Source organism: Cervus canadensis, chromosome 26 (genome assembly GCF_019320065.1).
Source record: "Cervus canadensis isolate Bull #8, Minnesota chromosome 26, ASM1932006v1, whole genome shotgun sequence".
Classification (NCBI taxonomy): domain Eukaryota; kingdom Metazoa; phylum Chordata; class Mammalia; order Artiodactyla; family Cervidae; genus Cervus; species Cervus canadensis.
In genome coordinates, this window is record NC_057411.1 from 22,599,223 (window position 1) to 22,719,081 (window position 119,859).

The window sequence follows — 119,859 nt, forward strand, 5'->3', positions numbered from 1 at the left end:
TAGTCTCTTGGGCATTAATGGCTAAAATCACACAACTCGGCCCCTTCTGATTCTAACACTAACCCTTGCTGCCCTGGTGTCAGTGAAGTCAGAAATGAGATTCAAACAGAACACCTATCATGCACCATATAGTGCACTTTTCACATTAAAACTTCAATAAAACACCTTAAATTGATGTTTATAAATATAGAAATGGAATCTCTTAGAGACTAACTTACACAGCCCCACTTGCTACCACACTGTAGAGCTGTGATTCAGATATCACATTTGAGGTGTTTTTTTGTTTGCTTTTGTTTTTTTTTTGTCTAGGATGACCATAAAATTTAACATCCGATGCTGGGTACTTTCGAGAGCGAAAAGAACAAGTGTAATTGTTTAACTTAGGTAACAGATATAAACCAAGACTTTCTAAGGACATATGCAGCATAGGCTCATCCTATCTTTTCCCTCTACTTTTTGATATCCTTTGGTATTCAATTCAAAGAATTCTATTCAATTTTAATTTTCCACAGCTATTTTTAACATCAAAGATAAATTAGTTAACAATAAAGAGACCAATTTCATTTTAAAAAATATAATAAAGACAGGAAAACTTAAATATGCCTAAGGGTTAATTTATTGAAATGACTGGTTAGGAAATAGATTCTTAAAGAAATAATAATAAGCACAATTCCAGAAATTATTTTTATGCATATTTTGATATGTTCATGATATTTCCAAGTTAAAATTGAACTTTTATGCTAATGTTGAATTAAAATTTTGAAAATACCTCATTTATGACTCAAATTCAAATTAAGATGAAAAAGCATAAAATAAATAAAGGAATAAAGTTTCATTTTTTGTTCCATGTAGACTCATTTAAAAATTATCTTAGTAGCATGATGCAAGGATTGAAAAGTTGCCATATTTCCAGTTGCAGTCAATTCTGTGAAACAGAGAACAAATATAGATTTAGTTATATGTTATAACTCTTCATCTCACCCCATTTGCAATTTTGGTGTGACTTTTTCATAAAAGAAATATTACAAAAACACCATGCTGTGCCCTATCTTAAAGGTTATAAAATTTCCTCTAGGGCCAAATATCAACTCACTTGGAATCATTTTATTAAAATGTCTGCTGAATCATGTTCACAAAAGGACGTGTATCTTAAGATTATCAAAACTATATTCTATTCCTCTTTTAAGTCCCATATCTGGACTGTGAGATTGTATTTTGACACATGAATTAAAAGACAATATATAAATTTTAAGTGAGATAAAATAATTGAAGCTCATAATGACTTGATTAGAAATGTGAATTCAGTTGATCTTTAAAATAAGCTCTAAAAGGTAATAGTCAATCATTGAGAATAAATTTATAATTAATCTTTAAGCTGGTATACTGATGGAAATTGCTGCTATTGGGGCTTATCCAGGAAAATGAAATGTAAAAGATATTAACTATAAAAATGATCAGTCTGTCTCCAATCTCCTAAAGCTTACCAGAAGTGAGGAGGGGCATTCACTTTGAAATCCTCTTAGACCTTAAAAATTAAAAAAAATAATAATAATAAGTGAATGAATTATACAATTCTTGCCTTTTGGCAAGAAAATTTTCCCCAAGTATTAAAATCAGCATCTTAGTATTTTGCCCTCATATGCTCATATATCAAAAACAAGATGTGAAATGAGTCATGTGGTTGCATAAGGAAAACTTAAAAATTGCAGAAAATAGCAAACCTTCTTAGGTTTGTTATTCTTAGCCAAATGAGATTATCAAATTCAATTCTGGCTTTATTGTTCCTTAATCCCCTTCATCTAAGTTCTCAACAGACCAATTAAATCATAGTTCATGATATTATTTCTTCCCAATACTCAGTTCCTTCTACATAGAAAGAACAATTACATCAGAATCTCCATGGGTAAGCCTAGACATTGAGATCTGGTGGTGGAGGGAGGTGAAGGTTCTCCAGCTTATTCTGTTTATAGCTAATGCTGAGAATCATTAACCTCAGCTATGCTTATTTTGGAACCATTCATTATTCGTTTTTTGTAGGGCTCTTAATTACTCTAATACACAAACATCAGAAGTTAAACAGCACAGTTAGTAAGTTTAGACTTACAATAATAGGGAAGGGTCCCCGGACAGGACCAGGTACAGGCTCCTGGTACAGCAGCAAGGCCTGGATGGGCATCTCTCTCTGGGGATAGGGCACTGCTTTCTGGGGAACAGACAGAACTTTGGGCTGAGAAAGGGACAGCACGGACTGAGGAGGAAACATGACGGTTGGAGGAAGAGGCTGGGGAGTCTGGTGCATCCAAGACTGCAGCAGAGGCAGAGGAAGGTGCAGGTTTTCAACATCAGTGAGGGTCAGGCTCTGGCCTTCAGCAAAGGGCTCAACTGGATATTTAGGGAAGGGCATTTCTTCGTGCTTAGGAACCATAGTCTCCTTCACTTCGGAGACTCCCATTATTTCGGGCTGAAGGAAAGGCGGCACCCCCACAGGGGTTTGAGGAAGAGGCAGGAAGTTTTGTGGGAGGCTGTAAGGGATGGGCCCAGCAAAGGGATAGACTAGAGACTGTGTCTGGGCAAAGGGGTGGATTTTATCCTGGAGTTCATCCTAGAAAGAAGGAAAAAAAAAACTGTGAGTCCATAATCCAGTTATAATTGTTACTCATGATGAATTATCCTCCTCTTTTTAAAACATAACTCAGTGAAGAGAGAGAAAGAAAATCTTCCATTTGGTTTGGTTAAGAAATTGTTTGGGGTCATATGAAGACTAATGAGTAAAATGCTCACTGAAGGATTTCTCATTAAGCCACTTCCTTCACAGGTGAAACCAGAGAGTCAAGTGAAATCAGTGTTTGGAGATTTCAGCACTTATTCTGCCTCTTCCTGAGTTGCCTGCAGAGTAGCAGCTATATATTTTGGATAATAGTCCAAACTGATTTCATATAACGAAGGAAGATCTATTTTAAAAAGACTTAAAAAGTTACACTGAGGTTTCGTTTTGTTTGTTTTAATAAAAACTTAGTATTAATATGTATTTTTTTTAATTTAATTCAAAGAGTTCCTTAACAATGGCCAACTTTTAGCACTACTTCTCTTGGTAGAAGGTGGTAATCTTGAGTCTTTAAGGGCATTAATTTGTAAATTCATTTTGATTTAGAAAATATTTGGCCTAAGTGCCAAACAATCAAACTTCAATTCTAAAACAGGAGAGCTTAAATATCACAATTAGATAAATATGTTACCACAAGAGTAATTTAATGAAAGAATTTTATGTTGTCCCCAAATCCTTATTTTTAAGCAAGCTCTGCTATTTAATAACTATGTGGTATGGTCACACATTTGCTTACTCCATTGTTCTGTACCTCGCTTCTCTCATCTGGGTAATGGAAATACTTTTTAGAACTGCACACATTTATAAATATGAGTATAAAAACTATTGAATGTAATATAAAACCATTGAATATTCACTGTGTGCCAGTTTGTCAACTCTGGGTAATTATGAATATTCTCAATTTGCAGGTGAAGACATTGATGTACAGAGAAACATGGAGCCAAGGTGATACAGCTGATGAGTCATCAAATGAGGATTAATGCTACACTGTCACCCTACTGTCTTCCATCAGCATATCCATCATTAGAATAAGGGGATCACAGTCCCTAGTCTGGAAATGTTCCTACTAATATGCAGTTATTAAAACCAGGTATACCATTAGTAAAATGAATATATCAGTAGTTATTCTTAGGTATTTATTCTATACTCTGAAATTTGATTATGTGTTTAAAAATGTCTTTATATCTTTAAAATATTTTCACTTTGTCAAAGTTTTCATTTCTTACACTGACATTTATATTACCATTCTTTAGACTGAACATAATTATTATAAATCTTTTTATGTGTTATGTTTCATAATACTTTTCAAAATATACTCATAATGAACAAGTTACCTCTGTTTGCTGCTGTCCCTCACTTTGCAACTTCTCAATTTTCTGCCAGAAAAAAATCACACATAAAGAAATGCTGTTTATAAAAATCAAACATGAAATGTTTAAAAATGTACATTTAAATATGAAGGTTTTACCTTAGTGATGTGTGTAATAGATTCCTTTGGAAAAATAAAAATAAAATCAGGTTTAGCTTTAAAGAAAAATTCTTATTTGTCAACATAAATCAGGCTAATATGGACAACTCATTTGATAATATCATTATTTTATGGCTGAAAGTTTATGATCCACTATTCTGAATAAAGCTGTTGTATAAAAAGAAAGATGATGCAGTCAAGAAAAAGAAGATTGGAGAGCATAGTACCAAAAGAGACATTTAATAGATGCTAATTGGGCTTCCCAGGTGGCGCTAGTGGTAAAGAACCAGCCTGCCAATGCAGGAGACATAAGAGATGCAGGTTCAATTCCCAGGCCAAGAAGTCCCCTGCAGGGGGAGATGACAACCCACTCCAGTATTCTTGCCTGGAGAATCCCATAGACAGAGGAACCTGGCAGGTCACAGTCCATAGGATCATACAGAGTTGGACAGGGCTGAAGCAACTTTGCATGTATACATGTCTCTCAATCACCCTGTTCTCTCCTTAGGACAACAAATGATGTCTCATACTTTCATCTGGTTCTAAAAGAATAATAGTCATTGAAAATATATAATAATAATCACTAATGCACTTGTTAATCATTCTTAGTTCCCCTGTTATGTTTAGGCTTCTAATGAATTATAAGAAATACATACGCTCCTATAAGGATCTTATGACCTTTGTGAAGAGACAAAGTATACTGATGCACTATTTAACCAACAGCTGATGACAGACCCAAAAAGAGTGGTGTAGGGTTATTATCTACCTCACTCTACCAGGCAGATTTGGGACTACACTCATTCTCACTGCCTCCTATTTACTAAATTGCTGGTATAATAATAAAATATGTCCATTTGCATGTCTGCCCACACTTTACAAAGGGCATCCATCTTTCCAGTTCATACTGCAGTTCCTAGTCAAAGTCTGAAACAGAAAGTGCTCAATAAATGCCAAAAGCATGGAAGGAGGTTACCATAGAGAGTTCATGACAGAAAAGAGGACTGTTCAGTTAATTAAGGAAAAAAAGCAGGGCACAGTGACACAATTTCAGATAGCAAACCCATTTAGAAATTACTAGAATATTAAACCTTCTAGACATTTATTCCTTTAAAATATATACAGTGGAAATTGACTATAGTTATCGGTCAGTACCTAGCCACATTGGCTTAAAGAACACTGGAGTGGGTAGCCTATCCCTTCTGCAGATCTTCCTGACCTAGGAATCAAACCAGGATCTCCTGCATTGCAGGTAGATTCTTTACCAACTGAGCTATTAGGGAAGCCTTAACTGCCCTGCTGCTGCTGCTGCTAAGTCGCTTCAGTCGTGTCCGACTCTGTGCGACCCCATAGACGGCAATTCACCAGGATCCCCCATCCCTGGGATTCTCCAGGCAAGAACACTGGAGTGGGTTGCCATTTCCTTCTCCAATGCATGGAAGTGAAAAGTGAAGTCGCTCCGAAGTGTCCCACTCTTTGCGACATCACGGACTGCAGCCTACCAGGCTTATCCGTCCATGGGATTTTCCAGGCAAGAGTACTGGAGTGGGGTGACATTAATGTAACACAAAAAGATAATACAGTGTTTTATTGTTCTAAATTTGGGAAATTGCCTCTGAATGAACACTATCTTACCTCACTGCTTGAAATGCTTTCCACAATCTGTAAAGGAAAAATAAAAATTGACAATTAGCTGAGTCTTCTAGATTATCAGACTGTTACTATTTTACAGTTAAATTAATTTTTTTCTTTGTATAAAAATATCTTACCTCACCGGATACATTGAGTTCTTCCTTCAAAAGAGAAAAAAAAAAAGAAAAACTTTAGTTCCCACTTTAGTTCAACTCATTATTAAATATTTTTCCTACCTAATTTTTACCTGCTTTATTCAGAGCTATCTATTTCACAAATCTGAAGAATAAAAATGTTATACATGTTTTGAGAGTCTTTTAAATTTAGTAACTTTCATTGGTATATTTTTGTTTTACCTTAATGAAAAGTTTTTATGGGTAACAGAAAAAAGAGTTATTTTAATTTTTACTTAACTCTTTTTATTATAACTATGAACATATTTATTATTGTTGTCTGATATGTCATCCTCTGGAGTATCATCCTGTGCTGAACAGATACAGGTAAACCTAGCACCCTAGAGTAAGAGATACAAATATTTCATCACTGTAATAAGATATATGTATCTAGATTGTATATGCATGCAATTGTATTTGTGCAATATTGCTCATTTTTTGTTCTTGTGTGTGTTCCTTCTTGTTGGTCTGTTGCTTATTGGTTTTCATTTTCTTTTCCTTTAGGGATTGATGTTACAGATGGTACAATACTATAGAAATCACTTTACCCAGGGTTGTGGTCCTATAGGGTACTGTTGAGATAGTGGATGAACATAAATGACTTTCTTAGCATTAAAAAAATGAAATAAAATCTGAGATTGTGCATTATTTATACATTTACAATGTTGGTAATGCGATTTTCTACACATAGGCAGACAGTACTAGTCTTATTTATTTCAACATTTTCTTCTGTATTTACCTCTCTTGCAAGGGCCAGAGCCACCAGGCAGGCAAGGATGAGGACCTTCATGGCTCTCAATTCCTGTGAATGGGACGATGAGGAAACAGTGTATTACTTGTCAGTCTGATATATTTTCTTATTTTAGTAGAATTACTTTCCTTTAAAAGGAACCAAAGATAGTGTATATAATAAAAATGTCCAAGATTCTATGCTTCCAGGGGAGTGCAGGTTTGATCTCTGGTCAGGGAACCAAGATCCTGCAAACCTCGTGGCAAAAATAAAAAGCCCTGTATTTTAGAAAAATATTAGTAGACATTTTATCATATGGCCAAGGTTAAAATTTACTATGACTCCTTAATCTTACATTTCAAGTTAATGTTTCACAGCCAGCCATTCAGATGTTTTCAGCTAACAGCCTATATCCTACTTCACTCTTTTTCATCGTATTCACAGTACTTATGAGTGTTTTTTGGAAAGACAGAAAAGAAGTTACAAATATTTACAGAAAAATTAAATGGTTGATTCACGTATTAAAAAATATGTATTTAGTAATTTTTATTGCCAGATATTGCTTCGATTCTGGGATTAGAGCAGTAAACAAAATATTAAGGTTTCAGTTCTGTTGGAGACTCAGTTTTATTGAGGGGCATCTGATCAAATAAAATGTATATGAAGAAGGTCATACTTTATTTTTATCTTTTCTCTACTAAACTAAGTGATTTTCATGAATGTTTGTCTTATTCATATCTTTTATTTCCAGTAAGACTTCTGTTTCATTTTAGCATTTTCTCTATTTGTTCCACTGATCCAGATGTTTTCTTGGACTGATTGGATTGTTTCTTCTCTACTTAGTCTTCATCCCCACATGCCTAATGTCATCTCTCCTTTGTCCCACATAATTTTAGAGACCATACACTATGCTTATTTTCTCTACATAGAACTATGTACTTATCTCTTGGTGATCTACCAGGGTGTCAGTTTCTCTTGCCCAGTCCCCACTTTAGACTACTTTTCCTTGGAGTACAAAATAAAATACCTTATTGTTTTTGACCAAAATGTATTAAATGGTTTGTTTTGTTGCATTTTTATAAGTTCTTGAAAAAAAATGCTCATGCCACCAACATCCCGTGACACACATCTTCAATCCCAGATTTTCAAACTAAATTAAGAAATTTTTCCTATATTTTTCTCATGGATGCTAATTCTTAATTTTTTTTACTTTATCCAAGATGTCTATAAACTTCTAAATAAATTTTTATTGTCAAGACCAAAAGAGAGTATAATATTCAGAGTTCATTACATGTAGGGAGGATATTATTAAATTTTGTTTATTTTATAATTAGCATTTTATATACCAATTTTTAAGGCATTTCATTACTGACTACTATACTTTGAGCTATAATTTCTGTCAGGCCACATTTTTCATTGTTTTTGTTTCCTGGTACTCTTTGCCCAACCTAGATTTTTTTTTTTTACAAAGTAAAATACTTTCTCTTTAATTTACTTATGTATTTCATGTATCTATTTTAATATTTTTGAAATATTGTAAGCTAAGTGATAAACTGGAAATTTGGATGTTCTAAGCAATTTTGATAAATATACTCTTCTTTTACAAATGCCATTTATAAACATTTCAAATAGCACATGTATCCTAACAACCGTCTTTATCTCTTGACTAAATATGCTACCTCTATAACCTTTTCATTGTTAGAGCTTTCTCAGTAAAACTTATTCAAATCCCCATAGTATAAATTAAATGTGCTTGCCTTTATGGCTGAGATAGGTTTAATCAAATTGAAAATATTTAATTCAAGAAAAGATCTTTTAATACAGCCTGTTAATTAGTCTTGTGCTAAAGAAAATAGAAACCACTGTTACTACATCTTTTTAGATTCCTAAAACATGTGCAGTCACTATAATTTTTGTCAAATCTTTATAGTCACTTCTATTTTTTAACATATTTGCTAAAAATAGTGTAAACCTTATCTTAAACACCCTTATTTTTAAGATCTATTTTAAGCAATTATATTCTTTCTACATTTTAACCTAGTCTGAAATGAAGATGAGTAGCAGATACACTGAAATTATATCTGAGATTCTTACCTCTTTTCCAAAGTAGAGGACAAGAAGTGAAGAAGGACCTGAATGGATAATGATCTGATTTTGTGGCTGCTTATATATAGTATTTAATGGCATGCTAATTTTGTGGTTTGAAATAAAACCAATAGTGAATTTAAACTCCTAGAAATCTGCATGATTAGAAAATGAATTCTTCCTATTTTCCTGTCCCCAGAAGTTCTGGGGAGCATTTTAAAGGGAATAATTCACAATATGATAAAGGAAATGAAATTGTCCAGTAGCTACAGACCTTGGCTGGGGCACACGGAAGTTTTGGCCCAGTCCCCAAATGATTGTAACCACAATAAGGTCTCTTTAGCATTTGGTGGGTTTTTGACACCTTGGGGTAAATTCTAATACACACCAGCAATACACAGACCACACAAAGAACACAATTTCATGCTAACCTGAATAGTTGTTAGTGTTTATGCTACAATGGAGAAAGTGGCAAGCAGTGTTTATGCTATGATGGAGAAAGTGACAAGCAGTGTTTATGCTAAATGGAGAAAGTGACAAGCAGTGTTTATGCTAAATGGGGAAAGTGACAAGCAGTGTTTATGCTAAATGGAGAAAGTGACAAGCTAACAAGCACATGATGATAGCTTAGACCTGAAGAGCGAAGAGAGTATAGGCTAAAAGGAAAGGAAGAATAGGCTCCTGAATATGGGGGGGGGAAAAAAAGTCAGTAAATTAAGCAAATGGAGTAGGAAAGGCAATCCACTCCAGTATTCTTGACTGGAAAATTTCATGGACAGTGGAGCCTGGTGGACTACCATTCATGGAGTTGACAAGAGTCAGACACAACTCAGCGCACACACATGCAAGCTAAATCAGTGAATCTGGGTCATGGATTGCAAGGAAAAGGGATGGAGGTGAGAAGAGAGAAAGAGAATGGGGTCAGATAATGGCAGACAAAGCATGCTGTGACTCTAAGGAATGTCAATCTTATTCTCTAGATAGTGGGGATTTGTTGAGGGGTTCTAAGACAGAAAGTAACATTTATTCAGAGAATACTTATGTAGAACAAATATTATCTGTACAGATTTATTAAAATGGGACAGCTCAAGTTTGGCCTCATATCTTTTATAGTGACTCAATGTTTATCAGCTAGTATTCATGGAAGGGTAAATGAGGGAAGGAAGAAAAAAAACAAAAGCCCAGACAGGAGGAGGGTCTTACCCTAAGTACTACAATAGAGTCTGAGCCAGACCTCAAAAGTACTTTTTTATTAATAGGAGCCCATTTACAAAAGCAGTCTTCAAGTTTCTTTGCCTCTTTAGTGATAGATATTCACAAATGTAGTTGTATTTCACACTACTCATTTTTACAAGGTTTGTTTCTTCTATTCATTGCCTTCAATATATTTATTCATGGCTTTGGGACAGATAGATGCCCTTCTAAAGTAAGTACTTTGACATAATTAATCATTTTTCTTCACAATATACCTTGCATTTATATCATGCTAAGATGTGTGTTGGATGGGAATACATCTCACTGTCACACAAGTTTTGTATTGCTTAGAAAACCCAAATTAACATCTACTATGTATTTGGGTTATTCAGCTAATATTCATTCTGAGACTGCTCATATGGACCCAGGAGGAAGTCAGGAAAATAAATGATGAAATGAACTCGGTGTCATAGATATAACTAGAAAAGGCCTTGGCTACTTCATATTCCTTTATGTGTTAGCTATTGGTTGCCAAGGCCACAGGCAAAAAAATGTGATTTCTGAGAAAAGGAACACAAAAGAAAGCATGTCCTTCTCATTCAACATTTTCCTTTTATTTTCTCAGGAAGATGCTTTACATATTGTGCAATAAACACAGCATTTCCTTATGACTATCTCTTGCCAATTTTGCATTATATTAATTGATAGAATTACGGATTCAATTGGACCAGAAAAGTAGGTAAAATCTTGATCAAGGAAATCCTTAGCAATATACTAAAGAAAGAAGCTTGTCCAAGGGAAAATTGAAAAGCCAACAATTTAAGATGGCATCAGGTACCACTGTCCAGGTAAGCCTCAGAACACAATGACCAGTAAGAAGCAAAGTTCCATGTGGGCAACTCAAATTTTTGCAATGTTACCTAAGTGTTGCCATTTTTATAAGGCAAAAGAATTTCATTAAGGAAAATTTTATTAGATAACCCAGGGTGAGGAGCAAGATATAGTCAAAGCAAGATGTTCTAGTACTAATTTTTATAAGCATGATTTGTTCAGCCAAAGTTTTTTTTCCCATGTTGGCTGATGAATATGAAATATGCAGTCCTGATATTTGGATATATTCTAGCTGAAACCATGTAAATAATATCCTCAGAAAGAAAGCAAGGGAAAAAAAAAAAAAAAGAAAGAAAGCAAGCAATAGAAAAGTTGGATGAAGAGTACAATAAAGGGACCAAAAAATATTCAGAAATAAGAACTAGAGGAGATATTGGGAAATCCCTGGTTGAGTCCAGTTTAGGATTTTGTACTTTCACTGCAGTGGGCATAATCTCTCATTGGGGAACTAAGATCCCATAAGCTGTGTTGGATGGCCAAAATAATAAATATTAAGAGATATCATCCATAAAATAGTTTAAGTTTATTTTAGAGAAGAGGAAATTGAGAATCTGAGAATTTGTATTACTTTTTCAAGATACTAAAGCTATTTAGAGAGAGAGCTGTTACTAAAAACTTCAGTTTCCTAAAAATTATTTGAAGTACTGTTTAATAAATTCCAAAATATAGAGGGGAGGAAAATAAAATACTGAGGATTCATATAATGATTCAGATTTAGAAACAATATAACACAGAATTAGTGAATTCTGACAAATTATTAAGTAGGAGCAGATAGTTCAGCATTACTCATGTAGATGGAGTATTTAATCCTTTCCAGGAGATTATCCAAATATAATAATTTCCTATTTATGTGAAGTATAACTATATCCTATTTATGTGAAGATTAGTTTATAAAGTTAATCAAGAACCAGAGAATAAGAAAAATGTTCTGTGAGTCAGCAGATACTATGAATGCATAAAACCCAGAGCCCTGATTCATAGGACACACAGCTAATCCTGATTATTATTCCTTTACATATGACCACAGAACTTCACTCAAGTTCAAGATACATTTGTTGAGCACATCAGTATCAGTTCAGTCCCTCAATCATGTCCGAATCTTTGCGACCTCATGGACTGAGGTACGCCAGGCTTCCCTGTCCACCAGCAACCCCTGGAGCTTACTCAAACTCATGTCGATTGAGTCCGTGATGTCATCCAACCATCTCATCCTCTTGTCATCCCCTTCTCCTCACACCTTCAATCTTTCCCAGCATCGGGGTCTTTTCCAATGAGTCAGATCTTCACATTAGGTGGCCAAAGTATAGGAGTTTCAGCTTCAGCATCAGTCCTTCCAATGAATATTCAAGAATGATTTCTTCTAGGATTGACTGGCTAGATCTCTTTGCAGTCCAAGAGACTCTCAAAGAGTCTTCTCCAACACCACAGTTCAAAAGTATCAGTTCTTTGGTGCTCAGCTTTCTTTATAGTCCAATTCTCACATCCATACATGCCTACTGGAAAAACCATAGCTTTGACTAGAGGGACCTCTGTTGGCAAAGTAATGTCTCTGCTTTTTAACATGCTGTCTATGTTGGTCATAGCTTTTCTTTCAAGGAACAAGTGTATTTTAATTTCATGGCTGCAGTCACCATCTGCAGTGATTTTGGAGCCCCCCAAAATAAAGTATGTCACTGTTTCCACTGTTTCCTCATCTATTTTCCATGAAGTGATGGGACTGGATGCCATGATCTTAGTTTTCTGAATGTTGAGCTTTAAACCAACTTTTTCACTCTCCTCATTCACTTTCATCAAGAGGCTCTTAAGTTCTTCTTCACTTTCTGCCATAAGGGTGGTGTCATCTGCATATCTGAGGTTATTGATATTTCTCCTGGCAATCTTGATTCCAGCTTGTGCTTCATTCAGCCAAGCATTTCACACGATGTATTCTGCATATAAGTTAAATAAGCAGAGTGACAAGATACAATCTTGATGTACTCCTTTCCCAATTTAGAACCAGTCTGTTGTTCCATGTCCAGTTCTAACTGTTGCTTCTGGACCTGCATACAGATTTCTCAAGAGGCATGTCAGGTGGTCTGGTATTCCCACCTCTTTAAGAATTTTCCACAGTTTGCTGTGATCCACACAGTCTAAGGCTTTGGCGTAGTCAATAAAGCAGAAGTAGATGTTTTTCTCTAATTCTCTTGCTTTTCTGATGATCCAATGGATGTTGGCAATTTGATCTCTGGTTCCTCTGCCTTTTCTAAAACCAGTTTGAACATCTGGAAGTTCATGGTCCACGTACTGTTGAAGCCTGGCTTGGAGAATTTTGAGCATTATTTTCCTAGCATGTGCGATGAGTGCAATCATGTGGGCCTTTGGACATTCTTTGGCATTGCCTTTCTTTGGGATTGGAATGAAAACTGACTTTTTCCAGTCCTGTGGCCACTGCTGAGTTTTCCAAATTTGCTGGCATATTGAGTGCAGCACTTTCACAGCATCATCTTTCAGGATTTGAAATAGCTCAACTGGAATCCCATCACCTCCACTAACTTTGTTCATAGTGATGCTTTCTAAGGCCCAGTTGACTTTGCATTCCAGGATGTCTGGCTAAAGGTGAGTGATCACATCATCATGGTTATCTGGGTCATGAAGATCTTTTTTGTATAGTTCTTCTGAGTATTCTTACCACCTCTTCTTAATATCTTCTGGTCTCCTAGGTCCATACAATTTCTGTCCTTTATTGTGCCCATCTTTGCAAGAAATGTTCCCTTGGTATCTCTAATTTCCTTGAAGAGATTTCTAGTCTTTCCCATTCTATTGCTTTCCTCTATTTCTTTGCATTGATCATGGAGGAAGGCTTTCTTATCTCTCCTTACTATTGAGCATATACTACATGCTAGACCAGTATTTTTCAACCTTCATATTATTGATATTTTGGGCAGAAGAATTCTTTTTTGTGGGGGTTTTCCTAATGTGTTGTAGGATGTTTAGCAGCATCCCTGGCCTCTACCACGAAGATGGTAGTAGCACCAACTGCACAACTTTTAGAATCAAAAATGTTTCAAGAAATTTCCCAATGTCTCCTGAGGCAGGGTGTTGAAAACTCATCTCACATTTAGAATGACTATGCTAGAAGACTAGAAAGGTCACACAATGGAAAAAAAGATGTAGATGTTGTGGTTGCTGCTTGTAATTATATCATAAATGTGAAAGCACATATGACTATACTTTGTCATGAAAGTAATTTCCCCACTCCATAATTTCATCCTTCCTACTCTCCTATACCATTTCTTATCTACTTAATAGCCCTCTTTTATATCTGAAGCAAAACATTATTTGATTTCATCAGAACCTAGGACCCTGTCAGTTCTTCAATGCCTTTAAATTCATATGCCTCTACACCCCTCTTTTCCACCTTAAATTTCAAGGAAATCACTAGTTCACTTTTTATACATATACCTAAATCCCCTACTTGTCTCTGATTTTACTATACTGTCTTACCTAAATCATACCACAGATTAATCCAAATTCTACCTTCTGCCTCTGTGAATGTAGCTGAGAAAAATAATACTCAGCATGACAATTGTTCTCACTATAAAATGAAGTTCAGCAGTCACATTACATATCCTTCTCCACATTCTTAGACTGTTATTTAACATTCAAAGCAACAACACCTTTACATATACCTTTCATTGATTTCCTCTTACTCTCAGATTAAAATCCAAAACTCATTAAAATGACCTAAATACCTTACATCATTAGATGTTTCTTTGTTCTGTATATTCTCCCTCTAACTCCTGCTCTGTCCACTGGCCTCTTGCTATTCACTGAACACAATAGCTGAGCTGACACCTGAGATCTTCCCATTGGTTGTTTGCTCAGTCTGTGATTCTTTCCCCACATAATCGCATGGACCATTCCGCACTCTATACTTATGTCTCTACTTACTTTTTCTGTGAGGCTTTTCCTGGCCGTGTTACCCTAGAATCAATCACCTGATGTTATAGAGGGATAACTGAACTATGGAATGGGTTAAACAACAGGCATTTATTTATTGTGTTCTAGAGGCTGGGAAGTCCAAAACCAGGGGACAGCATAGTTGGATTCTATTGTATAGGCCTTCTCACTGGCTTGCAGACAGGTGTCTTCCTCCTGTATCTTCACATCGTGGAGAGAAAAAGCCCTGGAGTCTCTACTACTTCTAACATAGGCGTTAATCCATCATAGGTTTTCCACGCCATGACCTCACCTAAACCTCAGTGGTGGCGCTAGTGGTCAGGGACCCGCCTGTCAAAGCAGGAGACATAAAGACACTGGTTTGATCCCTGGGTTGGAAAATCCCTTGAAGAAGGGAATGGCAACCCATTCCAGTATTCTTGCCTAGAGAATCCCATGGACAGAGAAGCCTGGCATGCTACAGTCTTATAGGGATGCAAAGAGTTGGACACAACTGAAGCAAATTAGCATGCAAATCTCAGTACCTCTCAGAATGCTCAATTCCTAATAGAACAGATTGCAAGGTAAGGTTTCAACATATGAATTTAGAGTGACACAAACAGTCAAAAACATAAGGTAACCTGCTTAAAGGCAAGAATAGGAGATTATCTCTGTATATTTCCAATACCCAGAAGGTTTGTGTTACCTAGTAGGTCATCATATGTTGTTTTGTATTTGTTAGCTGCAGTACTTTTCATTTCAACAATCCACACAGGAATATACACACCAAAAAAAATTTTTTTAGTTTATTTTTTAGCTAAATAAACTGTTTTAAAAAAAAAAACAATTTGTAACAAACTGTAGGCCATGCTTTAGTGTAGGAGAAATATAGAAAAAGGAGGAAAATGAAGGAGGAGGAAGAAGGGAAAGAATAAGAACAAAAGGAGAATAAGAGGAGAGGGAATTCCAGCATAAATATCACGATAAATACCCTTTCACAGGTCACATCCTTATGCCACTAATTTAATGTCACACCTGTGATACAGGAGCATCTCTTACTCAGTTTTTTCCTTGTAAATAAAAGACCTTGGCATTTGCAAACAATGTGGTTATAGAGAATATATGCCTGTCTCTCTCACTTACAAAGTATCAGGACATATTCTGGCTCCTCAGTCTTCTAAAATGACCTACTGTTCTTGGAGGCTGAAGCCACAAGTAACACATGAGGGCTACTCCCGTGTTTAGAGTCCAATATTCTAAGCTGCTAGTGTCATACACAATGCCCACACCTCCTCCCATATCGAAGCAGAAAATGATGAGTGGAATAAAGCCTCCATTTTGGTGTCACAAACTAAAATATGGATGAGTCAAATTTAATCGCAAACTTTCAATGTGTTTTGCCACCTATCAATTTTTATAAACTGAAGTTTGTGTTTGTTGCTGTTGTTGTTTGGTAGGGCCATTAGAATATTAGTTCACTTTGTGTTCTCTAGGCTGAGTGTCATAATTCAACTAGAATAGTGCCTAAGAACATGACTTAAAAGAATCAAAAAGACATAAGTGGGGAAGTGGGGGAGTAAGCAGTAAGGGAAGGAGAAAGAAAGAATAAAGGAAGATAAGAAAATCATTTGACAATTCCAAAAGAATAAAGAAGGACTTATTTTAAAGATCAGATTTATCAGTGATTCCTAATCTATATATCTGTTTTCTATTGAGAATATACTACAGATTGGATTTGCTTCTTGCTTTTGAGAAGCAACCTCATATATACCTGAGGAATAAAAAACAATGAAGTAGGGAAAGAATTGTTTAAATTGAATTGGATTTTAATGCTTTATTTACCTTAAAAAAGGTTTTGTATCATCTTATATGCTGCTACTGCTGCTGAATCACTGCAGTCATGTCTAAGCCTGTGCAAGACTGCCCTCTGCCAGGCTCCTCTATTCATGGGATTCTCTAGGCATGAGTACTAGAGTGGGTTGCCATGTCCTCCTCCAGGGCATTTTCCTGACCCAGGGATCAAACCCAGGTCTCCTGCATTGCAGGCAGATTCTTTACTACTGAGACACCAGAGAGGCCCACCTTATATGTTACCTAGAATATAACACTAATGTCTAGTGGGGATCGTCAAATATTGCATAGAAAATTCATGTAATAAATATTTCCTGTGATATAAAGCTAAACCTTAATTCCTGTTGTAAACCTCAATTCCTGATACAAAGCTAAACCTTAAAGGGTCCAGTCAAGAGACAAACATACATTTATTAGTCTGTTATGTGGTTTCTCAAACTTTAAGATACACAATCACCTGGATATATTGCTAAAATGGTATTTCCAGTACCTCTCCAAGATTCTGTTTCAACACTTCTGTAAAGAAAATTAATAAATTTGCATTTCCAACAAACTCTCAGGGAATGATGATTCTGATCATCCCACATACCACATTTTGAGTAACAGTATGGTGTCTCACATGGTAAAAAATTTGCCTGCAATGCTGGAGACCCAGGTTCAATCCCCAAGTCATGTAGACCCCTTGGAGAAGGGAATGGCAACCCACTTCAGTATTCTTGCCTGGAGAATTCCATGAACAGAGGAACCTGGCAGGCTACAGTCCATGGGGTCCCAAAGAGCTGGATATGGCTGAGCAACTAAAAAAAACATAAGGATATTAATTAGCAAGCTTATTTTCCACTAAGGATAAATGAGCCCCTAAGACTCAAAGGAAGTAAATTCATTCAAGATATATGCATCTACTTACTATGAGAGATAGAAAGTACTGAGCTTCATGGTCGTTTGACTTTAAAATTAAGAATTGTTTTATTGAACAATACCCCATGAGATTACCAATTTTTACAAGTATTTGACTCGAAGACTTAAAATATTCTAAATCAATAGAAAAAAAGTACAATTTAGTAATTTGGAGGAATGAAGTAACTTCATTCCATTATGTCAGTTATCACCATTTATTACAAAGCACATAAAGTTTTAATAGATGATTTTTTTTTTTTGGTATATACTTATTTCAAGTTGGGCACATATCTGTTGAAATAGGATAGATGGTGTTCGACAGAAACATTTTTGCCATTCCATTTATTTCTACACTTGACTTATGCTAACACACTTTGCCTTTGTCTTATTCACACTTGTCTAGACTAACGGGGATTAACATTTGATGGGTCCACTGGTTTCCTGGCCACTTGCTTCACAAACTTCTTTTGTAAAATCACCCTGTTAAGTTTACTTTTAGTGTCTGTGGGGACAGACTTTAGGAAGTATTTTCAGTTCTATAATATCTCATAACTGATGTAATTATAAAAACAAATGAAGGATTTCAAGGTATTTAAACACAGCAGTTTTCTAGCAAAGAACATCTCCTGAAGCATCAGAATTTCCACTTTTGTGACTGGTAAGTCTCATTTTCGGGAAAAAGTTAACATATTCATGGGTAATAGAGTATAATGTAATTTGAAATTTTTTGATTGCTAGAATGAATTGGAAACCATTTATAAAATGTGTGCTATTTATTGATAATTTTGCAAATAGAAACAATTTCAATAAATGATATTGGGGTCATAATTAAGGCAGAGTTTAAGAGAGGTTTAGGAGGTAGATTGTTGCTTGTCATTCTACCTCCTAAACCTCTCTTATAATTATATATATATAACAGCAATCTAAATGGTAGCCTGACACCTTTTTTGTCCTTCTTGCAGACTGAACTATTCACTTTCATGCTCTCATTTTTGTTTCTCTGCAGGCCACCCACACTTTACTTACCCACTTGCTCTATATTATGTAACACAACTTATGTTTTTACTTTCTTAAATATCTCCATTCTCTTGGCCTGTTTAAGATGTTCATTTTCTGTGTGTTTATAGCACTTTAGTATTTCCAAATCACAACACTTACCTTTACTTATCAAGATCCCTACTGGTTTCTAAGTTCCATGATGTCAAGAAATGTGTTTATGTGTTTCAATTGTCCTTGCATTTCTAGTGTGTTTCACTAGGCTTTAGAACATAGTTTGATGTGTAAATGAAATGTTTTGTGTGTAAATGAAAAAATGAATGGGCTACTGATTTTTCACATATGCTCTCACAGGACTCCACCAAACATGAAGATCTTTATCTTCGTCTTTATTATGGCTCTCATCCTAGCCATGGTTGTAAGTATACTGGGAATTTTGAAGAATATGTTTTCAAAATTAGCCAGAGTGTCTTGTTTACGTGTTTTGGCCTAAATGTGCCGGTGCAGGAGACATCAGAGACACGGGTTCAATCCCTGAGTCAGGAAGAGGGCATGGCCACACACTTCAGTATTCTTGCCTAGAGAATCCCATGGACGGAGGAGCCTGGCGGGCTACAGTCCACAGGGTCACAAAGAGTCAGAAATGACTGAAGTAACTTAGCACGCATGCACATGCATTTACCTGGACAATGCTTTAGAAATTTTAATGTTTTTAAATGAATGTTTTCCTTGAATTGTACTACATAAATTCATTAAGGACTTAGAATATATCTTTAATATACACACATATAATGTCACATCCATGCACAACACTAAACACACAGAAACATACATGTATAATAATCTTAGTGTGAAAATTAATTTTTTAAATTAATTTTAAATTAATTAAATTAATTTTTAAAATAACCTCATAAAAATGTGAGTCTGAGGTGCTAATAAAGACATTTAAATACTAAAAACTCTAAATCTATGAAAAGTCAGGGCTTCCTTGTAGGGTCATTTACTGCTTTGGGTCACTAGGCAAAACTGACCTCTCTGAATTGCTCTCATCTTCCTCTAAATTTGTTTCTCCTTCTGTGAAAGCAATGGTAACTTTCACTTTGATATTCTTTGTGTCTAGTTACTGAGATACTCTTCAAGAAATAAGATGACTTCTGTTAATCCAACAAGTTGTCATGGATGTTTCAAAAACAAATTGGTTATTTATATCACAGTAACAGATTATTTTTCTATAAAAAAATAGAAGTAGAAAAAAATTTTTTAAGAAGGAAACAGAAAAAAACTTTATATCAGACCCTATTAGCATAACTAATTAAGTAGCTCTTGAGCTACTTGAACATATCCGCATAAAAAGCATTTGACTTGAGCAAATCTAAACCTTAATTTTCAATTTTATTCTCCAATTCGCAGTGATACATTTGTCTCCCTTTCAACAAAAAAGAAATTGTTCCACTGTGAATCGCTATTTGAATCTAGCAAATTAATAATAGTAAAAGTTTTCTCTTCACTCATATTAAAGGTGTTGTTCAACTAACCAAAAAAAAAAATTTTTAGTGTATCAATTATCCAAAACTTTACCTCTTTGTTTAATCAGAATTGAGGCAGCTAAATACATGTTTGCACTCAATTTATAACTGAGAAATTAAAATGTTAACTATTTTCTTCTTTTCTTTTTTCCCAGGGAGCTGATTCATCTGAAGAGGTAAGACACTTTCCTTCACTGGAATATTTGAAAATGAAACATGTATTAAAATGTTAATCTGTTCTTTACCTTAACAGAAACGTCGCTGGAAACGGAAAAAGCATCATGTATGTATTCCTCTGATAATGTGGTATAGTATAAGAATATTTTCTACTCTGAATATTTATTCTATGAGAGAATACATACTTATTTCTGAAATATATCTATACAATGATTAGCTTAAGTATACATTGAATTATCTTTTTATGATACACTAGGTAAAGACCCAAAAGACTTTTGTACTATTACTGTTTACATAGAAACCTATAATGCCACCCTGATAAAGCCAGTTATTTTCTAAGAAAAGTTATTTTTGTTTGGTAAATAATTGCCTTCCTCTGAAGAATATTGAAATTCTAATTATACTAAGTACAATATATACCTAAAGGACCATAGAGGCTGCGAAAGAACATATATTATGTGGTCAGTTTCCATTTTCTGGTTCTTTTGGAAGGTAATGAAGTCCTTAATGTATGTTGAGTTGGCCAAGTTAAAGAAAAGAGACAATTTCATCTATTTAACATTTCTTTTAATGAAATGTATCACTGGTGTCTCATATTATTTTGACATGTCATATCAGTTTGATAGGTCTCCAGAATTCTTACTAATACAGTAAGTAGATAAATTCAAATAGCTTCAAAAAAAAAAAATGCAGAGGGACAGATGCCATACATTTGGATTAACAAAAGTGAATATTAAGGAATGCAGGAGTTTTAAGAGACAGTATCTCATTTATAAGTAAAGAACGAGATGTAGCAAGTCCACCTCGACTGGAGTTAGTAAATTCCTCCTCCTTGGATTTAAGAATGAGCAAAGTAGAAATTTGAGCAAAATAGTAATATAAGTAATATTGAACCATTTGCGAGTGGTTGGCTATACCCAATGGCTCCATGTATATTACGAGACAACAAAAGTGTTGTAAATAGTAAAAATATAAATGAATTATTGTTCTTTTAGTACTTTAAAACCATTATTCCTTTTTTAAAAAAGTAAAACCTATCTAAAAGTTTGAAAAAACAATTGCCTAGATAATATATAAGGTCCTATCAACATTAATAACCTGTTTTTCATGGAAATTATTGTAAATTATTTGCACTGTCATTGTCTCATTCTTTATAATTTTCTCCTTCCTTTTGTTTATATACAGAGAGCATATTTTCAACATTACCAGCCACATAAACAACATCCAATAAATTATCCTCCTGCATATCCATTTCCTTAAAATTCTGCTCAGTAACTACAGGAGAGGTAAGCCAGGGCTGATAACATTTAATATTCTCCAAAAGTATCAATGATGACAGTTAAAACAAGGAAAAACATAAGACATCAAACCCATTTGAGAAATGCAGCCTAGCGTAGGTCTTCTAAATTGTATGTATTTATCTAATTATTTCAAACAGAAAACTTCTATCTAGGTTGGTAGACAGGTGGGCTATGGTGACCAGAACACCTTGTGTTTGTATGCTGTTCCTGACAACTACAGTTTCACAGCCTTGAACTATTCCTAATCTTTTCTAAACTTTAATTTTCCCATGGACAAAATAGGTATTATAATAATTCTTTTTTTTGGCAGGGGGGGATAACTTTTTTACACTGCTGTGTCAGTTTCTGCTTTAGCAAAGTGAATAATCCATATATATATATATATATATATATATATATATATATATTCTCATTGGTTATTTATTTTACACATAGTATATTAATTGTGCTTAATCATTCAGTCATGTCCAACTCTTTATGACTCTGGATGGTAGGTTCCTCTGTCAGTGGGATTTTTCAGTCAAGAGTACTGGAGTAGTTGCCATTTCCTTCTCCAGGGGATCTTCTCGACCCAGGGATTGGACCCATGTCTCCTGTGTCTCCTGCGTTGCAGGCAGATTCTTTACTTGCTTAGCCATTGGGGAAGTTCTACACATAGTAGTGTAGCCATCAATTCCAATCTTCCGATTCACCCTTCCCCCACTTTCTCCCTTGTTATCCATGCATTTGTGCTTTATGTCTGTGTCTCTATTTATGCTTTGCAAATAATATAATCTGTACCATTTTTCTAGATTCCACATATAGGCATTCATAAATGATATTTGTTTTTCTCTTTCTGACTTAACTTTACTCTGTACAACAGTCTATGCTGCTGCTGCTAAGTCATTTCAGTCGTGTCCAACTCTGTGCGACCCCATAGAGGGCAGCCCACCAGGCTCCCCCATCCCTGGGATTCTCCAGGCAAGAACACTGGAGTGGGTTGCCATTTCCTTCTCCAACAACAGTCTATGGGTCCATCCATATCTCTGAAAATGACATAACTTGTTCCTTTTTATGGCTGAGCTTCATTTCATTGGCTGCTATGCCACTGACTTTCACTCAAATTGAATTCCCCCTTGCCATTAATGACAGGACGAAGACATTTACTTGACTCCCTTGGTATAGGTAATAGCTAAAGACATTTGAAAAAGGAAGGATGCATTAAAAATATTATTTGGGAAAGATATCTTTGGATGAGGTGTATAAGCCATTTTTAAGCAGAAGGGCAAGGGGATTGAATTAGGTTGGTGATAGAAAGCAAACAGAAAAAGACTTTTCTTTCTAGGGTAAAGTGAGAAATGTAAAAGTTGGCAGAAACTTTTAGGGGAAGTTGGGTAGCTGGAAGGAAGTGATCAGCCAGGTCTGACAGAAAAAGTGACCACTCTGATCAGCTGATACTCGTGATAATTTGATGAGAGGACACATTCCCCGATTCAGTGCCTTTCCACAGCTAGGGGCAAGCAGACATCAGGGCACCTTGGAAGGCAGGAAGGGAGGGGATAACAAATGGGCAATTGTGAACACCTGGTCAGGTACAAACGTGTATACATTAATATAACTCAAAAATTAAAAAAGCATAATGGTATTATTAATGACTTTATCTGTAGTTCAAATTTAATATAGTGCTTTCTCTTTATCCACAGATTTTCACAATGATTTTTCCTACTCTTCCTGTTGTGTTGAAAACCCATCTTTCAAATGAATAAAACAAAGAAAAAAAAATCAATCAAGTAGTTGCACAACACACACTTGGAATCAAATATCAATATTTTAAAACATAGTAATGATACTATCTGAACTATGTAATTGGCTTCTACTTTCTTTCCTCTGTTCAAATATTTTGAAAAATTTTTAAACCTACCATGCTTAATAAATTGATCTATCAAGCATATACTGGGTATCCTGTGGTATAATGTCTAAGCACTGTGATAGCAAAGTACCAAAATCACTTAATTAAGTAAGAGTTTGGGGATAAGTATATGCCCATGAAGGCATCACCTCCATCAACTCCATAAACATATCCATCATCGAGAAATATTTCCACCCACGTCCTTTATTATTATTTGATTATTATTATTTTATGTGGTTGTGGGTGGTAAGAACACACAATAGATCCCTCTTAGCAAATCTTAAAGATAAAATACAGCATTGTCTTCTAGGTATTACATTCAGTTCAGTTCAGTTCAGTCGCTCAGTCATATCTGACTCTTTGCGACCCCATGAATCGCAGCATGCCAGGCCTCCCTGTCCATCACCAACTCCCGGAGTTTACCCAAACCCGTGTCCATCGAGTCGGTGATGCCATCCAGTCATCTCATCCTCTGTGGTCCCCTTCTCCTCCTGCCCTCAATCTTTCCCAACATCAGGGTCTTTTCCAATGAGTCAACTCTTCACATGAGGTGGCCAAAGTATTGGAGTTTCAGCTGCAGCATCAGTCCTTTCAATGAACACCCAGGACTGATATCCTTTAGGATGGACTGGTTGGATCTCCTTGCAATCCAAGGGACTCTCAAAAGTCTTCTCCAACATCACAGTTCAAAAGCATCAGTTCTTCAGCACTCTGCTTTCTTCACAGTCCAACTCTCACATCCATACATGACCACTGAAAAAACCATAGCCTTGACTAGACGGACCTTTGTTGGCAAAGTAACGTCTCTGCTTTTTAATATACTATCTAGGTTGGTCATAACTTTCCTTCCAAGGAGTATTACATTATTCAGTAGATATTCAGGACTTATTTATCCTGTGTGACTGAAACTTAGTATCTTCTGACCATTACCTTCTTATACTCCACTCCTCCACAGTCCAGGGCACCATAGCTTTATTCTATATTTCTGTGAGTTTGACAAGTTTAGACTCTACACATGAAGGGTACCATAAAATATTTTCCTTTCTATATCTGGCTTATTTTTCTTAGCATAAAAATTTCAGGTCCATCCACGTTGTTCCAAATGACAGATTTCTTTGTTTTTAAAGCTGAGTAATGCATTTCACTGTATCTATACACCTCATATTTTCTATCCATTCTTTTGTGAAGTCAGATTTAAATTGTTTCCACATCTTGGCTAACACAAACATGCCAGAGAATATGAGGGTGCAGGCGTCACTTTGAGAGCCTTATTCCTGTCCTCTAGATAAAAACCCAGATATAGAATGAGGGAATTAGACAGTAGCTCTAATTTTAATTTTTTGAGACACCCCCATATTTTCCCCAGAGGTTACAGGAATTACATTTCCAGAGTGCACCAGGGCTTCCTTTTCTCCACAGCCTCAAGAGCACTTGTCTTCTGTTTTTTTGTTTTTTTTTTAAACAATACCCACCATGATAGGGAATCTTACAACAGGAAACTTTGCCCCTCTGCCCTTAATATTGTTCTTATCTTGTATTTTAATTGGGCACACATTGAAATCCCCAACATACATTGTATTAATATTAGGTTTGTTTTTAAAATATTTTACTTTTGGAGAGTAAAGCATGAGTGGTTGAGACATTTCATTTTTACCTCTCTATTTACCGTTTTCAATGTGCTTTCCTTGAATAGATACAGATTCTGCTTAATACAAGTTTTCTTCTGCCCAAAGGACTTTCTTGAATTTCCGGTAAGGCAGGTCAGTTAGTCATTAAGTCATTCAGTGTTGTGAATCTGAAAAAAGTTATTTTATCTTCATTTTAGAGGTACTAATATACATTCATTGGTTATAGAATTTTTTGACAGATACTTTCTTTTGAGTAAAAGAAAGTGTTGCTAATCCCTTCTAGTTAGTATATTTGGCAAAATAAGTCAGTTGTCATTCATATCCTTGCTGCTCTGTACATAATGTCTTTTCCATGGTTTCATTTTAATATTTTCTTTAAGGCTGCTTGCAAACAATTTGGCTATAATGAACTATTTTTTTTCATGCTCTCATCATCATTTGTTGAGCTTATTGATCTATAGATTATAGTTTTCCTAATATTTGGACAATTTTCACTCTTTCTGTTTATTTAAAACTGTTTATTTGTTGTCCCCTCCTCCTTGATGCACTGCTTTTTTGCACTGTCCTTTTTTTCATCTTTGTTGTCCCTGTTTCCATAAGTCTGTCTATTCCCTCATCTTTTTTCCTAACCATGCAATAATAGCATTCAATGTACTTTTCATTCCGGACCTTGTATTTTTCAAGCATACTCATGCCTTCTTCTACTTATCATATGGAATACAATTAGGGTAAATATTTTAATACATTTGTTTTCTAATTCAATCCTTTGCCTCACTTCTGAGTCTATTCATATGTCTTGGTTTTTCTCTTCATTGTGAGTTATATTTTTCTTCTTTTGTTCTTGCCTGCTATTTTTGGTGTTTCCGTTTTTAGTTTTAATTTTTTATTATACTTGTGTTTTCCCTAATTTTACTATCAATATTAACTCATTGCAGACAACTTGAAGTACATAAAATCATAAAGTAAAATGACCCATCATATATATGTCCCAACGCCCAAAAATAAACATTGTCAGTATTTTGATGCATTTCCCTCCAGGGTCTGCCTACTTTTTTTTCCACTGATGTTTAACTATATCACTGTTTAGTTTCAGTCGCACAGCATAGTGATATATATTTCTATACATTACAAAATGACTGCCTTGATATGTTTAATTAACAGCTGTTGCCATAAAAAATACAACATAATAGTGTATTCTTATTGGATTGATCCCTTTATCATTGTTCAGTGGCCTCCTTTGTCTCTTGTTAAGAGTATTTCTTATAAAATCTATCTTGTCTGATATAAATAGTATGACCCCAGGTTTCTGATCATTTCATTTACATGGAATACCTTTTACATCACCTCACTTTTGGTCTGATTGTGTATTTAAGTCTGAAGTGGAATTCATGCAGTTAGCTCTATGTGGATCTTATTTTTGTATTGATTCATCAACTCCATGTCTTTTGATGGGAGCATTTATTCTATTTGTATTTGAAGTATTAATAGGTATGTACTTATTTCCATTTGATAAACATTTTTGAGTTATAACTGTAGGATTTTAAATTTCTTTTTGTCTTCTTTTGCTTTCTTCCCTTATGATTTAATGACTACTTTGGTGTTATTATTGTATTCTTTTTCCTTTTATGGTATTTATTTATAGATTTTTGGTTGGTCATTATCATGATGCTTATATATAGCAACTTGCATATATATACATATACATATACATGATTTTTAAGTTGATGATCCCTTATGTTCAAATACATTTTAACCACATTGTATTTTCAACCTTGTCCCACATTCTTGTTTTTGACACTGTATTTACATTTTTTTTTTATTTTGTTTTCTGTATCCTGTAACTTAGTGTGGATTTGGATAATTTGACTCCATTTGTTATTTAACTTCCTACTAGATCCCCTTTATGGGTCACAGCATTATTGTGCAAAAGGGCTAGTTTAACTCAATGAAGCTATGAGCCATGCTATGCAGGACAACCCAAGATGGATGGGTCATAGTGGAGAATTCTGACAAAAGGTGGCCCACTGGAAGAGGAGATGGCAAACGATTCCAGTATTCTTTGCCATGAGAACCCCGTGAACAGTATGAAAAGGCAAAAAGGTATGAAGCTGAAAGATGAGCCCCCCAGAATGTAAGGTGTCCAATATGCTACTTGAGAAAAGCAGAGGGCAATTGCTAATAGCTCCAGAAAGAATGAAGCAGCTGGGCCAAAGCAGAAAGGACACTCAATTGTGAAGTCTTTGGTGGTGAAAGTAAAGTTTTATTTTGTAAGAACAATATTGCATAGGAACCTGGAATGTTAGGTCAATGAATCAAGACAAATTAGAGGTGGTTAAGCAGGAGATGGCGAGTGGACATCGACATCTTAGGAATGGGAGAACTAAAATAGACAATAGGCAAATTTAATTCAGATAACCATTATATCTACTACTGTGGACAAGAATCCCTTAGAAGAAACAGAGTAACTCAAATAGTCAACAAATAGTCCAAAATGCAGTACTTGTGTGCAATCTCAAAGATGGCAGAATGCAGTTTATTTCCAAGGCAAACCATTTAACATCACAGTAATCCAACCCCATGCCACAGTAATCCAACCACAGATGCCAAAGAAGCTAAAGCTGACTGGTTCTATGAAGACCTACAACACCTTCTAGAACAAACACCAAAATGATGTTCTTGCCATCATAGGGGTTGAGAATGCAAAAGTAGGAAGTCAAAAGATACCTGAATTACAGGCTAGTTTGGCCTTGAAGTACAAACAGAGGCAGAGAAAAGGTTAACAGAGTTTTGCCAAAAGAACACCTGGTCATAGCAAACACCCTTTTCCAACAACCCAAGAGACGACTCTAAACATGGACATCATCTGATGGTCAATAACCAAAATCATACTGATCATGTTCTTTGCAGTCAAAGATGGAGAAGCTTTCTACAGTTAGCAAAAACAAAGCTTGGAGTTGACTGTGGCTCAGATCATGAGCTCCTTATTGCAAAATTCAGTCTTAAATTGAAGAAAGTAGGGAAAATCACTAAGCCATTTAGGTATGACCTAAATCAAATGCCCTATACAGTGAAAATGATGAATAGATTCAAGGGTTTAGATCTAGTAGACAGAGTGTGTGAAGAACTATGGATGGAAGTTAATAACATCATACAGGAGGCAATGACCAAAAGCATCCCAAAGAAAAACAAATTCAAGAAGGAAAAGGAGTGGTCTGAGACTTTACAGCTAGCTGAGAAAAGAAGAGAAGCAAAAGGCAAGGAAAAAGAGAGAGAGATATACCCAACTGAATGCAGAGTTCTGGAGAATAGCAAGGAGAGATAAGAAGGCCTTTTTAAATGAGCAATGCAAAGAAAAGGAGAACAATAGAATGGGAAAGACTAGAGATCTCTCAAGAAAATTGGAGATACAAGGGAACATTTCACACAAGGAAGAACACGATAAAGGACAGAAACAGTAAAAACCTCACAGAAGCAGAAGAAATTAAGAAGAGATGGCAAGAATGCACAGAACTATTAAAATGGGTCTTAATCTGGATAACAACGATGGTATGATTGCTCAGTTAGAGCCAGATATCCTGGAGTCTGAAGTCAAGTGGGCCTTAGGAAGCAGTACTATGAACAAAACCAGGGGTGGTGATGACATTCCTGCTGAGCTATTTGAAATCCTAAAAGATGATTCTGCTAAAGTGCTGCACTCAATATGTCAGCGAATTTGGAAAGCTCAGCAGTGGCCACAGGACTGGAAAAGGTCAGTTTTCATTCCAATTCCGAATCTGCTTCTCTACTTACTGTGGATATAGATGATTTGACTCCCTCTGTCTTTTAAACTTCCAACTAGATCTCTAATTGGTTGATTTCCTGACTTCACTGTATTTTTGCCTTTACTGATGACAGTTTTCCTTTTATAACTTCAGATTTCCAGATTTGCCTTTTTGTTCTCTGCTTAGAAACATACTTTCATCATGTTTCTTGTAGGATAATTAGAAATTTCAGTAGGACATTGTCAAGCAGAAACCTATAATCTTTACAAGGCTATTAAGAAGCAATCTGGAGGGAAAGACTAGCATCGTTCTATTTTTTTGAGTGATAACTTTTTAAAATTATGTTTGAAGTCGCTTGTAGTTTGTTCAAAATTATTTTGCTAGCAGAATTCTTAGAATGAGTCAAGATTTCAATTAGGTCCACTTATTCTCATTACACATTGTAGACTATTCTGATGCTTACTAAACTAGGAAAAATTAGTATAATTAACAATATGTAATAGTGAATCTTTTTGTAATACATTGCAAAAGTGAGATAATTTTTAATTGCTTAGTTACTAGTTTAATAGAAATATTAGATACTCTACTCAGGTACTAATATGGTAAAAGCATTAGTTGCTCAATCATGTCAGACTCCTTACAACCCCATAGACTGTAGCCCACCAGGCTCCTCTGTCCTTGGAATTCACCAGGCAAGAATACTGAAGTGGGTTGCCATTCCCTTCTCCAGGGAATCTTCCCAACCCAGGGATCAAATCCGGGTCTCCTGCATTACAAGCAGATTCTTTACCATTTGAGCCACCAAATGATCGGGATGGGGAACACATGTAAATCCATGGCTGATTCATGTCAATGTATGGCAAAAACCACTACAATATTGTAAAGTAATTAGCCTCCAACTAATAAAAATAAATGAAAAAAAAAGTCCCATTTGGGTAATAGCATACACTAACAGTATAGTCAGATATGAGATATATATATATATATAAAATATACATACACTACATACATACATACATAGATGTGGTATATATATATAAAAATACACATATGTAAATGAGTATTTACATATATATGTTATAAACATTAGCTATAAGTAATTAAAATAATCTGTAAATACCTTCTCTGATAAGCAGAATATATGTGCATTTACACAATTATAAATTTTAGATACAATTTGTTACTTCCTTTTTCTGAATGGATGTGGCTGGAAAATCCAATTTCAAACATGAAGAAGACAAACAAGAGAAGGAGAAGAAATTCTAATGATAAAAATCACCATAAAATACCCATTCACAAGTGGCATTCTTATGACACCAGTTTAATGTCACACCTGTGATACAGTAGCCATCTTTTATAGACGTGTTCCCTTTCAAATGAAATACCCTGCCATTTTCAAGCAGTGTGGTGGTTGGTTACAGAGCACATAATATGTGTTTATCTTAATAATAAAATATCAGGACATGATCCAGTCCATCAGTCTTCCAAAATTACCTACAGTTCCTGGAGGATTAGGCGCTACCCTGGAGGCTCAGATTGTAAAGAATCTGCCTGCAATGCAGGAGACCCAGTTTCAATCCCTGGGTCAGGCAGATCCCCTGGAGACGGGAAAGGCAACACACTCCAGTATTCTTGCCTGAAAAATCCCATGAACAGAGAAGCCTGAAGGACTACAGTTCATGGAGTGGCAAAGAGTCAGACACAACTGAATGACTAGCATCACATAAGAGGGCTACTTTTTATTTAGAGTCTTCTATTCTTGTTTCCTACTGTCGCACATAATCCTCAACTTCCTATTGTGTTGAAGCAGAAAATTATGGGTGGAATAATGCCTACATTTTGGCATCCCAATCTGAAATTCAGGTGAGTTAAGTTTAATTGTAGGTTTAAATGCATATATTAGCATCTGCCTCTTTTTTGAGTGTAATGATTTATCTTTATTGCTGTTGCTGTTTTGTAGGGCCTTTGGAACATTAGTTCACATTTTGTTCACTAGATTATGAAGACCATAGTTCTGTTAAAATAGTGCCTATGAATGGAAATTCAATTAATCAGTGAGCAATAAATGAGGGAATGGAGGAGGGAAGGAATTAAGTGAGTAAGGGAGGGAGAAGGAAAGAAGAAAAGAATGAAGGAAGAAAATCAGGCAAGATTTTCAAAAGGAATAAAGCAAGGATTTTTTTTTTTTTAAGTAAGACTTCTTACAGTTTGTGAACACTGTACTTTTCTTTTGAGAATATATAAAGATTGTTTTTGCTTTGCATTTGTGGAAAAATTATAAATCTCTAATGCTTGAAGTCAATAAAAAAAGAATAAGATATAAATTAAATTTGAATTACATTATTATTTGCTTAATGCAACATTTATATTGTTTTGTAGACTACCCACCCAAGGACAGCAGTAACACCCAATGGGGCTGTTCAAAATTAAGGACAGAAGATTCACTTGTAAATATTTCCTTAAAACACCTGAAACAAAATAAAATCTTAAGTCCTATTTATGTGTCAAACCTAAAGACTTAGATTTATGAATCTACTATGTGGCTTCCTAGACTTTATGGTACACAAAGAACTGCCTGGAAATACTGTTAAAGTGAGACTCCTATTTGTCCAAGATTCTGATTCAGCATGTTTGGAAACAGAGCCTGTGAATTTGTATTTCTGGTAAGCTCTTAAGTGATGCTCATCCTGATGGTCCTATATATCACACTTTGAGTTAAAAAGCACTGTGCTCAGTTGCTCTGTCATGTCAGACTTTTTGCAATACCATGGACTGTAGCCCACCAGGCTCCTCTGTCCATGGAATTTTCCAGGCAAGAATACTGGACTAGGTTGCCATTTCCTGGGGGAAAGATCTACTCCAAGGGATCTTTGCAACCAAGGGGTCGAACCCCCATCTCTTTTATCTCCTGCATTAGCATGCAGATTCTTTACCACTGCACCATCTTGGTTTAATTTAAACATTACAGAAGTTTTTATGAAATCCAGTTTTGAGTATATTTGATTATCCAACCCATAGCAAAGAGATATATCTTTAAACAAATCTGCCTAAAGAGTTAATGATACATATTTTTCTTCTGTTTAGTAAAATCATGGTAACACATGTCTTCCACTGAGGAACATGATACCCTATATATACAAAGTAAGCATTAATAAATTAAATTTCAAAAAATTCATCCAGTTTTTATATGAAAAATAGAGTAGAGAACGCCATGGTCATTTGACTGTAAAAATAAGAGTTGCTTTATCAACACTATTATAAAAATTATTGAATTTTTGCAAACTTTTGAATATTTTAAGTCAAAATATCTTAAAATCAATAATATAAATATAGTTCAATCATTTAGCGATCACACATTTGAAATAAATAACTCCAATTTTATTATGCCAGTTATCCTCAATATGAGACAATGATAAAATTTTGAAAGATGGTTTCATTTTTTTGTATAGGCTTGACCCATCTTAAGCATGCATTTGTTGAAATAAGGTAGATGATTTTCTACAGAAACATTTTATTTCATTTCATTTCTACACTTAGTTTATTCTAACAAGCAAGCTGGAATTGCAAAATATTTTCAATTATTTTATATACATGGAGAATATTTATTCAAATTGAATTTCCTGGTGCAGGACAGAGAATCTGAACTTGATTTCTGAGGTATGAGGTAATCACTGAAGGTTTTTCATGAATGAAAGATATATTAAAAATATTACTTGACTGAGGTAAACATGGATGAAATATGGAGTCTGTTTTTAAGTGGAGAGTCAGGGGGACTGAAATCTGTCAGGAAGAGAAAAATTTTAAAGAAATTTGAAAAAGAGGCCCTAAGGAAGGGCAATCAGCTTTGGTGATGGGTTGAATGAATGAACAAATCACGGAAGGAGGAAAAAGAAATGGAGGAAAGTTGTCAGGCTTTGATTAGCAAATAAGTGTGCTAGGAACTATGACTTTTGGAAAAGACATATAGCATTAACATCTATATCTTGATTGTTGTTTCTTCCAGGGAATAATGGTTTATGATTTTGTTTGGCCTGTTTATGTAGGAGATGCTAAAGGAGATACCTTGGCTGTGTTCAGTCTGAAAGAGAATAGTATTCACAATGAAAGTCCAAGTGAGCTAAAATGCAACCCTGAACCTTTGATTCTCATGTGAGAAGTACAGGGGGAGGTGGGGAAGATGATAAAAATCATTCTCCAAATTTATCACTAGTCATTCAGTATTTTTTAAATCTGTGAAGTACCAGGAAAAATAATATCAGCTTCAACTATAATCGGTTTCTCTAATTATAGAGACTGAAGCCATGAGAATATAGGAGTTCTCCTGAATTTTAGAAGAGAACAGTTGAACAGTGTTACTATTTTAGAAAGAAGGATCCCACTGAAGCTTATATTCATTCATTCAAGAGATATTTCGTGACCAAACATACGCATGCCGTTAGATAGCTAATGGGGATTATAAAAAACATTAAACCAGAGACTCTGTACAGCTTAGTGAAAAAGTGAAAGTGAAGGCATTAGTGGTTCAGTTGTGAGCAACTTTTTGTGACCCTTGGGCTGTAGCCCACCAGGCTTCTCTGTCCATAAAATTTTCCTTCTCCAAGGAATCTTTCTGACTCGGGATCAAACCTGGGTCTCCCACATTGCAGGCAGATTCTTTATCATCTGAGCCACAGGGAAACCCAAACAACTTAGTGTATGGCTTTAAATATGGCTGTAAAAACAATTAATCATCAAGTGAACTATCAAGTAATAAAGGAGTGATAAGACTGGATGGCTTATGCGAGCATATTATATAAGGTAGAGTTTGGCCAGGTCAAGTGAGAGGGAGTATAGACAGAAAATAAAGTCCATTGGAACACTATTAAAATAACTGTGAGAGATAAGAGCTTGAACTAGGAAAAAGTGGTATTGACAGCAGCAGAAGTCTCATTATATAACTATTTTAGAATTATTTTACTAAATTTTTTATATAGAGAGGAAGTTAAATAGGCATGGTCAAAAAATCATTTGTCGTGTCAAATAAAGACAAATCCAAACTTGGATAAAGTGAAAGTATTAGTTCCTCAGTTGTATCCAACTCTTTGTGACCCCATGGACTACAGCCGACCAGACTCCTCTGGCCATGGATTCTCCAGGCCAGTAGTTGTTCCCTTCTCCAAGAATACTGGAGTGGTAGCCTATCCCTTCTCCAGCGGATCTTTCCAATCAAGGAATCAAACCAGGGTCTCTTGAATTGCAGGCGGATTCTTTACCACCTGAGCTACCAGGAAAGCCCCAACTTAAGATTAGGAGAGACTTTAATCAGAATGAAGCATTTCAATATAGGGAATGCTCAAATCCAAGAAATCTGCAAGGATTTAAAAGGCAAGCAGAAAACTCTTCTTTTGATCGGGTAAAACAAAATAAACAAAGACAAGTAGAGACTTTTAAGGGAAATTGATCTATCAGAAAGAAATGTCTGGTAATTGTTGTTCAGTCACTAAGTCCTGTCCTACTCTTTGCGAGCCCCTGAACTGCAGCATGACTATGCCAAAGCCTTTGACTGTGTGGATCACAATAAACTATGGAAAATTCTGAAAGAGATGGGAATACCAGACCACCTGACCTGTCTCTTGAGAAACCTGTATGCAGGTCAGGAAACAACAGTTACAACTGGACATGGAACAGACTGGTTCCAAATAGGAAAAGGAGTATGTCAAGGCTGTATATTGTCACCTGCTTATTTAAATTATATGCAGAGTACATCATGAGAAATGCTAGGCTGGAAGAAGCACAAGCTGGTATCAAGATTGCCGGGAGAAATATCAATAACCTCAGATATACAGATAACACCACCCTTATGGCAGAAAGTGAAGAAGAACTAAAGAGCCCCTTGATGAAAGTGAAAGAAGAGAGTGAAAAAGTTGGTTTAAAGCTCAACAGTCAGAAAACTAAAATCATGGCATCTGGTCCCATCGCTTCATGGCAAATAGATGACAAAACAGTGGAAACAGTGGCTGACTTTATTTTTCTGGGCTTCAAAATCACTGCAGATATGATTGCAACTATGAAATTATAAGACGCTTACTCCTTGGAAGGAAGGTTATGACCAACCTAGACCACGTATTAAAAAGCAGAGACATCACTTTGTCAACAAAGGTCCGTCTAGTCAAGGCTATGGTTTTTTCAGTGGTCATGTATGGATGTGAGAATTGGACTATAAAGAAAGCTGAGTGCCAAAGAATTGATGCTTTTAAATTGTGGTGTTGGAGAAGACTCTTGAGAGTCTCTTGGACTGCAAGGAGATCCAACCAGTCCATCCTAAAGGAGATCAGTCCTGGGTGTTCATTGGAAGGACTGATGCTGAAGCTGAAACTCCAATACTTTGGCCTCCTGATGTGAAGAGCTGACTCATTTGAAAAGACCCTGATGCTGGGAAAGATTGAGGGCAGGAGGAGAAGCGGATGACAGAGGATGAGATGGTTGGATGGCATCACTGACTCAATGGATGTGAGTTTGAGTAAACCCTGGGAGCTGGTGATGGATAGGGTGGCCTGGCATGCTGTGGTCCATGGGGTCACAAAGAGTCGGACACAACTGAGCGACTGAACTGAACTGAGACTTCCCTGTCCTTCACTCTCTCCCTGAGCAATTGAGAACAACATTCACTCTAAGAAGTTTGTGCAAATAAAGGGTATTGTATTTTTTCCTTTAAAAAAAATTAAAAAAAACCTTACCATACATAATAAATTAATCCTTAAGCACATACTGGGTATCCCATTGTGTTTATTTTTTTGGATTGCAATAACAAAGTAAGAAAATTGGTTGCTAAAATTAACAATGATTTATGTCCACACAGTATATTTGGCAGAGTTCAGATGGATGTAGAGTATAATTGTCCTTTGGGTTTTTCTAAGTTTGGCATCTATTGTCCACCCTTGGCATTTCTTGGTTAGTAAAATTATCTTCAGTCTCTATGTGTATTGTGTCTCCCTATTCTCATAAATACAACATTCATATATGGTTAAGTGCCTATCCTATTCTAATAGGCCCTCCTTTTATCATATTATTCTGCTGTGACCCATTTTTTGAAGTAAATCATACTCTGTATTATTGGAGGTGAGAGCAACAGCACACCTTTCATGGTAGGACAAAACTGAACAGAGAGCATCCATGTCTATTTGGATTCTCAGTACAATTTTTCTATACCTATGATGCCTACATTCATAAAGTTTTTTGATATGTCACCATTTCTAAAGAAAGATACATAATGCCATCTTATAATCTTCTGGGACATTTATTATGAAAGAAATCAAGCACAACAAATTGGGGTGGCAATTCTAAAAGCTGAAAATCATCTAGGCAGTGTCATTTTAATTTTGAAATATTCTGTACTAAAAACATTTCAATCCATGCAGTTGGCATGAAATCATCGAAATCTTAATCAATATCTCACCTTTCAGTTTAATTGTACTTATAGAAGAAACTGATTCCTTCCTCTATTGAAGTAGAGTTGATTTACAGTGTCCAATTAGTTTCAGATATACAGCACTGTAATTCAGTGATGTATATATTATATATGTGTAGGATGAGTATATGTATAATCATATATTTGTTCTTTATTCATTCTTTTTTAGATTCTTTTTCCTAAGAACTTGTTATAAAATATTGAATAGAGTTCCCTTGCTATAGAATAAGTCCTTGTTGGTTATCTATTACATGTAATAGTGTATCTATGTTAATCCCTAACTCCTGTTTTCCACCCCCCTTCCTTTTCCCTTTTATCACCATAAATTTGAGTTCTATCTATGTACCTATTTCTGAAATACTCATTTTAGCATGTAGCTTGAAAGAAAATGTCAACTATGTATTGCTTGTAAATGTTGGCAGCTAAAATTCTACAAATTAAACAGTCATAATTTTAGGAAATAGAAAGTTTTATTCACCAAAATTCATGGAAACAGGGTTTCACTTCCTGAGAAGATCAGCCAAACTAAGGGACAATCTTCAGTCTTCAGAGGCTTGCACACAGCAGACAGACCTAGTGTTGGATCGAGGACATTTGCAGAACACAAAAGGAGAGGCCTCAGGCTCAGATGCTGATGAAAGAATCAGAGAGTGAGGGAAGGAAGTAGATACTGAGTTACTTGTGTCTGTGCTATCTCCTTAACTGCCTTTTCACTCCCCACTTACATACTCCACTGCGTGAAAGATGCCTGAAAATGAACAACTCCAATACGGAACTTTTTATTGTGCCCCTCCCCCATTTCAGTTCATTTCACTGTGTAGTTCCTCAGATTCAAAACATAAGAATAATCCTTGAGTTTTTTCCCACTGACCTTCACTTTCTATGTATGACCAATGTTTATCTGGTAGGTCCTACTTCTAACATTAATACAAATTTAACTCACATATATAATATAAATATGTCTGCTTGCTCAGTTGCTCAGTCATGTTCTACAGTTTGCAACCCCATCGACTGTAACCCTCCAGGCTCCTCTGTCCATGGGATTTTCCAGGCAAGAATATTGGATTGAGTTGCCATGCACTCTTTCAGGATTTCCTCCCCACCCCGGAATCAAACCCGGGTCACCTGCATCTCCTGTATCTCCTGCACTGGCAAGAGGATTGTTTACCACCGAGTAACCTGGGATGCCTATATATGAATTCAGAGGGTACAATACTGCCATCTATAAGCACTAATTGTATAGTAGGCCTTCAGAACTTACTTATTGTCCATGATTAAAATTTTTACCTTCTGTCCCTGGCAATCACAACCACAGTTCTCCTCATGCTTCTATGTGTTTGATAATTTTAAATTTTACCAATAAATAAGATTGTACACTATCAGTCTTTCTGTGTATGGATTATTTCAGTTAGCAAAATATCCTTTATATCTACCTATAATGTTTCAAATGCAAATTGTCCCTTTTTTAGTTCTAAAATAATATTTATTTGATGTGCATAATACATTTACTCTATTTACGTGTCAATCACATTCAAACTGTTTCTAAGTCTTGGCTATTGTAAACTGATGTGAAGAACATGAAAGGGCACATCTAACTGGGACACTTTGATTTAAGTTCCTTTTGATAATAATTCATAAATGAGACAATTTAATTGGATGGTAGATTTTTTTTTCTGGTAATTCCATAATATCTTCCTTAGAGGTTCCAATTTATATATCTATAATATCTCAGAAATTTCTTCTCTCTTGTCTCAACCACATTTATTTTCTTTTTAACACCCATACTAATCAGTTCATTTCAGTTCAGTAGCTCAGTCATGTCCGACTCTTTGCGACCCCATGAATCACAGCACGCCAGGCCTCCCTGTCCATCACCAGCTCCCAAAGTTTACTCAAACTCACGCCCATCAAGTCAGTGATGCCATCCAGCCATCTCATCCTCTGTCGTCCCCTTCTCCTCCTGCCCCCAGTGCCTCCCAGCATCAGGGTCTTTTCCAATGAGTCAACTCTTCACATGAGGTGGCCAAAGTATTGGAGTTTCAACTTCAGCATCAGTCCTTCCAATGAACACCCAGGATTGATCTCCTTTAGGATGGATTAGGGAATCTTATAATATTAGCCTTCAGTTTTCCTCCTCCAGGGGTTTGTGGTGAGGCATAATTCTACTTTATTAAAACTCACACCATGTACTTATTATTACTATCATTTCTGAAATATTCCCCTTTTTAAGAGTTTTTAAGCATAGATAAGTGAAAAAGAAAGGAGAAAAGGAAAGATTAACCCATTCGAATGCAGAGTTCCAAAGAATAGCAAGGAGAGAATAAAAGCCTTCCTCAGAGATCAATGCAAAGTAATAGAGGAAAACAACAGAATGGGAAAGACTAGAAATCTCTTCAAGAAAATTAGAGATACCAAGGGAACATTTCATGCAAACATGGGCTCAATAAAGGACAGAAATGCTAGGGACCTAACAGAACCAGAAGATATTAAGAAGAGGTGGCAAGAATACACAGAAGAACTGTACAAAAAAGATCTTCACGACCCAGATAATCACGATGGTGTGATCACTCACCTAGAGCCAGACATCCTGGAATGTGAAGTCAAGTGGGCCTTAGGAACCATCAGTATGAACAAAGCTAGTGGAAGTGATAGAATTCTGGTTGAGCTATTTCAAATCCTGAAAGATGATGCTATGAAAGTGGTGCACTCAATATTCCAGCAAATTTGGAAAATGCAGCAGTGGCCACAGGACTGGAAAATGTAGTTTTCATTCCAATCCCTAAGAAAGGCAATGCCAAAAAGTGCTCAAACTACCGTACAATTGCACTCATCTCACATAAAGTAGCTAGTAAAGTAATGCTCAAAATTCTCCAAGCCAGGCCTCAGCAATACATGAACTATGAAATTCCAGATGTTCAAGCTGGTTTTAGAAAAGGCAGAGGAACCAGAGATCAAATTGCCAACATCTTCTGGATCATCAAAAAGCAAGAGAGTTCCAGAAAAACATCTATTTCTGTTTTATTGACTATGCCAAACCTTTGACTGTGTGGATCACAATAAACTGTGGAAAATTCTGAAAGAGATGGGAATACCAGACCACCTGACCTGACTCTTGAGAAACCTGTGTGCAGGTCAGGAAGCAACAGTTAGAACTGGACATGGAACAACAGATTGGTTCCAAATAGGAAAAGGAGTATGTCAAGGCTGTATATTGTCACCTGCTTATTTAACTTATATGCAGAGTACATCATGAGAAATGCTGGGCTGGAGGAAGCACAAGCTGGAATCAAGATGGCAGGGAGAAATACCAATAACCTCAGATATGCAGATGATACCACCCTTATGGCAGAAAGTGTAGAAGAACTAAAGAGCCTCTTGATGAAAGTGAAAGAGGAGAGTGAAAAAGTTGGTTTAAAGCTCAACAGTCAGAAAACTAAGATCATGGCATCTGGTCCCATCACTTCATGGCAAATAGATGGCAAAACAGTGGAAACAGTGGCTGACTTTATTTTTCTGGACTCCAAAATGACTGCAGATGGTGATTGCAGCCATGAAATTAAAAGACACTTACTCCTTGGAAGGAAGGTTATGACCAACCTAGACCACATATTAAAAAGCAGAGACATCACTTTGTCAACAAATATCCATCTAGTCAAGGCTATGGTTTTTCCAGTGGTCATGTATGGATGTGAGAGTTGGACTATACAGAAAGCTGAGCACCATAGAATTGATGCTTTTAAATTGTGGTGTTGGAGATGACTCTTGAGAGTCCCTTGGACTGCAAGGAGATCCAACCAGTCCATCCTGGAGATCAGTCCTGGGTGTTCTTTGGAAGGACTGATGCAGAAGCTGAAACTCCAATACTTTGGCCACCTGATGCAAAGAGTTGACTCATTGGAAAAGACTCTGATGCTGTGAGGGATTGGGGGCAGGAGGAGAAGGGGACGACGGAGGATGAGATGGTTGGATGGCATCACCGACTCAGTGGACCTGGGTTTGGGTGGACTCCGGGAGCTGGTGATGGACAGGGAGGCCTGGTGTGCTGTGGTTCATGAGGTCACAAAGAGTCGGACAGGACTGAGCTACTGAACAGAACTGAATTGATGTATTTCCTATTCATTCCTGTATTTACTATTTTCAATGTCCTTCCATTAAGGAGCTAGAGATTCCCATGGGTCATCACTTTACTTCTGCCTGAAAGACTTTCATTGAATGTTACTTCTAAGGCAAGCATAAAGGTAGTAAATTTTCCAGGCTTGTGATCTAAAAAAGTTATTTTGTCTCCATTGTAGAATTATATTTTCACTTGTTGTAGAATTTGGCAGATATTTTCTTTTCAGTTCTAAAATATTCCACTACCATTTTCTGACTTATTTTGAAAAATCAAATCAGCTATCATTCATGAATTTGCTGCTCTGTATACCACGTGTACTTTTCCCTTTGGATACTTTTTATTAAGACTGCTAGGGGAATTTCCTGGAGGTCTAGTGTCTCCGCTTTCATTTCTGAGCCGGCTTTGAGATCAGCTTCTATCACTGGTCAGTCAGGGATCTAAAATCCCATAATCTGCGTGAAGTGGCAAAAAGAAAGAAACTGTCAGGAAGGCATTTGTTATGAAGTATTTGATGTGGATAGCATATTAAAAAGCAGAGACATTACTTTGCCAACAAAGGTCCGTCTGGTCAAGGCTATGGTTTTTCCAGTGGTCATGTATGGATGTGAGAGTTGGACTGTGAAGAAAGCTAAGTGCCGAAAAATTGATGCCTTTGAACTGTGGTGTTGGAGAAGACTCTTGAGAGTCCCTTGGACTGCAAGGAGATCCAACCAGTCCATCCTAAAGGAGATCAGTCCTGTGTGTTCATTGGAAGGACTGATGCGGAAGCTGAAACTCCAGTACTTTGGCCACCTCATGCGAAGAGTTGACTCATTGGGAAAGACTCTGATGCTGGGAGGGATTGGGGGCAGGAGGAGAAGGGGACGACGGAGGATGAGATGGTTGGATGGCATCACCAATTTGATGGACATGAGTTTGAGTGAACTCCGGGAGTTGGTGATGGACAGGGAGGTCTGGTGTGCTGTGATTCATGGGGTCACAAAGAGTCGGACACAACTGAGTGACTGAACTGAACTGAACTGATTTGATGTGGTCTTTTTATCATGGTCTTGCTGTCATTATTTGTTGTGCTCTTGTTCTATGATTTGCAAGTTTCCTAATATTTGAATATTATTTGCCCATTGACTTATTCAGATGTTGCCTTCTTTCTTTTCCTCACCTTCAGTACAATTATTTATCTATTATATATGGATTACACGAAGTGTACAAGTATCATATTAAGATTCTCATTGAACCAGTTCATTGAAATACTATTTATTTTAATTCTTAATTTTCCTCCCTGTGATTTTGGATCATTTCATTGCTATATTTTAAAGCTTCCTATTCTTTTATTCTTTGGTAATCTTTTGAGTTCCCTCATCTTTTTTTCTAAACATGTTAACAATTCCATTCACTGTGCTTTTATTTCAGACAGAATATTTTTCAAGCATTCTCATGCTCTCCTCTACTTAAATATGTAAAATATAGTTTCAATAAATATTTTATATCCTTGTTTACTATTTCTATCATTCGTTGTGGTTCTTATTTTTTTCCCAACTTTAACTTTCGTTTGTTGTGTGCTAATAGTACCAAGTGATGCATGAATTGAATATTGGCTACTCTTTTAAGTATCTTCAATCTCGTGATTCTTATGTATATCACTGCAGAGAGCTATGTTCCTGTGAATAACAGGAAACATGACTTTAGAAGAAATTATTTTGTAGATGGATTTGAAATTCCATATGCACTAATTGCTCCTTGTTGTTTAAAAGCAAAAGTTTGTGCATGTAAATCTAATACAATGTAAGCAGTGTTTTGAAGCTTAAACATTTAATCATCAGCTACTAGGTAAACTGCAACTATAACAAGCAGAAGCAAGAACTCAGAAAGTTGGTGATTCATTTTACTCAAATTAAAATTTGAAGTCAGAAGTCCAAGTTCTGCCACAGGCAATTTTACTTGACTTTTCAGAGCACCTTATGTCTTTCATGTAAATGAGTCTCTTAAATAATAAAGAACCAACAGAAGTAGTAGAGAAAACCAAGCATTTCAGACTTTGGGTTTAAATTTAATACCTTAAAAATTATTAAATGTTTACGGGTCTGTTCATTAGAATTTAAATGGATCTTTCTTTTCTTCTTAAGAGGCATTTGCAAGTCTTGAGTTCATATTTCCTCTTATCCTTTGTTAAGTTCTTTAAACATAAAACTTTTGAAGCATAGAATTAGACATTTAGATAAAAACACAAAATCAGAAAGTCATGATAAATGGTGTAATGACATTATTTTTCAAATTTTAGTATGACTTATGAACTTGCATTTCCAGCAAACTCTCAGGTGACCCTCATTATGATAGACTCATATATGATATTTTGACTGAAAATGGAATAGAATATATAATTTATTTAAAATTTACAGATGATGTTATGATATTCAGTTTTGAGAACATTTGATTTCCAACCAGTAGCAAAAAGTTACATTTTATACAAATTTCCTTAGGTATTTAGTGATAACTACTTGTTTCTATTATCAACTATAATCATGTTATCACATGGCTTCCCTTGAAGAACACAAAACCCTACAGACTTAAAGAAAGTAAGTTCAATTCCAACACAAATGCAAACATTTATGAGGTGAAATATATAGTACTGAGCTCCATAGTAATCTGACTTTACAAACAGGAAAGCTTTGTATGCAATCCTAAAAGATCACCAAAGTTTTCTGAATATTTGAATATATATTAAGCCCTAAAATATTCTAAAGTCAATGCAATTAAAAGCAATTTAATAATTTGAGGATCACATATTTGTGATAAAGGAAGACTCCAAATCATTATGCCAATTATCATCATTTATTAGTCAAAGGTAACATTTTTATTAGATGGTAATTTTTGCCACAACCTATTCCATCCAGGGCATCCATTTTATGGAGCAAGATAAACAATGTCCTACAGAAACATTTTTGTTATTTCATTTCTTTTATACCTTGGTTTACTCTAGCTTACTTTGCCCTATATATTACACACATCAAGACTAACACTGGGATTGACATTTTGATGGACTCTGCCATTTGATCACTCTGTATTGCAGACGTCTTATAAAAACATCCTATTAAGTTCATTTATGAATCTTTACAAAAATTCAAACTAAAATGCAATCCCTCAAATGTAAAATAGATGAAAATACAAAAGCAACAAAAATTAAAAGTTTAAAAATTTCATTGGTGCATAAGAAGTGAAGAAGTGAAGTTGCTCAGTAGTGTCCAACTCTTTGCAACCCCATGGGCTGTAGCCTACCAGGCTCTTCTGTCCATGGAATTTTCCAGGCAAGAGTACTGGAGTGGGTTGCCATTTCCTTCTCCAGGGGATCTGCCCAACCCAGGGATTGAACCTGGGTCTCCCACATTGCAGGCAGACGCTTTACCATCTGAACCACCAGGGGTTAAAGGCAGTCTAAACTTTATACATTTCTGCCTTAAGCTGTCTTCTTCCATTTGTCATCATCTTACAAGACTGAATTTGTCAGGATCTCTGATTCCTTCACTTCTCTTTTCGTGCTATAGAATACTACTCATATCTCACATGTGGAGCTACATTTTCTGAGATCCAGATGTATGTTTCAGTTTTCTGTCTTATAATAAACTGTACTTATTGTTCAGTCACTCATCATGGCCAACTCTTCGCAAGCCTAACAACTGCAGCGTGCCAGTCTTCCCTGGCCTTCTCCATCTCCTGAACTTTGCTCAGACTCACATCCATTGAGTCAATGATGCCATCCAAATATTTGGTCCTCTGTCATCCCCTTTTCCTCCTGCCTTCAATCTTTCCCCACATCAGGGTCTTTTCTAATGAGTCAGCTCTTTGCATAAGGTGGCCTAAGTATTGTCAGCATCAGTCCATCCAATGAATATTCAGGGTTGATTTCTTTTAGGATTGACTGGCTTGACTTCCTTGCTGTCCAAGGGACTCTCAAGAGTCTTCTCTAACACCACAGTTCAAAAGCATCAATTCTTCAGTGCTCAACCTTCTTTATGATCCAAATCTCACATCCATACACGAGTACAGAAAAATCATAACTTTAACTATACAGAGCTTTGTCAGCAAAATAGTGCCTCTACTTTTTAATACACTGTCTAGATTTGTCATAGCTTTTCTTCCAAGAAGCAAGCATTTTTTAATTTCAAGTCTGCAGTGATTTTGGAGGTCAGGAAAATAAAGTCTGTCACTGTTTCCATTGTTTTCCCCATCTATTTGCCATGAAGTGATGAGACCAGATGCCATGATCTTAACCTTTCGAATGCTGAGTTTTAAGCCAGTTTTTTCACTCTTCTCTTTCACTTTCATCAAGAGACTCTTTAGTTCTTTGCTTTCTGCCATACGGGTGATGTCATCTACATATCTGAGGTTATTGATATATCTCCCAGCAATCTTTATGCCAGCTTGTGCTTCATCCAGCCTGACATTCCTCATGAGGTATTCTGCATATAAGTTGAATAAGCAGGGTTATTGTATACAGCCTTGATGTACTCCTTTTCCAATTTGGAACCAGTCCGCTGTTCCATGGCCAGCTCTAACAGCCACTTCTTGACCTGCATACAGGCTTTGCAGGAGGCAGGTAAGGTGGTCTGGTATTTCTATCTCTTTAAACTTTCCACAGTTTATTGTGACCCACATAGTCTTTGTGATCCACAAATCTGAAGGCTTTAGCACAGTCTATGAAGCAGACGTAGATGCTTTTCTGGAATTCTATCTATGATAGATCATAACAGATCATAACAGAATTATGATCTAACAGATGCTGGCAATTTGAACTCTGGTTCCTCTGCCTCTTCTAAATCCAGCTTGGACATCTGGGATTTCTCAGTTCATGTACTGTTGAAGCCTAGCTTGGAGAATTTTGAGCATTACTTTGCTATCATGTGAAATGAGTGCAATTGTATGGTAGTTTGAGCATTCTTTGGCAATGCCCTTCTTTGGGATTGGAATGAAAAGTGACCTTTTCCAGTCCTGTGGCCACTGTTGAGTTTTCCACCTTTCCTGGCATATTGAGTGCGGCACTTTAACAGCATTATCTTTTAGGATTTGGAATAGTTCAGCTGGAATTCCATCACCTCAACTAGCTTTATAAATTATGGTGCTTTCTAAGGCCCACCTGACTTCGCACTCCAGGATGTCTGGCTCTAGGTGAGTGTTCACACCAACTTGGTTATCTGGATCATTAATATCTCTTTTGTATAGTTCTTCTATGTATTCTTGTTACTATTCTTAATCTATTCTGCTTTTGTTAGATCCATACTGTTTCTGTCCTTTATTGTGCCCATCTTTGCATGGAATGCACCCTTGATATCGCTAATGTTCTTGTAGAGATCTCTAGTCTTTCCCATTCTATTGTTTTCCTTTATTTCTTTGCATTGTTCATTTTGGAATGTTCTCTAATGTCTCCTTGTTGTTCTTTGGAACTTTGCATTCAGAAGGGTATTTCTCTTCTTTTCTCCTTTGCCTTTCCCTTCTCTTATTTTCTTAGCTATTTGTAAGGCCACTTCCAACAATAATTTTGCCTTTTTGCATTTCTTTTTCTTGGGGATGGTCTTGATCCCTGTCTCCTGTACAATGTCATGAACCTTTGGCCATAGACCTTCAGGCACTCATTAATATCTAATCCCTTGAATCTCTTTGTCACTTCCACTGTATAATCACAAGGGATTTGATTTAGGTCATACCTGAGTGGCCTAATGGTTTTCCCTACTTTCTTCAATTTAAGTCTAAATTTTGCCATAAGGGGTTCATGATCTGAGTCACAGTCAGCTCCAGGTCTTGTTTTTGCTGACTATATAGAGTGTCTCCTTCTTTGGATGCAAAGAATATGATCAATCTGATTTTAGTATTGACCATCTGGTGATGTCCATGTGTAAAGTTGCCTCCTTTTTGTTGGAAGAGGGTGTTGGCTATTACCAGTGCATTCTCTTTGCAAAATTCTGCTAGCCTTTGCCCTGCTCCATTTTGTATTTCAAGGATTATTCCTAAACCTTAAACTCTAGTCTGAACCACTTCTCCCCAATTTAGAATTACATATTCCACACAGTCTATGGCCTTTTAGAACTCCCTTATCCTTTAAACTTTTTATTTTACAAAAATCTTGCTCAATTAAGGCTTCTATAACAAAATGACATAGGCTGAGTTTTTTAAGCAGCAGACATTCATTTCTCCTAGACCTGGAGACTAGGAAGCCCAGGATCATGGTGCCAGCATTGTTGGCTTCTTGGTGCAGACCCTCTTCCTGGCTTGCAGACTTTAGCCTTCTCGCATTATCTTTACATTGTGCAGAGAGAGGAAGCTCTAGTGTCTCTTCTTCTTATAAGGCTTCTAATTCCATAATATAATTTGACCTCCTAAGGGATGGAATAGGAGATTGTCATTTTGCGTCCCAAATGCCCCAGAGATTTTTTGTTATCAGGTAGTCAGTTACATGTTGTTCTTCATTGTCATTTGCAATATTGTTTCTTTTAAGTACTTTACATGGGAATATAATAAAGCTACTTTTTAGTTAATAAAGTCACAGATTTTGTCATAAACTGAAGACCGTAGTTTCAACGAAGGACAGATGAAGGAGGATGAGCAGGAGGTGGTGGAGGAAGAAAAACTAGGAAAGAGGAAGAAGATGGATAAGGACATCCCAGCAATAATATCACTACAAATACTCATCCACAGGTTGCTTTCCAATGTCATCAATTTAATGCCCACACCTGTGATACAGCAGTAGCTCTTTATTGATTTTTCCTTTGAAAATGAATGACCTTGACATTTTCAAAGAGTATGTTGTTTGGTTAGTGTAGACAAAACACCTGTGGTCTTAATTTGAAATATCAAGACATCCTCTGATCCATCAGTTTTCAAAAATGACCCATTGTTCCTAGAGGATGAAACCATAATAACACAGATCTACTTCTTGTTTAGAGTCCACAATTCTAATTTTCTGCTTTTAATCTAATCCCCACACTTCCTATCATGTTGAAGGAGATAATGATGAGTGCAATAATGTCTGCATCTGGGTGCCTCAGACTAAAATATGGGTGTGTTAAGTTTAATTGTAAATTTTAAATATGAATATGAGCATCTATTAATTATTATTACCAGGCAGTTTGTGTTTCTTGCTGTTGATTTTTTGGAGGGTCTCTAGAACATTAGTTCTCTTACACTGTGAATATCTTAGATCTAGTAGAATTGTGTCTAGGACCATTGCTTAAATGAATCAATGAAGAAAAAATGTGGAGGGAAGAAATTCAGTGAGGAAGAATGAGAAAGAATAGAGAATGGAAGGAAGAAAATCACTTTAATCTCCAAAATGGATAAAGCAAGACTTATTTTTAAAAATCAGGCTAACTTGAAGGGTTTCTGAACCCTATACATCTTTTCTCCATTCAAAATATACCTACAAATTAAATTTATTTTGCATTTGAGAAGCAACCGTATATCTACAAGACAAAAAACTCATGGAAAAGAGTAAAAAATACGGAACTTGAATTTGACTTTAATTCTTCAGTTGCCTTAATATATCATGCATAATGTTAAAGCACTGTTCAGAGAATAAAATTAATTTATAATAATATTCTTCACCTATAGCACAAATTTTTCCTACAAACACCAAAACTATGACTTCTATTGATAGGGTCACTTCAATAGATGAACGATGTCTTTATCAGTGTACTTACCTGAATTCTTCAACTTCATGGTACAAAAAGAATAACCTGGAGACAGTGTGAAAATTGGATTCCTTGTGCACTTCCAAAATCCTGATTCAATATATCTGATGAGAGCAAATAAAGTTGAATTTCCAAGAATATCTCTGAAGATGCTGATTCTGATGGTCTCCTATAATATATACACTAAGTAATCGTGAAATAAGACATAAAATTTATTTAAAATTTACTCAATTTTCTAATTTTCCATTCTGAGTATATTAAATTAGCCAACAAATAGCAAAGAGGTAAATTTTGTATTAATTTCCTGAGGGACTGAGGCAGACCTAAGTATTTTCTTCTACCTATTGTAATCATGTCAACTCATGACTTCCACTGAGAAACATGATCCCCTAAAGATTCAAGGGAGTAAATTTAATTCTGAACATATGCATCCAGTCACTATATGAAATATATACTACTGAGTTTCTCTGATCACATGGTTTTGAGAAAAAGCATCACTTTATCAGGCAATATACAAAGGATTATCCATTTTTTCTAATAAATATTTAACATTTGATTGGAATATAATGTAATAAGATAAAAGAACAACTTAATAATTTGTAGGAAACATTTAAAGTAAATGACTTGAATTTATTATGATAGCACCATATCTTAGAGAAATGTAAATTTTTCATTAGATGATGTATTTTTGGCATAGATTTGCTCCATCTCAAAAATGTATTTGTTGAAATAATGTGAGTGGTCAGTGTTTTACAAAAACATTTTTACTTTATTTCTAACTTTGTTTTCTCTATCATATTTTTTCCTTTATTTTATTCATATGGCCTAGATTGATTAGATTGATACTAGGATTAACTTTTGATGGATTCATTTGTTTCCTGGTCCTTCTGCTTCACAATCTTCTATTGTAAAGTCACCCTATTAACTTTATTCTTAGTATCTGTGAAGACAGATTTTGGGCATTATCTTCTGTTCTATGATGTGATTTGACAACTGACATGATTTAGAATGACGAATGGAAAATTTCAAGTGTATTTAAAGACAACAGTTCTCCAGCGAAGGGCATTCTCTCTTTAAGCTTCAGAATTTCAGCTTCTCTGACTCCTGAGTCTCACCTTGGGTGAAAGGTATGTTCATATATAATCTAATATGATGTCTTATTCTAATCTTTTGCTCAGTAGAATGAGCTGAAATACTTTATTAATTATATGTTATTTGTTGATAGCTTCTCATAAAGAAATAATTTTAAAGAAATAACCCTCTGCCAGGATCTAAAAGTGGTTTCAGGATTTCAGTGCCTCTGAACGGACAGCAATCGTTGCCCAAGGTGATTGAGGTGGAAAATGAAAGACAAGAGCTCCATCTTCTCTGTCTCTGATACATCTTAGAAGCCTATTTCTCCTGGACTAAATATATGATCTCCTTTTGTTAACACATTTACCTTCAGCCTACAGTGTAGCTTGTTTTACAGAAAAAGTATCTCAAGTAGCATCAACTCTATTTTTGGAAACATATGCATTCTTTTAAATTTAAGTAGCCTTTTTCAAGGTTATTTTCCTCCCATCACAGATCATTTCCAACCTTCCCATTGTTTTGTCATCATCACCATATATTCTGTTTTTCTGAAACTACACAAGCTTTATCATTGTATATTTTAAGAAGCATTTTCTTAAAGCCCTTAAATTATTCTGTCTATCCATCTCTCAAGATCAGTTTCCGTCATTTCTCTCATAAGAGATTTATAGTTATTTATCCTGAGTAGTTTCTTTCCTTAAAGATTTTGCTGTGATCTTCTATCAAACTGATGACTAAAAATTATTTTTAAATTTACTTATTATTCACCTTATATACAAGGAATTTTTTAAATTTAATTCTAGTAATTTAGAAATAATCTACATTAATTCTTTTCAACAGCAACAATACTGGGTTCATTGCAGATAAAAAGTTACAAAAACATATTAAAGTTTCCCAGTTAAGTTTAATTGTGTTCAATAAGGTTATTTGAAGATTAAATCATTTTATTAATTCAATTTCAAAATAACTAGAATTTTTTCCTAAAACATTTTTATTTGATTTTTCTCTCCCTAGCATCATTAATTTTCTAATACCAAGATTACATCATCTACAGTTTTCAAGTCAGAAACCTGACTCATTTTCACTAATTCTGATTCAAAACCAATCCCTGTAGCTTGTCATTCTACCTTCTAAGTACATCTCAAATTCCACCTTACCATCAAATTCCATCCATACTACCATTATGTAAGTTCCCTATCATTTCACAGAAGTCTAAATGGTCAGCCTGTCTCCTTTTCTGTCCTTGTTACAGGATGAAATATTTGTTCTCATTCTCTTTCATTTTTTTTTCTTTGTAGGCCACAAAGACTTGTCTTTACTTACTCATTAACCCCATATAATGTAACACTAGTCTTACCTTTTTTTTTTCTTTTTAAAAATTTTTGGCTTTGCTGGGTGTTCCCTGCTGCACCCTGGCATTCATTCTATAGTTGTGGCGAGCAGGGCCTACTCTCTAGTTCTGGAGTTGCTTCTCTTTGAAGTGGCTTCTCCTGTTGCAGAGCATAGGCTCTAGGGCACAAGGTCAGTAGCTATGGCTAATAGGCTTATTTACCCTGCAGTTTGTGGAATTCTCCTGGACCAGGGGTCAAGCCCATTACCCCTGAATTGGCAGGCAGATTCTAAACCACTGGACCATGGGGGAGGTCAAGTCTTACCATTTTATTTTCTTCAATATCTCCATTCTCTAGGTCTAAGACGCTCACTTGCTGTGTGTTCACAGTGCTTTAGTATTTAACATCATAGTACTTCTTTTTGCTTATCAAGATGCCTACCTGTCTCTACATTGCATGATGACAGGCAATGTGATTCAATTGTCTTTGCATTTCTACTCAGTTTCACAAGACTGTGGAGCATAGCTTGATAAATACATGTTTGATTTTTAAATGCAGCAGTGGATGGGTTACTGATTTTTCACATATGCTTTCACAGGACTCTACCAGATATGAAGATCTTTTTCTTTGCCTTCATTATGGCTCTCATTGTTGCCATGATTGTAAGTATTAATATACCAGGAAATTTTGAACTTAAGCTCTTAGGAAGTATCCTAAAAGTGTTTCCTATTTCTTGTGTTCTGACCTATATGTGCATGACTGAACATGGCTTTAAAATTTTTTTCATGTTTTATAGGAACATTTTCCTTGAATTAAGCTTCATAAATTTGTGAGGAATTAGAATATATCTTGAAAAGACATGCATGTGCATAACCCACACAGACCTAAAGTATAATAGTATAATGTAAAAATAATTTTTTTTTAAATCCCATAATATGGGACTGAGAGCTGGTAAAAGGCACTTAAATATTAAAAGCTGTGGCTCTGACAAATGCCATGAATTCTCAACTTGTACTGTCATTTACTCCCATGTGTCATTAGGTAAAACTTCACTTCTCTAAATTGCTTTCCACTTCCTCCCTCTCCTCTTCCACCTTCTACCATTGTCTTCCTGCTTTTTCTATTTTCCTTAAATTTGTTACTCCTGCTAAAACTAATTGTCCCTTTCACTTCATATTCATTATGTCCAGTTACTGAGAAATTACACAAGAAGTAGCAATACCACAAGATATTGAGCAAATTCTAGTAGGAGTTTCAAAAACAAATTGGTTATGATATCACTATAAATCATGTTATTTTCTATAAAATGATAGTTGTGGAAAAATAAAACTTTAAAAGAACCAGAGAAAATTATAATATCAGACTCTACCAGCATACTAATGCTTGAATATTACTGGCTTTTGAGTTACTTAAACATATCCACATAAAAAATGTTTTTCTTGAGCAAAACCAAAAATGAACTATTCAAATTCACTGTCCTATTCAAGGTAATAGATTTTTCTCAATTTCACACCCAAAAGAAATTCAAACCACAGTGAATTATTTGAATGTAGCAAATTAACATGACAGCATACTATTATTCACTCATTTTAAAGATGTAAGTAAACAACAACCAAAGTGTAAACAACAACCAAAACAGCAAAAAAAAAAAAAAAATACAGGTTGCTTCTATCAGTTACCTAAGACTTTGCCTCCATTTTGTTTAATTGTGGCAGCTAAGTGCATTTCTGCACTCAATCTAGAATTGTAAAATTAAAATGTGTTAACTACTTTACCCCATAACAAATTAAAAGATTAAAAATAAATGTGCCAACTATTTTCTTCTTTTCTTTTTTTTCCCAGAAAGCTGATTCATCTGAAGAGGTAAGTCACTTTTATTCACTGGGAAAGGTGATAATTAAACATGTATTAAAATTTTAATTTGTTCTTTATTTTAGCAGGAACGTTACCGGTTTAGATATAACCCTGTAAGTATTCCCCTGAGAAAATGGTATAGCACAAACATATTTTATTCCCTAGTGTTAATTCAAAAAGAAAGGCCCACATTCATCTCTGAAATATATTTATACAGTGAATGACAGCAGTACTTGTTTATGCATTTGTTATTTATTTATTTATACATTTATTTCTTTATAATACACTGAGGAAAGTCCTGAACTCCTTAATATTAGTAACATTTAGATGGAAACTCATAATGCCAACCTGATGTAGCCAATCACTTTCTTAAAACTCAGATATGCTTGTCTGATGAATAATTTGACTTTGCCTAAAGAATCATATTCTTTGGAGCATAATATACACTTAGTGGAGCATAGAGGCTGTAATGGTAGCTTTCCAATTTCCGATTCTTATAGTGGGTGATAAAGTCATAAGGTAAAGTTTAAATTGACCATGATGAGAGAGAGAATTTTATTCATTTAACATTTTGCTCCATGAAAAGTACCCCTGATTTCTCACACTTTTTGGACATGTCTTATCAATGTGATAGGTCTCAAAAATGTATACTAACTTAACAAGTAGATGATCTTAAAATGATATCAAATAAAAAGATTCAGAAGGTTGGATGAAGGATATTTGGATTAACAGAAGTGAATATTATAGACTTAGGGGTTTTAAGAGGCAGTAAGCTCATTATAATACAACAGTGATCAGTAACAATTCCAGTAATTTGGAATTAGTAAATGCCTACTCCCTAGAAGGGTGACCAAATCAGTTTAGAGCTAATATCATAAAAAAGATTTTAAATCATTTTTGAGAGGTCAGCCATAATCAATGGCTCTGGGTATGATAAAACAACAGAATCATCAACAAACAGCAAAAAAAAAAAAAAAATCCTATATTATTTTACTATTTTAAAAATATTTTTCTCATACAAAAAGTACAAATCTAACTAAAAGTTTGAAAAATAATCCAACAGATGATATAGAAGGACCTACCACATTTATGATGTAAGTTGTTAATAGATATTATTATGAATTATTTGCCCTACATTATCTTAACTGTATGCAATTTTCTCCTCCCTTTTGATGTATGCAGACAAGTTATTACCCAAACCAGCAAGGAGGATATATTCCTAATTATCCATATCCATATCGACTTCCAAATCCATACCCATATCCAGTCGTGTATTAGCTGCTCAGTAATCACAGGACATGAACACAAAGGTAAGACAAGTCTAGTGACATTTCGTATTCTCCAGAATTATGAAAGGTGACAATTAAAACAAGAAAAGTCAAGAGCAAGTCATAAAAACAAAAGCAGCCCCAGTTTAAGAAGTACAGCCTGGTGTAGCTCTCTTAAACTGTAATTATTTATCTGTGCTGTGCTTAGCCACTCAGTCGTGTCCAACTCTTTGCAACCCCATTGAATCCTCTGTCCATGGCCCACCAGGCTGTCCACGGGGATTCTCCAGGCAAGATACTGAAGTGAGTTGCCATGCCCTCCTCCAGGGGATCTTCTCTACCCAGGGATCGAACCCAGGTCTCCCACATTGCAGGTGGATTTTTTACCATCCGAGGCACCAGGGAAGCTCAATTATTTATCCAACTGCTTCCAAAGAAAACATCTGTCCTGTGGTTCAAAGACTGAGTACTGGGTGTGGGGACACCTGGGTTTGTATCCTGGTCCCCAAAATCGTATGAAATATCCTTAATCTTTTCTAAACTTCACTTTTGCATCAGACTCCATAGTATCATAGTAGTAATTCCTCGTAGAACTAGTGAGCCTTTCAAAAGATGATATGCAAAATTTCTTGAACAGAATTTTATATAACTATGACTACAGGTAGCTCTGCCACTAAATCTGCATCAACATATTGTTTAAAACTTTTCCTTCTAAATGTAAACTTTGGAACAACTGCAAAGGCATCAGATTGGAGCTTATTAGCAATTCATTCTAAAGTAACAGCCACACAGTGAACCAGGACCTGCATTTTAAGAAGATCCCTATATAATTCATAATTCAAAAAAGCCTGAGAAATATTACCTTGGAGAGTCTGTAGAGCAATTAGAATAGGAAACACTGTTCTAAAAAGAACCCCTCAAAAAAAAAAAGATACTGAAATACTTATAATTTACTATTAGAAAGTTATTTTTATCTAAAAACATTAATATTTCCAAATTTTATAATATATTAGATATTTCACTACACAGTAAAGCAATATTTGTGGAGATGGAAGAATATTGTTCTATAATTCAAAGTTGAAATAGTTTCAAAACATTTTCAATTAATTTGTATCCATGAAGACTATATTCAAATTGAATTTCCTAGTGCCATTAATAACAGAACAAAGAATCTGAACCTATCCTCCCAGATATAAAGCAATCACTGAAGGTTTTTGATCAAGGAAAGAAATAATATTAACAGAAATATCATTTGACAGAGATAAACATGGATAAACTATGGACTCTGTTTACAAGTTGAGGGGCAGGGGCCTGAAATTGGTTGGGAAAAGAAAGACTTGAAAGAAAAATGATAAAGAAGCCTTAAGAAATGGCAATCAGATTTCATGATGCATTGAATGGATAACCAAGCCAGAGAAGGAGAAAAAAAGAAATGGAAGAACATGGTCAGAATTTGATTAGCAAATAAATGTTCTCAGGAAATATGATTTTCAGTAAAGACACATGATACTAATGCTATTTGTTTCTTGGTTGTTGCTGTTTCCTCCAAGAAATTTTGCTTTATGAATACGTTTGGTCTGTTAATGTAGGAGATGCTAAAAGAGATATTTTGGCTATGTTCAATCTGAACAAGAATAGCATTCACATTGAAAGTCCAAGTGGAATAAAATGCAAACTGACACAGTTTTTCTTATGTGAGAAGTGCAGGAAAAAAAGAAAAGATGGTAGCTATCATTCTCTGAATTTATTAATAGTCGTTTGATATTCCTTAAATCCATGAAGTATCAGGGAAAATGAAAGTGAAAGTGAAAATGAGACTTGAAGACATGGAAATATAGGAGTTCTTTTAACTTTTGGATGAAAACAGTTGAAAATACTGTTCCTTTGTTACTGTTTTAGGAAAGGATCCAATGAGATTTGCATTCATTCATTCAACAGATATTTTTAGACCACCCATAGGCATTCACTGAGATGGCCACTGAAGATATAAAAACATTAAGGCAGAGTCCATGCACTAGACAGCTTCAGTCACGTCCAACTCTTTGCGGCCCATGGATAGCAGCCTCCCTGTCCATCATCAACACCCGGGGTTTACTCAAACTCAAGTCCATTGAGTCAGTGATGCCATCCAACCATCTCATCCTCTGTCATCTCCTTCTCCTCCTGTCATCAATCTTTCCCAGCATCAGGGTCTTTTCCAATGAGTCAGCTCTTCACATCAGGAGGCCAAAGTATTGGAGTTTCAGCTTCAACACCAGTCTTTCCAATGAACATTTAGGTCTGATTTCCTTTAGGATGGACTGATTGGATCTCCCTACAGTCCAAGGGAATCTCAAGAGTATTCTCCAATAATAAAATGCTGAATAACTTTTGCCAAAAAAAAAAAAAGAGTATTCTCCAACACCACAGTTCAAAAGCATCAATTCTTCGATGCTCAGCTTTCTTTATAGTCCAACTCTCACATCCATACATGACTACTGGAAAAACCATAGCCTTGACCAGATGGACCTTTGTTGGCAAAGTAATGTCTCTCCTCTTCAATATGCTGTCTAGGTTGGTGATAACTTTCCTTCCAAAAATAAGTGTCTTCTTATTTCATGGCTGCTATCACCATCTGCAGTGATTTTGGAGCCCCCAAAAAATAGTCTGCCAGTGTTTCCACTGTTTCTTCATCTACTTGCCATGAAATGATGGGACCAGATGCCATGATCTTAGTTTTCTGAATGTTGAGCTTTAAGCCAACTTTTTCACTCTCCTTTTTCACTTTCATCAAGAGGCTTTTTAGTTCCCCTTCACTTTCTGCCATAAGGGTGGTGTTATCTGCATATCTGAGGTTATTGACATTTCTCCCGGCAATCTTGATTCCAGCTTGTGCTTCCTCCAGCCCAGCATTTCTCATGATGTACTCTGCATATAAGTTAAATAAGCAGGGTGACAATATACAGCCTTGAAGTACTCCTTTTTCTATTTGGAACAAGTCTGTTGTTCCATGTCCAGTTCTAGCTGTTGTTTCCTGACCTGCACACAGGTTTCTGAAGAGGCAGGTCAGGTGGTCTAATACTCCCATCTCTTTCAGAAATTTCCACAGTTTATTGTGACCCACACAGTCAAAGGCTTTGGCATAGTCAATAAAGCAGAAATAGATGTTTTTCTGGAACTCTCTTGCTTTTTGATGATCCAGAAGATGTTGGCAATTTGATATCTGGTTCCTCTGCCTTTTCTAAAACCAGCTTGAACATCTGGAAGTTCATAGTTCACATATTCCTGAAGCCTGGCTTGGAGAATTTTGAGCATTACTTTACTAACGTTTGAGATGAGTACAATTGTGCGATAGTTTGAGCATTCTTTGGCATTGTCTTTCTTTGGGATTGGAATGATAACTGACCTTTTCCAGTCCTGTGGCCACTGCTGAGTTTTCCAAATTTGCTAGCATACTGAGTGCAGCACTTTCACAGCATCATCTTTCAGGATTTGAAATAGCTCAACTGGAATTCCATCACCTCCACCAGCTTTGTTCACAGTGATGCTTTCTAAGGCCCACTTGACTTCACATTCCAGGATGTCTGGCTCTATGTGAGTGATCATACCGTCGTGATTATCTGGATTGTGAAGATCTATTTTGTACAGTTCTTCTATGTATTCTTGCCACCTCTTCTTAATATCTTCTGCTTCTGTTAGGTCCATACCATTTCTGTCCTTTATTGTGCCCATCTTTGCATGAAATGTTCCCTTGGTATCTCTAATTTTCTTGAAGAGATCTCTAGTCTTTCCCATCCTATTGTTTTCCCATATTACTTTGCATCGATCGCTGAGGAATGCTTTCTTATCTCGCCTTGCTATTCCTTGGAACTCTGCATTCAAATGGGAATATCTTTCCTTTTCTCCTTTGTTTTTTGCTTCTCTTCTTTTCACAGCTATTTGTAAGGCCTCCTCAGACAGCCATTTTGCTTTTTTGCATTTCTTTTCCATGGGGATGGTCTTGCTCCCTGTCTCCTGTACAATGTCACGAACCTCCGTCCATAGCTCATCAGGCTCTCTGTCTAACAGATCTAGTCCCTTAAATCTATTTCTCACTTCCACTGTATAATCATAAGGGATTTGATTTAGGTCATGCCTGCATGGTCTAGTGGTTTTCCCTACTTTCTTCAATTTAAGTCTGAATTAGGCAATAGGGAGTCCATGATCTGAGTCACAGTCAGCTCCCAATCTTGTTTTTGCTGACTGTATAGATCTTTTCCATCTTTGGCTGCAAAGAATATAATCAATCTGACTTGGTCAGACACAGAGTAATGTATATGGATATAATTTGAAAACAAGTAAGAATAATGTTATTAGCCATGATTTTATCTGTATTTCAAAGTTAATAAAAAGAATATTTTCTCTGTATCTACAGGCTTGGTGAGAAGATGTATTTGCTTTGTACTCAGGAAGGTTCTTCCTGCCCTCCTACTGTGCCCATATTCTGACTTTCAAAGAAGGAAAAGAAAAAAGAAGATGCAATCAAGTAGTGTTACATTCAAAACACACTCCTGAGATCATATTAATATTTCTAAACAGTAGTAGTGATATTCTCTGAACAAATTGATTGTGTTCTACCTACTTCTCTATGTTAAAGTATTTCAAAAATTAAAAAAAAAACTTATCATAGTAATAAATTGATCTCTCAAGCAAATACTGGATATCCCATTTTATTTATTTCCTTGACTGTAATAACAAAGTAACAAAGTTGGTGGCTAAATTTACAATAATTTGTGTCTTCACAGTATATTTGACAGAGTTCTGATGGATGTAGAGTATAATTGTCTTTGTGGTTTTTCTAATTCTGACATTCATTATCCACCCTTGGCATTTTTTAGTTTGTAAATGTATAACTTCAATCTATGTATCTGTTTTCACAAATTCAACATCTACTGCTGGGTTTCTGTCTTCTCATGACAACAACAGTCATGTTTCATTAACTGCCCAGTTCAGTTCAGTCCCTCAATCGTGTCAGACTCTTCGAGACCCCAGGAACTGCAGCACACCAGGCCTCCCTGTCCATCACCAACTCCCAGAGCTTGCTCAAACTCACATCCATTGAGTCAGTGATGCCATCCAACCATCTCATCCTCTGTCATCCTCTTTTCCTCTCCTGCCTTCACTCTTTCCTAGCATCAGAGTCTCTTCCAATGAGTCAGATCTTTGTATCAGGTAGCCAAAGGATTGGAGTTTCAGCTTCAGCATCAGTCCTTCCAATGAATATTCAGGACTGATTTCCTTTAGGATTAACTGGTTTGATCTCCTTGCAGTGTTTTTTTAATTTTGAAATATTCTGTACTAAAAAAATTTCTATCCATGCTGTTGGCATGAAGTCATCGAAATCAAAATCAATATCTTGCCTTTCACTTTAATTGTACTTATCAAAGAAACTGATTCATTGTTTTATTGAAGTATAATTGATTTACAATGTCCAGTTAGTTTCAGGTGTATAGCACAGTGATTCAGTATTATGTATACATAGTGAATGAATATATGTATAGTCATTTATTCATTCTGTATTCATTCTTTTTCAGATTCTTTTTTCCAAACAGTTTATTATTAAATACTGAGTATCATTCCCTGTGCTATAAATTCTTCTTGTTTGTCTGTTACATGTAGTAGAGTATCTACGTTAATCCCAACTTCCTGATTTTTATGCCCCCTTCCTTTTCCCTCACCATATTTGTATGTTCTATCTGTGCTTCTACTTCTGAAATACTCATTTTAGCATGCAGCTTGGAAGAAAATGTCAAGTATGTGCTGCTTGTAAATATTAGCAGCTAAAACTCTACAAATTAAGCTGTGTCATAATTTTAGGTGATAGTAAGTTTCATTCACTGAAATACATGGAAACAAGTTTACACTTCCTGAGAAGATCAGCCAAACTAAGGGACAATCTTCAGTTTCCAGAGGTTTGCACACAGCAGAGTGGCCTAGTGTTGGATCAAAGACATTCGCAGAACACAAAAGGAGAATCCCCAGACTCAGATGCTGATGAAAGAATCAGAGAGTAGGGGAAGGAAGTAGATACTGAGTTATTTGTGTGTGTGCTCCCTCCTTAAGGCTCCTGCCTTTTCACTCCCCACTTACACACTCTACTGTGTGAAAAATGCCTGAAAATGAACAACTCCAATACGGAACTTTTTGTTGTGCCCCTCCCCCAATTCAGTTCATTTCAGTTCATTTCACTGCTTAGTTGTTCAGATTCAATACATAACAAAATCCTTGAGTTTGTTTCCACTGATCTTCACTTTTTATGTATGACCGATATATATCTTTGGGATTGTCTTTCTTTGGGATTAGAATGAAAACTGACCTTTTCCAGTCTTGTGGCCACTGCTGCATTTTCCAAATTTGCTGGCGTATTGAGTGCAGCACTTTCACAGCATCATCTTTCAGGATTTGAAACAGCTCAACTGGAATTCCATCACCTCCACTAGCTTTGTTCACAGTGATGCTTTCTAAGGCCCACTTGACTTCACATTCCAAGATGTGTGGCTCTAGGTGAGTGATCACACCATTGTGATTATCTGAATCATGAAGATCTGTTTTGTATAGTTCTCCTGTGTATTCTTGCCACCTCTTCTTAATATCTTCTGCTTCTGTTAAGTTCATACAATTTTTGTCATTTATCAAACCCATCTTTGCATGAAATGTTCCCTTGGTATCTCTAATTTTCTTGAAGAGATCTCTAGTCTTTCCCATTCTGTTGTTTTCCTCTATTTCTTTTCATTGATCACTGAGGAAGGCTTTCTTATCTCTCCTTGCTATTCTTTGGAACTCTGCATTCAAATGGGAATATCTTTCCTTTTCTCCTTTGCTTTTTGCTTCTCTTCTTTTCACAGCTATTTGTAAGGCCTCCTCAGACAGCCATTTTGCTTTTTTGCATTTCTTTTCCATGGGGATGGTCTTGAGCACTGTCTCCTGTACAATGTCATGAATCTCCATCCATAGTTCATCAGGCACTCTGTCTAACAGATCTAGTCCCTTAAATCTATTTCTCACTTCCACTGTATAATCATAAGGGATTTGATTTAGGTCATACCTGAATGGTCTAGTGGTTTTCCCTTCTTTCTTCAATTTAAATCTGAATTAGGCAATAGGGAGTCCATGATCTGAGCCACAGTCAGCTCCCAATCTTGTTTTTGCTGGCTGTATAGAGCTTCTCCATCTTTGGCTGCAAAGAATGTAATAAATCTGCTTTCGGTGTTGACCATCTGGTGACATCCATGTGTGGAGTCTTCTTTTGTGTTGTTGGAAGATGGTGTTTGCTATGACCAGTGCATTCACAGCATCTGGTCCCACCACTTCATGGGAAATAGATGGGGAAACAGTGGAAACAGTGTTAGTCTTTATTTTGGGGGGCTCCAAAATCACTGCAGATGGTGATTGCAGCCATGAAATTAAAAGACACTTACTCCTTGGAAGGAAAGTTATGACCAACCTAGATAGCATATTAAAAAGCAGAGACATTACTTTGTCAACAAAGTCCGTCTAGTCAAGCTATGGTTTTTCCAGTGGTCATGTATGGATGTGAGAGTTGCACTGTGAAGAAAGCTGAGCACCAAAGAATTGATGCGTTTGAACTGTGGTGTTGGAGAAGACTCTTGAGCGTACCTTGGGCTGCAAGGAGATCCAACCAGTCCACTCTGAAGGAAATATAAGTCCTGGGTGTTCACTGGAAAGACTGATGTGGAAGCTGAAACTCCAGTACTTTGGCCAGCTCATGCGAAGAGTTGACTCATTGGAAAAGACCCTGATGCTGGGAGGGATTGGGGGCAGGAGGAGAAGGGGACGGCAGAGGATGAGATGGCCGGATGGCATCATCGACCTGATGGACATGAGTTTGAGTAAACTCCAGGAGTTGATGATAGACAGGAAGGCCTGGCGTGCTGCGATTCATGGGGTTGCCAAGAGTCGAACACAACTGAGCAACTGAACTGAACTGAATATATATCTGGTAAGTTCTAACCCTAACATTAATATATATTTAAATTATATACATAAATTTATGTGGTTGCTCAGTTAGTTGTGTCCTGCTCTTTGCAACCCTGTGGACTTTAACCCAGCAGGCTCCTATGTCCATGAGATTTTCCAGGCAAGAATACTGAAGCGAGTTGACATGAGCTCCTCCAGGGTTCCTTCTCAACCCAGGTCTCAAACCTGCATCTCCTGTGTCTCCTGCATTCACGCACTGGCAAGAGAATTCTTTACCACCGCGTTACCTGGGATGCCTACATATGAATTTAGATGAAACATACAGTACTGCTATCTACAGATGCTAAGCTGTATAGTAGGTCTTCAGAATCTATTTATCATTCATGGCTAAAACTTTGCACCTTCTGTCCCTGGCAAACACAGCCACAGTTCTCCTGCTTCTCTAAGTGCGATAACTTTAAATTTTACCAGTAAATGAGATTGTACAATATCAGTCTTTCCGCGTCTGACTTATTTCAGTTAGCACAGTATCCTCTAGGTCTATCCATAGTGTCTCAAACAGCTAATTGTCTCTTTTTTGGTGCCGTTGTTCATAGTGGCTCAGTCGTGCCCAACTCTTTGGGAACCCATGGACTATAGCTCGCCAGACTTCTCTCTCCAAGAGGATCTCCAGGCAAGAATACTTGAGTGGGTTGTGATGCCCTCCTCCAGGGGATCCTTCCAACCCAGGGATGAAACCCAGGTCTCCTGCATTGCAAGCAGATTCTTTACCAGCTGAGCTACCAGGGAAGCCCTTTTTCATTCTAAATGTAATAATATCTATTTTTATAACATCTATAAAAATAGATATATTTATTTTAAATATAATAATGTGTATTTCATGTGTATAATACATTTACTCTCTCCATTCGTGTGTCAATCCACATTCAAATTGTTTCTAAGTCTTGGCTATTGTAAACAATGATGAACATGAAAGGGCATATCTAACTTGGACACCTTGATTTAAATTCTTTCAGTTAAATTTCTCAGAAGTGGGATTATTGAATCAGATGTTAGCTTTATTTTTAATTTTTTGAGGTAATTCCATAATATCTTCCTTAGGGGAAGAACTCAGAAACCAACATATGTTTCTACAGTACCCCAGAGCTCCCTTTTCTACAGTCTCAATCACATTTATTTTCTTTTTTTAACAGCCATATTAATAAAGCATCTTAGATATTAGCCTATAATTTTCCTCCTCCAGTGATTTGTGGTGATGTTGTCATATACTTTAACCCTACTTTTAGTAAAACACACACCATATATATTATTAATTTTTTTTATTTATTTTTATTATTTTTTAAATATTTACATTTATAAGTGTTTTCAAACATAGATAATTGAGGCATTTCCTTTCCATCCCCATATTTGCCATTTTCAATGTTCTTCTATTAAGGAGCTAAAGATTCCCATGTGTTATTACTTTACTTCTGCCTGAATGACTTTCATTAAATGTTACTTCTAAGGCTAGCATAATGATCATAAATTTGCTCAGGTTTGTGATCTGAAAAAGGTTTTTTTTCTCTCCATTTTAGAATTATATTTTCACTCATAGAATTTGTTTGACAGATATTTTATTTTCAGTACTTAAAATATTCCATCACCCTTTTCTGGCTTATTTTGAGAAATCAGTTAGCATTCAAGTACTTGTGGCCCTGTATAACACATGTATTTTTTTTCTCTAGATACTTTCTTTTTAAGACTAGTAGAGGAATTCCCCGGAGGTCCAGGGTCTGTGCCTTCACTACTGAGGCTGGATTTGAGGTCAGGTTCTATCTTTGTCACCGAACTAAAATCCCATAATTCACATACCTCAGTAAAAGAAAGAAATGGCTAGGAAATCATTTGTTTATAATGTGTTTGATGTGGGCTTTTTGATGCTTTGCAGTCATAATTTGTTGTGCTCTTGATCTATGAGTTGCAGGTTTCCTAACATTTGGACATTATTTGTTCATTGATTTATTCAAATATTTTTTCTTCCTTCCCTTCCTCACCTTCAGCATAATTATATATGTATTATTTATGTACTATACAAAACATACAAGTTCCTTTTGATGCATTGTTCTTTTTCCTTTTAGGTGGGCTGCCGTCTATGGGGTCGCACAGAGTCGGACACAACTGAAGTGACTTAGCAGCAGCAGCAGCAGCAGATATACTTTTATTCCTATAAATGCTATTTTTTTCTGAGTTATTTAACCAGCAGGATAAACCCAGTCCCTGATATGCAATCAGCCCCAGAAACTGAATTCCAGAGCAGAAGTCCTTCAATCTCAAAATGCCTTTAAAATCCTGCATAATCGGGTTCTTTTGATTTCTCTGATCTCAGTTCCAAGAAAGATCTCAATTTAAACAACACTGTCCTATTTGCTTTAACATCATTATTAGCAGTATTATTATTTTAGTATTGCAGGCATGCTCCCATCTCATGGTCTAGATTAGAGTACTCTTCTCACAGCTGTCGACAACATTGACTTGTTTACTTGTTTACTTCCTTCAAGTTTTTACTTTCTTGCTCAGCAAGACATTTCCTAACACATATATATTCTGTTTCTAGAATATATATTCTTTCCTCTAATTCTATTTTCTTAGTATATATCACTATCAGACAAAGGATTTATGACTTGGTCATCATGTTTTATCTCACCTTCCAGTTAATGCATAGTATATCTTCCATGAAGACAAATTTCTTTTTCTTCATGGCCCAATTCTATTTGGATAAAAGAGTTCCTGACACACATTAGGCAATCAATAATTGCTTGTTAAATATACTACACTTATATTTTTTAAAGGGAAAATGCATTTACATAAACACTCTAAGGGATGTATTTTATAATATTTGCAGGCAATTTTGTAGCTATAGTCAAATCTGAACATGATCTAAAAATAAACATAAGGAATATTAAATGCACTGTCTGTGAAAATATGAGGGAGGAACATTCTTGAGCAGAGGAAAAATGGAAATCAAAAACACATGAAACTTCATGGTGCTTTGAGGAAAGTTGCAAATGAGACAAAGAATAGTAAAAAATGGAATTACAAATGTCTGCTGTGTGAAATTTGAATACCCTTGTATTATATGTTATAGATTGTCAATATTACCTTACTCAGGATAAGAAGCCAGAGAAAAGTATTGAGGCAGTTAAGTTGCCCGATACATCTATTATTTTTTTCAAATGTAAAACTGTTGTGGAAAATGTATTTTGGAACTGACAGATAAAGATCAGATTTTAATTTATGAAATTAAAGATAAACTACATATCTTTATCCATGCAAGAGAGGATGAACTGACTTAACAAAGGCAGTGCATTAAAGACATTTGGAAGAAGAAGTCATAAACAGGACATCTTTCCAAAAGCTTAGCCATCATTGTAAAGAAGCAATGGTTAGTGTGATTTATTGGAAGCAGAGAATGAAGAGATGGTATCTGAAAAATAAGTGATAATTAAAGATCATAGTTGGAGAAGGAAATGGCAACCCACTCCAGTACTCTTGCCTGGAGAATCATTGTAGACTGAGGGAATAAACAAGTGCAAACAAAACAAGCTAAGACATTTAAGAGAAAGAAACAACCACAAAAATAAAGTCTTAGAAAAGGAGAGGGAAGAAGATGGATACTTATAGTAGTAACTGGCCACTCACAAAAGCTTTTCTAGAATTCAAAAATATTAAAAAGCACAGTTGTATGATTTCTAGCCTCTTTGAAATTAGAAGAAACAGCTAAGAATCAAAGGGTGGCTGCTGAATGCAATGAATTCCGTCTGCAAAATTAAGAATTGACTGAACTCCATGCCACTCCAGGTATTCAGGGTAGTTGTGGAACCACAAAGTTGGTTTAAGTCAGGTCACCTCCACTGTGGAAGAAAAAATGATGATGAAGTAGCTCCAAAGGTGAAAACAATTTGCTGGCAACAATTAAGAACAGATAGAGTCAGACATTATTTTTTAAAATGCATGTTGTTAAAAGGTGATTTCATTTTGGTTATGATTTCTACTCCTCTTATGTGAAACCTATAGGATAAAGCTATGTTAAGACATGTTCAGTTTAGTTCAGTTCAGTTGCTCAGTCATGTCCAATTCTTTGCAACCCCATGGACTGCAGCACACCAGGCCTCCCTGTCCATCACCAACTCCCAGAGCTTACTCAAACTCATGTCATTGAGTCGGTAATGCCATCCAATCATCTCATCCTCTGTTGTCCCCTTCTCCTCCTGCCTTCAATCTTTCCTAGCATCAGGTCTTTTCCAATGAGTCAGTTCTTTGCATCAGGTGGCCAAAGTATTGGAGTTTCAGCTTCAGCATCAGTCCTTCCAATGAATATTCAGGACTGATTTCCTTTAGGATTGACTGATTGGATCTCCTTGCAGTCCAAGGGACTCTCGAGAGTCTTCTCCAACACCACAGTTCAAAATCATCAATTCTTCAGCACTCAGCTGTCTTTATAGTGCAACTCTCACATCCATACATGATTACTGGAAAAACCATAGCCTTGACCAAATGGACCTTTGTTGGCAAAATAATATCTCTGCTCTTCAATATGCTGTCTAGGTTGGTCATAACTTTCCTTCCAAGGAGTAAGACATGTTAGATAGTTTAAAATTGAGTCCCAGTGGCCAATGTGGACTTCTACATTAGTTGTTCTGAAATATCTGTGTAGGACTGGGAGTGTGTTGGGGTGATAAACTAAGTCATCTCTTTAGATGGGAAGTTTGATGGCCAATGTACCACATTGGAACAGAAAGAATAACCAAAATCAAGACCTCTCCTCAGGGATAACCATTGCTCCTTAAAAAGAGCCCACCAAGCTGAGTGACTTGAGAGCTCTTCCCAGGAAAACCCAACTTTATGCTGTTGAGAGTTGTTGCAGAGACCCTGACCTGGAAACCCTGGGAGAACAGAAAGTGACCTCTCACTCATATTTGTTCCAAACTCATTGCCTGGCCAGAGGCCACTGCTCCTGCTGAGATGCCTCATTCTGGAAGCCTCCTTGGTGTGGTTCTTACTTCACTGTCTCTACTTTGACAATTCTGTGTTGTATGCTAATAGTGTGTAATAAGCTAAGTGATTCACAAATTGAATGTTTGCTACTCTTTCATATACCTCCAATAGATGATTCTTATCTGTATTACTTTGAGAAACACAGAAAATCTGACTTTAGGAGAAATTACTTGGTCAGTGGCTTCTAAATTCCATATGCTCTAATCGTTCCTTATTGTTTGAAAGCAACAGTTTGTGTGCTATAAATCTTACACAAATTCATGTATTAAAGATAAAACTTTTAATCAACAGTTAAATAGCAAAAAAAAACCCCAAAAAACAGCAGAAACATGAATCCAGGAAGCTGGCAATTTATTTTAAATAAGTTAAGTTTTAGAGTCAGAGGATCTGTTCTGCCGCAAACAATTTGTACTTGACTTTTCCAGGCACTTGTATGCCTTTTTGTAGATGAAATTCTGAGGTAATAGAGAAGCAACAGAAAAAGCAACAGTGAAAACCAAGCATGTCAGACTGTGGGTTTAAATATGAATACCTTAAAAATTATTAAATCCTGGTGGGACCATTCATTTTGATTTGAATATATCTTTCTTTGCTTTTTAAGAGACATTTGTAAGCCTTGAGTTCATATTTTCACTTATCATTTGTTAAATTCTTTAAACTGAGAACTTAAGGAACTATTGTATTAGATATTTAGATAAAAATGCAAAATCAGAAAGTCATGTTGAAACAACTTGATATTTTTACAACGTTTAGTATGATCTATGAATTTGCAGTTCCAACAAGCTCTCAGGTGATACTCATTCTGACAGTCTCATATACCAGACTGAGTGAAAGTGGATTAGAAAATATAATTTAAATACTGTAGATGATACCATGATATTCAGATTTTAGTACACTTGATTATTCAACTAGTATCAAAAAGGTACATTTTAATACAATTTCCTTAGATACTTAGTAATAACTATTTTTTTCTACTATCCTGTATAATCCTATTATCACATGGCTTCCCTTGAGGAACACAAAACCCTAAAGACTTAAAGAAAGCAAATTCAATTCCAAAAAAAATGCATCCAGTTACTATATGAAATATATAGTACTGAGCTCCATGGTCATTTGACTTTGAAACAGGAATTTTTTAAGTACAATCCTAAACGATTACCAAATTTTTCTGAAAATTTGACTATACATTAAGACTTAAAATATTATAAAGTTATTTTAATAAAAGTGCAATTTAATAATTTGGATATGTTTATAATCAATGATGATTCCAAGTTACTATGCCATTTATCATCATTTATTAAACAACAGTAACATTTTTATTAGCTGTTATATTTTTGGCATAGACTTATTCCACCTTGGGCATGCATTTTATGAAGTAGGATAGCTGGTGTTCTACAGAAACATTTTTTACTATTCCATGTATTTTCTAACTTGGATAACTCAAACATAGTTTTCCCTTTGTCTTATTCACACATGTCAGGCTAATCCTGGGATTAACTTTGGATAACTCATTTGTTATTTGGTCACTCTACTTAACTATCTTCTATTGTAAAAATCATCCTGTTAAGTTCATTTATAAATCTTTTCATTTGGTTATTGTTTCTAATTATTTTTATGGAATGTTTTCCCCCAAATATAGCATTAATGGTCTATGGTTATTACTTTACTTATTATCTGACTGCATTTTCCCTACGGATCGCCAATCCTGTTCGTGATGCCAACCGTCTTGCTGTATCGCACTGTGCACGTTGTTCGCTGAACCCAGGGAAGGCAAGGTGCAAGCTAAGAGGCTGGAAGAAAACGGGGAGCCATAGCAACTGCAGACACGTTTATTCTCTCCTGGCTGGCATGGCAGCCACAACACAGCCTCTGTCTTGGCTGATGCAGCAGTTGTAGCTGCAGCCACAACATAATCATAAAGGAGCCATAATAGAGCCATAACATAACCTCATATAACATAACCATGATGTCACTCCAGTGTAGTCCCAGTGCAGCGGTAGCTAGGGCTTTCACGGTGAAACTTACAGGCATACATACGCAGCAGCCCACGACCAACCGAATACCTCGTGACACGCATGTGCAGTGCTATAGGTGATCTCAGCTGTTACATAATGATTATTTACAAAGCATGGAGAAAGGGTGAGAGGCCAAGGGGCAAGAGAACCTGACCATGCTATCTTGACTAATTTGCTCTTTCCCTACACCCTATTTATCTTAATCATGTTCATCATCATCTATATACTATGATGCCCTAAGACACTCGACTATATCCCAGTAGTCATGTACAGATTTGAGAGCTTGGACCCTAAAGAAGGCTGAGTGCTGAAGAACTGATGCTGTCAAACTGTGGTGCTGGAGAAGACTTGAGAGTCCTTTGGACATTAAGGAGATCAACCAGTCAGTTCAACCCTAAATATTTATTGGAAGCACTGATGCTGAAGCTGAAGCTCTAATACTCTGGCCACCTGATTGTGAAGAGCAGACTTATTGGAAAAGATCCCGATGCTGGGAAAGATTGAGGGCAGGAGGGGAAGGGGGCGACAGAGGATGAGATGGTTGATTGGCATCATCAGTTCAATGGACATGAGTTTGAGCAAACTCGGAGATAGTGAAGGATAGAGAAGCCTTGCATGCTGCATTCCATGGGGTTGCAAAGAATCAGATACAACATAGCAACTGAACAACAAAAATCTCCTGAAAGTGTTAGTCACTCAGTTGTGTCTAATTCTTTGCAACCCCATAGACTGTAGCCCACCAGGCTCCTCTGCCCATGGAATTCTCCAGGCAAGAATACTGAAGTGGGTTGCAATTCCCTTCTCCAGGGGATCTTCCCAACCTAGGGATTGGACCCAGATCTCCCGCATTGCAGACAGACTCTTTGCCATCCGAGCCACCACACACAGAAGCCACATCAATTTCCTAGACATCTCTTATATATTCATTTGTCTCCCAGAATAATATATAAGCACCTTAGTATAGCGTCAGTATAATTTTCTTTGAATCCTCTGAAGTCAAAACCAAATCTTCAACCTAATTGCACTAAAAGCTTTTTTCAAATCCGTCATCTCATATTTCTATATTATATTAAAATGAAACTGTAATATAGCATACACCTAAATTCCCTGATGGCTTAAAAAATTTACTTCAAGAATCCTTCAGGGATTCAGCTTTGGGTTTCTTTCATTAGTATGAATTGATAGTTAAAGATCAGCTTGTCTTTGGAGGAGACAGAAAACAGGAAAGTGCGTGTTAAAGCTGGCCCTTATGGCACCATACTCATGAGATAGCAATATCTCTTTGTTTTGCTATGTTGTAAAGGAAACATCGTGACATTTTCAAGAGCCTGATATTTGGCTTTGGAGAACATTCTATCATTCTTTCTTTATCTAAAGATAGAAAAACAAGCTCTGGTCTATTAGTTTTATAAAGCCGTCTCCCTGTCGTGAAGTTTAAGATTATAGACAAAATAAGAATACCATTCCTATGAGTACAGTCAGCAGTTTTTATTTTGAATGTCATGCATATTTCACAACTTTCTATCTTGTTGAGTACAATTTTAATATATCTTGTTGAATATATTAATATAACACTTTAATGTAGTATTCCAACCTAAAATATAGGATATGTTAAATTTCAGTGTGGTTTATGTTTACATTTACATTTACATTACACTCAAGTAGGATCATTTGAATTTTTATTTGAAATCTCTTGTATTCACTTGAGCCATATTATTGCTTTAAATCCACTCAGTAATATGACCAATATCTATAAAGTTTCTTTGTTTCAAAGAATAAGGAAAAAATAAAAGTAAAAAGAAAAGAAGGGAAGGTAGGAGGGGGGAAAGAAGGAAGGAAGGAAAAAGGGAGATACAAAAGGAAGGAAGAAAGAAAAATGTAATCAAATATGTTAGAATAAACCTTGCATGTGACTTAGCAATGTAATTTTTAAAAGCCAGACTTATTCCAACAGTTATTTAGAAAGAGTCTCCATAGCTACGATACTTAGAAATCAAAATGCCAAAATTATTTGAATTATCTAGCTGCCTCAAACATATGTATTTCTCTATGATCCAAAGAAAAAATACAATCTCAATAAAGAAGATGTTACTAGCTTATTGTTTGAGTACCTAGAACCTTATTTATTATCTGAAATTCTAATATATACTCACTAAAATTAATTGTATTTTAACCTCAAGATAAATTCAGAATTTATGTGTTATTTCTTTCTGCTAATAACATGGTGGTTTTGCAAGATTACTTTGTTTTTAAGGTTGACATGAACTTTTCTATGTTATTTTATTCTCATATCTAACTTTGCCTACTCTTTACATTTTTATTTCCATCACTAAAAACTTTATTTTGCATAAATAATGCTCACATCACTTATTCATTCTTATTTTATTCAATTATTTTATCTACTATCTCAATTGCTGAAAAAGAAGGAAATTTTAATTTTCAAAAGATCTTAAATGTCTCCTTTGAATTTATTTTTCCAAAGTTAGCAAACAGTATTTTTTGGCAGAGAAAGATCACTTTCTCTAGACTTCTTTTCCATTCTAATTTTAACACAATACTATAGTAAAGTAAATGTGATTGCATCTTTTCCTATATCATGACATGGCTTAAAGATCTGTACAGTGCCTGCAAGTTGGAAAATTTCATTAAGATACTCTAAGTACTTTGCATTCTGAATAACATCCAGTGCTCTTAATATGAATAAATAAGAGAAACTGACAGATAGAAAGCAAGTAAAACAACATAGTGGGCTTCCCTGGTGGCTTAGTGGGGTCTCAAAAGAGTCAGACATGACTTAGTGAGTAAACAGCAACAAAAAACAGCATAGAAGTCACTATGTTACTTCTTCATGTCTTTGATTATTAAATTTTTAGCAGAAATGTACTATTTACTTTTCAGGTGCAATATGGTTCTGCGATATTGTATCATTCTTGAGAGAAAAAGTTCACGAGAAATCTATTATGTCTTTCACAGTTTTCAATTAGGTAAAATATGAATTTTATAAATTCTTTAATTATTAAATATTCCTCACAACATATTTTAATTTTTATGTATATAATTCAAATATAGTTCATATTTAACTTGCTGGCTCTGAATTCACTTGCATACAATTGAGCGAGGGGATTATAGAAAATAGTGCCAGATTAAGCTCTTATTTTCTTTTTAATAGAACTTTGGGACAATTTAATTATTTTCTCCAATTCCATTTCTCATAGCCAACACACAAAACATCCTGCATTTTTGATCAGTTGTTTAATAGTCTGTCATTTATTCTTTTAAACATTTCTTCAATCTGTTCCTTAATCAACATCATCAGTGCCATTTTCAACAAATCAGCCCTTATAATTGTACTTTCTTTCACACACCGCCATAAATGGCAATGCTGTCTGCTATTTTACTCCACTGTTAATCTTTCTCTGGGATAATTTTTCAGTAATTAATACAAAATCCAACGCTTTCCACCTCACATGCTGATGAAGAGTCTTCCATGCCACTCTCAGCCCCCAAGAGGAGACATAAAATGTTTAGCCTCCCTGAAAACTTTACACTCAACTCTTGCCTCTCTTTCTCTTGAACTCAAAATTTCTGCTCTTCATTTGGCTACCCTCTCTCATTTTCCTGTCTTTTCAGGCTTCTGACACCTTCCTTTTCCTCACTTCCTTCCTCTGTGACTCCCCTCATTTTGTAGGACATAGCAATACATTTACTCTGATCCTTTCTAGATGTCCCTGCTTATCTGACTTGGTTGATGCCGGGCCTGCCGGCTAGATGAACAGGTCGAGGACGCAATCACCAGAGCACCTGAGAAATAAAAGACTAGGAAAGATGGGGTTGAGAGGGACGGAGTCAGCTTGTGACTGATTCCGACGACTTTATTGAGGGGTAACATACATATATATACTAACAGGATTCACCAAATTTTAGATCAAAGACTTGCATATGTGCAGAACTGCAGACACTAGTTTTAGCTCAGGAGTTTTATCTTAACTCCAACAGAGCATGGCACCAGCGTCTTACAATCAGGTAAAGACTACCTAGACATAAGCCATTCACAGGAGCCCGATAATCTTATCAGAGTCAGGAAAATGGGCAAATGGTGGCTGCAGCGATTTCCTTGAGGGAGGTGAGAAAGGCCAATTTGCACTTTAACAAATCAGGGGTGGCGGGACAGAGAGGGACCTCTTGATCTCTCTCAGGGCCGAGAAGGGGCCTGAGCAGTCAGGCCGGCTCCCCGCAGGTTGATATGAACATTTTCCATATTCTCATAACATTTTGAGTATACTCTCACTACAACATTTTGCTTAACTTACCTAGTATGAGTTTATTAGAAAATATGTTCCTGAAATCAGGGAATGTAATCTTAATTTTCTGTATATCACTATTATCACAATTTTTTAGCATGTAGTATGAGCCATACAAGTTTGACAAGAAATGAATGAATTACTACTTTATTATATCTACTTTATTAAGACTCAAATAAAATCAAGTTTTTATTCACTATCTTTATTCTTGTTCTGGTGGTTGACAAGGTGGTCCTCATATAAGTATATGACAAAATTGAGAAGATAAATTCTTATTAACTACACTGATGGGATTTAATTCTTATTAATTACATTAAAATATCTAATATATTTGTGTTCTAAGCTACATTTTAGTAACCCCTATGTTGTCTATTAAATTTTTTCACACAAATATTTTGCTCAAGTTAGATCACAAAATTTTCTAGTGAAAAAATATACTCTCATACACACATACTGAGATGTATTTGGCTCAAAATCAAAATCAAAAAAGATTGCTCTATAAAGAAGTGGGGTAACAGAATAGAGTGCTCTTGAATATAAAAATCACTGGCATAAAAGTCAATGTTTCCTGAGTTGAGTCCAACTGTGTCTTTATGCCCATCACACAACTTCCTTGAATCTCTGTTCCTCTTCTGGTAAAATTAAAGAACATTCCACCTTGAGTATACTGTGTATTTAGTTACCAGGAAAGTCATACAAGATTAGTGGCCGTATTCCAAATGCTAACATAAACTCTATTCTGAGTTTAAAATTGCAAGTAACTGTCTGATGTGTTATGAAAATATTCAGTGTGCATCTACCATATGATTCCTCTGTCTTATCTGAGACAAAAAGAAATTGTCTTCAAAGATCCTTGTACAAATAATATTATAATATCTTTATTCATGATAGTCCCAAACTAGAAACAGCCAGGGTGTCGTTCAACAGCATTTTTATAATAGATGACTCAGCAATAATGGCAACAACTTGGATAAATCTCAAAAACATTATGCCATGAGACAGAAGCTAGATGTCATACAGTATATGATGTATGATTACATACAAATGAAAACAGAAAAAAAATGAATTATTGATCATTTCAGGTAAGTGACGGTTTCTGAGAGAGGTGATCAAGTGGGACAGGGCAGGAGGTAACTTCATGGGGTGATACAAAAGTAACACACTTCGACCCTGGTAAATGATCCACCTATACAGTTAAAACGTGCATTTTATCACACATAAATAATACTTTAATTCAAATACTTTAGTTCATGAATAGAAAAAAAATTTATCGCTGCAACTGAAGCTTCATTGTTGTTACTCAATTTCGTTCCCATCCATAGCTCCTCAGAGGTAATAGAATTTTGAAATTTGTATGTAGGTTTTCCAGGCATTATATTATGCCTGTGCTATACATGCATACAGTTCTTCCAATATATATAGCAGACATTTAGTTTAAAAGGGATTTTTCTGCATAATAAAGTAATATTTTGACTTTAAAAATAGAGATAAATATATGATTTGACTTTCCATAAGATTTCATTCATAGATTTATCAAAGCATATCAAAAATACATTGAATTAAACTTCTTTTTAGAAAAAATGATTAGATACATTTCTCATGTCATTCCTCATAGCTCACATAGCTAGTGTTGTTTTTTCTGCCAGAGATCACTTTGTTTTAGATAGAAATTACTGAAATTTTCTGCGTTATTTCCAATGAGCCAATATTCACTAATCAACTAGTAACATTTATAAGATAACATATCTTAAATTATCTTTAGCTCTTATTAACCTGCATTCAAGTTCTGTTTCCATCCTCAGGGTTGTTGGCCTTTTTGATTACTTACGACTTAACTCTCTGTGCCTTCAACTTTGCACAAACTCCCTCCATACCTTATCTTCTTTCTGGACTACCTGGTTCTTTTACTTAAAGATATTTCTGTATATAAGTAAGGGTCTTGATGAACTATTGATATAATCATTGCAATGTATTGAACATATGACAACATATATATGTCCACTGAAATAATATATGACTTTCACAATTTTAGAATTTCCTTTCTTTCTGTTTGTTTATATCCTACAGAACTTACCTACTCCGGGTCTTTTATTTCTAAGTGTAGTAAGAGCTTCTTTTTCTTTATGTTCTCATTTTAGCTGTACATCAATTCAGTTCAGCTCAGTCGCTCAGTCGTGTCTTACTCTTTGTGACCCCATGAACCGCAGCACACCAGGCCTCCCTGTCCGTCACCAACTCCTGGCGTCCACCCAAACCCATGTCCATTGAGTCAGTGATGCCATCCAACCATCTCATCCTCTGTCATCCCCTTCTCCTCCTGCCTTCAATATTTCCCAACATCAGGGTCTTTTCAAATGAGTCAGCTCTTCTTATCAGGTAACCAAAATATTGGAGTTTCAGCTTCAGCATCAGTCCTCCCAATGAACATCCAGGACTGATCTCCTGTAGGATGGACTGGTTGGATTTCCTTGCAGTCCAAGGGACTCTCAAGAGTCTTCTCCAAGACCATAGTCCAAAAGCATCAATTCTTCAGCACTCAGCTTTCTTTATAGTACAACTCTCACATCCATACATGACTAGTGGAAAAACCATAGCCTTGACTATATGGACCTTTGCTGACAAAGTAATGTAATCAGTAGCATCAGAAAATACTGAAATCATGATAATAAGATTTTTCAATGATTAAAGAAATCAATCCCACTAGGTAATTTTGTATTGTTGTATACTGTTTATATTTCAACCTAAATTTCTAGTTGGAACTTCAAATTTAACATTTATAAAACTAAACTTCTAAAAGTATAGATATATGTTTATGTATAACTGAATCACCTTGTTGTATACCTGAAATAACACATCATTGTAACTCCAATATAAAGGAAGATTTTAAAAATAAAAAAATTAAATAAATAACTTAAGGGGGACAAAAAAAACTAAGCTCCTAATGGTTTTCCCACAAACCAGATCCTCCCTCAACATCTGCCATACCAGTAAGTAGTAACTACATTATTCTAGATGATCAAGCCAAAAATCTGGAGTAATTATTGACCTTTTCCTTTCTCTCACACCTCTCCTTTAATCTATTAAATTCTACATTCTCTAAGTTTCAAAGTATATCTAGAATCAACCATTTCTCACTATTCCATCTGCTGACATAATCACATGCCTATATTATTACAGTAGGCTCCAAATTGATCATATTTCTTCTCTTGTCCCTTCAGTCTACTTTTAGTAGATAATCCCAAATTATCTACTACTTGACAGCATCTTCCAATCAGTGTAACTGTCTTCTTAAAATCCTTTCAATATTGAAGAACCTTGCATTATGGGTCCCATTTTCCCCTCTGACTTTGTTTCATCTAAATTCACTATTTTTTAGCCATGTTGCTTTATCCAATATTTTTCAAATTTGTCAAGTTGACTCATAAATCAGGGCCTTTGCAGATGAGTTCTTCCTGAACTATCTACAGTAAAATGTTTACTTCCTTCAAGCTTTTGCTGTTTTGCTCATGGAGACATTCCTTGGTCACACTATCGAAGAGTGACCACCTCATCCCTATTAATACTTCCTGTACTGTTTCTCCATTATTTCCCTTACCATGCAAGATGATAAAACCAACAATGTGTTATTTATCATGAGATCATCTCTCTCAGCCGGTTGAAATATAAGCTCCTTAAAAGCAGAGATTTTTCATTTGTTTATGGTTTTCTCCTAGATGCTTAGAACAATTCCTGGCTTGTACTCAAGAATTACTCACGGAATAAAGAAGAAAATCTTAACTATATTTCCAACTTCAATATCTGTTCAACTATTTCATTTGTCACATTTATTAAAAAGTTCAAGTATGTGGAAGATTTGGGAGACCTTTTCACAGATGGTTCAAATCTCAACCAAATATTTAGGAACAGATTGGCATTTACTAAGTAGAAAATGTGATAGAAAGGCATTTCCAGTCAGAATGATCATGGACATTTCATGGTGCCCTGGAAAGACTGTGAATGTGGAATATGACATGTTGAGAAATGAAGGCAGAAAAATTTCCTGAAAAGATTTTGAATGACCTTGAATTCTATGTTAAATATCTTGAACATTACCCTAGACACTATACAAAACCTCAGAAATATTTTGATTCAGTAAAATTGCTTGTTACATTGATTTTGGAAAGAAAATATTTGTGAGGAAGTTAATGGAAAATGCATTTTGGAGGTAACAGATGAGAGGTTATAAGATGTATTAGAGAACTGTTAATAATTATCTAAGCAATGGAAGATAAACTTCCATTTTATCTTCCTACAGAAAAAAAGTAGGTAGCATGTAATTACCAGCTCACTTTATATAAACTATTTCTAATTATTTTAATATTGGCTTTCCTGGTGGCTCAGCTGGTAAAGAATCTGCCTGCAATGCGGAAGACCTGGATTTGACCCCTGGGTTGGGAAGAAACCCTGAAGGGAAAGGCTACCAATTCCAGTATTCTGGTCTGGAGAATTTCGTGGACTGTATAGTCCACGGAGTCACAAAGAGTTGGACTCAACTGAGTGACTTTAAGACTTAACATTATTATAAATTGGATTAAATATAGACAGTATTATTTGACAGATTCTGAAACTAATGAGAAAAGTTAAAAAAGTAAATACTTATAAAAGTTACTGCTAGCAAGTAGGAGAGCTGAGTTTCCCAGTGTATTACATAGACTTGCATATGGCTAACCCTATTTTTAGAGTTAGCAAATGATAAGCAGTGAATAGGAAGAATGTATTTTTCACTTATTAATGAAATTTTAATTAACATATCCAAAATATAATTTTATATGCTTATTTAAAATGGTCGTGACTAGAAGAGGCTCTATGGTACGTCTAGGCAAAAAATAAACAAAAAAAGCCTTATGCTGAGCCTCATAACTAGTATTAAAATGTGGAAGAGCTGAGCTACACAAACATGAAATATAGATAATCATGACACATTATAAACCCCACATTACCTGTTATCATGTTCTAAATCAAACTGAGTAGAAGCGTTCCTTGGAATATGATGTACAAAAGTTCGATAGAAAAGCAATTCTAATCATCATGACTTCTTAGAATTCAAATTCTGTTCAGGTATTTCAAACCACAGAATTACCATATTATGGAGGAACAAGGTATAAATAGTGCTGTGCTAATCCATCAGAGATATTCCATTGCCTGGACTACTTGTTTTCCTTTTAGGAAACGAGGTAATATTTTCATTTATCTTTTTGCTAGTCTATGTACCTTTTAATATTGTAAAACCTAATAACATTGTTCCAAAAAGTATTTTTGAAAGAAACTAATGTCAGTGTACCTTAAGATTCTTTGAGAAATTGTTTTATAGCTAACACAGCTACTGATTTATCTCCTTTTCAGTGCTTCTTAAAAAAATTAACATACAGATGCTAGAAATTGTTACATTGCTCTATCTTATGATGAAATGCCACAGTCTTATTTTAAGAATGAGCTAATCATAATGAGGTTTTTGAAAATGCAGGGTGCTGCACATTAGATGTATGACCTCCTGGATCACTTTCTTCATCTGTTAATCAGACACGTGTACCTAACAAAATTGTTCCACAGACTAGAGAAAGAATTTACAACATACCTAGCACAATGTCTGGCAATAGCGGATGCTTCATAACTACAACTGTTTCTATGGTTCTCATTTATCAACATGCTGAAAGCATTTCTTTAACTCTTAGTTAATATTTGTCCATGTTCCAGTTTCTTTCATCCATGGAAAATAAAATATCTTATGTAAAATTAAGGTATGTGGCTATATATAATGAACTTATTTCAAAAATTTAAATTATAAAATTTAATATATTTATCATCTTAATTTAAAACATTGTTATTATGAAATGCTTATAAAGTGAATGTCATGTGCATTATCCTGTAAGAGGAAACAAGAATATCTGTAATTCTTTAGTAGGAATGATAAATTAATAACAAAAGCAGGCAATGCTAATCTTAAGACAGAATAATTCTCACGCATACACGTTCTCTAAATTTGCACAGGCAAAGATCACCAGCAAATTTAACAATTTTGAGTCAAATAAAATCTTGCTGTTTAAAAGTAATTGATTTCAAATTTGTAGATCTACAGAGTAAAACACTATTACATGTCAAAAAGGCATTAGAATAACTTTATTTCACTTTTTAGTTCTTTGTTTATGCACTGGAAAAGTTGCATTGATATGTAGTCAGCAAACCTTGGGGACTTATATGTGGTCATAGTATTAGAGATTGAGATGTAGGGGATCTTAGAAATCAAATCTTCTTAGTTAAAAATCTCATTTGGTGGTTATTCTAAAAGTTGCATTGATATGTAGTCAGCAAACCTTGGGGACTTATATGTGGTCATAGTATTAGAGATTGAGATGGAGGGGATCTTAGAAATCAAATCTTCTTAGTTAAAAATCTCATTTGGTGGTTATTCTAAGTCAGGTCCAGTGATGTTCAGTGACTTGCTCAAGGTTCAGCAGCCTGTCCCAGGCTGAGCTGGGATCAGTAGGCTTCTTGTCCCCAGCACAGAGTTATTTTCACCTGCCAATTCTTCCCCTTATGAGGGAGGCAGGCTCCATGTTTTGGCTCACCTGAAATCTTATTTTAAAATGATTTCTGTTGTTTTTTGCATTTCTGATATGACTCTCTGTAAGATTTAAGAATTGTAAATAATATGGCATTATTAGTATAAACATCATTATTTTTCATCACTGTATCTTTATGTCTGGAATAGTACCTGACACATCAAGTAGTCATTGAATAAGTGGGTAAATTAATAAATAAATTAGCCATTTATACATAGGGTCATTTATGCCACTAATTTGGTATACCCAAATGAGCCTCCACAATTTAGAAACTAAGATTTTACATTATGTTGTGTTAATTTCTTCTTGTAAAGAACTCATCGTATTCAAATCATGTGTTTCTCAATGAATCTGCTTTTATCAGTCTTCATTGCCCTTTTCTAATTATCTGAAGATAATTTAATACATAATTAATGAGGAAACATGATTATAAGGAGAGTAAAACTGTTATTAATTAGCTTCTTATCTACTTCACAGGACCAAGTAAACATGAAGTTCTTCATTTTTACCTGCCTTTTGGCTGTTGCCCTTGCAAAGCATGTAAGTATAATAAGATACAGATGAGAATGTTTTATGTAAATATAAGAATATTAAATTGTTTATGAGGATAACGTCAGGGGTAGACAGCAGGGAATAGAGAAGTGTAAAAACTTTGAAACTTATAATCAAAGATGGCCTTGGCCCTGCCTTATGTAAGTTATGAAGATGGACAAAAGTACCACTTCTAAAGTGTTCTCCTTGTAGGATTGAAAAGATTTTTAGTTCTAAGTTAAAAAGCATACATTTTCTTCATAAACATTTGAATTTATTGGGGAAATATTTTCACTCCAAGAATCACTTCTTAAAAGTAAGAAACATGAAACCATAACAAGGACTTCTTTTAAAGTTCAGGAGAGTCACAGAGAAAATGTAGATTCCCAAACCATCTCTCAAGCACATGTCAGAATTTCATCATTCTTGACTCCAGTAGCTCAGCAACAATGATGCTTTGATAGGAAACAGGGATGTGTTGAATAGTGCTAACTTTAGGAGTTGGGCTTCCCAGGTGGCTCAGTGGTAAAGAATCCACCTGCAATGCAGGGGACTCCAGTTCCATCCCTGGGTCGGGAAGATCCCCTGGAGAAGGAAATGGCAACCCACTCCAGTATTCTTGCCTGGAGAAGTCCTTGAACAGAAGAGCCTGGCAGGCTACAGGCCATGAGTTGCAGAGTCAGACACTGCTGAGAGACTAAACAGCAACAACATCTTTGAAAATGACTTGCCAGATAACCTAATGCAAAGTCAACCCTTCACTTCTCAAAGCAAAATCTTCTAGTGAGAATGTTACAGAAATATTCATATCATACAATGATAAAGAAGGACTAGATGCTTCACATGAAGTGCTTTGAAGATACAGGCGTGTAATCTGTTAGCTCCCTCAGGAGCGATTGGGCTTCTTCCCTTACCTGCAGCCTGTGCTGCCAACACCTCTCCCATGCCCAGTTCTCACTCAATTCAGATTGGGCTTTTCTTGTGGCTCAAGAATCCGCCTGCAATGCTGGAGACCTGGGTTCGATACCAGGGTTGGGAAGATCCCCTGGAGAAGGGAAAGACTAACCACTCCAGTATTCTGGCCTGGAGAATTCCATGGACTATACAGTCCAGGGGGTCGCGGAGTCGGATGCTTTCATTAACTTTCACTTTTCAGATGTACCGTTATCGAGTTCTTTGCTTCCTTTCCATTTCCACACCTCACACATCAGTCTTGAAAAGTTTCTGTTAGTCCCTAAATTTAAAGCCAAACCAAGAGCTTAGCTACAGTAAGAATTCCAGTTAGGTGAATATAATATAAAATAAGCTTCAGTGGTCAATCTTACACCAAGTTTCATTGTTTCTTATTTATAATTTCCTAGTCTTAATTTACTCTTCTCTGTAAATCAGTAATTGTCCTCAATCTTTCCCTTAAGAGTAATTAAATCTAGCAATTAACAAAAACTAAATAAAACAAAATATCATGGTATTTTAAACACTTTAAGATTCTGTAGCACATGTGCACATACATTATATTTTAAACTGTGATAGGATAAGCTAAGAACCCAACACTTCCTAAAAGCAAGAACTACATTAAGCTATAAAAAGGATTTGTTTGAAGTACAGAATGATTTGCTGGTAATATTATAGGATATAATATTATAATAATAATGAAAAATTCAGCTAAACATCATGCATTTCCAGAAACAAATTCCTGAAAGTCTTTTGCCATCAAAACAACAGGAATAATGATAAAAACAAAACAAAATAGTGAGATATCTTGGCATTTTAAATCTACCATAAAACTGAAAACTGTATTTGCTTTTGTTTCTAGAAGATGGAACATGTCTCCTCCAGTGAGGTAAGATACTTCAGTATCAACAGAAAATCTTTTCAGTTAGTAAAAACAGAATATGCCCTGAACTATTGTCTTTAAAATAATTTTTCACCTGTGAGTCTAGAACTATAGCATTAGAGAAAATTGAAAGTGCAAGCATAATGAAAAGGTATATAGAGAGGAATAAAGACCAAAAATCTACACATTCAAATCACCAAGATTAGATTAGTACATTTTTTTCTGAAGATGTCTCAATATTAATGACATATTTTTACAAGTCATGATGAATATTTTGTGAGTACAGTGACAGAAATCCATTCTATGTTTCTGCAAAAAGGACTAAAGCTTTTCTGGAGCCATATTACATGTTGTTTCCTAAATGACTTCCCAGCTATGGGTACATAACAGGTTCCCACCACCATCTCCGGTGTCACCTAAGCATTTTCTTGTTTTCCTGTGATGTGTTTAATCTCTTTCAAAAAGACAGAAGAAAAAATGTGATAATAATAATATGAAAAAGAACACTGACAATTGTACAGAGGAAATAGAAAACCTATTCTTTCTTCCCTGTGGATGATACCTGGGAAAGTTTTTGATTCAGATATTCATAAACCAAAGCACAATGCAAAATGAGTTAGGTATATGAAATATAATAGTTATGTAGAGGCAGTGAAACTTCAGTTAATTTTGTTCCATAATTCAGGTAAAGACTAATATGTTATCTACCCCAAGCATAATGGTTGTAGATCAGTATATTATTAAGCTAATACAAATTCAATTTAGGTAAATGAGTAATATTGTCTCTATTTTTCTAAGGAATCTATCAACATCCAGGAAGTAAGTACCAAATTCTTAAGTCAAATATAATATATTTTAACTTCCTTTATTTAATCATAGTTATAAAATAAATTTATTTATTTTGTAGACATATAAGCAGGAAAAGAATATGGCCATTCATCCCAGCAAGGTAAAGTTTGATTACTTTAGTCTATTAATCTTTCACTGATGAGACAGCTTTTCTATCAAACATCGATCACTTTATCATTCAGTCAAAAAGAGAATTATGTTTGTGATTCTGAAAATGATGATGTTTTCATTGTTTTGTTTAAATGCTATATACTAATGAAAGGAATTCTGGGAAAAGATTTGAGAGCCATTTTTGAGCCACAATGTTAAAGCAGAATATCTTTGAAAGAATTTCTTGTTAAAGATTCATCATCTTTACTTTTCTCCCTTAATTCTGTACTCTCTTGATCACAAAATCATATTTTCTTTGCTATAACTGTATGCTCAAGAATATTACACTACACTTCAATAAATGTTGTATCCTTTTGGCCTTGTTTTCTTTTAGGAGAACCTTTGCTCCACATCCTGCAAGGTATACACTTATTTCACATCTGTAGTATAATGCGAAGCAAAATATTATAGTACCTGAAATACATTGAAATTAACCTGTATTTGGAAAATATATTTCAAATCAATCAAATTTGAAAACCAAAATTTCCTTTAAACAATGAGACCAAAATTATAGTCTTCTCAATTTTATGACTAAATTAAATGAAGAAAATACATCTTTGCATGAATCAACTAACACATTTGATTCCCAGATTCTATGAAGAATGAAGAACTTATCTTTTTGTGTTTTTCAGTATCAAAGTTATCTTATTCTTTTTTAAAATTCCTTTTCTGTTGCAATATTTTCTTAAAACTGACTCAATCAATTTATCACAGAAACAATATTTATTTGCTTCCTAACGCATGTCAGTTGGCCTAGTGATGTGTTTTTCCTAATACATAATAAGTAATGACTATGAAAATAAGAAAGAAAAATGTATCCATGCCTTGCCTAAAGTTATCTTTTATATTCATTCATTCACTTGACAAATCTTTTATTCAACAAGAACTATGTCCCCAACATTATCTTAGTCTCTAGGAATACAATAATAATTATGAGACTCACTGACAATAAACACAGTAAACAACAATAAATACCACTGTCATCAAATAGGAAATTCTGTTATAACTTATACAAAACTCATATAATGAAAGTGAATCCAGTCTAATGCATCTCTTTATGAGAGAGGAATTTTTCCTTTTATATTCAGGAGAAAATAGTATAGCAATGCTGTGGGAAAATACATCTAATTATTTTTCTTCTCTCTTTAAGGAAGTTGTAAGGAATGCAAATGAAGAGGTGAGAAATTTTTATATATTTGAACATGTTTTTGTTTGTATTACCATGATTTAATACTCTAAAATTAGTAATGGCATATGAGAACATGTTTAGATTTCCTTTTTTAATAAACTGGAAAATAATTTATAAGTTGCTTCAAAATGACAGCTTTTCCCTGTCCACGTGAGTAATGTCCAGTGTGTATTCTCTTCAGCCACTTACATTTAAATATATGATCGTTTTTATCTCTTCCACTTATTTGCTAAAGGTGATTAAAAACAAGCAGCCAAGAAGCCTGGTTGCATTGCTTTTATTTCAATCCTTTTAACTTATCATACTAATGATCATGTTTGTAATAAGAGACATATCCCAAGTAAACATTAACATGCAAAGAATAATGTTTGCATTTCTTCTGGTAACCAGATTTATATTATATATATTATTTTTTTCAAGGAGTATTCTATCAGCTCATCTAGTGAGGTAAGAGAACTTTTCTTTTAACATCAAATAGCAAGTTCATCCAAAATGGATTTTCAGCAGTATGTAGTAATTTGTTGTTAACATCACAAATAGGGTGAGCAATGGAGAAATCATTTACCCAAAGTTAATGTCATATTGGGGAGACTGCAAAGTGACTATCTACACCCTGGTGTACATGGGTGTTCTTTCACAGAGATATCAAATATCTGACTCCAGAGGAAAGAAAGAAAGACATGCTCTGGTATTGATAGAAATACCCAAGCAGTGAGCACAATGGGGAAAGGTGTCTGGGAAAGGGAGAACCAAAGCTTTGGCTCAGAGCCTTGAGGCATAGCCTGAAGACTTCCTACTTAACATCTAGGAAGTCTGATTTACTGTTTCTCTAAGCCACAGGTCTGTCTGGAATGGAGAGTCAATGGCCTCCTATAAATAGCAATGTGTCCTCTAGAAAGGGTATGCTGGATTCACTTTGCCACATCTCACTAGGCTGACTTTATAAACTTATTTGTCACCTGTCTACACTTCCTAAGCATTTGATATTGAATGAATAATGTAGAATTGATGAAAACTTTAAAATGAAACATGTTTTCAGTCACATGTTATTACTTTGAAACTGAGGACTCTGAATTTTCAATTTATCGAATCTCTAATAAATACTATAATTTCTCAGTAGTAGTAGTTTGGACTCTAAATATACTTAATGAATTGCCCTTTCTACTCTAGTACAATGCTAAGACTAAATCATGCAAGTTAAGTTAATCCTCCTTTTCTTCCCCGAAGGAATCTGCTGATGTTGCCACAGAGGTAACTAATTTTCATTCAAATGAAATGAAATTCATATCGCCCAGCTTTGCTTTCTTTTTGTGTATTTTTATAGCAAGTGTTTTGCTTTCTTAACAGGAAGTTAAGGTTACTGTGGACAATAAGCACTACCAGAAAGTACTGGTAAATTTCTCATACAAACTGTAACTTCAAGTAAACAGTCATGGTACTGCTGCTGCTTCTCCAAATGTTCACATAACTCCTTCCATCCCAGTTACAGAAAATTCTGTTACTAAACAACCCTTGTTAGGTAAATTTGCCATGTTGTATAAATTATCTAATCAAATGAAGTTCTAAGAAACTTGGTTCTTCTATAATCTACTTTTGACACATAGAGAAGATTCAATACTGGAGTAAATATTGATAATTTTCTTTCTCTCTAGAATGAAATCAGTCAGTTTTATCAGAAGTTCCCCCAGTATCTCCAGTATCTGTATCAAGGTCCAATTGTTATGAACCCATGGGAACAGGTTAAGAGAACTGCTGGCCCCTTTATTCCCACTGTGGTGAGTGCCGCTTTTTTATATGTTTCTTGTTTATTTGGTTTTCTTTTTGTTTTTGGTGAGGAATGAGTTCAGGATAAAGATTTGTAAAATATCTAGAGATAAAATGTCCCAACAAGAGAAGTTTTAACTTAGAAAGTAGAACAACTGCAAAAATCGTAGAGTCCAGAAATTAAATCACAAACAAAAATAGCTCGATATAATAACAAATAACGATAGCAACCATAGTGACAAATAAGTAATTTAATTTAAATTGAACATACCTGTCCTAAGAGTTTGCTTCTATATCATTTTGCTTGGCTTCTCAAACAATTCTCTAAGAGGAGATGCTGCTGCTGCTGCTGCTAAGTCGCTTCAGTCGTGTCCGACTCTGTGCGACCCCGGAGACGGCAGCCCACCAGGCTCCCCTGTCCCTGGGGTTCTCCAGGCAAGAACAGATAGTAATCATTAATTTCATGTAACAAAAAGATTGCTTTGTTAAGAAAATATAAAGAAATGAAGTAATTTACCTAGGTTCCAGGTTCTCTCTACCATTTTCTTTCATAAAACAGTCTATCTTAAGGAATGTTTTCTCATATGAGGAATAAATAATGAAAGTTTTCATGGTCCCTTTTTTTTTTTTTTTTGGATATAGAACAGAGATCATCTCTCCACCAGTGAGGTAAGGCATTTACCTACAAAGGCAATAATCTGGTAACTAGCAAGATATTATTCACTTATTATATACTATACTAGACAGTCTTTGATGTAGTTGCTTAAGCAATAAAACTGGATTTATATGAAAATTGAGAAACTTTTTCTGATTGGAAAATTGGAACTTTAGATCCCTAAGAAAAACCTGAGGAAGGCAGAACGAAAATGTATACATTGAAGGATACAAAGATTGGATCTGTGCTAGTATACTTTGTCAAAATGCTGTTACTACTTCTTTTTTTATAGATCACCATTAATATTTCTATCACACCATGACACCTGGTATAGATCTTAAATTTTAGAAACAGAGTGGGAGAAATCCAAAGTGTTATTCTGAAATAAGAACTCTGAAATAAGAACTCAAATTCATTCAGATGCATATAAATTGCTGTTATCCAAGGGTCTTCCTGCCCATCACACATAATTAAACACATTTTCACATCACACAAAAAATTGCCTACTTTTATTCCTACTTCATAATGAATAAAATATTTGAGAAAAGAGAGATAGCAATTTCATAAGTAAGACTAAAATGTATCATTTCAATTTTTTCTTAAGGTATCTGCCAACTCCTCCCAGGAAGCAAAGCAAAACCACTTACATTAAATATAGTTAAGAAATTACTTTTTATGTTGTTACAGTTATAAAATATTATTTATTTGCATAAGTATAATCAGGAGACAATGTGGTTATGCATACCAGTCAGTTAAAATGTATTTACATATTTATTGGTTTATTGATGAGATATGCCATTCATCATTCACTTAAGAAATATGCATTTAGGAAGCATTATGCCCTTTACGGGAGAAGGCAATGGCACCCCACTCAAGTACTCTTGCCTGGAAAATCCCATGGATGGAGGAGCCTGGTAGGATGCAGTCCATGGGGTCACCAAGAGTCGGGTCAGACTCAGCGACTTCACTTTCACTTTTCACTTTCCTGCATTGGAGAAGGAAATGACAACTCACTCCAGTGTTCTTGCCTGGAGAACCCCAGGGACAGAGGAGCCTAGTGGGCTGCCATCTATGGGGTCGCACAGAGTTGGACACGACTGAAGTGACTTAGCAGCAGCAGCAGCATGCCCTTTACATTATGTTAGACTCTTGGGATACAACAGCAATTTATAGGGCAATAAAAATAAATTGAATTATTCTTTATAAAAGAGGAATTTTTCTAAATATAGTCAAAGGAAATTATGTATAGACAATACAGTGGGAATTAAATGTCTAATTCTTCTTTTATTTTTTTAGGAAAATTCAAAGAAGACTGTTGATATGGTAAGATATTATTTCTATATGAAGCTATATTTAATATTTTCAAAATACAATATCAATAATTAGGCCTATCTGAAACATTCTGCTTTTAATAAAATAGAGTTATATTTGTAAATTATTTAAAAATATGATTTTTCTCCAACACTTAACTCTGTTCCTCTCAATTTTCTTGAATTCTTTCTGTTAAGTCCTTCCATGTGAGCAAGACTTTTCTATATCACAAAAGTTTTATATTATTTTCACTGCCTCTTTCTTTTTCTAATCAACTTTTTACTATTTTTGAACTAGATATTTTACTTCAATTCTTACCTATTGTACTATTATTCTTTTTGTAAAATGAGAAAGAACTGAAACTCCACAAATATTAAAATTATACTGCTACTGCTAAGCATTCAATTATCTTGGTCCCCAAATTTTGACTATTTTTTTTTATTTCTCCAAGAATCTTCTAGTAGTTCATCCAGTGATAAAAAATATACGTTTAAAATAAACAACCAACTAGTTTATTGCACTTTTCTGCTGTTAATTATTTAAAGCAAATTAGGTATCACTAATTTTTTAACAGAGCCACATCAAAATAGCCAATAAAATAAAGACAAACACGTGTAAGAAAAATACACAGATTCAGAGTCATTTTAGAGATCTGGAAGGAAATATATCCAAAAGGGTTGAGTAGCTGTTCTAGCCATGCTTTTGATAATGTTCAGCTGGAGACCCTGATTCACTGATAACAGGCATTTTTTAAATAAGCCAATGCCAAATAAACATCCTGTCAATTACCTTCACCATAGTTCTACCCTGAGTCTCTCTGGTTGTCTAGGGGGTTGAATTCTGGACTGGACCATGGGTTGTGTAAATCACAGTTACAGGAACACTTGCTGTGTTAGAATGAGTCAAGAGGAAAAACACAATGGGAAGACGTTCCAGAAGAGGATGAAACATGGATTGCGGCCCACAGTCTTGTGGCCTGAAGCACAGCCCAACATCATCCTCCTTGAGAGCTTTAGGAGCATGCCTTACCCTTTCTTTCAATTTGGGGTTGAAACCCCATTAAAAAGGGCTTCCCAGATGGCGCTAGCGCTAAAGAACCAGCCTGCCAATGTAGGAGACAAGAAACACAGATTTGATCCCTGGGTCGAGAAGACTGACTGAAGAAGGGCATGGCAACCCATTCCAGCATTCTTGCTTGGAGCATCCCATGGACAGAGGAGTCTGGCAGGCTACAGTCCATAGGGTTGCAAAGAGTCCCATAGGACTGAAGTGACTCAGCACGCAGGGAGGCACAGCCATTAAAAAAGCAATGGTCTTCCCAGAAAGGATATGCAAGCTCGGCTACATACCTCAAGAGCCTGCTTTGTTTTAGTTATCCCTCTCTCTCCCCATTTCTCCTCCACTCCCTTGCTTTGCATCTGCTATACTCGATGAGAATTTGACATTATATGAATAATATATGTAAATGGAAACTCAAAACATATTTTCAGTCAATTATCATATGGACACAGAGAATGCTCTGATAGTGCATATTCAAACTCATTAATTTCATAATAAATTTATATAAAATAGCATTTTGTTACTTGGTAGCAGTGATTTAGCCTTGAATTGTTAAAAATAATTAGCTCTAGTTCTCTACTGTAATGATGCAGACAAAATTACTGGTGGGCTATTCAAGTAAAGCTGATCTTCATTTTTTTTCCTTAAGGAATCAACAGAAGTATTCACTAAGGTAAGTAACTTCCCTTCAAACAAAATTAATTGCATGCTATCCTATAATATTTGCTTTTGTATTTATTGCAGTTTATTTTTATTATTAACAGAAAACTAAACTGACCGAAGAAGAAAAGAATCGCCTAAATTTTCTGGTAAATTTTTATACAAACATTTGTAGCACACTCAGACTCAGCTTGGACACCACTGAACCACAATTCTCTCAACAGCAACAAAGCAAAACAAAAAAACTCACATTTTTTTAAACAAATTCTAATTTCTATAAGTCTTCCTTACACTTTATGAAAACTATTGCAAAAACATTCTTCCATTGTACCAGTTGTACTATTGCCATGTATCTACCCAACCAGTCATTCTAAAAACTCACTGACTTTTAATTTTGTAAAAATAGGAAATTATCCTGAAGACAGATACCACTGTGTTTAATCTCTATAATAATCTATAGTTGTACCCATATAAATGGTTCACAATAGAACACAGAGGAGAGGGATATTTAATTACAGAATAGGTGACAGGCAATATATTAATTCATTTACTTCGACAATATAAATGACACTCAGAGATTAACAACTGGCTCAGTGTCACAGATTCTACTGAGTTAAATCACACATTCTATATGACTCTAAGGACTAAGGTATTTCCACGAGATATGGAAAAGAAGCTGTAATCTAAGACACTGTTAAGAAATTATCCCCTTGCCTTCTTAAACATTTTTTTTTCTTTTTTTCCACTTAAGCATTTTGGCATTAGAATTTGAAATAACCAAAGAATATTTTTAAACCTACCATTTATTTTATAAAAGTAAACATAATTTTATATGAATAAACTTTACTTCGCTTAAGTCTGTTTGGTATCATTTAGAATTTATCCAAGTAAAGCTTTATTTGGTTAGGTCCAGGTGTTCTGACACATGGGATAATGGAATAATTATAATTGTCCTAGAAAAAAATCAGTCAGTATTACCAGAAATTCGCCTGGCCCCAGTATCTCAAGACTGTTTATCAGTATCAGAAAGCTATGAAGCCATGGACTCAACCTAAGACAAATGCTATTCCTTATGTGGTGAGTTCTCCCTTTTATTTTTAATTTTAAAAATCGAGTTGTCTTTTGTAATAAAAATAAGATAGGGAAATGAAATATGTAAATGAAATTCTAAGTTCTAAAGTAAAAGCTAAGACAAAATCAAATAAATGTTCTAGGCTGGAAATTGAATTATAAATCATATAGGATGAATAGAGCTACAATAAGAAATAGTTATCATGATACATTGTACTTGCATTGGATTTAAATTTCATAAGTATTTGCTTATAATATTTCAGTTGATTCTATAGCATTTCCTGAAGGTAGGTCAGCATAGAGAATATCACTTCCAATTCACAAAAGTATCTGAAATTCCAAAAAGTAGCCTGACCAAACTCTAATTAACATTTCTCCTTTGTTTCATTTTCTAAAAAGTGTGACTGAGGAAATATATTTTAACATAAGGAATAAGGGAGAGAGCAGGAAATTGAACCTAGAGAACCAATAAGTTAATATAAAAATATAGGATTGGAATCCAGAAGACCTGACATAAATAAACTTTTGATTTGGGGCAAGTCACTTCATTTATATGGATTTTTTTAATATGATTTACTTTATTGGATATACATAGAGCATTTAAAGATATCTTCCCCATGATTAGAGAAAATAAGAATTTAGTATCTGTAGTTTGAATATAATGTGTCCAAAATTTTTCTAAATATTTCCACAGAGTTGTAAATATTCTTTTTGTTTGTTATTATAAGCAATTAGCTAAAATATGTTATTTCATTCTCTTTTAAAGAAATACCTTTAAGATTCTTGAATTAACTGCTTCTACCTGGTTATGGTAAGTAACTTCAGGCTTATAATTTAAACAGTAAATGGGATTTTTGTGTGAAGGATGACTAATATTAAGTAATATATATACATGTTAAATTGCTTCAGTCATGTCTGACTCTGTGCGACCCTATCGACTATAGCCCACCAGGCTCCTCTATGGGATTCTCCAGGCAAGAATACTAGAGTGGGTTGCCATGCCCTCTTCCAAGGGATCTTCCTGATCCAGGGATCGAACCCATGTCTCTTACATCTCCTGCATTCGCAGGCAGGTTCTTACCACTAACGCCACTTGGGAAGTATATAGCTTCAACTTTAAGTCATACTTGGTTTATGAAATGTTTTAAATTTTGCTTATACCTCTTGGATTCACAAATGTAAGTGATCTGTATATTTGCATGCATTTTATAAATATTTTGAAAATAAATTATACAGAAGGTTCTCTATAGCTGATGATAAATTCAGTCAGAAGCAAGAGCTCTGAGTGGAAATTGTCACAAGCATAATGGTCACGGGGATGTTAACCTGTCACCTTAGAGCTCAGACCCAGAATTTCAGTTTGGTGAAAGGTATACAATATAAAGTTTGCTTACACAGGTTAGTTTAAAGCAAGCATTATTTTCTCTGGAAAAAATCATTTATTTTTTTTAAACACATAAAACCTACTTCTCCTAGTGATTCTCTTTGACATTTTAAACATTGCCTTAAAACCATGATGAACAGTCAAGGAAACAAGTATACATCAATGTTGCTTTTTTGTGTAGTCACTTTTTCTTTTTTTGATATTGTCCTTGCAGTATATAAGTTATCTCCAATCTCAGCGTTCTGTCTCACTGCAGATTTCTTGTTCTTTGTATGTGTCCTGCGATGGGACAAAGTAGGCTTCAGAGAAACTAGTAACAGTGGTAGTAATTTATTGAGGCCTTGCAATGCTTGTCACAATACTGAGCCCTTTGCCTATATTAAATTTCATGTTCACAAAAACCTACATAGCCAATATTATTAGCCACATTGAGATAGGGAAACTGCTGCTGCTAAGTCGCTTCAGTTGTGTCCGACTCTGTGCGACCCCATAGACGGCAGCCCACCAGGCTCCCCCGTCCCTGGGATTCTCCAGGCAAGAACACTGGAGTGGGTTGCCATTTCCTTCTCCAATGCATGAAAGGAAAAGTGAAAGTGAAGTCGCTCAGTCCTGTCCGACTCTTAGCGACCCCATGGACTGCAGCCTACCAGGCTCCTCGTCCATGGGATTTTCCAGGTGAGAGTTCTGGAGTGAGTTGCCATTGCCTTCTCCTAAGGAAACTGAGCCCCATAGAAATTAAATAACTTGTTCACGATCACCATGTAAAAGTGGAAAAGCCAAGAATCCAACACAGATTTCCAGCTCTGGGACTCAAACACTCCACTATTGATGCTAAGCTACAACCAAAGTCCAACTAGGGGATTTTTTTAGAACACTTTTTTGACTTTAGGTTATGTTGTCACGAACTTGATTTGCTTTGTCATATCATTTTTTCTCTCCGAATGATGAAAAGAATTAGACAATTTTGCAAAATAAATTTCTGTGAAAAAAAATAACTATTATGAATATGAGCTGAATATTCAGTTCTGTTTAATAAATAGCTTTATTCCCTTTGCTATCATTATTTATATATTTATTCTACATTAAAAAAAATTGATCATGTGTTCCATAATGTAGGAGAAATGAAGGAGACAAAAATAAGGTACCAAACTTATCCTCATTAAGCTCTATTCTAGACAAAGTCACAGAAATGCTATACAAGGTGCCAGATGCTAAGTTAGAGACATCAGAAATATGTGGTAGTACAAAAAGATCCAGTGATGCATCAAACATAAGTCCTAAAGTAAGTCTTTTCAGATAATTAGAAATAGGCTAAGCAAAGCAATGGCAAAGGGGGAAAAAAAGGTATCAGACTGATAGGAAAAGGACAAAAGAAACAGAGAAACCAAAAATGCAAGTCAGTTTTAAAGAATCTAATAATTTTAGCAATTTCTTAATGTATCAGCCCATGGTCATTTTGCATAATGATTTTGTTTTATTAAAATCTATGTTTCAATTATATTAAAGGGTTTTAGGTGCAGGAAGCAATAACATTTTATGTGTAATAAATTATTTAGAAAATAAGAATAATTAAATCTTCCTTCAAAGTTGCTGAAGTGTAAATATTTACCACTTTATAAATAAATATAAATATTAATACTACTTTTATTTGTTGGATTAAGGAAACTGGCTATCAGTTTTCACTCATACATTAAATTATTTCACAAATAGTTATTAAAATCCTACAATGTTCTAGGTTATCATGTTGAGCACTAGAAAATATTAACTAATAATAGTTACAAATAATAACATTTTGGATACATGTATATGCATGGCTGAATCCCTTTGCTGTTCACTTGAAACTACCACAACATTGTTAATCAGATATACCCCAACACAAAATAAATTTTAAAGCTTGAAAAAAAATAATAACATTCTGCTAAACTAGTATGGATGAGTATGTGTGGGTTCTGTATACAGACATACATTGTTTCTTGAGTATAGATCTATAGGTAATATAGTATTCTGTTTTCCTTTTCAGGTTGAACTGGAAAATCTATCTTCTACAGTTTCACATTTACCACTTTATACAACCAGCATGTTTGGAGTGGCCCATCAACAAGACAAATCTCAGAGTATTTCCTGAATTATTTATACTCTCCCTGTTAGTTTATATTGAATATACTGGGTTTATATGGTGGTTTCATACAAACTTAGCTGATGATTATTTAAAATGCTTTCCCTACTCTTTCTGAGTTATAGAAACATTTTTCTTTCCCTCTGAAAATAAAATTTCAAATGCATTCCTTGGTGTGTAATCATCATTTCCATTGTTCATACTGGCCCATGAGGCTATGGATTATAATATTGTTTGTTGTTTAGTTGCTAAGTCATGTCCAACTCTTTGCGACCCCATGACCCACCAGGCTCCTCTGTCCATGGGATTTCCCAGGCAAGAATACTGCAGTGGGTAACCATTTCCTTTTCCAGGGCATCTTTCTGACCCAGGGATCAAACCCTGGTCTCCAGAATTGCAGGTAAATTCTTTTCTGCTGAGCCACTGGGGAAGCCTTCATGGATTATAACATAAAGAGTCTTATAAAGAGTCCTAACAATAACTCTGAACCAGCTTGACTACCATCAAAAGAACCATACACTTTCTGAGTAATTCAATCTTACTTCTCATAAGATTCTCCAAACACAGCTAGGTTTACAGTATTATTCAATCATCATTCTACCTTTTTTTTTTTTTTTTTACTTTGTGCTCATCGTCTGCCACAGCATTAACCCCAAACCTTCACCAGAGGCCCCAGTCCTCTTCTCTCTGGTCACCTTGTCACACTAAAGTAGGGAGTCAGGCATTGGGAACATAAACCTTCCAAAGCCCCCTATTAATGGTATTAACAACTGGAGAAATAGCAAAAACAAATGGGTTCATGCATGGAACATAAGAAAACTCTAGGAAGGTAACATATCCAAAGAAGACAGAGGGATAGGGAACTTAAAAGTGAATTAAAGAGGAAAGAATAAAGATGAAAGCTATTTGAGCTTAGAAATTTCTGTGAAACATTTGCTTGTGATGGGAAGACATTGGAGGAGTTTTCACAGGCAAGTGACATTGTATGATATGTATCTTTGATGCAAAGATTTGAAAATTGGAGACTTTTTCTTTGATTCAGTAGACTACTCCAGTCCTTTAACCTTCTCATTGTACTCCATTCTATTCAAGCCCTCTTAACCTCACTTTTTTTCCTATTCAGGCTGAACACTAAAGGGTTTTTCAGAAGAAGGGTACACATGCCATATATTTTGAAAGAGTGGAAGAGGTATAAGTTAAGAGAATTTTACTTTGTCTTCATAGAACACTCCATCCCTTAACACTCTGAATATATTCCATTCTATTTCTTATTCACCTCACTTCCTTTCTTACACAGCCCCGACTTCACCCTTGATTTTTTTTAAAGTATCATTTTGATAACTCATGTAACTCTTCTGTCCCTCTGCATCTGGTGCTACTGGAAAGCATCCAACCATGAACTAAATTTCTCCTGCCACTTCACGCAAAGCAGCTGAATACGAAAGTAAGCTTGGTTTTTAAACATTTCTAAACATGTTAGTCATGAAAGACTGCTCATCAATCTTTGTTGTCTTGGCGTTAGAGTTAGCTGCCTTCTTCAACTCTCTCTAAACTCCCAATTATCTTACTGAAAAAAAACTACCTCCCTACTTTATTGACAGATATTGAGTTTATCAAGCCTAAACACTATCTACCTCGCTAGCATGACACTTCACTAACTTGATCTAAATCTGAACACAACTTTGACTGTCCCCTTCAAATCTCAAAGGCTGTAGTGATCTTTCTCTGGTTCAAAGCTAATAGCTCCTCTGGTGCTTTTTAAAATCTCCTCTGTACTCTATCCTGTTCAGTATTGTTCACTGGGCAAAGTAATAATAATGATTATAACATCTGAAACTTATTGAACAGCTATGTGCAGGGCAATTTATATATTTGTCTCAATTATCTTTATAACTATTAACATTACTCTTATTAATAACTCTTAAGATTACACCTTATGGATGAGGAAATTTTAGCAAAAAAAAAAAAAAAGGAATATGTTGTCTCCAGGGGCAACATTCTATTTGGATCTACTGATATTTATGATCTGGTGATTCTTACAATTGTCTTTATTTAGCTTTCTTACTGGAAATACTCCATTTCTTTCTCCTACACAAATATCAATGGTCTCTAGGCCTCTGGCCACAGCCACTTCTTTTCAATTTGAACATATTTTTTCCTAAATCATATTGTCCACTTTAAACATTTCAATTGCCACATACAATTGGCTGATTAAAATCAGCTTCTAATTATTTAGATAAATTCAGCTCTAAATTACTGTTCTCCAAATTTAGACAGATAGACCCAGTTGACTTCTGAAACCCTGTCTATAATTTTTGGCTCTCCAAATTAAAATGTAAGCAATACCAGTGGCAGTGTGTAAGCAGACATCAACTCCTCAGTAATTCGGTAATCAAAACATTATCTGGTATTTGAATGAATTCCATATATTCCATATACTCCACACCTAATATTTTATTTGTTTTGTTGTTTTAGTCGCTAAGTTGTGTCTGACTCTTTCTGACCCCATGGACAGTAGCCTGCCAGCCTTCTCTATTCATGGGATTTCCCAGGCAAGAATACTGGAGAGGGCTCCCATTTCCTTCTCCAGGGCATCTTCCTGGATCAGGAATCCAACCTGAGTCCCCCTGCACTGGCAGGCAGATTCTTTACCACTGAGCAATTAGGGAAGCCTGATGGCAGTATTTTATTACCACAAATTAAACTGGAACATAGCATTTATCATAGCTGCTTTTTGCAATCAACAAATAATCTTCAAGGATTTGTCAAACACTATCTATATGCAAGTTTATATTATTGGTACAGATAGATATCTAAAGAGTCTCTTATAATTGAAAAAGACTTAAAACATATGAAAGCAGGAAAACACATTACAAAACTTTGGAGATGGATTGTGTACTTATGGCAGCAATAGTTAGTGGCATATCTTTGTTGAGTGTTTCTCTTGTAAATTAAACATCTTGACATTTCCAAGAGCATAGCAGTCAGTAACAAAATATAAAGTATCCTATTTCCATTATTACAAAATAGCAAGATATATTCTGCTCTATCTGTATTCTGAAGTCACCTACTATTTGTGGATATCAGGTTGTACATAACAGAAGAGTACTCTCATGGTTATTCATGTCTATTCTTTCCACCTGTCAAACATAATCGGCAGATTTCCTAACTTGTTGACTCACAAAGTAATGGACTTAATTATACTAATTTTCAGGGTAACAGTCAGAAATAGAGGGTCAGTGAAGTTTACATGTGGGCTTCTCTGCTGGCTCACACGGTAAGGAATCCACCTGCAATGTGGGAGACCTGGGTTTGATCCCTGGGTTGGGAAGATCCCCTGAAGGAGAATTCCAACATCTGTATAACTGACTCTGGTCTGATGGCTTCTTTTTTATCTTCCTAATTTTTTCTTGACTTTCTGTGTGTCTTGTAACTCTTTATACTGAATGCCAGACATATGTTATAGTTCAGAATAAGATGAGGAAAATATTTTATGCTTGTGTATGAGTACTTTTTTTCTTTCTATGGGGCCTTTAGTAGTGGGATTTGTATTAATTGACTCCATGGAGAGAATATTATGCACTTGAAGAAAGGATTCTCTTGCTCTGAATAAACACTGCAGCCACTATTATGATTCAAGAGTGTATCAAGCTAAATCACTTCATGTTGCTCTGATGATGACTTGAGCACTGCCAACCAGTACGATATCGTATTGTCATTTCTTATTGAGTACTACATATAACTGGAGATACTGTGGTCAATAATAAATTCACAGGGTGGAGCGGCTCTTCTAAGTTTTAATGATTATAATTTTTTTGGTAGGTAATTCATATTTGTAACACTCATATAAACTGTAGAAAATTCTGAAAGACATGGGAATACCAGACCACCTGACCTGCCTCTTGAGAAACCTGTATGCAGGTCAAGAAGCAACAGTGAGAACTGGACATGGAACAACAGAGTGGTTCCAAATAGGAAAAGGAGGATGTCAAGGCTGCATATTGTCACCCTGCTTATTTAACTTATATGCAGAGTACATCATGAGAAATGCTGGGCTGGAGGAAGCACAAACTGGAATCAAGATTGCCAGGAGAAATATCAATAACTTCAGATATGCAGATAACACCACCCTTATGGCAGAAAGTGAAGAAGAACTAAAGAGCCTCTTGATGAAAGTGAAAGAGGAGAGTGAAAAAGTTGGCTTAAAGCTCAACATTCAGAAAACTAAGATCATGGTAGCCAGTCCCATCACTTCATGGGAAATAGATGGGGAAACAGTGGAAACAGTGGCTGACCTTATTTTGGGGGGTTCCAAAATCACTGCAGATGGTGATTGCAGCCATGAATTTAAAAGACGCTTACTCCTTGGAAGGAAAGTTATGACCAACCTAGACAGCATATTAAAAAGCAGAGACATTTTACTTTGTCAACAAAGGTCCATCTAGTCAGGGCTATGGTTTTTCCAGTGGTCATGTATGGATGTGAGAGTTGGACTATAAAGAAAGCTGAGCATCAAAGAATTAATGCTTTGGAACTGTGGTGTTGGAGAAGACTCTTGAGAGTCCCTTGGACTGCAAGGAGATCCAACCAGTCCAGCCTAAAGGAAATCAGTCCTGGGTGTTCATTGGAAGGGCTGATGCTGAAGCTGAAACTCCAATACTTTGGCCACCTGATGTGAAGAGCTGACTCACTTGAAAAGACCTTGATGTTGGGAAAGATTGATGGCAGGAGGATAAGGGGACGACAGAGGATGAGATGGTTGGATGGCATCACCGACTCAATGGACATGGGTTTGGGTAGACTATGGCAGTTGGTGGTGGACACAGAGGCCTGGCGTGCTGCAGTCCGTGGGGTCGCAAAGACTCGGACACAACTGAGCGACTAAACTGAACTGAACTGAACATAAGAAGAGAGACCGTGCTGTTAATTTTTAAACTATTTGTTTTTCAATTGTATTCCACACTTAAAATGAAATAAAGCACAAGATTCCTTCATTGCAATTACCAATTGATGTCAAAAAATCAGTCAAGTAGTGCATATTTGGTCCTCCCAGGCGGCTCCAGTGGTTAAAAAAAACAAAAAAAACAAAAAAAAACCCACCTGCCAATGCAGATTCGATCCCTGGGTCCTGGGTTGGGAAGATTCCCTGGAGGAGGGCATGACAACCCACTCCAGTATTCTTGCCTGGAGAATCCCATGGACAGAGGAGCCTGGCGGGCTACAATTCGTAGGGTCACACAAAGTCAGACTCGACTGATGTGATTTAGTACGCACACACCTAATACATATTTGCAAAGTGCGTTTTGGAATTACATTTAAACTTCCTTATTTTTATGGTTCTGAAATAAGCAAGTAATTTACACTCAAATCAGCCAAATTGATAGGTTTTTATTTTTTTAGTTTTAATGCTGATTTATTTCAAACAAAAGAAGAAACATTAGATTAAGGATTTCTTATAAGCACCCCTGGAGGAAAGGGAGTGAGGCACATTGTCCAGATTAAGACAAGACTGGTACCCCACATCCCCATCCCGGCACACACACTCTATTAAGATGCTCACATTTTTAAAGAGGTTTTTTTTCTTTTTTTTAAGATTCTCTAGTGGGTCTCAGATAAATTTTAATAGAGTGTGTTGCCTGCAAGAGGAAATGGCAACCCACTTCTAGTAATGCCAGGGAAGCCTGGTGGGCTACAGTCCATGGGGTTGCTTAGAGTCGGACAGGACTTAGGGACTAAACCACCATCAGTGTCTAAATGCATGGCACATTTATGTTCTTTCCTGGTTTGGAGAGGTTGGCAATACAGGGTGTTATGTAAGTCTAACCACCAAATACTTATATTCTCACTTCAAGGCTGCATGAGAGGAGACGTATCAAAGAAAAATTTGTCTTCTTTAGGTGTAGACTGGACTTAAGAGTTCACATAAACCTGAGAAGGATGGGTTTCTACTGAGGAATTCTCATGTTCTTCTGAAGGATTGAAAAATGGGGTCAAGTAAGCCATTCTCACTTTAAATCTATTTGAAGAAAAAATAAAATCTGAGGAAAAGAGAGGATAAAAAGCATTACTTGAATGGGTCATAAATGTTCTTTGTTGTTGTTTTTTTTCCTTTTTGGAGATTTCTAAAATAATAAATCACAAGTGATACATGGGTAGATAAGTGAATTGAGGCAATGACACCTTGGTGAGATTTTTAAATGCTGATACATCTGGGACTTTTCCATTTCTCAAGTTTTCATTTTAAGGAGTCTAAAATTATAGTTCTATTATCCTTTACTAGCTATCAATTTTTCTGAAAGGAATAAAAATTTTATTTTTACATTCTTTATGAAGAAGAAATATTTATTTCTCTTTAAGAGAATTGTTAATGCATTTAAGCAAATTAATAGTTGTCATATTAAGAAAAAGGTCAAATTTAATTTAAAATATGATACAAACATCTCTGCAAGGTGATCTAACTCAGCCATCCTAAAGGAAATCATTGGATTTCCTGAAATAATATCAGTGAAATTATTTCAGTGATAATAATAATCACTGAATATTCATTGGAAAGACTGATGCTGAAGCTGAAACTCCAATACTTTGGCCACCTGATGCGAAGAATTGACTCATTAGAAAAGACCCTGATGCTGGGAAAGATTGAAGGCAGGAGAAGAGGATGACAGAGGATGAGATGGTTGGATGGCATCACTGACTTGATGGACATGAGTTTGAGTAAGCTCCAGGAGTTGGAAATGGACAGGGATGCCTGGCGTGCTGCAGTTCATGGGGTCACAAAAAGTCGGACAGCACTGAGAGGCTGAACTGAACTGAACTGACTATAATACAATAATAATTTAAGTTGATATTATTTAAACAACTAATGTAGAATTTCTTTTAAAAGCACACCAAAAAATGTAAATGTGCATTTTCTAACATAATTTATTTTATCTTTATTTATAGATTTTGGCTATAACATATGATCAAATTGATAGGTTCCAAAAATAATGGTAAGGTAAGGGAGAAGTTCTTCTAAATTATTCATCATATGTCAGTTATCAAATAATTATTAGACAATATGATAACTATTGATATAGCAAACTAGACAACTGCCATATAATTTGTCTTTGGAAATTGACTGCAGCCAATAAAATCTTCCTATTTCAAAAACCCAGATAGGGGTACAGGAGTGATTTAGAAAGACAATCAATAGTTAACTTTTCATTGTTAATCTTTAGGACTCTACAATGAGGTACTGTTGTTTAGTTGCTAAGTCATGTCTGACTTTTTTGCAACCCCATAGACTAGCCTGCCCAGCCCTTGGGATTTCCCAGGCAAGAATCCTGGAGTGGATTGCCATTTCCTTCTCCAGGGTATCTTCCCTGACCCAGAGATTGAACCCACATCTCCTGCATTGGCAGGCTAGTTATTTACCACTGAGCTACCAGGGAAGTCCACAATGAGGTAAAGGCTACTTTAAAAATAATTAGACTATAATAAGGAATAAAATACTGTCTCCTTTAGGTATAAATTAATTATATTTTTTGTTTAGCTAATTAAAATTTTTCATTTTCTTTACACAACATTAAAATATAATAGAGGGAAATTTTGATACTCTAAATAGTTTGGGAAAGATTCCTTTGATTGGTGAATTTTTTTCTTTTTCTTGTTCATTTATAATATGACCCATGTTAGAAGACTTAAGGCATCTTGCAAAATAGGTAAAACAGGATTTTTTGAAAAGTTAAAAAGAGTTTGATGAGGAAAAAATAAGGCTAGAAAAAAAAGATAAAGCCAGACATGAAGTAAGTTCACCCAGATGAGGCACCACAACACCCTATAGAGTTCTAAAAATGGGAAAGATATCTGACTCTGAAATTCCTTGTACACAAAGAACAAAAATAAATGCAAAATCAGGAAATAAGCCATGTCAGTATCAATAGGACATGAAAAGAGTAATACTTCAAGAAATCCAAGTCATTGAAAGACATCTGCCATGAAGATAAATTTGGCTTTGATGTCATTCACATTAGGTAATGCTGACAGTAGATGAACAGGTGACCAAATTCTCTGTGAAGATTCTTCCTAGTCAGACTAGTAAAGCCATAGACACTTTTATTATTCTGTAGAAGAAAAATATGCAATATATTGTATGTTTTCTGAAACAATCAATTTATAATATTAATGTTCATAGGGTCAACCAACATGAAGTTTCTCCTTTGGGCCTGCCTCATGTATGTTTCTTTTGCAAGGGTAAGTAAATGGACTTTTAAAATTGTAGTAATAGTATAATCATCAAATAGTTGTAGACAGCGATTCTACAATTGTATATTGTAGTTATAGTGTTGATAATGATTCAGAGACATGTTAATAAGAATGTAGTTTATTGTACCAAACTTTTCAAAAGAAATTTTCAGATGCCAAAATAATAAAAGTTGTGTAATCTGAAAATGAATAAGCAGCAAGGAAAAGAGGTAAATTCAGAAAGGCAGTGGGTTGGAGGAGAATAATATTATATGGAACCAGAATTCCAGGCAGATGATCTTAATAGTTTACATCTTCAAATTATACAAAACTGGATTAGGCTTCCTCTGGAAGTGAAGTCCCATTGCTGGAGGTCTGATGTAGTTGCTGTTTTTCAGTCACTAAGTCATGTCTGACTCTTTATGACCCCATGGACTGCAGCACTCCAGGCTTCTCTGTCTTTCACTATCTCAAAGAGTTTGCTCAAACTCATGTCCATTGAGTTGGTGATGGCATCCAACCATCTCATCCTATGTTACCCCCTTCTCCTCCTGCCTTCAGTCTTTTCCAGCATCAGGGTCTTTTTCAATGAGTTGGTTCTTTGCATCAGGCGGCCAAAGTGTTGGAGCTTCAGTTTTAGCATCAGTTCTTTCAGTAAATATTCAGGGTTAATTTAAGGATTAACTGGTTGGATCAACTTGCAGTCCAAGAGACTCTCAAGAGTCTTCTCCAACACCACAATTCAACAGTATCAATTCTTCAACTCTCACCCTTCTTTATGGTCCAACTGTCCCATCCATACATGCATACTGGAAAAACCATAGTTTTTACTATATGAACCTTTGTCAGCAAAGTGATGTCTCTGCTCTCCAATATGGTATCTAGGTTGGTCATAGCTTTTCTTCCAAGAAGCAAGCATCTATTAATTTTGTGACTACAGTCACCATCCAGTGATTTTGTAGCCCAAGAAAATAAAGTCTGTCACGGTTACTATTGTTTCCCCACCTATCTGCCATGAACAGACGGGACCAGATGCCACGATCTTAGTTTTTTCAATGTTGAGCTTTAAGCCAACTTTTTCTCTCTCCTCTTTTACATTAATCAAGAGGCTCTTTAGTTCCTCTTTGCTTTCTGCTCTTATAGTGGCATCATCTGCACATCTGAAGTTGTTGATATTTTTCCCAGCAATCTTGATTCCAGCTTGTGCTTCATCCATCCTGGCATTTCGTATGATGTACTCTGCCTAAAGGTAAATAAGTAGGGTGACAATATACAGCCTTGATATACTCCTTTTCCAATTTTGAATCAGTCCGCTGTTCCATGCCCAGTTCTAACTGTTGCTTCTTGACCTGCATAAAAGTTTCTCAGGAGACAGGTGAAGTGGTCTGGTATTGCCATCTCTTTAAGAATTTTCCACAGTTTGCTCTGATCCACACAGTCAAAAGCTTTAGCATAGTCAACAAAGCAAAAGCAGACATTGTTTTGGAATTGCCTTGCTTTTTCTATGATCCAGAAGATGGCAATTTGATTCCTGGTTCCTGTGCTTTTTCTAAATCCAGCTTGTACATCTAAAAGTTCTTAGTTCACATACTATTGAAGCTTAGCTTGAAGGATTTTGAGCATTATCTTGCCAGCATATGAAATAAGCACAGTTATATAGTAGTTTGAAGAACATTCTTTGGTATTGCCTTTCTTTGGTAGTGGAATGAAAACTGAACTTTTCCAGTCTTGTGGCCACTGCTGAGCCTTTCAAATTTGCTGGTATATTGAGTGCAGCACTTTCACAGCATCTTTTAGGACTTGCAATAGCTCAGCTGAAATTCCATCACCTCCTCTACCTTTTTTCTTACTAATTATTCCTAAGGACCCCTTAACTTCACACTTTGGTGTGTCTGGCTTTAGGTAAGTGAGCACACCATCATGGTTATCAGGGTCATGAAGACTTTTTTTGTATAGTTTTCTGTGTATTCTTGCCATCTCTTCTTAATCTCTTCAGCTTCTCTTAGGTCCTTGCTGCTTCTGTCCTTTATTGTGCCCATATTTGCATGAAATATTCCCTTGATATCTCCAATTTTCTTGAAGAGATCTCTAGTCTTTCCCATTCTACTGTTTTCCTGTATTTATTTGAATTTTTCACTTAAGTCTTTCTTATCTCTCCTTTCTTATCTCTGTGGAACTCCATAATGAATAACCATAGTGAATTAACTTTTTCCTTTGTTTTAGAAATGCTTCCACTTTATTGATGAGGTAAAACTTTTTTTTTTCATCTATGTATAAATGTATTTTAGAGGAAATGGAAACCCACTCCAGTATTCTTGCCTAGAGAAATCCATGGACAGAGGAGCCTGACGGGCTATGGTCCATGGGATTGCAAACAGTTGGACATGACTGAGCGACTAACATACACATAAATGTATTTGTTTCTACCTTGAAGTATATTTTACATTTTAAAACTCTCTGATTTTTAGTATGCAATTTTGTGAATACTGTTGCTGTTAAAATATTAATCCTATTAAACTCATATTTGATAGAAAAATGTTTATGAAGTATACATATGTTTGTGCTCAACATATTTACTGTAAGAATTTTCTTTCTTTTCAATGAACAGAAGCATTAAGCAAGTATACACCCTTTATAGTGGATATAAGTTTTGCTATGCCCAGGTTTTCTCCTCACGCTTTGACAAGATTTTATGACAATATTGTACTGAGTTTACCTCAACAAAATAAGTGATGAATCTGAGAAGATTTTGCCTATATGAAAGGATAGCAGAAGAAAACATGATCTAGGAATTACTAGCAGGAGGAGTATGTCCCAAAGTGTTAGGTGATTTCTGTACAGCAAATACTCAAATTATCCCTATGTAGCACACCAAGACATTCATCAGTTCACTGCCATTAGAATTTTCTTTTTTAGTTCTTTGTCATTTTTGCCTCAATTCTGATGACAGGAGAGTGCTAAGAAAATAATACTTATATCTACCCACAAGTATGCAGTAGATCAACACAACAATCTGTCAAGGAAAGGCCAAGACACATGATCCAGATGGGTACAGTTTTAACCAAATACCATTAGACATATGGCAAAGGAATAGAAAATAATTTAAAAATGAAAACAATATGAGATACTACTTTTAATTTCTTACAAGAGTTAAGATTTTAATCATAAGAATTAGAACTCCCTGATCACACTATGAATCACTGTGTCTGTCTCTGTGAACATTCTGGAATGTCTATTGTTTGTGTATCATGCATCTTACCTTCATGATCCAGGAGCAAGTATTTTAACTCAGTAATTCAGGAAACTACCCTAAAATTGGAAATAACATTATGCACAATATTAAATTTTAATGAAGAAGCTTCCTACCTGAGAGAAAAAAACCCTGGCACAAGCAAAGAAACCTTGTCTGTTCTATGCAGGTGGACAGCACAGAGTAGGCATTCATTTGATACTTCTAAAAAGTTCTTGAAAATACATCAAGAAAGACAAAGTATCCCCAAACCACTGAGGAACAATCTACATTCATTGAGAAGTTATATTGCAAAGTCTTTAGTCCCTGGGGATTATGTGATAAGCCCAAATGATGATATAATATAATATTTACCCATTAAATGTCATCACAATCATAAGTAATATAGAGATAGGATGGAGGTAATCATTTTTAATTGACTACTTTGCTCTCCTTTAGGATTACAGTGACAACATAGGCAGTCCTTACCCAGTTAACCCATCTGCAAGTATTTCTTACCCAGTTAACCCATCTGCAAGTATTTCTTACCCAGTTAACCCATCTGCAAGTATTCCTTATCCCATGCCAGACAGTGATTACACTCCTCCTGTCTATCTTACAAAGACTAACTTCCCCAATTACCCTGTGAATCCTGATCCCAATACAGCAGTACCCTCAAATCCCCTGGTTTTCACTGCTCTTGGAGCTCCCCTCTACAGTATTGCTAGTCTTCCCATATCTCCTTTTCCCCATCAACTTCCTCCTACTGGAGTTTTCCGCCTTGTTCCTGCCTCAAGTAGACCTACGGGACCTTTTTACCCACCTAATGAAGCTGCACCTTCTGCAGACAATACATATATAGTTGAGATTCTTGTCCCACCTACTACACCCCCACCTACTCTCCCAGATATCCAACCACTTACTATGACAGAGCCTGATGAAGCCGAGCCTGCAGCAGCTGCCCATGTTGGCCTAGAACCTCACTCCTCTATTTCTTTTGACCAGGTAAGTGGCCTCAGTCTTAGTCCTGTGATGCATGAGATTTACAGTAGCAGGAAAGAAACAGTCTCTCCATAAACAAACATATATCCACTGAGATATTTTGAACAGCTTTGTTGAGATAGGATATATACTCTGATAAGTTTGGGCATGTATATACACCCATGGTTTGTTGGCATCACTGACTCAATCAATGAACATGAGCTTGAACAAACTCAGAGAGATAGTAAAGGAAAGGGAAAGACTGACTTGCTGCAGTTCATGAGGTTGCAAAGAGTCTGATACAACTTAGTGACTGAAGAAGAGCAATGAAAAAAACACCAAGATAAGACTATATTCACAATAGCCAGAGGTATCCTACTGGTTATTTTTTCATTATTGTTTGTTTGTTTTAAATATTCACACACTCCCCTTTTTCCTGTTCTTGTTGTACTTTCTGTTGGTACAGATTCATTCACAATTTCCAGGATGCTATATAAGCAGAATCATACTGTATATACTCTTTTATGCCTGGTTTCTTTCACTCAGCATAATTATTCTGAGATTTATCCATGTAGTTATGCATATCAATAGTTCAGTCACTTTTTTTGCAAAGTTGTGTTAGATTATATGGATATATCATAATTTTTACTCATTCATTTGTTGATGAACATTTTAACTTCCAAGATGAATACCATCTATACCATTTATTTATATCCAGTTATATATTGCATACAGTACTGTCTTAAATTGCTTAGTTCAATATTCAATAAAAACTGATTAGATGAACAGCCTTGCCTTGCTTCTGATATTGAGGGAAATAATTTATTCTAGGATGTCATTAGGTTGCTATGATTTTCACCTTTAGTAAACAGGAATGGAGAAACATTTTGATCTAAGGATAATTTTTCCCATTGCAGAGATCAAATCATTCTGAGTGCTCAGCCATATGACCTGTGAAAACTAAGCTTTTTTTACTCTGGCTGTGTGATCAAGAGCTTCCCAGGTGGTTCCAGTGTTAAGGAACCTGCCTGCCAAAGCAGGAGACATAAGAGATTCAGGTTCAATCCCTGGGTCAGGAAGATCCCCTGGAGCAGGGCCTAGCAACCCACTCCAGTATTCTTGCCTGGAGAACCTCATGTACCGGGAGCCTGGCAGGCTACAGTCCATAGGATTGCAAAGAGTCAGACACAACTGAAGTGACTTAGCACCCATATGTGATAAAAATGTTTTTTCCTGCCAGATACTGTGCCATTTTGAGCACTAGATGTTTTTTCATTTCATCTTTTCAGATGGCTCCTGACCTGACCTGAGGTAGTATCATCATATCTTAGGACAATCTATTTATTTATTTATATTGACTTATATTTGATTTACAATATTATATTAGTTTTAGGTATACATCATTGTGATTTGTTATTTTTAAAGATTGTATTCCACGTAAAGTTATTATAAAACATTGACTATTTTGCCCTGTGCGGTACAGTATATTCTTGTTGCTTATCTATTTTATACATAGTAGTTTGTATCTCCTAATCCCAAACCCCTATCTTGTCCCTCCCACCTTCCTTCTCCCCACTGATAACCACTATTTTGTGCTCCATAATTGTCTTTTTCTGTTTTGTTATATACAGTATTTTGTTTTAATTTTTAGATTCCACATATAAGTTGATAACACAGAGACTGTCTTTCTCTGTCTGACTGATTTCACTAAGCATAATACTCCTAGGCCCATTCACGTTGTTGCAAATGGCAAAAGTTCATTCTTTGTTATAGCTGATTAATATTTGTATATATTGGTATATATATGGAGGGAATGGCAATCCACTCCAGTATTTTTGCCTGGAGAATTCCATGGAGAGAGGAGCCTGGTGGGCTACAGTCCATGGCTGACTAATATTCCATTGTACATATACAATGGAATATTAATATATATATATTAGTGTGTGTGTGTGTATATACATATATATATGTATATATATATGTGAAATCACACCTTCCATATTTGTTCATCTATTGATGAACTTGTACCTTGCTTCCATATCTTGGCTATTGTAAATAACACTGCTATAAGCATAGGATAACCTCTTTCAATCTTTGTATCTATGTTTTTGTCCTCCTCTTTCCTTCAGATTCTCTGCCCTGTGAATTTTAGCTATCTTGGTCTCCCTAGACTCCCAGCTCCAGCTCCCTTCACTAAGGCCTCGAAACAATGCTAGCAGTAAGCTAAGACAATCATACGGTTCATTTCCGCTGCTTCTTGTCTCTTAGGGATTGCTGTTCTTCATAAATTGACATTCAGATCTTCAGAAATAGTTGCTTCTCATATTTTGGTATTTTTTAAATTCATTTCAGACAAGAGGGTATATTCAGTTTCTGTTACTTATTTTAACCAAAACTATAGTCCTCTAAATTTTCTTAAAAATGATGATTTAAAAAAGAAAAACAGAATCCCTTTGTCCCTAAGTTTTAGAGCTGTGGCTATTTTAAAAAAGGAAAAGAACGATTCCAAAGTACATGGAAGATACTCTGAAACCTGGGCACAGGCTAAAGACAGATGAGAGCTTAAACTCAACAGTGAATAATTTCTAAAGTGTACCGCCACTAATCGATTACTCCTAGTAGGTGTTTGCTAGAAGGAGGTAAAACTTTGCTTCTTGTACCCTTATTCCTGATAGAGATCAGGATCAAGTTAAATGGTTGCATGGAACTGCTCCCCAGAAGTTTAAAGAGCCATCCTGCTGCTCCAATGCTCTACATATTAACATGTTCCTTTAGTATGTTTGACACAAAGTACTCTCCTTCCATCAGTCTATATACATACTTATGGTTCCTGACTCACGTGGAGATAAAGAGATATTTTAGAAAGTATGGGTAAAAAGAAATAAGACTTCAGAAAAGTGGGCCTTGAAAACTGCTAAATGTATTAGGCTGTTTCCTATATGCAAAGGAATTTATTAAGGACCCTCATTACATAATTTGACCAGTTCTTTATTTCCAAAAGCTAAGTCTGATAGCAGTATCAGTTCAGTTCAGTTCAGTTCAGTTCAATCGTTCAGTCATGTCCGACTCTTTTCAACCACATGGACTGCAGCATGCCAGGCCTCCCTGTCCATCACCAACTCTCAAAGTTTACCCAAACTCTTGTCCATTGAGTTGGTGATGCCATCCAACCATCTCATCCTCTGATGTCCCCTTCTCCTCCCACCTTCAATCTTTCCCAGCATTAGGGTCTTTTCAAATAAGTCAGCTCTTCACATCAGGAGGCCAAAGTACTGGAGTTTCAGCTTCAACATCAGTCCTTCCAACGAACACTCAGGGCTGATCTTTAGGATGGACTGGTTGGATCTCCTTGCAGTACAAAGGACTCTCAAGTGTCTGCTCCAACACCACAGTTTAAAAGCATCAATTCTTCAGCAACTCAGCTTTCTTTATGGTCTTACTCTCACATCCATACATGACTATTGGAAAAATCATAACTTTGACTAGATGGACATTTGTCAGCAATGTCTCCGCCTTTTAAATGCTGTCTAGGTTTGTCATAAATTTTCTTCCAAGGAGCAAGCATCTTTTAACTTCATGGCTGCAATCAACATCTGCAGTGATTTTGGAGCCCAAGAAAATAAATTCTGTCACTCTTTCCATTGTTTCCCATCTATTTGCCATCAAGCGATGGGACTGGACGTCATGATCTTAGTTTTTGAATTTTGAGTTTTAAGCCAGCTTTTTCACTCTCCTTTTTCACTTTCATCAAGAGGTTCCTTAGTTCCTCTTCACTTTCTGCCATAAGGGTGGTGTCATCTGCTTATCTGAGGTTATTGATATTTCTCCTGGAAATCTTGATTCCAGCTTGTGCTTCATCCAGCCCAGCATTTTGCATGATGTACTCTGCCTTGACGTACTTCTTTCCCAATTTGGAACCACTCTGTTGTTCCATGTCCAGTTCTAACTGTTGCTTCTTGACCTGCATGCAGATTTCTCAGGAGGCAGGTCAGGTGGTCTGGTATTCCCATATCTTTAAGAATTTTCCACAGTGTGTGATGATTCACGCAGTCAAAGGCTTTGGCATAGTCAATAAAGCAGAAATAGATGTTTTTCTGGAACTCTCTTGCTTTTTTGATTATCCAGCACATCTTTTCAATTTGATCTCTGATTCCTCTGCCTTTTCTAAATCCAGCTTGAACATCTGAAACTTCCCAGTTCATGTACTGTTGAAGCCTAACTTGGAGAATTTTCAGCATTACTTCGCTAGAGTATCAGATGAGTGCAATTACGTGGTAATTCGAACATTCTTTGGTATTGCCTTTCTTTAGGATTGGAATGAAAACTGACCTTTTCCAGTCCTGTGGCCACTGCTGAGTCTTCCAAATTTGCTGGCATATTGAGTGTAACACTGTCACAGCATCATCTTTTAGGGCTTGAAATAGCTCAGCTGGAATTCCATCACTTCCACTAGCCTTGTTTGTAGTGATGCTTCCTAAGGTCCACTTGACTTCACACTCCACGATGTCTGGCTCTTGGTGAGTGATCAGACCATCATGGTTATCTGGGTCATTAAGATCTTTTTTGTATAGTTATTCTGAGTATTCTTGCCACTGCTTCTTAATATCTTCTGCTCCTGTTAGGTCCATACCATTTCTATCCTTTATTGTGACCTCATTCCTTTATCCTTTCATAAATCTTTTCCAATTTGACTGTTATAAATATTAGCTAGACAGGAAAATAGCAAGGCTTTATTTGACTGTTAACCACATCAGGATTTCTGCTGAGACGACATCAGTGCTTACAGTAGAATTGAAGACATAATTTGATAGCTTTTACTACTGTTGGTAGGACTTCCCTGGTGGCTCAGACGGTAAAGCATCTGCCTACAATGTGGGAGAGCCAGGTTCAATCCCTGGGTCAGGAAGATCCCCTGGAGAAGGAAATGGCAACCCACTCCAGTACTCTTGCTTGGAAAATCCCATGGACAGTTGATCCTCGTAGGCTACAGTCCATGTGGTTGCAAAGAGTTGGACACGACTGAGCAACTTCACTTCCCTATTGTTGGTGATGCCTCTTAACAGCAGCTATTACAAAACAAATTAAAAGGCTTAAATGTTGAGTTAAACCTTTTCTACTGTCATATTCTTTGAGGTTTTTATTTTACCATTATATAAGATAAAAGAGTATTTATTAGTGAATTAGTTCAAGATATTCCAAAATTTAATACTTTCATATTTTCAGTAAACATTTATATTTCTTTCCTTACTATATTAATGACAATTCATAACAGGTAAGAGAAACAGTACTACTTTTCTAGAAAAGTTTTATAAGACAGAGAAGGAATTCTACTTCAAGTCATTCAGTATCAGGAGACTGGTGATCTGATCCCAACACTTCCACACAAAATGTTCTATATAATATATGCATGCATGCAAATAAATCATAACATTGAATTAACATTGCATTTTTAAATTTTTATGAGAATGCGTAATAGCTGTAAGAAGATAGAGGAAAACAAACGTGATTCTCTTAAATGTGACTTCTAATAGTAGCATGGATTTGTAGATAACCATTCAATATAGTCCCTTAATGTTAAAATCATAATGCAACGAGAGGAATTTTCTTATAGTCATTTGATAACTTTTATACAAAACTAATATGTTGTCTTTCTTTTTCAGGAATAATTGGAACAAGAATCAGTGAAAGCTAAAAAAAATTATTTTCTTTTCAAAGATTACCATTGTTATATTAAAAATATATTTCAATAAAAAACACTTAAATAATCAGTCTCACCATATAGGTTTGTTTGTGATATTTTTTCATTGGATTTAATTTATATAGAAATGATATTTATGGTGTATTTTTTTTTCCAATTCACAATTTTAAAAGGTTACTTCTTAACTATGTAAATAATAATTGTCAGGGATTTAAACATCTGTTGGCAATATGTGCTTTTCTTTTGAATAAACCCTATATAAAAAATATAACACAAATAGAATTTTTTATTTTTTGTTTCCAATTTGTGTCTTCTGAAAGTAAACAGAAAGTAGTTTGTTAGGGAAATTAAAATGGAGGAAGTCTTGTTCAAGTTTCAGAAGTAGGAGAGCTGACTTGCTTCTGACCTGTTTGAACACTGTCTGGTTTCCATGCCTGTCTGTAAGCACAGAAAGTCAAGTGGTACCTTAGATAAGAAAGGGAATGGGTCTTGAAATTCTTGAGTCCCTGAGGGTCTGGCCAATGCCCCAGGGATCTAATGAAATCCTTTGACTTACAGAGTGAAACATAGTATTTTAAAAAGATTAAAGTAAAACCAGAGCTGCATTTTTGTGCACAGTCTGGTAAAGACATCACTTTGTGGCCTGAGATAATAAGTGGGAGCCCTTGAAATTGCCATCTGAAGTCTCACCCATGGGATGGATGCACTGCCTGGGACCCTTTCCCAACTGGGACTTCAGATTGCTGCTAACAAGGGACTTCCCAGTGCTATTTAACTCTGGATGTCGTTCGGCTCCATTTGGTGATGTATGTGCTGCTACTTTTCTCTATTGCATCTGTTTCTTTACTTGTAATGACTGTGTATTTAAATTAAGCCCAATAATCTTCTATTAAATATTAAAATTGCTTATTGTGTGTGATGAGTGGTTTCTTTAGTTAACAAATCCTTTGAACCTAAAACAAAAGTAAAACTTTCAGCAAAACATAAAAAGGAGACAAGCATCATTCCATGGCTATCTCCCCATTTCCCTTCCCCTAAAATGTTTCACCTGCTTTTTAAACATTTATCTAACATCAATTTACATAGTACTTTGCAGTGCTAAGCACTGTTCTAAGCTTCTAACAATATAAGTTTATTAAGCCCTTATAATAACCCTGCAAATATATACAGTTATTCCCACTTAAATCTTAGGCAACTGAATAACAGAGAAGATAAATGATTTGCCAAGATTACACAGCTGAAATGTATCAGAGGCAGAATGAGAAAGCATACCAAGGAAACATGGAATTAGAACTTTACTGGAAATTAGAAAATACAAACTAACCTGAAGTTAAGCATGATAAGTGTGCTAATTTCTTTTGGTTATTGCAACAAATTACAAAGTTGGTGGCTTAAATAAATAATAATTCATTCCCTCACATTTCAGGAAGTCCAAAATCAAGTTGACTGGGCTAAAATTAATATGTCACAGGGTCAATGGTGCCTTGATAGGCTTTTGGGAAGCTGTGACCCTCCCAGTTTCTTTCTGTAGCTATCAGCATCTCTTAACTTGTGGCTGCATCATTCCAATCTTCAAGGAATAAAGCATCAAGTCTCTGTGTGATTATTTTTTACAGTATTTTCTCCCATGTATGTTTTCAAATCTTACCTTTAAAAGGTATATGTGATTGCACTTGGGGCTTCCCAGGTGGCTCAATGGCAAAGAATCTGCCTGCCAATTCAGGAGACGCAGGAAACACAAGTTCAGTTCCTGGGTCAGGAAGATCCCCTGGAGGAGGAAATGTCAACTCACTTCAGTATTCTTGCCTGGAAAAATCAACAGACAGAGGAAATTCGCAGGCTACAATCCGTGGGATCACAAAGAGTCGGACACAACTAAAGATTGCATTCAGGGCCCACCTAGGTAATACAGTATAACCTCTCCATTTTTGAACTCTAAACTTAATCACATCTCTCAAAGATGCTTTTTTTTTTTTCCCTCTTTTGCCAAATAAGGTAACATTCAAAGGTTCCAAGCATTGGAACAAAGAAACCTCTTGGGGAGGCCCCAGAGGCAACAGACAGAATTCAGATTGGAGTTGGATATCAAGTTGATGGAGAATAACTCCTTAGTTAAATCACCCTACTCAGACATGGAAAGATGGATGATATTTGAGCAATGAATGAAACCTTTGGCAAACTCATAGCTCTTATGTTTAAATATATAAATCCTTATAAGTCAGTTTCTAGTAAAGTCAGTGTGAATCTGAAAATTAGGAGAAAGGAAATGAAAAAGGCCGAGATCCTACAAACAGAATTGGCCCGACATGAAGCAGAAAGAAAGGAACTTAAGGAGTAGATTAAGAGGCACAAACTTTTATGTATAAAATAAGCTACAAGGTTATATCGTGCAGCACAGGGAATACAGTTAATATAATATTTTTTTAAGTGTTAATCTCCAGCCCAGGTTGGATGCATGAGACAAGTGCTCGGGCCTGGTGCACTGGGAAGACCCAGAGGGATCGGGTAGAGAGGGAGGTGGGAGGGGGGATCGGGATGGGGAATACATGTAAATCCATGGCTGATTCATGCCAATGTATGACAAAAACCACTACAATATTGTAAAGTAATTAGCCTCCAACTAATAAAAATAAATGGAAAAAAAATTTTTTTAAAAAGTGTGAATCACAATACTGTACATCTGTAACTTCTATAATATTTACATCCGTTATACTTCAATTAAAAGAAACATAGCAAAAAATGCTAAAGACAAGACTTTCACTTTAAAAACGAATTGAGAAATAGGTTAACATATTTAAAAATTCACCTGGGACTACTTACAAAGAGAGGAAGGAAAACTGAAGACAGAGGACCCTGGGGCCATGTCCCCTGGCTTGTGGAAAGGTGATGGCAGGAGATACTGGATTGGCTGCTAGTGTGGTGACACAGGTTACCAATAGCCTGGAAAATTCAAAAGCTAAGAAAAAGTTTTGAAATTTTGATTTATTGGAGCCCCAAAAACCACAAACTTTGACATCAGTAGAATTTTGACTTCAGGAAATAGTTGAGGATGACTCAGAGAGTTCTAGTTAACAGACTAGGTCCTAGTGACAGAAACATTGCATCCTTAGTCAGGGTCCCGGCTGTCACAACTGTTAGCTTCATGACATTAGCCACTTAACCTCTTTAGGACAAACGTTCAGCTGTTGAAAAAATAGGCTCATAATAATCTCAACCCTTTAAAAAATTGTTGTCTCTAAAATCACAATATCTAAGAGAATTGATATAGTTAAGTTATTGTAGCCCAGATGCCGGACCTCTAAATCATCCAGTAACAAAGCCTGGCACACAGAGGTTACTTTAAGAGTATTTGGTAAACAAGATCCTATATAACCAAGTTATTTGCATTCACAGTATACAGTTGTCAAGTATAGCAAAGTATTCTCTCTGGTAGCAAAAATAAGTATTTTGATGGTTGTTGAATATTTGCCAATCTCACCATCAACACTGACTGCCCATTTAAATAACCCTGTTAAATGTCTGTTTTGTCAAGGCACACACAAAAATTCGGATTTACTTGGTAGGGTGGGTCTAAGTAATGGTATTTTTAACGTTTCCAAGGTAATTCCAAAGTGCACCTAAGATTGGGAAAAACTGATCTTTGTATCGTAGAAAAAGGAGACCTGAAAATTTAATCTAAATAAGTTCTAGAAATATAATTTCATCAATTTTTGAACACAAAGTAAAATCCTCCAAATCTATGGAAAAACACTCAAAAATAAATAGGTACATTTTTTGAAAGCTAGAAAAAGTAGTTATCTACAGCCAAATGTTGATAAAATTGAAAAGGATTATAGACATTTTAAAAGACAGACTGGAAAGATTATCTAAATTTCAGAGGTTGAACAGGGCCCCTAAGCATTGGAAATCACTAACAACTTTTTGATCAGGGAAAGATGGAATGAAAGTATTATTTTTACAATGATAATATGGACTGAGTGTATGGTCCACATTAGAAAGAGGAAAAAAAAAAAAAAAATGGGAGAATACCACTCAGGAAATCTTAGTTCGTGACACTACAAATAAAAAGTAATAGTGAGAAAAAAGAGGATTTAGAGTAAAATTTTATTATAGATTAGAAAAGACAGACTTTTCCAAGGATGGAAATGAAGAAAAGAGAAATCCAGGGTTTCTTATTTGTTTTACTAAATGAAAAGAGAACAGGAAAACCTTAGAAGAGATGATCCATTATCGTTTGTTTGTTATGTGGAGCTCTGCTTTATATTTTAAGAGGAGAAAGATATAAAAAAAGACAATTCAGTTATGTTAATTTTGAATGTCAAAAGTGACAAAATATCTCATTATGAACACTAGGCAGACAAAGATGTTGAATAAAACTTCATGGGAGAATTGAAAACCGGAGATAAAGATATGACATATTTTCATCCAATACATATCAAGCATCCACCCTCTGCCAGGTCACTTATAAGTGACACTTGAATTCCTAGAAGCAAAGTTTAGAAGAATCAAATAACAGCAATATGAATTTCTGCCCCTAGGTGTCATTTTAGATAATAATGAGAGCCCAAGCAGAGTCAATCAAAAGTTTAACTTTATTAATTAATCAGGCAGTGATTGAACGTACATCAAATGTATGACAGAGACTAAGAGGGCATCACTTCTAGAAGTTTACTGCCTAACTTTGGAGAACTATAAATAAACAATTATAATTTGATTGGCAGGAAAATGATGTGCTTGTATGTGTTATTAGTCATATAGCATATACAGAAGATTACCCCCTACAGTAACTCTCCTCCACACACATTATCCACCCAGCGGTAAAAATCATGTTTTTAAATCAAGTGTTACTCAAATCATATCATTGGACTCTTTAAAAGCCTCTAGTGTTTTCTCTATTAACATAGACTATATTCTAAACCCTCACCAGGGATACAAGACTTACCTGCTCTAACTAAGGATTTTTCATTTCCTATCACATTCTCCATTTTGCTCCATGGTCAAGACACAAGGACTTTCTATTTATTTTCAACTATGGTGTGTTTCTTATCCAAGAAACTTTGCACTGCTTTATGAATGACCGGGTGCTTTCCCACCTTTCAGTTCAGTCCAGTTCAGTCGCTCACTCTGTCTGACTCTTTCCGACCCCATGAACAGCTGTATGCCAGGCCTCCCTGTCCATCACCAACTCCGGGAGTTTACTCAAACTCATGCCCATTGAGTCGGTGATGCCATCCAACCATCTCATCCTCTGTCGTCCCCTTATCCTCCTGCCATCAATCTTTACCAGCATCAGGGTCTTTTCAAATGAGTCAGCTCTTCACATCAGGTGGCCAAAGTATTGGAGTTTCAGCTTTCAGTGAACACCCAGGACTGATCTGCTTTAGGATGGACTGGTTGGATCTCCTTGCAGTCCAAGGGACTCTCAAGAGTCATCTCCAACACCACAGTTCAAAAGCATCAATTCTATGGTGCTCAGCTTTCTGTATAGTCCAACTCTCACATCCATACATGACCACTGGAAAAACCAAAGCCTTGACTAGATGGATCGTTGTTGACAAAGTAATGTCTCTGCTTTTTAATATGCTGTCTAGGTTGGTCATAACTTTCCTTCCAAGGAGCAAAGGTCTTTTAATTTCATGGCTGCAATCACCATCTGCAGTGATTTTGGAGCCCCAAAAAATAAAGTCTGCCACTGTTGCCACTGTTTCCCCATCCATTTGCCATGAAGTGATGGGACTGGATGCCATGATCTTAGTTTTCTGAATGTTGAGCTTTAAGCCAACTTTTTCACTCTCCTCTTTCACTTTCATCAAGAGGCTCTTTAGTTCTTCTTCACTTTCTGCCATAAGCCTAATGTCATCTGCATATCTGAGGTTATTGATATTTCTTCCGGCAATCTTGATTCCAGCTTGTGCTTCCTCCAGCCCAGCATTTCTCATGATGTACTCTGCATATAAGTTAAATAAGCAGGGTGACAACATACAGCCTTGACATACTCCTTTTCCTATTTGGAACCAGTCTGTTGTTGCATGTCCAATTCTAACCGTTGCGTCCTGACCTGCATACAGGTTTCTCAAGAGGCAGGTCAGGTGGTCTAATACTCCCATCTCTTTCAGAAATTTCCACAGTTTATTGTGATCCACACAGTCAAAGGCTTTGGCATAGTCAATAAAGCAGAAATAGATGCCTCTCTGGAACTCTCTGACGTTTTTGATGATCCAGCAGATGTTGGCAATTTGATCTTTGGTTCCTCTGCCTTTTCTAAAACCAGCTTGAACATCTGGAATTTCACAGTTCACATATTGCTGAAGCCTGGCTTGGAGAATTTTGAGCATTACTTTACTAGCGTGTGAGATGAGTGCAATTGTGTGCTAGTTTGAGCATTCTTTGGGATTGCCTTTCTTAGGGATTGAAATGAAAACTGACCTTTTCCAGTCCTGTGGCCACTGCTGAGTTTTCCAAATTTGCTGGCATATTGAGTGCAGCACTTCCACATCATCATCTTTCAGGATTTGAAATAGCTCAACTGGAATTCCATCACCTCCACTAGTTTTGTTCGTAGTGATGCTTCCTATGGCCCACTTGACTTCACATTCCAGGATATCTGGCTGTATGTAGAGTGTGAGTGATCACACCATTGTGATTATCTGGGTCATGAAGATCTTTTTTGTATAGTTCTTCTGTGTATTCTTGCCACCTCTTCTTAATATCTTCTGCTTCTGTTAGGTCCATACCATTTCTTTCCTTTATTGTGCCCGTCTTTGCATGAAGTTTTCCCTTGGTATCTCTAATTTTCTTAAAGAGCTCCCTAGTCTTTCCCATTCTATAGCTTTCCTCTATTTCTTTGCATTGATCGCTGAGGAAGGCTTTCTTATCTCTCCTTGCTATTCTTTGGAACTCTGCATTCAAATGGGTATATCTTTCCTTTTCTCCTTTGCTTTTCACTTCTCTTCTTTTCACAGCTATTTGTAAGGCCTCCTCAGACAGCCATTTTGCTTTTTTGTATTTTTGTTTCTTGGGGATGGTCTTGCTCCCTGTCTCCTGTACAATGTCATGAACTTCCATCCATAGTTCATCAGGCACTCTGTCTATCAGATCTAGCCCCTTAAATCTATTTCTCACTTCCACTGTATAGTCACCTTTGGATCCACATAAATAAATATCCTGTTTCAGAGTCACTGTTCCTAAATACCCTAATTAAGTCCTCTCCACCAACCCAGTTGTTTTAGGTTCTGTCAATGGATTCTTTTCTTCATGGTAGCTATTGCTATTTTTTCGTTTTTTAAGCATTTGCATATTTGTCTTCTTTGTGAAGTGAAGTGAAGTCGCTCAGTCGTGTCCAACTCTTTGCGACCCCATGGACTGTAGCCCGCCAGGCTCCTCTGTCCATGGGATTCTCCAGGCAAGAATACTGAAGTGGGTTGCCATTTCCTTCTCCAGGGGATTTTCCCAACCCAGGGATCAAACCAGGATCTCCCGCATTGCAGGCAGACGCTTTAACCTCTGAGCCACCAGGGAAGCCTTTGTAACCCTCATCAAAAATATAAGCTCCTTAAAGGCAGGAATTCCTGTGTCTACTCGCCACTTTGTTACCATGATCTACAACAATACCTAGGACATATTGGGTGATCAGTAAATATTTATGGCAGGAAAGGAGAAAGAATGGAATAATAAAAGAAATTAAGGAATGAAGGAAGAAGAGAGTCTTACAAATCTTCAGAACATTTTCAGTATGAAATAATTTCTTGTGAACATTTCTTATGTATAT

At 35.8% G+C, this 119,859-nt stretch overlaps 2 protein-coding genes across 2 annotated transcripts; one reads left to right on the forward strand and one right to left on the reverse strand.

Moving 5' to 3' along the window:
- Window positions 1-919: 919 nt before the first annotated feature.
- On the reverse strand, window positions 920-113,768 carry CSN2 (casein beta). Its single transcript, XM_043447622.1, has 8 exons — window positions 113,740-113,768; window positions 6,615-6,677; window positions 5,840-5,863; window positions 5,706-5,732; window positions 4,074-4,097; window positions 3,940-3,981; window positions 2,105-2,602; window positions 920-925 (listed from the first exon to the last, which is right to left on the reverse strand). Exons 2-8 carry the CDS (start codon window positions 6,663-6,665, stop codon window positions 920-922), a joined length of 672 nt encoding a protein of 223 aa, XP_043303557.1. The 5' UTR covers window positions 6,666-6,677; window positions 113,740-113,768.
- LOC122428238 (alpha-S2-casein) lies at window positions 77,963-94,126 on the forward strand. Its single transcript, XM_043448107.1, has 18 exons — window positions 77,963-78,001; window positions 79,865-79,927; window positions 81,732-81,758; window positions 82,551-82,571; window positions 82,660-82,701; window positions 83,086-83,112; window positions 83,902-83,928; window positions 84,361-84,387; window positions 85,168-85,191; window positions 85,288-85,332; window positions 85,593-85,715; window positions 86,347-86,373; window positions 87,656-87,682; window positions 89,379-89,402; window positions 89,494-89,538; window positions 90,347-90,466; window positions 91,227-91,271; window positions 93,865-94,126. Exons 2-17 carry the CDS (start codon window positions 79,877-79,879, stop codon window positions 91,236-91,238), a joined length of 669 nt encoding a protein of 222 aa, XP_043304042.1. The 5' UTR covers window positions 77,963-78,001; window positions 79,865-79,876; the 3' UTR covers window positions 91,239-91,271; window positions 93,865-94,126.
- Window positions 113,769-119,859: the final 6,091 nt, after the last annotated feature.

Bases quoted from the DNA above. Each gene is read 5' to 3' on its own strand.
- CSN2 (XM_043447622.1), bottom strand. From the start codon at position 6,665: ATGAAGGTCCTCATCCTTGCCTGCCTGGTGGCTCTGGCCCTTGCAAGA. The intron at 4,098-5,705 runs GTAAGATAGTGT...ATTTTTCCAAAG, and splicing joins AAAGCATTTCAAGCAGTGAG to GAATCTATTACACACATCAC. The intron at 2,603-3,939 runs GTAACTTGTTCA...CCTTCTTTCTAG, and splicing joins AGGGACAGCAGCAAACAGAG to GATGAACTCCAGGATAAAAT.
- LOC122428238 (XM_043448107.1), top strand. From the start codon at position 79,877: ATGAAGTTCTTCATTTTTACCTGCCTTTTGGCTGTTGCCCTTGCAAAG. The intron at 82,702-83,085 runs GTAAAGTTTGAT...GTTTTCTTTTAG, and splicing joins TGGCCATTCATCCCAGCAAG to GAGAACCTTTGCTCCACATC. The intron at 87,683-89,378 runs GTAAGATATTAT...TTTTTCCTTAAG, and splicing joins CAAAGAAGACTGTTGATATG to GAATCAACAGAAGTATTCAC.